A 130,280-nucleotide genomic window follows, 5' to 3' on the forward strand; every position below is an offset into this window, starting at 1 on the left:
CTTCATGGTAACCCATCCAGTAGTTTGTTAAGACATTTCAGTCAGACCCAAGTGGTGGACCAACAAATAAAAACTGCCATCTCTAGAGCCATGCCACAAGCTGCAACCCACCTTCACCATTACACCCTCCTCCACTTCCCAGATCCCCTGGGGCCGTAGCAGTAATGCAGCACGCTGATCTCAAATCAATAGATTTATCTCCCTCATCTGAAAGGGACTTGGCTCCTGCCTCTTCCCTTTCCCTCCTCTCCCAGGGGTCTACTGGTGAGGTTTGTTTGCTGGCACACACTCTTTTATGTTCTTCGATCTGTTGGTCTGCGAGGTGGTGAATGGATGAGGGGCCTATCAGGTTCAAGGTGGCTATTCTGGTTGCTTCATCTTCCCCACTCTGTGTGAATCCCTTGGACGATCTAAATGTTTAATGGCGCTGGTTATTTGGTTGTTATGGCGTGTTTTATGATGGATGATAATGCAGTGAAGGTTTTTTCCGATGGTGCCTAAACTACACCACAGAGTATGCAGGCTGTTTGGGTTGGGTGTTTAACCGGTCTTCATTAGTGAGCCTTTAGCAAATATATTCTAAAATGATGGTTTAAGCTATAAAGGATTTTCTTTTTTCTTATAACATTTGTTTTTATTGTTTTTACTACAACCTATAAACATACACACTGTATATGTGTAAAACAATATAGTATGATCACAAACTTATTATGGTGTCCCCACACCCATTCCCTTATCATTCAACCCAGCTACCACCTTTTCGCATCCTCACTGCCACCCGGACACTACAGCCTCAAAACGAAATACAAAATGTCTAACAGAGAACAGTAAAATGGTATAATACATAGATAAATAAATAAATGAAAGACAGCCCTGAAACAAATTTCCCAATCGAAATACATACCTACATACAGAAGTCCACATGTTGATAGTATACTTAGTCCCATGTATTCTTTTTGTTAATGTTTCCAGACGAAGTTAATCAAGAACAAAATATAGATGTGACATTGAATATTGTTCAGGGAAAGTGGGCGTTTCCATCTTACATCTTCTAACTCACAGTCAAACCAGCAATAACTTATTTGCTGTGGTCGTTGCTGGGTTGATAAAGAGACGGCAGAATCATCATTCAATTCTAATAATTTGTCGCCAGAATAATTGTTAGCATTGTACGTTTCTACAAGCCACGGATACGTTACATTTGTTTGTTGTAATGAAGCAGCTGCTTTAGGATTCTTAACGTTTCAATAGTGCTGTGATTATCATGTGGTTAGGTTTAGGTACAAAAAACACTTGGTAATGGTTAGGAAAAGATCAGGGTTTGGCTTAAAGTACCCAACACATTCTCACTCCGACTTCTTCACATATTGACGTTTGCTCATGGACGTTCCACGTCCACATATGACATGCAAGATACCCTGGGTGTGTTGGCTGTTCAAAATAAATGCACTGCGTCAGTACAGCACTGCAAATTGTATTTTTTTCCTTCAGCAACAAAAGCACATGGTTTGGTTTAGGAAAAAAGAACAGGGTTTGGCTTTCGAATCTTACAGGACGCAAACACTGCTCTCTTCAGTGAAAGTTGACATTTGTTGGACCCATCTACCACCCTTCACACCCATCCCAGATGGACTTTAGCCACCTTAACTTTCGTCCTTGTCCTGCCATGTTTAAACTATATTGGCAACTGGTCATGCATCATGCCGGCGTTAAAGGGCGCCTTTTTTCATTGTTTCGGACAACTTTGGATTGAGACCAGGCTCAAATACTCCCATTTAATGGCACAATCCTGGGTGAAAACATAGGGATGTCTTGGTAAAAAACAAATGTTCTTGTGACACTATTCTGACAGGAAATGCAGCAATGTCTTGGTGAAAAACAATTGCTTTTTGTGGCAGTATCTCTGCAGGAAACAGCAATATCTTGATAAAAAAAAAAACCAAATGCTTTATGTGGCACTATCTTGGCAGAAAACGCAGCGATGCCTTGCAAAAAATAACTGCTTTTCATGGCAGTATCCTGGCAGGGAACTCAGCAACAGGTCACTAGAAAATAGCCATGTTTGGTGCCTAAAAAGCCCCTGGAAACCCAGTGATGACTCATTGGGTTTCCAGGGGCTTTTGTTGGTCTCAAACAGTGGTCTGCAGTTGTTTGCGGCTTGGCAGGAGTCTTGTCTCGCACCATCCCCTCCATGTCACGAACATTAATATGAAACGCAGACATGTAAAGTATTCCATTTTTTTACTTGTCTCCAAAACTATGCAAGACCAGGACACTCCCAGTACTGGTCATATGAGCAAAAAACCCATTCTGGGTGTTAAGTAGTCTCGGTTTATGGTTCCTGTCTTAGCAAAGAAAAAAGTAGTCATTTTGAGACATTGTGGTACAGTGCCTTTGATGCACCACCCTGACAGCTGCTCTGATTTTTGTTTTTGTGTCCTTTAAGTTACAACATAGCAACAAATAAAGCTCGCCAAGTGTCTGTTGGACAGCCTTACAAGATCTGTGCTTCTTTGTTTGCATGAAATGAGGAAGACTTGTTTTGCTTCATGGGACCTGTGGATGTATTGCCACCTTAAAGCTGTTCCAGCCGTACACTTTGGTTGAGCATTACTTGCCGCTTTGCACCTCAGTGAGTATATGCGACACAGCAGTAGGTGAGGGTTTTATCTTGAAAGTAGATTCAGCACCAACAGAGTACATCAAAGATAGATTCCACTTTGAAAATGCCTCAGACCCCCGTAAGCTGTGGGTTTAAAGTGCTGAAAAGAATCACAACACTACTTTGCTTTGGATGAATAAAAAAAAAAAAAAACACTCTGTCCATCTCTGCCTGTTGATGTGCTTTTATTTCTGTCATGCCTGGTGTTTGGATTTGAGCAGCGCCTCATGTCATCCGTCTTTTTGGTGGCTCGTTGTGTGGTCGCAGCAGAAGAATTACCTGCGAAACACTCTTTGTCAGCCCGACGTGCAGAGAGCTCACAAACAAGACCATTTAGCTATTATTCCCTCTCAGTCACGGATACACACAGCAAAGCGAACGTTTATCAAGAAAAATAGGCGACTGTGGGAGAGGAGGAAAATAGGACAGGTGGAGAGAGAGGCCGGGAGAGAGGGATGGTGCAAAGAGGAGGAGGAGGAGGGGGGTTATTGGAGCCAGGGAGGGGTCATGGTGTCCCAGAGGAGAGAAATAGTGGAAAACATCCGTAATTTTCACCGCGGGATCCCATGTAATTGAGTCATTTAAAATACAGATACAGAGCTGAATCAAAGCAAAGTGGCTTGTGGAGGAGGAGGAGGAGGAGGAGGAGGGAGCTGCAAAGTAAAATGGAAGAGAGGTAAAAACAAGGAGGTAAAAGTGTATGTCTCCTATTATTGGACAAAGCTGGTCTGTTTATCCCTTTCATCTGTCAGTCTTCTCTTTCAAGACAGGATGTTACCTGTCAGAGATTTTCGTTTGTTTGTTTGTCCTATATGTTACTCCTTCACCCCCATATCCACATACTCCTGTTTCCTGTTGTCTTTATTCACTCTCTGTTTTTCTTTTGCAGTAAATGCACTTTTTATTTTTCCCCTCTTGCGTTTTGTTATGTCAGTTTGGTTTTTCTGATGCTGATCATAGGTCTCTTATGATTTGCTTCTACACTTTGTTTTTTATATTTATATTTCGCAGAGATTCAGAATGAGTTAGCAAAGTTTCTACGTTAATATTCCTGAGTTAGCGCAAAAGTTCCAACCACGCATTTAAAGAAATCAAACACGACTTAACAAAAACAGAATTACCTGCAGCTCGAACAGAAGATTGAGAAATGATACAATTATATGGTCAAAAGACAAAATCATGCTCGTCACAAGCTCCATTGGTGTGTGCATGCACAGTATACCAACCATATGTGTAATAGCTGGTGGTGTTTTGCACAAGGTTTAGTTTAAAGGTTCTGTGTGCGACATTCAAAGCATTAATATAGCAGCAAAACACTGTGGAGTAGTGGTGTCCTGAGCAGAGAATGAAGTCAACCTTCCTGTGTTTTGTAATCTGAGCTGCTCTGTGGGTTGTTGTGGTAAACCAGTTTGGTTGTGCATGTATGATAGTGCGTGTGTATCCCACTGGCTTGCTCATAGCTGCAACTTTACAATGTGGTCATATGTAGGTTACAGCTGATACTGGGACAGTGTCATTACAGAACCAAAGTGCACATCCTCCTGTTCCTCCCCAGTTAACACTGTTAGCTCTGTCAGTACTGTTGCCATTGTTTAGCGCTGTCTAAGGAGTTAGCACCGTTAGCTGCTAGCTGTAGGCTCAGCCACCTCCACGTTGAAACCTGCATCCAAACAGCTCACACACATTTCTGCATTGAGTCAGTTTAAGTTAGGCTTGTTAATAACTTAATTATTATGTATAGCACTTTTTTAAAACACCATCCCAAAGTGGTTAATGGGGAAATTTTGCACTCAAAGTCAGTTTACAAGTCTTTGAAAGCACCACTGCATATGTGAAAAAAGTTGTATGAAGTTTTCTGTTGTTCCAGGAGAAGCTGTGCAAAATCTGATCATTTGCCTCAAGGGATGTCACTTGAGTCAGCGCATAATGTAGCTGAAGATAACAAGTTTGGAAATGAAACAAATTTTAGGATGTGTTGATAAAAAGAAGTGTCCTAGATAGACCTTTTTAGTCTGCCTTTCTTCCTGCTCAAGGCTATATTAGCTGCTACTAGCATCCCGGCTGGCACCAGACATCAAAATGACGTCAGAAAGATGTTGGACTCTTACATCGGACAGAAGTTACAATTTGGCTGGATGAAAATTGGGTCGATGATAATTTATCATCTAACAACATCAGAATATCAAAATGTGTGGACCTTACTGAAAGACATTTTGCAAATGCTGGGTTTTGCTCTTTCTACTTTGCAACTAAATATTGTTATTCTACATCAAGATGATGGTGGCATGGGATGTTTGGAAGACGTTGGATTTTGGTTACTTAACAAAACAACTTAAAACCAACAAAATATAAACGTCATCTAGCTTCAGTATTCTACGTCAAAATTGACGTTGGCATCACACGTTTTCCTGACATTTTGGTCACCTGACTTCACAACCTGAATTCAACCAAATATCAGCATCTAAGGGCCTTGGTGTTCAGCTGGGATAACACACCTGAATCAACAACCAAACTGTTGGGACCCAAGTTGCATTGTGGGTAATGTAGGCACTAAGTTTTTGAAAAGAAGAAGAATATGTTAAAGAAAAAGACAGTATTTCTGGTTTTGTTGCATCAGTTTTGATCCTTTCTTTTTCACTCTTCATCATGAGTCTGACAATGTTATGGGAAAGGTCATAGCATTGGTGAAGTGTATTTTCTAATGGACTACCAGAAAAATGTGAGAATAAAACCAAAACAAAATTTTAGAAAGGTGAGATTTAAATGACTTAAAAGATGCTACAGATTTTATTATTTTGTCCAGTGTGTTTTTCAAATATGACAAGTATGAATCTGTTTAAGCCACTACCCTTTTATTCGCTGCTTCCCTCCGCATGAACAATATGTTCATGAATGAAAGCTGTGCAGGGATACCTCAGAGGTCTCTGGATGAAACACTATCCGTTTCTTGTATCCTGTCTTTAGAAATTTACGCCCATGGCAGAACCATGGCAATTATAAAGCCATTACAGTTTCACATGGCCCGTTCTTTTGAGATTGACGAGGAGAGAGGCGGAGGTAAAAGCTCAGTAGTTAAAACGAGTAAGTGTGCCAATATTGATGTTCTTTATTCCTAAATGCTCACTTGTCCAGCTGGGCATGTATTCCACTTGCCTGACCACAAAAACATCACATTTTCACTTCATTGGAAATGAAAAGAAAAGTGGATCAATTACTCCGAACGCGCTGATGATTTCTTGAACTTCTTATTCTTGAGAGACCAAATGCTTTGCTGAAGATGTGATCTGTTGACGACAGTGAACCCTGGGAACAAGAGTCTATTCTCTGCAAGACAATGACAGGGAGGAAGCTGTGTGTGTGTGACACTTGATCAGCCTGTGACGGTAACCACAGTTACACACACACACACACACACACACACACACACACACACAACCTCAGTTCCCACTGCTTGATTGGCAGGACGCCAGAGACCCACACCTGCTTTAACTGCCTTTACTTCCTCTGCTGTTTGACCAGATGGGGGCTGAATTCATAATAACTATCTATATGTGTGTGTTCTTGCGTCTGTGCTTATGTATGCATCGTCTGGCTGCATATGACGATCACCACCTGACTCACCCTTTGATACCAGAGCTCTAAAATCATTTCCCAGCCCCCTTGAATACATTGGACAGCACATGGTAGCAATATGTTAGCAGGGCCGGGATCATACTTCAGTCATGCTAAATTGGAGGTCTTCATTTAGAGGTGCTGGTCTGGGAACAGCCTTCAGCTCCCACTTAATTTTCTCTGCTTTTTTTTTGGAGGTGATAACATGCCCAGAGGCTGACAGGGAAGGGAAATGGATATCTGTACGGATGTCTGTAAGACGCAGCATGCCAATCTGCTCGTCTCAAATTCGAGGTCAATCATCCCTGTTCAAGCAGCTGCACGAACATGTTACATACATGTAACCACAGAGGGAGACACTTATTTAAGTGTGTTAGAAACAACACGTATGTTATCAAATTTATTACAAGCTCCAGGCCAGTGCATTTTCTTGTATTGCTTGTGCTTTCATGATTTAAAACTATACTTTTGGATGAGAGATCTAACAGATGTGTGCACTGGATGCATTTGTCCTGAAGAAAAGCTTCATCAGGCACTCAGAAACAAACTGTGAACTGCTTCTAACTCTGCCGGACTACACATTCATCTCAGTCCTTCCTGGTCGGATTTTGCTCATTGAGGTTTGGACACAATTTATGGAGCAGGAACTGTTTTGCATAAACAGTTTGCAGCAATTTTACTTTCTTCTGTCTGTCTGGCTGCTGGCATTTTCCAGATGTGCAACAATAGATGTTTCCACATGTGCAGCAAGGAAGAAAACCAATATTCCTCAATGTTCATTTTGTTGTGTCAGATGGGATTTCTTTTTTTTATTCTGACAGGAAAGCTTGCAATTTTAGGACTATAAATAGTAAGAGTCAGCTTAAAAATCCTATGTGGCTCTGGGGAAGGAGCTACAAGAAGTATGTTAGAGGAGTCTGTTTGTTTTTCATTTTCAACAAACAGTTTTTGATTAAATTAGATTAGTTTAAAGTCTTTATTGTCCCTTAGGAGCAATTTAGTTTGCAGCAGTAGTCAGCAGAAAGAAAATCACCACAACACCAACATCATAAAATAATACAATAAATAGACATAAGTACAAACAACAGACAACAGATGTCACCACGATATGAATTGCAACGGGACACTTGAATGAGCGACTTGATTAAAACCCAGCTTGTTCAAAAACCCAACTGCTGATGGGACAAAACACCTCAGATATCTGTTCGATTTGGCCCTTCAAGGAAATGTAAACCTCCTGCTTGATGGCAAGAGCCAGAACTCTATATGAAGAGGGTTATGAGGAGCTCCCAGGATGGCCTTTGCCCTCTGGGTAGCTCTAACCTGGTAAACCTGGACCAAGATCTCTCAAGTCAGTACCAATTTGTACGGACCATCACTAAATCCAGAAGCAAAATCATGATGCTATAGTGTCCTGGAGCAAGGCATGCTGCTGCTCTGAAGCTGGCCTCTCCTTGAAATGGAGAGAAGTGTGAAATGTGTAGTTTTTGTCACACAACACAATACCACAGATGCTGCAAGATTTGAGGGAGCGCGCCAGTGGCATACTGACTGCAAGACTGTCCACCAGAGATATTGCATGTAAATTGAATAAATGAATAACCCTAACCCTAACCCAAATAAATACAAGCCGTAGTAGCAGCATAAAACACTCATGCAATATGTATATATAAATGTAACCCTCTTTGGGTACTTAGCAGGATACAACAATTGTTTCCTCCTCTTCATTTAATTTTTACCAACATGGCAAGACAGTACTAACGCATTCTCACTTAGGAAGTACAGTAACTTCTCCTCACTGTTAAGCACAAGGCACTCACTCTCTCTTGTGTCTCACTCATAACTGTCCCCACAAAACAAGAGCAGGTAGGAACCAATTAGCTCATAACCAAGGGAATACAATGACTCTACTTAAGCACTGCACATGAAAATACAAATGAAACAATATACAATGAATGAACAATAAATGACAATAAAACTCAACAATGCTGAATCTATTCCTATGTAAAAAAAATAAATAATGTATCCATTAATAAACAACACAGTAACTTAAGTAATAAAAATAACCCAAAAATATAATGTGTGCAGTAATTATGGTTACATATATATAAAAACACTCTGTTACAAGCAAAAGTGCAGCATTCAAAATATTAGACTACTTGAATAAAAGCACAAAAGTATTTGCATCAACATATACTAAGATACCAAAAGTAAAACTACTCACTATACAGAATAATATATGTTATATTAGTGAGATATAATTATTGATACATTAATTTGTACATCAGTTTAATGTAGAAGCTGGTAAAGATGGGGCTAATTCAAATTACATCATATACTGCTTGATAAATTAACCTATATTAATACATAATTGTGTTTTAGGGTGGTTAATTTATAGTTTTTATTAATAATTTAAAATTATCAAAGTAACTAACAGATGTAGCTGTCAAATAAATGTAGTGGAGTAGATGTATAAAGTATTATTTTATACCTCTTTATACTTCTACACACACACATTATGCTACATGCTATGCTACATATATGCTATACATGCTATATATGGTCTTCGGTCAACTCGCGAGATCATCTGGCTCGCGGAGCTTTGGCTTGGCACGTGTGCTGTTCCTTTCTTTTTTTTTTTTTTTTTTTTTAAGTGTGGCTCTCAGCTGCCGAGGCGGATGATGATGATGGCGGAGCTGGTTCAGGGACAGGCCTCGGTGGCTCAGCCCGGAACGAAAGATGACTTCGCAGACACGATACGCCGGGTCCGACAGGTAAAATGCTCTCGAGCGAACCCAGGTGTAGCGCTTTCGGACCACGAACTGCGTGTTTGCATGTGGAGCAGGGCAGGACTTTGGTCGGGGCACCCCGGACCCCCTACTACAAACACTCCTCATGCACCCAGCAAGCTAGCAAGCTAACGTTAAGTAGCCGAGACAGCATAGCTGAGAGGACAGATTAGAGTTTACACGGGACAGAAGACGCGTTAAGTAACCGTGTCAAAGCTGTCAAAATGACCACACGAGCCTGGTCTAGCGCAAAACACGAAGGCCTCTGGTCGTGTCGAAGTTTGGGCAACTTTAGTAAGTTAAGCCGACACACTGCAACCTGTTGTCAAGCCACAGAAGTTGCAGTTAGCTTAGCTTGCTAACTTACTACCACAAGTTTGATACCTCGCAGGTTGACCCGCAACGTGACTGAAGCAGATATTCAGCTCGGATATGAAACCTGAACACCTGAGCTGCCTGACACGCTGTCAAAAAGTTAGCCTGCTAGTTTTAAAGTCCTGAGTTAGCTTTAGTATCACCGGCTGTTGCCCCAGTTAAAGAGACACACAGAGAGATTAATCAGTGATCACATGCGACACCAACGTTTAGACGCCCCCGTTTCTCTTACTTAACTCAACAATAAGCCTGTGTGTAAAACTCAAAGCGTATTTTTCAGCGTCTAATAATAAATGTGCGTAAGCTAGCGAGCTGAGCTGGTGTTAGCTAGCTAGCATGTGTGGTACTATGTGTCCTGGCGTTGGAGTAAGGCCATGTAATGTAACGTCATCTGTTCAAATAAGCCCCTCTCCTCCTGTTGAGCACACTTGGATTTTTCCATTGCTGCCTGGAAAATACCTGGAAAAAATATATTTAAAATACAATCTACACTTCCTTGCCCCCCCTTTTACATAATATTGCTTAGATTCAGATAGTGACTGCAGCAGATATAGCACTATAGTTAGGCTATCATCAAGTAGAGCTGTAATATAAGATTAGTATGAAGTGACTGCAGTTAATAGTCTGTAAATTGGACTTTAGTTATACAGCTACCAGTTGAGCTTTCCCCCTGTGTAGATTATAACCTAGATATGAACAAATAGTCTGTCCCTGCATGTTTTAATCCCTTAATTCGTATGAGGATAAAAAGATGTGCACAAATATCTTTCATAACAGATGCAGACTTTTATGTTCATTATCAGTACATATGAAAATACAGGTACATTTAGGCAAATTTTGAACACACCTCGATTGGAACATGATGATTAAAGTACATGTCGCTGTCATTCAGTTCCTGTTATGAGGCTTTTAGAGCCCTCCATAAACCCTCCACCTTCTCACATGTATGCTCGCACCACATTTCAGTTCGAAACAAAAAGCTGCCACCAGAAAGGAGGAACATTTCAATATAGCCTCTTAGCAACATGCAACAACAAGTAGGTTACAAGGCATTTAATTGTGGGCATTATTAATTGCAGAAAGCCATATACACTGTCATTATTAATCAAAAATAATCATAAGGATGAATCGCATATTAACCCCGTACAAGACGCTTTTCATGTCTGCCACATTGTGTTTGTGGGTTATGTCACATTGTGGATTTTGACATGCAAGTGCCTCTATGCACTTTACAGAAAAGGGAAGTCCTCGTTGTTTTGTGTGTTATCATATGACATTATTGTGGCATAAGTCAAAGAGGTAGGAAATGGAGGCCTTGCACGAATGCTGCTGTACACTGATCATGGCTGCAGGCAAAAAAAGTGACAGACTTTGTCTTTTCCTAAATACTTTTCCTTGACCTCGATGGAAAACTTCATGAGATCAAGGAAAGACATGAAGGAGAATTCATAAGGACTTAAGAAAGACACTAAGAGAATCTGACAGCACTTACACTAGGCTTAATAATACTGTGATGGCGTATGTTACTGACATGGGTTACTTCAAATGTTGCTGCCGCAAGGCATTGTGGGACGGCAGTATGTCCTTTACTTTAATAAAGAATGGTCCAGTGTACCCTTTGCTAAAGATGATTTTAAAAAAGAAGCACTGAAGCATCTTTCCTTAGCATTTAGAGAATTGGATCAGCTCTGATCGTGGCTGCCCCAGAGATACTTTTGGGTCATTTCACCCAGTTAGGAACCTCCTGAGCGAGCAAAAAAAAAAAAAGACTGTTCGACCGCAGCCCGTGTGTGTGCGGTGTGGGTTCCCAGAGATGCAGTTATAGCAGTCGCCTGCTTCTCCCTACTTGAGGATAGAGCTGCAATGATTCATTGTTATGTTGTCAACCATTAAATGAATCACCAGCTAATTTGTTTATCAATTAATCAACTAAGTATTTATTTGTCTTTACTCCTCTATGACAGTAAACTGAATGCGTTTGGGTTGTGGACAAAACAAGACATTTGAGGACTCCAGCTTGGGCTTTAGGAAACACTGACACTTTTTTTTTTTTTACCATTTTCTGACATTTTATAGACCAAACAACTAATCGATTAATTGAGGAAATAATCGTCAGATTTAGTTGCAGCCCTTCACGGGGAGCAGCCAGTGAGAGTGACTGACATTTAAAGCTTTAAACTGCCCAAGCTGTACAAGCTGAAATTGCTTTGTAATGCATTTCATGTTAACTGCTCTGTTTTTTGTTGTTGTAACTAAACAATTATCAGAGCAAGCAAAAGCAAACACACAATTGCGCAAAGGTCCATTAACTCGTTAGCCTTAATCACCAGATGTTGACCTCTGCAGCGTGCCACTGCCTCCTATTTGCTTCCCATTTGCTAATTATTGTATTCTGCCTCCTTCTGCATGCTGCTTCTGGTCTGTTATTTATTTATTTACTTTTTTTAATTGCCACTGTCTCAGTGTCACTAAATGTACCCATTTTGATCCTAAACATAACTATTAACATTAACCCACTGTAAACCAGTAAAACAATACACACTTTTAAAATGTAAAAACCACACAGTGGAAGTGAGTGTCACAAGTAGCGTAGATCACTGCAGACACAGTTGTGCCACAGTGCCCAGTGGACGAGGTGTTCCTGGACCCTAAATATAACCTATACATACTTTCATTGCCATGTGACCATGCGTCACATGATTTTGTTTCTTATTTTTAGACAAATCTGACATTTAAGTACATATTTCAAGGCTGAAGGTATGAAACCTGACTGTAGCTGCTATTAAAGGTGTTTAAAGATTGTTTCTATATTTCAGCAAAGATTGCATTCTAGAAGTGTGTTGGACTTGGAAGCCAGTCCAGTCCACAGTGGTGTTTACCCAGAGGCCTCAGTGGTTATTGAGGGGTTTGTACTGTAAGCTAGAAAGTTTGTAATGAACAGTTTGCCACAAAATCCACCCGTCCACATTGCTGTAAACCTGACTCGACTGCTGCAAGACACCACTGTAACAAATATGTGCAAGCAAATGCATGTTTGATTATATGTTGTGCACTCAGGTAAATCAGCATCTGACAGAGTAAATTTGGGTTACCATAGTTATTTTAGATGTTTTGAACCTCTAAGCTGGCAAGACTTCATTTATACTTGGAGTTTTATTACATAAAAAAGATTTCTGTAAAGTGTAAGTGACCCAGAACAACCACAACAAAAACTATGTCCACACTAAACCATTTCAAATGACAAAAAAAAACATGCGTCCACACTAGCATTTTAAGTCGTTTTCGTCAAGATCCCAGCCCAAAGTGTAGAGAAATGGTCCAATCTCTTATTTGTCCTCTTCTCAGTTTGAAATAACAAGACAACGAATCTCAGCGGACACCTCGAAAGAAGCAGGACAGACAAAACCTGGGTAGTCTAGTCTGCTTAGTCTCAGCCTGTTAACCCTTGTTAGCATGATTTTAGATATTCAAACTTACATATTTTTTTCAGTTTCAGAGAAATATATAAATGATGTGGGGGAGCAAGTAAAACACAGTAATTTCATCTTGGCTCATAAATACTGCAAGTTCACCAGCAGCCAGCTGCGCCGTAGTTCTGATAGAATCATTACTTTACAATCGCAGTGTTGTCTGACAAAATAAACATCAATACAGGTTAATGGCAAAAGCTACACTGTGTGTTCTCCTGTATTGACGTTAAAAATGATTGATTGCAGTTAAAGTTAGAGGCGACAGCAAATTCTTTTTTCACTATAATGCCACACAGCCCCCTCCCCGGCTGTGACCGGGCAGACTTATGTCATCTCTGTGGGAAAGCTTTGTTTTCCATGTATATACTAAAACACAAAGCTGGCATTTTAGATTTATCTACTGTGGAGATTGTTTGTGCTTTGTGAGGACGGAGGGCCAAAAATGGAGACAAAATCGTGCGTTTTTAAATATAGCAGGTTTAATATGGACGAAGTGCATTCCAGCAGTCAGTAGTCCTTCACACTGAGCCTCCATCTGTACAGATGAATGTGTTTAAATCATAGTGATCATGAAAAACTCAGTGTGTGCTAATGGAAGTAACTGCCTCTCACTTAACAAGCAATAGATAAATGTATACGTAATAGTCAATAGCCAACTTAATGTTGCAGCAGCAATTTTATCAACAGTTGACTCGTAATTTATAAAACAAGATAATTATGCTCTAAACAAAACTTGGAAACTGAATTCAATATGTCAGTAAAATACTGTAAAAACAATGACATCCTACACCAACACTGTGACAGACACAGCTCATAAAACAGGCAGGTGTATGGCGACATACTTCTCAGGTATCTGTCAAGCTGTAGTGAACCATAACTTGGAGAAACACTCATTTCACTCTAAGTTTAAGCATCTTCTCGTCAGCCTTTCAGGTTGTTTGACATGCTTAGCTCCAGAAATGTCACGGAACACAGCAACCCCACACCTGCTTCCTTTTCTGCTTCTCTATTTTCATCGCGCCCCTCTCACTTCCACTGGTGGGCTCTGAAGTAGATAATCATCCCTGAAGGTGATGGAAGACTAATTGCCGTCACTATATTTTCATATTGTGAAAGAAATTCCAGTCAGGCACAGATGTCAATTTAGTGCAATTTTCTGAAATGCTATACTTTTGTATGGAAGGAGAGGTGGCAGATTAACGGGTAGCGGAAAATGCTGTTGGCGCTCTTGTGCAGCGCAACCGTAGATTTAAATGTCCATCAACATAGAACACAAGCATCTACTTTAGGTTAGTAAGTGGATGATTTTAAAAGTAGACGTAGATTGGTTTTTATCTAAGCTGTAATGCAAATAAGTGCACTCTTCTTGAAGGTGTATGCAGGAGTTGGACACTCTCAATCACAACATGTAGAGAAATGTGTCTCAGAGGTGGCCAGTGATCTTTACCTGGGCTAACAGTGTATTGATTGCGATCTGCAAGCATTGGCTAAATGTTTAATTTGACTGTGTTCTTACAACATGTGAATTGTTTACAAGCGGTTTTAAACAGATTATTCCCCTCTTGTAAATAAAAATTGCTGATTTTATGAAACTCCATTATTGATGCAAGCTCTTTGTACAGTTCAAAATGGCAGCAACCAGGCTCTGTTGCTTTGTGCAGACGATGTGTTAGCCTTGATGTAGTGTTGCCTCCTGTTATTGTAACTTCTTTGATACAGTTAAAGATAAAATGGACACAAATTACAAGTAAAATGACCATAAAATTGAATCTTCGCCTATTTGGTAGCACTCAGAACAAAACTCCTTCCATTTTCCAGATAGAATATTTTCATTGAGCTAATCAAAAGAGTGTAAGATCACTGTCATTTTGAAACCCTCCTACTGCCTCTTGAAACAGGATCAACAGCCTACACTAATAGCTTGAATAAGGAACTACTGTATTGTTTTAGGTAGCACCCATACCTGTCGTAACTTCCCGGCAAATCCAATCTGTTTGGGAATTGACGTGTGCTGCGATGATCTGTGTCATTTGTCAGTGAAAGTATAGAAAAGTTAGGTTAGTCAGTCGTCAGAGCTGGCACATGACAGATGTTTCAAGCAAAGCACCAGCATCAGGAGTCTCAACAAGAACTGTAGCAGACTGTGTCAAGCTGCTGTAATAATGTACAAAGTGTTGTTTTCAGCTGCTGTCAAACAGATAACACTCTCCGCAGCAGACGACTTTGTCAAGGCCCAACTTCACAGCAAACATGCTTTTAAGGAAGCCAGAAGAAAAGAGAATGTGTCACTCTTTTCACGAAGGGGCTGTCTCAGAGAGGAAATGTATGCTCAAAGAGAATATCATCACATATACACTTTTCACCTTTCTTCCATCTGTGTGTCTCCAGATGGCAGCCAAGATGGGAGGAGACCAGATGCCCAACATGAACAGTTCCCCTCCGGTCATAGACCCCTCCCTCTACAGCTTCGGAGGCCAGAAACGTTCACTAGACAATGGAGGTAAGCCTTCAGTGCAGATCTGCATAATGTTGTGATATATTGATATACTCACAGCCATTACCTCTGATGCCTTAGCTTTTATCCTGCATTTCATTTATGCGGACACCTTTATGAAAACACCATCCTGCTATATAAAAGCTGTCAGTGTTTTCCCCCTTACTGTGGAAAAGTGTCTTCTGCCTCTTCAAAGTGTATGTGTTTGTGCTCCTTTATGTCAGGTTTTGCTCCAACCACCCTCGTTTCACTTCATTATCCAATCTGACATGTTGCCGTTTATGTTTGGGAAGGGTTGTTATTTTGTCCTAACAAATCAGACGCAAGTGACATATTCAGCATCATTTTCAGTTGACGCGGACGCTGCAGCAATGGTTGCATGGACCAGTGACCTTTTTTAAAAGTTTTTCATGCAGATGGAAAAAATACACCAATTTAAAAGTTATTTCTGTAACTCAGCATACAACCTGTGCAGCTGCATCACTCTCAGCCTCACTTTGCCATTTCCAAGGCTATTTTTCTGGCTGACTTCCCATGCTTAATCTTATCTTACAAAGCTCTGATTGGTTGTTCCTCCAAGCAGGGAAACAGCCGCTGAGCAAAACACTGCACCTGTTTTAATTGATGAAAAAAAAATTGGGTTATTTATTTAGATTTTTTTTTCCAGTTTAATTATTTTCATACACAGAGGCATAGACATAAACTAGATTGGCACATTGTGTGGGCCAATGTCTGATGAGGGAGCAAGGTGAGTGGAAAAAAATACTTATGAAGGAAATTTGTTGGGCCTACCATTTGAGAGAGCATACATTTTTTGGATGGCCGTCGTGTTCATTTATTTATGTAAGCCTGAACCATAAGCTGATAGTCATTATGAACATAAGGGTACATTCAGACCGAAAACATCCCTGCACTAAAGCAACTTCCTGCATCGTAATAATGTCTTAGCGATATCTGAAGGTAAAGCCCTTTCACACAGAGATTGTGTCATAAGGCCGCTATGAAGTCCCTTCTTCATGCTGCCTTTGCATTTTTACACAGAATCAAACAATGGCATAACAGTCTCAGTCTGTAGTGTGACACACAATATCTGTTAAATGGAGGTTGATCCTCCTCCCTCCTCTGCTTGTAGGTTAAGGAGCTCCTGGACCGCATTGATTTCCCAATTTGCGGACATTTTCCGCCACTGTTCTTCTTCTTTAAATTAGCTACTAGCTGCCTTTTAAATCTCCTGGGGGTTGGTTGGTCGCATGCATAGCATGTCATCAAACTGTCACACCCATCTTGTCCATGTTCCCATCCTGCTGGCTGTCATGTTTACACAGAACTTGCTTCAGCACTATTACTACCTCAGATGCTGGCTTAAGGGTGAGACAACTGTTCCCCCATTCCATGATTATACCATTTATACAAAACGACAAGGTGGCATAATGATGTAAAGTTCCCGCTTTGAAGAGGCAGTTTAAAAGGGCCTGACACCACCACCAGTAATAGATTCAAAAATTTGAATCTATTACTGGTGGTAATAGATTCAAATTTTTGAATCTATTACTGGTGGTGGTGTCAGTAATAGATTCAAAAATTTGAAAGATTATCAGATGTCAAAATACTGCACAGTAGTTTATCGTTCTTTTTGCACGCGACCTATGCGGTGATACTGTTGGTGGGTGTGGTTTGGTATAAAGAAATTTGAAACTGCTCACTACAAGGTCTGTGGATTATCTTGAATCACCGAGTCATGATTTTTGGAAAGAGACATTGTTGAGTTTTTCGGATGTGTTTTTTGGCACTTGAGCACCACAAGGCAAGTGCCGTCAAGTTCCATTATATTTTAGAGAAGGCAGACATCTCTACGGCCAATATCTCCAACACTCAGCAACTCATATCAAAACAAATCTAGACTGATAAATAGCACTACAGGTAAGAAGAAAAATATCTATTTTTGATTTGGGGGTGAACTGTCCCTTTTTAAAGGCTTTCTGGAAATGCTTTTCTACCTGCAATCAGGAACTTTACTTCAAAACTTTTTTTTTTTTTTTTTTTTGAAAATTGTACAAAACAACTATCTTCCCACACATAAAAACAAAATTGTGCCCCCAGTCCCTTTTAACTAATTAAATAATGACACTGTTTCTGTTTACAATCAAGTGTTGACACACCAAAACACACTGTGTGTATCCTTGAGGCCTGACAAACATGCTCTATCTATTTGTTTGCCCACAAAATATTTGCATAGCCATTTTTCTTTTTAAGTTGTCATTGTTTACATTCACATTTACTTGCTAGCAGTCCTTGCTGGCTTATTGCTGTGTTGGGTGGTGCATTACCCCTATCTGGATCTGAAAGGGTGAAACCATTGGCAGGAATGTGTCCCCACTTGATTGTCAGTATGTATGCGCATTCTCATGTGCCTATCTGAGATCAAAGAAGAAGACTCAGAAACATTGCTTCATAGTGCTTTAACTGGTTAACAGCAACAAAAGGTACATTTAAAGGAGTACGTCACCTGCAAAATGACCATTTGTATATCAATTTCTCACCATGTGTGACCTTGAATTAACTTTTGTTTTTCTCCCATCTCTCCATGGTGAAAGAAAAATAAAAAAAAAAGGCGAATTACTTTTCATGAATTATAGTAAAGGAGGACTGCTTTTAAGAGTAGTGAAGCTATATCAAAACATTCGGTTACAAACTCTCACTTAACTCTGGCAGTCTCATTTATCCAGTCACATGCTTAGTAAATCCCAAACACATGCGATTGCGCTACATCTTACAATATAAACCACTGCCACCAACAAGTAGGAAGCTCTTCTTGTGTTGACATGCATCCGTTTTGGGAAGTACTGAGCATACAACTGGATAAATGAGACTATTATACTGCAGGAGTTGTGTGAGAGTTTGTAAAAGGATGTTTTGATATAGTTTTGCTGTTGTTAAAGGCGTTCCCCATTTACTTAAATTCATGACTACCGTTTTGGATTCTCCGGAGGGATAATAAACCACAACAAATGCATTTCAGGAGATTGAGCTATGTAGGGAAACACTGTAATCTAAAGTGAGAGCCGTGGTTTTGTGTTTCCATGTTTGTGTGGAGTATTAAGTATCTGACACTGCAGTGTGCTGGAAAAGTGTCACTCTATCTCGCTGTCCCTTACACACACAACAGAGATTTGATCCATTTCATATCCATGAAGTGGAAAGACAAGTCATTTATCTCGTCCTCCTCTTATCTTGTCACAGGTGTTTGTATGATAGTTCAGCCCTGAATGCATGGATAGATAAATTGTGTGCAATTCTGGTTTAGGTTTGTTTGACGCCCTGTTATTGTTTGCAACAATTTGTCCTCAGTTTTTCTCTGTCAAGGTTGTCCTGCAGTATGGGGGGAATAACAGAAATGTTATCTGTGCTCTACAGTCAGCTCTCAGCATTTACTTACATGTGTACAAGTATACAAATAGACTTGAGGCATTCACATTTATCTTACAGCCCTGTCCTAGTATGAATGCGGTACACCTCCTGTTTTATATTCATAGCTGTTGCATTCTCAAGCGTTAACCCCGGTGCATTTCCAGAAGGAAGTGAAATCAGTGCAAACGACCATAAAATCGATTGAAGTTGCTAGATATCAACTCAGGTGTTCACGTCCATGGCAGCACATCCTCCACTGACCCTGCAGGACCCTTGCTTGGTGCTACCTGTCAAAATGCAATTCAGGACCAGCAGCCACTGACCTGGCTGCTGCCTCGCTCTTTCCCGAGCAGCTCTGATTGAAACACTCACTCAAACGCTCACAGGCCTGATTACCATGCCGGTGAAAGCCCCCCGCTGTGGGTCAGACACGAACACGATGGATTGGCAGGACCATATCCATCTGCTCCCGTCCCCTTCAGCCATGACTCATTGCTTTTCGTTTCGCTGCTTCGTCATTTTTACAGATATTTAAAATAGTATTTATTTATACCATGATGTCAGATTATTTCTCACGTTAATTGGTTTGCTTTCCTCTCAGTAGGGAACCACCTCGGTGCAATGGTACATCAAAGGTGAGCAGAGCCTACTTACATTTGTTTCTGTTCATTTTAACACTCTTGGATATATTTCTAGTATTTACTTTGTTCCTCAGTTAAGTAGTTTTGAAATCTCTTATCCTGTATTTTCCCTGACAGGATTACTTTTTTCAATTAACAATTTATTTTTCATTTATGGACTATTGTCTTGATTCATTAGGTCTATAAAATATATATTTTTAAATATAATAATTTTAAATATTGGTTACTTTGTCCAACTAACAGTCTCAAACTAAAACGTATTAATTTTGACATGATAGAAAACAAAAAAGCAACTATAATTTATAATTTTCTGTCAAACAACTAATAATTTCTAGAGCTGAAACACTAGATTAATCTGCAACAGTTTTAATAACCTCTTAAATGTATAAATCAATTAACAGCCCCAGTGCACAAGTTGGTTGAGAGAAAATGTTTTCTAGTTTTAGATGTTTGTTGAATTTCTTTTCTTTGGTCAGCCAGAGTTATTGATCATGTCCTAATCTCTCCCAGGGCTCTTGCTACAGAAGACTTCAAAGTGCCTGATAAGATGGTGGGATTCAGTAAGTAGCCCCTCAGTTCATTATAGTCAGTATTAATGTTTGACATGTAATCATCAGTATTGACATTCTGCTCAGTTTGTGGGTCACTGCTCGAGGCCCCTGTCTAAATTCAAAAAGGCTTAAAAGTGGCCTTTTCTCTCCCCCCTCTTTCATAGTCATTGGAAAAGGAGGAGAGCAGATCTCAAGAATTCAGCTGGAATCAGGTTGCAAGATCCAGATTGCTTCAGGTAAGTTCTCACTAAACACATTATCTAAGTACCCTGTTTCTGCTTAATTTTGTCTCTCCTCAGAAGCCAAACACATGTTTTAACTGAGAATCTGTGGCTTTTTAATGATTGTCAGTATTTCTCCTAGTGTGCAGTTGTGTTGAAAATGTTTGGCATTGGTAAATTATCACAGTGACTCTCAGACTTTTTACTCTTTTCACTTTCAAGTTGTAATATCCATGACAGAGTCCTGCAGGGGTCCAGTTTTACAAATCCGCACCCGCAAAGATCAGTATGGAAACTGACCAGTTACCCTTAATTGTATCCAAGTCAAATCAGGACCTGCCCCGACCTGTAATATAGGGGTGTTTTTTTATATTAGGTGCAATTGATTTGTACCATGTCTGAGTTAGTTGTAATAGTTGACATATTTTGTACAACAGTAAACACTAAAACATGTCCTATAGCTGCGTAAAACTAGTGTATTATTAACCGTGTAATATGATGTAATATTCTAAATGTTAGAATAATGCTTATAAATGCTGAATAGGAGGATGTATGAGGAAAAGTCCAGTTTACAACCTCAGTATGGCAACTGGTGATCAAGGCCAGACTGGATGTTCTTTCCAAATATTTTCACCTTAAGGCCCAGACACACCAAACTGACAGTAAAGAACTATAGGCAAGAAAAGCCAACTGTTGTGTCGCCTCATGTCGCCTGTGTCTTGGCCAGAAAGTTGCATATAAACACACCGCAAAGACAACAGCATGCAGCCAGCCAGCAAGTACGTTCTGAGCCTGCGTGAGGAGGAGAGGAAATGACACTCTACACCAGTAGATGGTGGTAGTCTGTAATTGTCATTCAAAAAGGGAAACCGGAAGACTGTCATGATGCTAGTAAGTCAATTAGCACATTAAGAACACAATCTAATGTTGAAAGGACAGTGTATTCACCATGCACCAGTGAACAATAACACAATCCATCTCAAAACGTTTTTGCTTAAGAGCTAAATGACCAAAGACAATATCTTACCTAATGTAACAAGTTTGTTTTGGTGTCATTCCCTCTTGACTTTAGCTCTTTGTTTACTTTCCACACTTCTGTTTCTCTAATCGTGTGCTGAGCTGACCTGCCAATCCGAGTGATTTCATTCACTAACCAGCTTTGCCGACAAGGGCCAACGGGAGCCAACAATGCGGTACACACCGCAAAGACTTGGTGTGTTCAGGGCCTTTATACAGCACTCAAAAAAGTAATTAAGAAAAAGCTAAACTGAAAAGGCTTTTGGTCATGCTGCACTTTGTAAGTGTACCCTGTTGGCTGAGCGATGGTGTTCTTACCTGCAAAGTGTTTTAGATAAGAGCCAATGCTTCTTGCCAGTCTTGCAACTATGTTGTTTGCTGTAAGATTGCACAAACAAGCAAGTTTGGCAACAGCTGTATATGTCCTGTAAAATGCGTCCTGCAGGTTCCCCATCCAATATGTCTTTAAATCACAAAGAACACGTTTTGCCCATTGTCCCTTCACTAAGGAGTTTGAGCTTCTCTGTGCAAAATGATGTATGTGCTGAGTTTGACACTAGAAGACTGTTTGCACAAACATCTGTTGAAGAGGTGCTGCACTCATTACTTAAACATGAGTTTTAAGACTTGATGTCACAAATTCTGCTTTTATGTACACAACTAGTTTGTAGCCAGTGTGTTGTGGAAACTTGAAATTTTTTGATTTTGTTAAGTAATACTTGGTTGTGTTTTTGTATAAAATTGAAATATATTTATTTATGTATTTACACAAGATCAGCAACAAAATAATTATGACAACAGAATTACATTAATGCCAACCATACACTAGGGAACTTTGAAAAGATTTAGAAAATACTTTTAAAAGACTGACACCCTCCCATCTTAAGACAATGTGTGATTTTAGTCACAGACTGTAAGATTTTACAGAGACTAGGGATCTTGCAGAGTCACTGTTTACAAGACTACAACTAGATATTACAGTCAAGGATTATGACATATTAACAATTTGTTTCATGTCCCCAAAAACATATAGCTCCAGAAGCATAAGATAAAAAGCTTCATGTGTCAACAGTATTGTTGTCAATTTGGCATCAATATAATCCATAATGATAAACTGTATTTGCATAAAAACTTTACATTTTGGGGTTTTTTTCCACCTCAACTTGCTACAAACCTCTGTTAGTTAGCTGCTGTACTTTAGTAGTAGGAGACTGTGGGAAAGACAGGAGAGCTGTTTAAAAAAGGAAGATTTCCCACTAAAATAAGTGCCGGTTGGTGAATCAGATACACAGGAGAGTGTACACCAACTGTGGTGAAACTCTCATGCTTTTATCCCAACATTGAAAATTTGTCTGCAATGGTAAAATTGTTTGAAAAGTCGTTTGGCGTAAGGCCAGCATCAGATGTGTACTGACAATCCAGAAGAAGAGTTTGCACGAACACTGTTGCAGTCGTCCTTTAGTTTGCACCTCTTTGGACCCTTTCACCTAATAGCAACAGGTCAGATAACATCACTTAAGTTTGTGGTTGAGAGCATTAAAGTATACTGTTAACTACGTAGCTTTTAATTGTTGTGCTTATATTGTTACAGACAGTGGAGGCATGTTGGACAGGCCCTGCACGCTGACTGGGAGCCCAGAGAATATTGAGTAAGTCTCACCTTTCAACTTTGACAGATTAACTTGAAAGTGTGCCCTGTTGTTTTGACACGGAGGGCATGAACTCCAAACTCTTTTCTTTTCTTCTTAATCAGTCACTGAAGTACCTGAACAACTCTGTCACACTCAACAAAGAAAAATGTGACACAGAAACAGTTAATTGTGTAGAGTCTGTAAATGCAGTGACTAATGTATTTCTTGCTCCGCCCCCGCAGCCAGGCCAAGAGGCTGCTGAGTGAGATTGTAGAGCAGTGTCGGTATGGTCCGGGCTTCCACAGCGACATGGATGGCAACAGTTCGATCCAACAGATCCTCATCCCTGCCAACAAAGTCGGCCTGGTCATCGGCAAAGGAGGAGAGACCATCAAACAGCTGCAGGTCTGATAATAGACTGCGCTATATGCACAGCAGCTACAGTAAAACCGTGCATTTGACCACCTTACTTATTTATTCTACCGTCATTTTCGCTGTTAAACGTTTGACTCCCCATCATTGTGGACATGCAGACTGAGCTAAACACAGCTCTGCCTTTGTGTCTGCTGAGGAGCAGATTTAATCAAGTGCAGCTGAATCCAGTTATTTAAACCACGTTCACGGCAGAGTTGTTAATTGAAATAAGGAGGCCCCCCTAACCTGATTCTGAATTGGAACCAGCTATAAATTCCCAAGAACCCGGTTCCTCCGTTTATCAGTATGTGAAGAAACAAGTGAGTGGATTAGTGGATCAAAAAATATGGTTTTGGTGTAATTTATGGTCTCCATTGTCTTGCTCTAGAGATTTCAATATCATGTTCTTTTGATCCTGATCTGAAAATGAGAAGCTGCTACCTGAATGTTTTGTACACTGCTCTAATACAAATAGAGAGATAACAGATTTTAAACTCTTGGCTGAGGTGGACAAACAAAAGCTGGACAATATTTTTTTTAAATCTGAATGAAAGCATTCTAATTAGAGATTACAACTTGATTGTTTACATGCACGCTGAGTAAAGCGATCTGATACCGATTACGTGCCCCTAAGCATTTAGCTTCACAATACAAGTGGGCAATATGGCCCCAAAATAAAATGTTTAATAGGTTTCAGGGTATTTTTGAGATAACATCATTCTTGACGATAAGACAAATTAGCAAAGAAAAAAATTATTAATTTAATAAGATAGAAGTTTTTTTCGAAGCTGCTGAGAAGATTTAATTCATTTTAATGTATATATGATGTGGAAGGAGAAGGTTCCACCTGTTAATACAGTTTAGGAGTTTGTGATGTAAGTGTAGCCCAGGTTATTGTCTGTAGCTACAAATGACAGTTGTCCCCTTGACTATCGGTAGATGTTGGAATTTACCGGTGTTCCCCACATGTCTGTAAGCTACTGCCACTGGTTTACAATAAACGACTGTTTAGTCCAGCGACCCCACATTGCAAATATTATTTAAATATATGAATAATTCTCTGTCAAAACTAGCAGAAGGAGGCACGTAGAAACAGTTACTACAGCATGCGCAGCCCTAATGTTACCTCCACATAGGGCAGATATGCGCAGAAAGAATACATCTATTTTAAACAGAGAAACAATTGGATTAAGAGTTTACATGGTTACTAGGGCTAATATTTCCTTTTTTTAATTATTTTATTTTTTACTTTACAGTAATTTATATTACAAACCATACATCAAGATAGCAGGGTGTATGCAGGTCCTTTAAAGTCTTAAAATGTCTTCAGTTCAATTTTATAGATAAAAGGCCTTAAAAGTCATTAAATAGTCTTTTGAATTTGTGAGGTCTCACTTGTCACAAACATTTTATCTAATTTCTTTTTTTTTTTTAACTTCTCACTTGCAAATTATTTAAGTTCTGTGTGAAAGTCCACATTTTTTATTTTAGAAATCTTTAAACCTACTAAACCTAATGCCGTCTTTTTACGTTATACTTGCACGTATCTCTCAGAAAATGTAGATTAAGCTAACTCACTTTAGTAACTATATTCCTGCATAAAACTTCGCCTCTTCACATGACTGCATATATTACTTACGTTACACTCACCTGCAGTGCTTGGATAAGAAAAAGGTGATCGTCCAAAAATTAGTGTTAAAATTTTGGTTAAAAATCATCTAAAAAAAACCCATTCAATTTATGGGTCTGATCAGCTTAGTACACCCCTAGTGAGCTCCTCGCCACACACACAGTAAAATTAACAATATCTCATGTCCTCCATAGGTATTCACCTTCTGGTCAATGTGGCTGAGATCACATCAAAAAATAAAACCTGTTCTTTGAGATGTGGCAGAATTTCCACCCTTGGGAGTGAATAGTGTTTTGGGCCCCAGGTAACTCTTCTTGTGTGTGTTTTTGCTTCTGTCTGATTGTACCCCTGCAGGAGAGAACAGGAGTGCAGATGATAATGATTCAGGATGACCCCATGCCCACTGGAGCAGACAAGCCCCTGAGAATCACTGGGGATCCCCACAAAGTGCAGGTCGGTCTCTGAGGAGCTCAGTGTGTGCCGCTATCTTTCCAGTTTACACTCAATTTTACACATTTTATGCCTTCAGTCTCCACACAGACATTTGGAAACCTCTTTGTTTTTAGTGAGAATTTTAGCTGGGCTTTTGTTATGCTTCACGTTCTTTTAAAAAATGTTTTTTCAAATAAAGATTTTGCTGTGTTTTTCAATCTTCTTTACAGCAAGCCCGTGAACTTGTGGTGAAGCTCATCCGAGACAAGGACCAGGGAGACTTCAGGGTTGGCAGGGCAGACTTTGGATCCAAAATGGGAGGAAGCAGTCTGGATGTAAGAGCTTTTTTTGGCTTTTCAAATGTTGAACAGAGAAACATAAATATAGAATTTGGGGGGGGGGGGGGGGGATTTATTTATCCACATAAGATCATTTTTGTATTAATTTCTGAATTTTTCTCTGCCCTCATCGTTCAGGTGGTTGTGCCCAGATTTGCTGTCGGCATCATCATCGGCAGGAACGGAGAGATGATCAAGAAGATTCAGAACGATGCAGGGGTCAGGATCCAGTTTAAACAAGGTAAGAAGATCAAACAAGACCTGACGTCATCAATCAAGTAAAATTGAGGTGTGTATCATGATGAAAGAATGCAGTAAACTCACAATTGATGAATCAGGAGAAGCACCTTATTTTTCTCCAGATACTGCTACTTTGTGAACAACAAATCTGTGTTGAAATCCACATTTGGAGAGTTGGTTAACATTACCTGTTCGCTAACTCACAGCTCACAGACATTGCATTGAGTTGCATTATGATGCGTTTAAGCGCTATTCAGTCATGGTGTTATCAAATGGTAATCTTGTTAAATGTAGTTTCTGGCCTCACTCTGATATCTCTCCACTTTGTGCATGAATAGGTCCTGTTTGTGCGTGTGTCTTTCGGATCTGTGTATTAATGACAAAAGAGTGAAAAAATTGAATTTCTCCTCAGGGGGATTAATAAAGTATATAAAATAAAAAAATTAAAAATTAATCAGGCACAAAAGTCAGATGATGCATTGTTGGTTTGTGAATAGGGACCAGTTTCACGCAGACTTTTTCATCTGGGCTGTATTGGTAGTAATCTAGTGCGTTTGAGCTCCAGGCAGCTTTACAATCATCAGAATTAATGGACACATACTTATTCCAGTCTAGTGATCCAAAAGGTCATCATTTTTTCCTACATATTAACTACTCACTTGAGCTGTGACATCCAAACTAACAACTTCAGTTAAAAAATATCACCAGGATTTTAATCCTTTGACTTAATGACTTAAAGCACTCAGATGTAAATATGTATGCATACGTAGAGCAGTTAAAGACACTTGTGTCCCTTGTATCTTTGGTCCAGATGATGGAGTCAGTCCTGACAGAGTTGCTCAGGTGATGGGCCAGCCCGACCACTGCCACCATGCGGTCCACCTCATCAATGAACTGGTTCAGACTGCTCAGGTTTGTCTCTTCTGTTTACATCTGTCCAGTTAATTTGTTTTTAGGAAAACCCAGCAGTGGTAAATTTTGCAAAGACACATTATGTTATTGAATAGGACGATAATGCAAACCAACAGAGTGATTACTTTTGCAAAAAAAACTTATGTTTCTTACATGGGGTTTTAGAAGTGGAGAGTGTTACGGTTAATGCTGCCTTCAAATGGGACTTGTGAGCTAATTGTTACAACATGGGAAGCTGTGAACATGATATGCTTGCTATTCAAGTGGTTGTGAGAACATTGCTGCCAGGCAATGGCAACATGGATGCTACTGAGGGTGTCTAGAAGCCACTGAGGTTAAGGATTTAAGCTAGTGAGCAGGTCACATAATGCAGGAAATGCAAAGGCATGACAGAAGAAAAAGATTTTCATAATATGTTAACGTCCTTGGCCTGCGCCATTTCTAAAAACATCAGCAAACACACCATCACTCATGAACTCAGAGGTTCCAGAAAATTTGCATTTATAAGGTCGTAAATACCACAAGAGGGGGGCTTTCATAGGGACTGTTCTCGGGAACACGGTAAACAACCCCATTTGAACGCAGCATAAATATCCATTAAATGAGAAACTTCAAATTGGAAGCAAGTCAGGGAGTTTTAACCTTTCCAACCAAAAAAATGTCCTGGTTCCCTCCTGTAGGAGCGAGATGGCTTTGGAGGTGTAATGGGACGTCGTGGCCGAGGTGACTGTAACATGGGAGGATCTGGAGGACTGCAGGAGGTGACATATGCAGTACCTGCTGACAAGTGTGGACTAGTGATTGGCAAAGGTAAGGAACAAGTTCATATTAATTGTTTATCAGCAGATTTAAACACCTGTTGTTGCTGTAAGCACCTCAGTGAGCTGTTTTGCTTTGTATGTATTGTGCAGACTTTTGTAAATAGTTGCTAAAAGAGTCCATCAGCATGAACAGTCTTAATATCCAACGCACCAGATTGCCTTTTCGCTTTAATAACTGAAAGCCGTTTGGTGTTCTGCCACTGCGTGAAACTGATGAGAAGCGGGGGGGGTGAGTGACCACCCTCCTATTCTCTCTCCAGGGCTCATGTATACAGCACAAGTGGCATTCATTGGCTTCACTAAGGGCTTAATGACGGGGATAATGCGTGTAATGTGACATTAATTGTTAAAGGTGCATAATAACAGCCCTCAATCATGTGGAAGGCTGCCTGGCATCTAATGAGGGTCTTTCAGCCCGATAGAGTGCAGCGAGGGAATGAATAGGAGGAATTAGCTTATTGGCTATTCATGCCCACTCTATTGCCAGCTATTTAAAAGTCATTGACCATTGCATTGGAAGGAGCTTGTGAGTGTGTGTGTGTGTGTGTGCATGCATGTTGCCTTGGTGTGTGTGTGCGTGCAGTTGTGGGCGGGTTCGGAGTGGGCCTCTTTACCTAAGATAAAAACATGGCAATAGAAATGTCAAGTGGCTTTTGTGCATGTAGTGGGGCGAGGGAAACAAATAAACCTGGGCGTTGCGTCCCCCTCTCCGTGCATTAGCATATGAAGTGGGCCAATATGGTGGAGATGGCGGTGGGTCTGGGTGCTGTCAGCCGTCCCTTAAAGGGTGCGGTGATTAATATCTTTACGATGCCATATGCAGCCCATTGCCCCTCTGTTTTGACCCCCTACACACACACACACACACACAACTTGATGAATCAAGCCACCCACCAACCTGCTCAGACTTTATTACGGCCGTGAATTCGGTGCAAGAGCCCTAACAAGCATCCTACAACTTAACTTATGAATTTTAACTTAAGAAATCTAAACCAGGGCTTTCAGTGGCAGCAGATGCAGTTTGATCAGTTCAAAGTTGAAATGTGCTTGTTTGAAAGAAACCTAAGGTCCACTTACTAATGTTTTACAAACAAGTGACTCTAAGGTCAAGAATGAATTTTCACACTATACTCATGATGATTAAAAAATGTTACTGACTGTTAAAATTGACTTGAATCTTACTTAACTTGAGCTCAACTTTGTTTTCAGTTCTACTTTTCTGTACTCATTTATTATCGTAGATCAGCATTTCCCAAACGTCTCCTGGAGTAGCCCTTGTGCTGCATGATTTAGATCTCTCCCTGCACTAACCAGGCTGATACAAATGATCAACTTGTCATGACCTCCTGAAGCTGCTTGATAACAAGCTGATCATTTAACTGCCCACTGCTACAGAAAATGAGAACTAAAACTGCAGTGTCTAAAAGAAACTGACATGCAAAGAGAATATACGATAAGTTGAGTTGTCCTCTTGGGCTTGTCCAAAATTTTAAAAAAATTCTTTCTTTTTTTTACCAAGTGGAATAGTGTGGCAAAGATATTATGTTGTTTTTGCCAAATTAATGTAAATGATAATGAAATAATAACAGATGAAGTGTAAAGTCAAATTTAATGTAACTCAGCACGTAGAGGAAGACATTTTATCACAAGATTGGTGGTTGGTGGTTCAATCCCCAGCTTCTCCTGTCCTCATGTTGAAGTGTCCTTGGGTGAGACTGAACCCCAAATTGTGGAGCTTACATGTTCTCCCCCCAACATACATGTCTTTTTTTCCTGAGTTTACTCCCACAGTCCAAAGACATGCAAGTTAAGGCTGCATCCACACTAATATGATTTAGTTTTAAAACGGCATTAAAAATTTAATTATTTGATCGAATTAAAAACAGTCTCCATACCCACAAGAGTTTTAGCGCTGTTCGGAAGTAATCTTCGTCCATATTAACATTGCCTGAAAAAAAGGTACATTACCTGACCCTTCATGTACACTTGGCTTGTGCATGCCATTCCCAACAGGAAGCAGAATGTCCACTCTTTAGTTGGTTGCTTAGTTACAGAAAATAATACAGAATAAAGAACAACAGAGGTGAAAAGTAAGGACAGAGATTTCTGTGTGTTGACCTACAACAAGGTGAAACTGTAACAAAGTAAAATGAGTTTAAAGTGGTGGAACACAAAGATTGGGAGTCCTTACAAAGCAAATACAGTGACATATTAGAGCAGTAACAGGAGCATTATCCATCTCCGAAGGAAGCTACAGCCATGGGAGAGGAGTAATGTTAACGTCACCTACACAAGAAGGATGAAATCACAAAAGGTGTATAGACTTAGCAAGAATGTTTTGACTTGATTCGTCATGACATGGTGTCTACGTCATCGTTTTCAAAAGTTTCCATGTCCGCCTGTCCAGACTAAAAAGCAACCCCGGAGTGTTCATAATAAAACAGCAGCATTTTCAAAGGTTTCTCTTTTAGGCGCCAAAACACAGGAGCAGTGCGGAAGCTAGGCATAAACATAACAATAGTTGTGTTTTAAAAATGAAAATGTATTAGTTTGGATGTAGCCTACATGGACTGACTACTCTAAATTGACCATAGGTGAAAATGTGAGCGTGAATGGTTGTCTGTATCTACGTGTCAGCCCTGAGACTGACTGGTGACCTGTTCAGGGTGTACCCCGCCTCTTGGTCATTGACAGCTGGGATCTGCTCCAACCCTCCCTGCGACCCTGAGGGATAAATGGATAGATGGATGAGTTGACAATTAATGTTCAACTCAAAATCAGTGGATCATTTCAGCTCTAGAACATGAACATGCAAGAGCACTCATTCAACAATGAAAAATATAAAAGCCCACAAAACAAACTAGACTTTTCCTTAAAGTCTGTCTGATAATTATGAATGAATTTTATCCAGAAAAACTGTGAGCCAAATTTATCTGAGGGCAAACTAACTAAATATAAAAAATATGTCTTTACTGATAAACTGTATAAAGATATTAAATACTCTATTAAAATACTCTTTTCAGTATAATATTGATTTCCACCATACTGCCCACCCCCAGTTTGAAGCAGAGCTGCTGTTACATTCTATATTTCAGTGTTACACTCTGATAATGTTATGTCCCCTGAGGCCTGAGAGTTTTTCCCCACCAGCAGCTAACCAGTCCCTTGGCTTTGCCTTGAATGCCGTCACCAGTTGCACTTTTGTATCGCCTCCTTTTCTCGAGCTCACTAAACCAGTCTCATTAATAAGGCCCGTATTATCTGCCCTCACTACAGCCCAGTCCATGAAATGAATAGTCAGGGTCTTCATTGCTCTCTGCTGTCTGACTAGAAGAGCTCATAATGGCTTCATTAAGGCAGAAGTTTCATTTGGTTGACAATGGGTTAATGGCCCATGTGCAGTCTGTTGGCAGCAAGGAATAGGCTACGGGAGGAGGAGAGGTTTTTGATGAGCGTTTTCATTTGGAGGTCAGCCAGGGTCATCCGAGTGTCAGCCACAAGTGAACAAATGTGTAATTGATGTTGGGACAGCCCTGGTGTCTCCCCGGGAATCACCCTCAGCCTTTTTCGTTCAGATGGGTATTGTGGAGAGGGGTGGCGTCTATATACCCCCCGTTCACTCCCTCCTCTCATCACAGAGGACAACACCGAGTCAAGAATGAAAAGGCTAAAAGAGACAAACGATATCCCAGAAGGAGGATACGCTTCAATTTTGGCCCTTTTCTCCTGCCAGCGATGTTTCATTTCTCCCTGCTGGTGTAATTGCTCTCCCCACACGTCGGGAAGCTGGCATCTGATGCCACGGAGGGGGAGGTGTGCAGGAGATGTCTCCTTTTGTTTCCTGATTTGCATGGATGTTACTACAGAATGGTAGATAAGTGTTGAGACACAAGCCAAGAGTCTTCATAAGGTAGCGCCATCACGCCGCTTGAGTCGAGTGAGTCAGTGGGATTCTGGTGGAGAGAAGTTTGGCCTAATGCCACATTCGTATATGGGATGCATGGTAGAGATGGGAGATAAATGACTTGCAAAGGGTCATGTCTTTGGATAACTTAAGATGTTTTGATGTGTGCAGACTTTTTGGGCCTTAAAATACTGTGCATTGACAATATAACACAACATCCATTACATCTAGGTTTAATTACATCGAACCCTCCATGTTTGCTTGATTTTTGGGCTCTTTTGTATTAAGCTTGGATTATGCTGGAAAAGAACAAGTTCATATGGCAACCATGTTAGAAAACGAAGTACTAAGAGTAGGCAGACACTATATCGTTTAAATTAGGAGATACCACTGCACATTTTCAGAGGGTCTCATCTCAAATGCATTTTTAGTGTTGCACTCCTTCGTACATATGAATAATGCCAGAGGAAATTGTGCTAAGAATGAAAAAAGAGCTTGAGAGAGAGAAATCCCTGCTTACTGTCTCACTTTGGATTTGCTTTTTTACTTTGTCTTTTGAGATAGTTAAAGGTATACTATGCAGGAATTGTCAGCTACTGTTTGTAAACCGTATCGCCAGCGAAAGTGAAAGAAAAGTCCAACCCTTGATCCGTTAGATTTGTGTCTTTTCAGGGATGTGTGTGCGATTTTCATAGTTTCTCTTGGATTCATGCTGTTTATGGTCTGGTTGCTCCCTTTTATAAAGTCCTGACCTCACCTGCATGCTGTTCTGAGAACTGTCCCAAACACAGGAAATACAAAGAAAACACAGAGTCTCTGGAGAAGATAACACCACCACACACTTCTTTAGGGTCATAAGTGATGATTTAGAGGATGACTAAGGAATGAGTCTATACATTGTTTTTGAGGAAAGCCCTGCATAGTATTTCTCTAAGTTTGGGACATTTGGTCAATTATGTTTAGAAATGTGAGGACATCACCGTGATAATTTTTCTGTATTTTCTGACATGTCTTAGGCCGAGAAAACAATCAGCAGATTAATCAATAACAAAACTAATTGTTAGCTGCAGCCCTAGTTAAATATCCCGTATTGTTTGCTGCTCTTTCAGGTGGAGAAACCATCAAGAACATCAAAGAGCAGTCTCGTGCCCACGTGGAGCTCCAGAGAAACCCGCCGCCCAACACCGACCCCAACGTGCGCATCTTCTCCATCCGAGGCACCCCTCAGCAGTTGGAAAAGGCCCGCCAGCTGATCGATGAGAGAATTGGGGTAGGTGGTCTGGCTCTGGCCCAAAACTCTATTGTCTGGCCTGATATTCATGAGCGCACATGTCAATGCGGGGAGCTGCCGGGGTGAGCCGGGCTGCTGTGGTCCTGGTGGCCAGCAGGATGTCACCAGAGGTTAAACATAAAGAATCCATCAAATGGACTTAATGGAGTGCATCAGCGCCCAGCCCTGCCCTCTGACCTTGCCTGTTGGCTCCCTTTAAACACAAGTGTGGTCTCTCACTCGCCTCCTCTTGCCTTTCTCTGCTCCAGGGCCCAGGAATGGGGGGCAACAGCAGCTTCGGTATGAATCCTTACAACCAAGGACCAACCACTCCTCCTCAACAGTAAGCTTCGACTTCTCCTCATTTCACAGTTTCATGTATTACTGTTATGTCTGTCACGATAACTGCTTTTGTTGAACAATTTATTGTTCCAGAAATAAATGCGATAAACCGTATTATTGTCATTTTAAGACCATTTTATGCCACTGATATAATGGTAATATAATAGCATAGCGTACACCATGTCAAATAGCAATTAACTTTTAATCGTTAAGACTATTTAGACAGTGTAAAAAAGTGCATATTTTTTAAAAAGTAATGATTAACAGCTGTTAATATATACAAGAACGTATATATATGATTATAGTACCTTCATAGGAGTAGCCCATAATGACTTAGTTTGAGACATAATACAAAATTTGGCCAACACAACCAAGTGATGCATCTTGTGACTAATCGAAAAGCTTAGTGACGTTCAGGCAACTTCGCAGTTGGCTCCGTAATAGCGGGGCTGTACAGCCTGGGAGCTGAGCGGTTTGCTGGTTGATTTTCGGAGAGTCAGATTAAGTTTTTGGATGAGTAAAACTACAAATGAAGGACTTTTTGGCTCGTTACCAGGGGTTGGCAATCTAATGACTATGAGGACTGAGCGTCTCCCGTTCCAAAAGTTTCAGCTGCATGCTACCAGTTAAGCTACGCTATGTCGTCTTGCAAGTGTTGCTTTATTTTTTTGTCAAACTGGCGTAAGTACGGGTGGGGTGGAGAGAGAAAGAAGGGAGAATCGCTGCACCCAAGTCTTCTATTGTTTGGGAATACCCTGCTGTTTATTTTGGCATCATGTTAGCTAAAGTTTTGGTGACATTCTTATGTAAACAACGCATGTAAACACAACAAGCAATATCGCGGTCGGAAAAGTGGTCAAAGACATGTCCGTATATCGTATGATAAGTCAATAACGTAATTATCGTGACAAGCGTAGTTACCGGTCAGAGGCTTGCTGATTAAGTGTAACACAATGGTCTTAGTAAGTAATTAATTTTCACGTTTGTTACTCACATTAAATTGTCTTTGTTTTTGCATAAGTGGGGGTCAGACGTTCATGACTGGAGGATGGGGGACAACTTTTCAAATATGGCAACCTCAAGGCCAGCAGGAACACAGTAAGTAAATCCATTCAGAACTATTCTAGCTGCTACAGATACCTGACCAGATTTCAATATGAAACCAAATTAAGAAGTGTGATCCTTTCCCAGCTAGATTATTTTGGTCAACCCAGGAACAAAAAAAAATGTAGACACAGAATTAATTTCAATATCCTAAATTTGGCTCCAAAAGCACAACCAGGTTATTTTTATCATTGAGCTTTAAAGTTTTCAGCAGGCTGGGGTGAAATGGTTGCGCTCCCTGTGGCTAACCACCTCTTTCCTGTATGAACAGATTTTAAATTTGCCGTCGATGGAAATCATTAGGAAACAGATGAGAGCAGAAGGTGAAAAGGGAAAAGGGAAGCCCACTCTGAGTAACTCTGGTGGTGTTATCTGTGTCTGGTTTCAGGTCACAATGGATCCCAGACGGGCCAGATGGACTGGGAGCAGTATTATAAAAAGCTAGGCAAGAGAAAAGGATATTTTGTTTTAACGCCCCACTTCATTCTACAATCTTGTTCTATGAAAATTTAAATTTAATTCTCCTCTTTCTTAAATACGCTTCACACAAGCCTGATGAAATTATGCTTTTACTCACCCTTTTGGACAGATTATGAGCATAAATCCTGCCTGTAACTTCAGTGTGGAACCCTGGTTACTAAAACTGTTAGAGGAACAGCTGTATTCAAGATTTGATTCTATAAACAAAATTGAAACTCTTCTTCTGTTCGTTTTCAGGTCAGCAAAACCAAGCTCAGAGCACTGCTCCTGAATACAACAAAGCTTGGGGTGAGTACTTCTGGAAGTATTTTATTATGATCAGATTTAAGGATACATTTGAGCTTAAACCTGCAAGTGTGTCTTTAATTTTCTGAATTCTTGCTCTTCTGTTTCTCACTGTTGTTTTTCTCCTCTTCAGGCCAGACTGCTGGTCCTGCATCTCAGCAGACCTCTAATCCTGACTACAGCGCCTGGGTTGACTTCTACAGACAGCCGATGGCCTACTTCAACCAGGGCGCACAGCAGACACAAGCCCCGGGCCTTCAGGTGAGAACCAACCGTGTGTTTTCACAGCTTTGGTCACAGCGCTGATCTGTCAGGATTAGGCTGGTAATTTTTTTCTTTTTGTCAACAAATCCCATGAAAAGACCAAAACCAAAAATGTTAGACCATTTGTTATTACACTGTCAGAGGCTCTCAGCTTTGAGCCTCCTAAGGCAAATTGTGATTTGTGATATTGGGCTATATAAATATAATTGAATTGAGTTGAACTGAACTACTTAAATGATAACTTGATTATTTTGAGTCATTTTCCAAGCAAAACGCTAAACATTTGCTAACTCTTGTTTCTCAAATGTGAGGATATGCTTCTTGTTTTTGCCACAATTGATAGTAAATTTATTGTCTTTGAGTTTTAGATTGTTGGTTGGACAAAAAGAATATGACAGTGTTGGCTCTGAGAAATTGCAGTGGTCACTTTTTACATATTTTCTGACCATTTTTTATAGACAAAACGAAAGAGAAGAGTCCACAATGAAAAGTATGGTTAGTTGGAGCCCTTACTGTGAATTTGTTGCGGTCTGTTTTCAGGGGTGGAAATCACCAACGGCTCCACAATACAATATCGTGATACAAATTTAATTCCAATTTTAAATGTTATGCAGTATGCAGAGTATTGCAATTACTCATACTGCAATTTATTACCTTTTTTTAGCTGGAAATTATATCCTGTATCTGTTTTTATCTAATAAGATAAAGTTTTCAGTCTGTTCATCTAACTTTGTTTTTATTGCAGCAAAATGTATCCAGTGGACTGTAAAAGCAATTGTTAAATTTGTATTTGCAATAAGGGCGGTCATGATATCATATTTTCACTACATGATTATCGTGGCCAAAAGAGTTTGTGATAACAATGTTATCAAGATATCTACAGAAAATTTGAATTTAAAAATGATAGTGCTGTTACTCAAATTAATCTAAAACTGTAAATTGTGCATTTCGTCGTTTTCTTTTTTTGGCGAATGAATTACACCCAAAATATATCAAATGTAGGGAGGTAGGGAGAGAGTCTGTAACTGTACAAAGCATATAAAAGGAGCATTTACACTTAATGGATCGTGAAAAGGTAACCAAATGGTGTTGGGGGAGTGAGACAAAGCGAGAACGGAACATAGCGGAAATGATTTGAGAGGTGCTGGATTATTTACGTATTATCATGTGTATATTATTAAAGATATACTATTTAGGATTTCTTGAAGAAACAATGTATAGATGGGTACAGAAATGATCCCTCTCAGTCATCACTTATGACCCATTAGAGGTGTGTGACGGTGGTATTTTCTGCAGAGACTCTGCCGTCTGCCTGTATTTTCTGTGTTCAGAACGTTTATCGGCGCGTACCCCCACAGCGCTCAGGTAAGATTAGGCTTTATAAAAAAGTAGCGACCAGGTGCCAGACTGTGAGCAGCAGGCACGCAAGAGACACGGTGCCGAAAAACACACAAATAGTGAGACAAAACACCAAACAAGAATCTGTGGTTAGGTTTTACTTTTGATTTTGGGTAACCGACAATCCTGCGTGGTATACCTTTTTAACATTATATGACAATATAATTTTTCGACATCAGTACCGATATTTCGAAACACCTCTAATTTGTGATATTAATAATTTTTAGATGAGTCTAATAACAAACAATACTTGAGGTCTATGTAACAACACAATATTGCCACGCACAGTATCGCGATAATATGCTGTATCGATTCCTTTTTTTGCTCGTAGTATTAATACTGTCACTCCGTCATGCATTCTGCTTCTGTAAATACTCCATAAAATGCAGCACACATGTTCATCATAATGAAGAAACGTGTTATATTATGCCAAAGTGTGGCTCACCGATGTGTCTTTAATCATTGTTGGATGACAGTAGAGCCCTATGATACAGTTCTTATCAGTGGGATTTGTTGACAGTGAGAAAATATTAAAAAATCACCAGACTTTTCCTTTAAGCTACAAACAAATGTCAGCTGCAATGTGGAGTAAATACGGTGAGAAATGCTGAACAAAGTATTTTTATTTTGCAGGATCATTAAGAGAAGACACCCAGGTGAAAGACTTGAATCACTGAGGATGAAAACAACCCTTTTTTAACAGAGGGCTGTTCTAGATTTGCAACGCCTTGAAAACTTTTTTTCTTAGTGAGAAACACTAGCTGTAGAATGACTTAAATGATAAAGTAATATTTCTAAAAATCAGGAACATTTATTTGTTACTAAATGCTTGTGTACACTGTTATTTTGGATAGACAGTATCTGGGATCCCTTTTTGGACTTGAGAGAGCTGTTTCGTTTTTCTATATTTTCCTGTCTCTGACTCCGATTGTACCGCCAAAATGAACCCACGAGTTGTAACATTTCAAAAGGCAATATGATCTATTTTTTCTAGTTATGTTGAAATGAAACCATGATTATGTGCTTAGCAGTCTTGAATACTTGAAGTTTTGTCATATGTCATAAGATGTTTAAAAGAGTGTGTTAAAAAATGTTTTCCTTTTTACATAATTCAGTGAAAATGAAACTGTGATGTTTTGTTACAGGAAATGTATTTTTGTTACAAGGTTTAAAAACATGGATTAATGTCAGCCAGTGACAATAGTTCTAATTTAATTCCTGTTGTGCATTGTATGCTGTTTTTCATTGTCATTTTATTGTACTCTGGTTTAAAAAAAAGGTGCAATATCTTATTTCACTTTTGAAACAAAGATGGGTTCTCTAATATTTTGACAGACTTTTAACTTGTAGTTTTAAGATGTTTTTTTTTTCCCTCAAATGGAAATGTCATGGATAATTTATTACAATTATCTGATATGATAGGATTTAGGGGGATGTTGCAAATAGCTTTTTTGCCTTTGCTACCTTGTAAAACTATGTATATATGCTCATATATTTGACTGTTAATTTAAAATATATATGTTTCATATATATAGATATATAAAAAAATATTTTTTTTCCTGTGATCAGTGTCGCAGGAAAAATTGTCCCTCTTTTTTCTGTTCTGTTTTCATACTGAAAATGTTCAAAGATTGTGAATGTGTGATTTGAAATTTGATGTTGCATCTTGTTATGAAGAAAATACGAAGTGGTAGATTTTTGTGTATGTTCTGTACCCGAACTATTCAAGACTGCTAAGCCTCTGTACTTCTACCTGTGTAATAATTAATATAGTATTTTTATGTTTTAAGTATTATGATCAAAAAACTGTCTTATTTGGTACCTCCCAGTTCGCCAACGCCCCACTGAGCCCTCACAGTGGACTCAGTGGGGCGTTGGACTCAGTCCAATGCTAATAACTTTTTAATTAATTTTTTATTTCTTTGTGTGATCTAATATAAATGCTATAAATGATGCATCATTATGGAAAAATGATTCTGGTATTAACGTCATTTCTTAATGAAAAGGGATATAATTTCAAAATGTCTAATTATGGTGTTTGTTTTTTTTTTCCTTATGTGTACAGTTAACCATGTATTAAAAACATCCAGACTACCTTTATTGTGTACTGTTAAGCTGATTTTCTGTTTCATGGCGTTATTATAAACATTTGTATGTCTTCTGTTGTATTAAGTGTTGAAACCTTGAGATGGTACATAGAGGATCTATCGGCCAACTGTGTGTTTTCATGTTTTATAAGCAGAAAATCTATATTTTCTATAGTCTATTGCCAGTTCTCGCATTCAAATAAAATGTCCGCAAGCCTCTCTTGTGGTTGGCTTAAATTATCGTCACAAGTTCTTAATGTTAACTGCAGCACTTCTACACTTTACAGACAGTTTAATGTAGTGTTAAGTACACGTGAAGACACAACTTAGCGCCACACAGCTGCCAGAGTAAGAGCAAATGCATATAATTTCTGCATCTTGAGAGATTTCCACTCTAAATCTATCATGTGTTTAAATATTTCAAACAAATGGCATATAATTGTTCCTATTTTGCAGGTTTAAATTGGTAGGGAAGTGATTCTTTTATTTTGGGGTATAGTTTATCAGCTATTCACAATGTTCTGACAGGGAAAAGTTGAATTTTGGAGTTTTTATGTCACGTAAAAGAAGAAATATGTTGTATCTGTCTTGAGAAAATTGTTAGTCAACTTACACAATTTTGGGGACCTAATTTTCAGGGGGATTTTGGTGTATGAGCAAAAGCTTTAATATCACATCTGTCAGGTAACAGCATCTATATCTGGATCTGTTAAATTTATAGCTTGTTACATTGCAATACACCATCAGGGGAGGTTTCAGGTGTGATAGTTGCCTCAATGAAAAGTTAAAGTAGACCCTTGTCTCATTTTTCTTTCTTCAGACTGCCACAGAATTGGATTTGTCTCTCAGATAATGTTTCATGAATAATTTCAATCTCTGTCTTGCACAATACAGTAGCAGTTGTCCTGCACTTCCATGTCTCAGTGCTCCCAAAACAATCCCTGCACACGTGAACCATCCACCAGCAGCAGCAGCAGCAGCATGTCATCCCTCAGCTCTCCTGTCCAGTCCCTCTCCACCCCCTCCAGTGCGCCCATCCAGCTTTGTCACCGCACATCTTTGCACTCAGCAGGGAGACTCCTGCCACAGTGGACCCTGCACGGCCCCATACCAGCCACTGCATTGATGCGCTGCAGCTGTTTCCAAATTCAGCCCTTGATTTTGATCCTCTTCCCTTTTTTTTACACGCCATCCCCGAGGACACTCCTGACCTGGTGGTCCTTTGTGGCTGTGCAGTAATTTAGTTGTTCCAGGATCAGTCTCAGACTGAGGATGAGAGGCACGATTATTAATAATGTAGACCATTCTGGGACACCTTTTTCTACATTAGGGGTCATTTTGTGCTGAAACATTTGAACTCTCATCGTTAAAAACAAGCATTTAGAGGGGATACAGCAACCTGAGTGTTTGTCTTATTTATTTAGTGTACAGGGACTTGACAATTTACACAACATCCACACAATCTATGACTTCAAAACTGAACAAACAAGCATATTCTACCTATTCTACCTTCTCTCTAAAGATGTTACAGGGAAATAATACACATTTAGTGAAGCTATTTATGTCATTTTGTATGTCTAATAATCAAACTTACATTATTTTAATTGGATATAATGCAGTTTGTAGGTGTGTGTTGTGTCCTCATAATTTATTCTAGCTGCACTCTGCTACAAATCTGAGGAAAATATTGGGCTTTTTACTGTACATTATTACATTTACGTATAAACAAGTACTAATAAATGATCATCTTATAAAATGTGATGCATTGCTATAGATGTAACTGTCCAACAGTAGGAAGCAGATAAAGCTTCAGCAACATTGAAATAGTGTTTGTAAAGCACTAGCAACAAATAAATCAATATAATTTGATGGGATGAGCCATCTGCACTATGACTAATTTTACATTTGACACTTAAAATACATGCATCACCTTGGTAAAAGTAGTATTACCACAGAGATACTTTACAAGTAATCATATGCAATGCAGTATAGAGCTGGGCGATATGTCCTGAAAATTATACCACAATATTTTCCAGTTATATCTCGATACACAATATATATCTCTATGTTTTTAAATCTTCTCGAAAGCATTTCATCAATGCTAGGACTGGGAGACAAAAGATAACCCGACCAAATACCCTCTGTGATGCGACAAAGTTGTAGGGATGACTATTGTTGTTCCCCCCCCCCCCCCCCCCCCAGAAAATATTAATCATCAATAATGTGGATATAATGACTAAGTTGGTTTGGGGCAAGCGTTAAAACAAAAAGAAAAAGTCTGGTAAGTTGATAATATGACATCACTTTACTATAATACAGCATTGAAAATGAGACATCACAATACAATGATATCCAAAATCTAAGCTGATATATAGTCTTATATCTCGATAACGATATATCTTCATACTGCCCAGCCCTACAATGCAGTCATGCAATCAAAATTATACTTACATAAAAATAAAGCAGATTTTGCAACGAAGTCTAATCAAAAGTACCCAAAGTAAAAGTCCTCATTAAGCAGATTGGCCTATTTTAGAGTCATAAATTGTTGATGTAGTGTTGTAAATATATTGTGTAGCTATATCTTGTATTAATAATCTGAACTGGCAAAGGAACTGCAGCTGAAATGAATTTACTGGTAAAGAGGGAGAAAATACAACTGCATTTAAGTGAGTGATGAGGTTTTAGTTGTTGCAGGGAGTGAATCCACTTTTGCAATTTAATATTTGGGGCTAAACACAAAAACAGTTTCCCTCGCTGTGTAAATTAAGGTGCAGCTCCTCCACATCAAGCAGGTGTCCTGGCTCCCCCCTGTCCTGTCCAACAAGAGAGATGGGGGAGGAAAGAGGTGGTTGGGGGGAAAGCTGTTTTAGGAGGGGAGGAGGGACCTCCAGCACCTCTCTCACCTTTGCAACAGATGAGCCGATCTTCAGTCTCCTCCTCAGTGTGGCAGCTACCTTAATCTGTTTTTAATGACCCTGCGGAGGATCCCCGGAGACTGTGCGCTCTTTGCTCCCAGCTGGTTGGACGGCAGCAGTTTGCACAAGTGTGTGTGTGTGTGTGTGTGATTGTGTGTGTGTGTGTGTGTGTGTGTGTGTGTGTGTGTGTTTGTCCCGCAGCAGGCCTGAGAGTCTGAGTCACTGAGTCATAATGTGACTAGGGATACTTTTTATCCACTTTTTAATTTTTTTTAGCAGGATAAATTCTTATTTCTAATGCGCAAAAGACATGAAAAAAAAAATGCAACTTATCAAGCAAAATCAAACATTTTTATTGTATTTATAATTGTTTTTTGCTTTAAGTTATTTTGTGATTAAAGTTTAAAAGCTCAAATGTTTTATTTTAACGACAGAGTCTTTTTTCTCCTCTTATTCTTCTCCCCTGATAAGCGTTAAACTTTGCTATTTACCCACAAACAAACGCTCCTCTTTGATAGGTTTCCCACCAGCTCTTTGAAATAAAACAATTACCGCATTCTTTGTGCAATAATTGTCAATCATCCACATTAAATTGATAAGCTTTAAATGGACAGAATAATAGCTCAAATTGTTTTACAATGGCACAGCTAAGCAGGATGATTTGCTATTGCTGACATGCCCGCGGCTTTACCAGCTCCAGATAATGCCATAGGTTAATGCATAAATAAGCAAATCAAATCCATGCGTTACCCCAATTCAATTCATTTAATTCCTCTTTAATAAAGAAGCGGCCCCACCCCCCTGTCCCCCCGCCATTTACCTCGGATTTGTGCGATGAATGCTATAAATGTAAATCAATCTAGATGAGAAAGAATCCCATTGAAAGAGCAGAGAAATTTCATCTGGGAAAAGGAGACAAATGTAGGAGGGGCCCGCTCATAAAAAGCAGCTGTTTCACAGTAATCTTTTTTCGTGCCCTGTCACTCACCTTGCCTTTTCACTATCTCCTCAGCTAAAAAAGAAAAAAAATCCGCTATTGTATTTAGTTGCCATATCTTCTTTCCCATTACATCGCCATAATCCATATTCGTCCAGAGAGAGGGAAAAGAGGGAGAGAAACAGAGAGCGCAACTTGCCCATTTTTCGGACAATCCCCTTGTAGTTGTTGGAGTGAAAAGAGGAGTGCATGGATGTCAAATTGCCCTCAAAACACCATGAAAGATTGATTTGCAGCACTTTTCAGGGCCCTGACATTACTTGGAGGGGAGCTGAATAGGAAACCTGTGAGCCGGGGATGGAATAAAGATGTCCTCTCTGCTGGAAAAGAAGGAAAACTGCCCATTTAGCCCCAGTCCATCAAGCCCGAAAAATAGGCAAGAGAGGAAAAAACACAGAGGACTGTGACTATAGAGAAGAAAAGGGCCGTATATACTCATCTAAACGTTGTCACAATACCGAGGGGGCTCCGAACATCCATGAATATTAAACCGCTTACCTCAACAAGGGCTTGAAAAAGTGGACCACGTCAAAGCAGCTTTGCATTTTTTGCATGCGAACAATGCTGCAAGAAAAAAGAAAACTCAACGTCGAGCTTGTTTCAATTCTTGTTATTCCCGCGCTAACTCCTCACAAAAAAAATAATAATATTATTACCACCGCATGAATACCAAATGCATGAGAAAAAAATGGGAGCGCAACTCCCAGACTCAATGACCCACTTCTGCACACAGAAAAATATCACTTAAAACACATAAAATATATTTATTCTTATTTTTTTCACACTCTGAAACTCTTGCATCAATTCAAGTTATGCGTGATTTTTAAATAAAAATTCTAAAATCTTCTACAGAGGGCAGTCTGTTAATTATTTGCGCTACACTCATGCGCTTTTACGCACGTTAAACTTTAATTTCTTAAGGTTTCGATGTTAAAAATACCAGAATGTGTGCTTATTGTCATTTACCCAGCATTTGCAGCTTTGCACTAACATGTTGCATTAATTTAAAGTCCACTTTTACGCGCAGATAAAGTGTAAAATAAAGTTTTGGCCACTCTTAGTCTTTGTGCTGTGCGTTAATGTCTGCGCTGGTGTGTTGCGGTGCAGCGGGCAGGTCCACACGGTGAGGGGTGTGTCATTAATAAGTAATTAGACAGGGGTCACTCTAGCCACTTATATAAAGAGACCCTCACAGCCAGGCAGGGCAGCTTTACGCACATACAGTTTGGAGCAGAAGGACGCACTAAGGAGCAGCTCTGGGTGTCCGCTTCTATTTCTTCTCCTTGTCTTTTTTTATCGCTCCTCTTTAGCTGCAACGCTGTTATCGTTTTAGGGTTTTCTTTTTTTTTATTTGCAACATGGGCTCCGTGCTACCCGCAGACGCTTTGGCTCTCAAGTCTGGATTTAAGTGTCCGAGCCGCTCGCTGTCAGACGTGATCACCTCGGACATCCTGCACAGCTTCTTGTACGGCAGGTGGAGGAACGTGCTGGGTGAACACCTGGCGGAGGAGCGGCAGAGCGGCAGCGGCAGCAGCGGCAGCCCCAAGACCGCCTTCACCGCCGAGGTGCTGGCTCAGTCCTTCGCCGGAGGTAGGCTGACATGCTGGGTTATTATGGGAATATTTTAATTGAATTAAATCCTGATTGTTTTGTCATGTTGAAGTGCATGTTTGGAAGCAGTGCAAGTTTGCAGATGTGATTTTTACGCGTTTTATTTAAGTTAAAATTCATTTTTAATGGAGATAAATATCATAATTTCGTAGTTATGATTAAATAAATATTGTTTATATTTCCTGCAAATGTGTGTCACTGAAATCCAGGAGGATTTTTTTTATTATTTTACCACTGACAGCTAAATTTGGGCTTTTTTCTCCAGTACAACCATCACTAGTAATTTCAAAAAGATCCCACATCCTGCACAAACAACTAAAAAACTTTCTGTCCCAAACTTTCTTTCACTAACTTGTTGCTTTCTTTGCATTTTCCCTCATTTTGCTGCTTTTATTTCGACCCATTTAACGCGTTAACCCTTTCAGAGCTCCGGGACCTCGCGCTCAGAGCCTTGTTAGGCGTGTAACTGCCGCTGATTGAAAGACGCAGGGCATTAAATTCATTTGGTTAACTTTGTGCTTGACCTGGGAAAGTTTCCACTTAAACCTCGAGGAGAGAAAGGTTTCCTTTCTTTGAGATGTCCCGGGTTTTTATCCCGCATTCATCAATCTCCGGACAGTCTCTTTTCCTCTCTTGGCAGCTATGGGGCTCCGGAGCTTTTCTCTTTCTCTCTCCTTAAAAGATTTGCTGTTCCTCGCATAATGCACCGTGAAGGCTAAATCTAATGCTATTCATTGCATGTCAACCATCTAATCGCCTTTCCATTTTTTTGTTGCCGAAATTCCTGAGTCTTTTAAACAAGTCCTCGTTTCATTCAGCGCAAATTTATTGCTACAAAGTTCTTAAAAGGATAATGAATTTGGAATTAGCCGTTTCTTTTCCAGTAAACTTTAATGAATATCACATCTGAAGCATGACAAATTGCTGGACCCTGGGCAATAGAGCACCATTTAACCCCTATTGGGCCCGGGTTTTTTTTCACAGCCTAAAAAAAAATCTTTGATTTTGACATTAAAGAAGCGCACGATATTTTTTTTCTTTTTCCCCCTTTCTGATGCGGATGAAAATGCTTTCCGAGGGGGTTTCTCTGCGCAACAAAAACTTTCAATTCAACCAGATAATCGAATTAAACGGAGGATAAGGTGTAGCTTAATATTTCGTGACTAAAATAAGATCCAGTCCATTTGCTGCTTTCAGGACTTCTCCAGCAATCCTGTTTCATGAGACGCTTTGGCATCCACTCACCCTGCTGAACAACAGGGTCTCTGCTTCAGCTGAATTACATTTTTCTGCACTTTTACTCGCGCACATTTTCAGAAATAGGCCTGTATTTCAAGACAGTGATGCACAGTCTCTATTTTTACTCAGTTTGAATCCATCTCACAATCCTTTTTTTTATATTTGCAGAGGTGCAGAAGCTGTCCAGCCTGGTGCTGCCCAGTGAGGTGATCATCGCGCAGAGCTCCATCCCTGGAGAGGGCCTGGGCATCTTCTCAAAGACCTGGATCAAAGCAGGAACCGAGATGGGGCCTTTCACAGGGAGAGTCCTGTCCCCTGAACACGTGGACCTGCTCAAGAATAACAACCTCATGTGGGAGGTGAGCTAAAGTTCCCAATTCAAGTTTCTTATGCCATGATGTGCAGCCCATGAGACCCAAAGCATACCCAGAGCCTGTGTAATTATTTCCTTATAATATTGACGTGGTTGTTGTGTGCGCTCAGGTGTTCAATGAAGACGGCACGGTGCGCTACTTCATCGATGCCAGCCAGGAGGACCAGCGCAGTTGGATGACTTATATAAAGTGCGCCCGGAATGAGCAGGAGCAAAACCTGGAGGTGGTGCAGATCGGCAGCAGTATCTTCTACAAGGCGGTGGAGGTGAGAATTAACAACTTGTGAGAATATATCAGCCTGTAAACGTGGACTGGGGCCTGAGGAGGCTTGATTGGATTTTATTTGCGACTACCAACAGTGTAAATTCCCTTTAGAGCGGCGCCACCTGCTGGCCAAAATGAGAATGAGTATGTATTTCAACTAAGTAATCAAAGGCGTAGATTTCAAGGGGGACGCAGGAGACACATTCCCCTCAATATTTAGAACATGTGCATTGTCTCCCCCTATAAAACATGACAGATGCACAAAATTTAAGACCTTTACACCATAAAGTGATGAAGAAAATGCACAAATTCTTGTGTAAAAATCACCAGAAAGCAAGAAATCAAGTGTTAGAAGCTCAAAGTTTTCTGGCGGAGGACCCTCACACCTCCGCCATTTCATATGTGTCATTGTCTCTATGCCCTTGTATGTAGTTGATGTTCAGATTGCACCAGTCACAGAGCAGCAAACCGAAATCACATATTGATTGTCTGACCTTTGCCCTGTGAATCCTTCCCCAGACTATCCCGCCAGACCAGGAGCTTCTTGTCTGGTATGGAAACACCCACAACACATTCCTGGGAATCCCTGGAGTTCCGGGAACAGATGAGGAACACATAAAGAAAACCAGAAATGGTGAGTCAATATGCAGATCAATACATCAGGGTCATTACAGCCTGTTGTATCTGTCTGTGGGTGCCACGGCTGTAGTGAGTCCCATTAAAGCAAAACAGCTTGATCGTTAGTTTAAATAAAACCTACAGATAAACCTCAGCAGCAGTACCCATGTGAGACACAATTATACTCATCTCCTTCCTCTGTGTCCTCTCCCAGATGACTCCCACCCCTGTGAGGGCTCTTCCTCTTGCTCCCCACCCGCCCCCGCCACCACAGCCGGTCGGATGCGCTGCGTCATCTGCCACCGCGGCTTCAACTCCCGCAGCAACCTGCGCTCCCACATGCGCATCCACACTCTGGACAAGCCCTTCGTGTGCCGCTTCTGCAACCGCCGCTTCAGCCAGTCGTCCACGCTGCGAAACCACGTCCGGCTGCACACCGGCGAGCGGCCCTACAAGTGTCACGTGTGTCAGAGCGCGTACTCGCAGCTAGCGGGCCTGAGGGCGCACCAGAAGAGCGCGCGGCACAAACCCGTGGCGCACGCCACCGACGTGCCATCCCAAGTGTCCCCTCCTCCCCCACAGATGACCGCCATGCCCCACCAGCACCAGATGCCGCTGGTGCACCACATCCCCACCATGGTGCTATGATGACAGAGACACGGAGGGACAGTCACACAGAACAACGTTGCACTTTAGCTGTAGTGGAGACGCATAGGAGATCCTGAGGAGACAGTAAAGCATCTCACAAAGACATTTGAATATTGCCTTATTTGTATTGTTTGTTTTTTGGTTATCACGTGATCAATATTCCAACAGAGAGATGTTTTAATGATTGTCTGTATTTTGGAAAGCTGAAATATGATGAAGATTTTACAAATGAGTTGTTATTCTCTGTGTAATCTTTAAACAAATGTCATATATCACCACATATGTGAGACAGAACAGATATTTTCTACATTTTTTACACCGTGTTTATTATCCATCACATCCTCACCAGCTCAGGTGACAACAACTGTCAGAGATTTGTACAGTAAGTAGAAACTAAACGGGACGTGGCCTCCAGTGTACATTGTTTCAGCTGCATCCTCCCACACTGTAAACTGAAAATGTCACTTTAACCTTGCACAGACTGTATACTGTTGTGTAACTGTAAAATTGTATTGTATGCTACTGTACATGTGAATGTAAATACATTTGTGCTTTCTTCTATTCTAAATAAATATGATATGATATTACATATGATGCTCATTATTGTATGAAGTCACCTGTTGCTGCTTTAAAGACTGCCGTATGCCAAATTATGAACTGTGAGCATATAGCCCACTGTCTTCTCTTCTCGTTGACTAAGACTTTTATCCAGTTCTACAGTATAATCTAGTCTATTTACTTAACTGTACTCCCAAACAAAAAAGAGATTTGATTGATGTTTTTTTAAATGACAGATAAATTACCAAGCTTGAAATAAAATTAGAAAACCCACAGAAAAACACACACTTTGCCAAGGTCCTTGCAAATATTAGTGGTTTGTTTTTGTTGATCAGATCAGTAGAGTGTCAGATTTTGGAGGTGAAATCCAAAGAGAAAGTCTTGTACTAACTCTGGAAACCCAGAATACCAGTGCACATTAGGCAAGTGGTTGGGTAAAACACTGCAGCACCAGCTCAGCGCCGCAGGTGTGAATGTGTTTTTCTGTCTATGTGTATATGTGTTAGACTTGTTATAGACTGGCATCTTGTCCAGGGTGTATCTGACCTCCCCTCTGAGGTGGTTTATCCCACAGGCAGTTGGCTTGTTTAATGTAATTCTGTGTATGTTTATCATTTGAAGTATTCATACTGTCAGCATTCTTGTTATGTTGTGTGTGGGTGTAGATGTTTAAATGAATTGCCACATTTATGGACAATAAAATGTATTTTATAACATCTTAATGAAGAAAAGTTAAAGGTAGTTTTTCATAGTTAGTAGCTAACATAACGGACAAGTATTTTATGTATGAGGAGGAATTTTTAAAAATGTGTTTTTACCTACACCAAGGACACTGAACTTGCTTTGTCCCGGGGCCACTTTTGCACAACGACAGGAAGCCAGGCCAGTTAATAAACAGTCATTAATAATATTTATCAGTGTATATATATTAAATCAATTGCCTGTTTTCCATCTTTCAACATTTGCCATTGTCACCCATCCAGTTGCAAGGGGGCCTGCTGTAATGATTTAGTACAAAACTGGGGCGCAAACACAAAACACCAAGAGCAGTTTATCGAATCCAAATCTTTACATAGGAGGTCAGGGGTCTGTGAAGGCAGAAAAATCCATTCAGACAACAAGCAAAGTCCATAAATCCATTCAGAGTCAATCCCCCGACACTTTGTTTTGATTAACAAGTTCTGTTTTGGTACTTTTTATGCACTGTGACACCTTATTTATATTCAAAGCACCAAAAAAAATGTAATCATTGCATTTTCATTGTGACTAGGAGAATAGTTGGCAGACTACCTGACACCCTGTCATGGGCCAGATTACTCTATTTGTGCACTGAACTGCACGGCTGACCATCTATAGGTTACTGTGTACTCCCATTTAGTAATGAAGAGTTCCTCATGATAAGCTAGGAAGTAAGAACTTGTTGTTGGGATGGCAGTTTAACTACATTGACAACTACATGGCTTAACTACTTTGGGTCATGTAGTTATTATAGTTAGTTACATAGTCATATTGTCATGTATTTTTTGCTAGGCCAGTACAATGTGGCACAATGCCACAGCTCATTGGCCACGGTTATCATTTAATGGCAATCACCTGCTATTTGCCTAAAATCTCCTCTGGTTTGCAGCTAAGATGTCTGCAAATGAATCCTATGAATTTAAGTTTTTCCTAATTCAACCCAACACCTGCTCCCTATCCTTAAAACACATCACCCTACCAAGGTGAGGATTGGCTTGCCCTGGTCCCTAAATCAAACACAACTTCATTTTACTAGTGTCAGTTCAGTTATGCTTCCATGTAACAACAGGATAGTCCCGACTCAGATCATGATTATTTTCCTGCGATGTAGTTTAACCACTGTTTGAGAATATATATACTTTGACAGGACTAGTTAAGATGCAGGTGAACTACTTTTTAATGTGAAGTAACTGTTAGTTACTACAGTTTTAGTGCAGTTTTCCCAGCACTGATCATTATTTAAAATTATTTCTAGTGATAAATAACCAGTTTTCTCTTTCTGCAGTCAGCAGGTAAGCTGCAGTTATTTCTTTCTCCACATGATGGCGCCAGATACCCAGAAAAAGACAGTCTCATGATAGAAAGTGGGCCTCTCCTGGAGAAACAGTGTAATGACACTTTAATGACACATAACCACCTAATTTAAACAACCATTTATTTTATTAAGTTAGTCAATTTACTGCTGCACTTGTCGGCTGTCAGACATTATCCAGCTCCCCAACAAGGAGTTTTCAGACAAGTCGTCATTATAACAAGTACAGAGCAACATAGATCAACAAGCTGCAGGTGCATAAGCTTGAGAGGTAAATAAGGCAGAGGGAAAATGTGGGCATCTCTTCAACCCAGAGGGATTAGAGAGGGTTTTGACTCTGTGTTTTTCCATCACTAAAGACTGTCCACACCTTCTGCCCTGCACAGTGAAGAAAAACAAGATAGTTTAGTCATCAGAACATCACATTATTTCAAAGTAGCATTTCATCTAAGTGAGGAGCACCTTTGCCCTGGTTTTGTCATCCTTCTGCCCCACTCCTCTGACAGCAGCACCAGCAACAGACTACCCAGGCAGCAGCATTGCGCAGAACTGTAGAAAGACAAAATGAAACAGACATTGATTCTTCTTTTATCTGTTTGTAGTATCAGCCATGCTGCTGCTGAGGTAATGATCTGGCAGGTAACCTGATCCCACCCCTATCAGGTTTAACTCCCTCCATCTTACACACAGTTGTACTATGTATTTTAATGTTATAACTCTTTACTTTAACATACACTCACAATGTTTCTCACCAGAGAGAAAAGAAAAAGGCTGTCAGTGGCATAAAAAAGCTATTTATCAGAATAACATCTACATTATGAAACCTTTTCACTATGACAACAATCTATTTAAACACTTGCTCTAATTGTTTGAGAAAATCTGAATACTTACAGGAGATTAACAGTCACAGCATCACTCCACTTTAATGTCTTCTCTTCTCAGTTAGTCACCTGTTCCCATGTGGTCAGCGTAATGATATTTGTTCACCGACACTACACAACAATGACACAGCACATCTTCAGTTACAGAGACCAGCAGAACACTGACTGATGTCATATCACCACACAGGTACAGGAGATGGTGTAGTATTACTGTTGGGTGTTTTTTCCATTGCATGTTAACTTTAAAGACATAAAAAAGCAAACAAAAAGAAAAAAATTCACTTACAGTAGTTAAAATTAAAAAAAACATGTACATGTATGTATGATAAGAAATCTTTTCAAACAATGTTTATAGATCAAAAACATCATAAATAACCATGTGCCCATTATGAGCATTTGGTTGTAATAACTGCAATCAAGGTGCAGTAACAAAATGACTGCATTATTTTTGTGCACACATTAAAACCTCAGTTTCTTCTTCTCGATTTACAATCTTAATCATCTCATCATAAAGTTGAGATCTGAATGAGGTTATAACAAATAAAGGAAACAAAGGTTTTAACATTTTGTTCCCATACATTTAATAAATAAGATGTTGTGCAAAGATTTTAATGAGGAAAGGTTACCAAAATGACCCATCATTATCATCATCATCATCATCTGTGAGTGTGTGTTTTAGTATTTAGTATCATTTAAGTGAAGAAAAAACAGTTCTCGAGGGGAAAAAAAACAGTGACTATGCTTCACACTTCATAAACCATGTCAGTAAGTCTGGTTTCTGCTCAGCTGTACGAAATCAAACATATTAAATGAATTCTGTATAGGGGCATACTTGTAATATAGAATTAAATGGTGTTTCGGTGGTTTCGGTAATTAAACTCTGACAGCATTGTTTTTGGATATACAAAGATATAAAAATATAATAGGATAATCTATCCCCTTCTTTTTTCTTTCTTTCTTTCTTTCTTTCTTTCTTTTTTTTTGTTTTCTTAATAGCCTGTTGTGAACCTTTGCACATTGCCCTGGACAGTGGTCCCAAACCTTTTTCCTGAAAATATCCCTTTTCCATCAGTGATGACTGACGACCCCTGACTACGTGACATTTTATGCATAACAGTAACAGTAAAGGATAACTGATAAACTGTACAATTAATACAAACAGTGAATTCATTAACCCCAAGAAGTTTATGTAAAATCAATGATTTTGATTACTTCTGCGCAGAATATGTCCTGTGAATACTGCATCAGAGGTGCCAGTTTTTAACAAACATATATACATCTTTTATAGGCTTATTTTCTGACAAATCCTATGTTTTCTTCTCCCTGATACTCGGCCACTGATCCATCAGCTCTCTGGTTGTTTTACATTTTGAGTGATACCTTTTTAATGAAGGACAAGGCTTTTCAGCAGAGAGTGAAGGCTCCTCGGTAGCTGTGATCAGGTCCTCACCAGGCCCTTGTCCTGTGAGATTTAGAAAAGTAATCTAAGCTTCTTTTTTTTTTTTTTTAAAGTTTCCTACACCACTTGAAATCAAGAAGGCCTTGTGACCCCTGTTAAGCTATGGCGACCTTATGGCGACCTCCAGGTTAGAAACCAGTCACCTAGAATATATTTGTACCCATTCCTGCCCAGCTGTTTTAACTTATAGCCTATTCTTTTTTATTGGATTTTTTTCCACACATTTTTTTTCATTTGTATGTTTTCCCTAATATTTATGAGTTCTGTCTGTGCAGCACAACACAAAATCAAACTCCTTGTAGTCTATGTGAAAACCTAGTTGACAATAAAACCGGATTCAGATTGAGAAAGAAAAGAGAGAAAAGACAAGACAAGAAAGAAGCTGGCTAATTATGACAAAACATATTTTTCACCACGTGTAGATACTGAATCGATTGCGTTGGCCTTGCCGGAGCGGTTGCTCTGTGATTTGTTGGTCGAGCCTGATCTGCTCACCGCCGGATTGTTGTCATTTTTGTAGCTAGCCTACAGCGCTAGCCAGCCGTTTGCTTTTCTCTCCAACATACTTTGATCCAGCAGGTGGGTCACAGTTTATGTCAACACATTTGTACTGTCTGAGCCAAGCTGATGAACTCCTGCAACGAAAGCATTCGTTTATAAAAGCCGCCGCTTGTTGTCAGAAACAAATACCGTGGCTAAAAGTTAAAAACAAATGTCGGCTAACAGCTAGCTGGCTGGTTAATAAGTTAGCTAGCTTAACGTTAGCTCGATAGACATTTTCGGCTAGCTTAGCTTTACATTAAGCTGTTAACTAATTTTGCGTGGTAAAACACACACAAACGTGTGCTAGTTATCAGATGTTTATCTAGTTAATGTTTCATGGGTCAGGAGGAAGGTTAGACTGTCTGCTTTTGGTGTAAACACAGTAACTTGTTGGGAGTTAAACGCACAGCGACAAAAATGTCCATGTTAGGTCATCTTCACTCGATGGGTTGGCTCTTTAAAGAAGAGATGCATTGATTTACTGAGAGTTAGATAACAGTCCTGGTAATGTATTTTATAGTTTAGTTTGAATGACATCCTTAATGTTATTCCCTTGTTTTCGTTTGCAGTTGAAGAAATGCCACGCTAACATGGCTCTGTGCCTATACCACAAACCCCTCCTTCATACAGCCCTTTGCTTTGACAGCTCTGAGAAAAATGTAGAGCCATTTAACTCAGTGGCCATTATGGAGACGTACTCGTGGATGCACTGACATGCCAAACACAATGATATTAGCTTAGTTTAATGAGCTGCTCTGACAGCAGGAGACCTGTATGGCTGATTACAGCTCAGTGCTGTTTGTGCTGTGTAACAGCTGTCAGGCTCAAATTAGTGCCGTGAAAGGTGGGGCCTTGAGTTATTTATGGATATAGAGGGTAAAATAATATGACTGATTTCAAGGTTTTTTCTTTCTAGGTTAGAATATAGCTTAGATGGACTATGTTACTTTTTATGAGCGTTTTTACTGTTTTTTGGCAGTGTATAGAATAAAAGACTTATTAATTATATAAGACAACTGCAGCCCCAGTATGTAGCATAGCATATTAAATTTGTCATGTGATGATCATCATCTGTTGCCTGAAATACACTTCTGTGTACTTAATTTGACTGCACTCACATTTAAAGTTAGTCTCAAGTCAATATGTTTACAGTGTCAGTATAAAAGTAAAAAATGTGTACAAAAGGTACAGGACAGCACCCCCATTCATACTTCTGAGGGTTGAGCGTGTTTGTTTGGACTTCTGATTACAGTGTCAGTATAAAATTTTACAAAATAAGGGAAATTAAGCATTGAGGGTTTGCCACTTTTTTCTACTCTGAGAGGTGATTTATATTTTTGAGGTTGAGCACAGGTCTGCATTATTGTCTTTGTCTCTCCGCCAGATTAAGTACTCTCCTAAGGCGGGTGTTCATGAATGTTTGCAACCTGTTTGATGTGTGTTTTTCTCCATGTCTCTGATTGATTCAGCAGTCTGTGAGTCCAAATTTGTATTTGACTAGAGTTGAAACATTAATTGATAATGCCATAATTAAAATAATCATACATAATGTCTTTGACACAGTGGTGAAAATGTCTCGATCCTTTCCTAAGTAGCGAGCAACACATCATTTGGCCAGTTACCACAAACAAATGCTGTGCAGTTAAGAACTTTATTTTATATTTTAGCAGAGATCCCAAAGGTTTTTTTTTTAAGATATGAAATATTTTTTGGGGGGATATGTGTATAAAATGATTCACAAACATCGAGATCATTTTCCATTTGATTGAATGGTGCAGCAATCAAAACATGGAGTCTTCGGTTTGTCTTTTTCACATCATATCACCGCAATTAAAAGTTGAAACAAGCCAAAATGGAACAAGATGAAATAAGATGTCTTTAACAACCTTAAAGCTGCTTTAGGGGAAACAAAAAGGGGAAACTGTATTGTTAGGGGTTGAAGTTGCTTTCACATAACATCACACCCATATATTTGTGATGTGTGTGCGTGTTGCACATAGGATGTTAGGATGGAGTGTGGCCCAGTTCTGCCGGACAGCCTGGTGTTGGAGATCTTCCTGCGTCTGCCCCATGATGCCGTGCTGAGAGCTGGTCTGACCTGCAGACAGTGGCTGGCTGTCTCCAGAGATGAGTTCCTTTGGAGGGAGCTGTTCTACAGCTACTACCGCATACCGCGCTCTGTACCCCGACACCCAGGTCATTAGTCATACGTTTAACAGAATAAATCAAAGTCACTTTCACTTGTATAAAAAACACACTGCTTACCGCTTTGTGATTGTCCTTTGTGCAGCGTCGGTGTCATGGTACAGGGAGTTCAGGCGTCTGTTTGACTGCATCCCATGTGTGGAGGTTCAGACGCTGAGAGAGCACACCGACCAAGTCCTCCACCTGGCTTTCTCCCACAGGGGTCATCGCTTCTCCTCCTGCTCCAAAGACTGCACTGTTAAGGTAGGGATTTAAAGGTTATTGAGGTTATTTTCATCCCCAATGAGTACACGCTTCAGGGTCAAAACAAGCCCCAACAGGTGAACCTAAAACGCAGGTTAAAACGGCATGTCAGCACAGTGCCACTCATGCTGCAGTCGTGTGTGTGTTGAAATATCTGATTGAGAAACTCTGACGACATATCTGTGTTGTTATTCACGTTATCCAAGTGAGAATAATGAAGATTTGATGTGAGTCTGGATTTTTGTTTGTCTGTGCAGCAGTGGTCAGATTGTTTTCTTCTCTAATTCCTCAAATGTGTGACCACCAGCTGTTGTTGTCCTCCTCATCCTCTCACTCCTTTTCAAACCTTTTGTCTGGCTTCTTGTGTGCAGCTATGGGACACGGAGCAGCTAGATGGTAATATCTCGCTGGTGCACAGCTCCAGCATGCGGCAGTTTAATTGGGGCTACACCCAGTTCTCCCAATTTAATGCTGATGACACCCTGCTGCTTGTGTCTGGTGTCTACCTGGGTCCGCACCACTCCTCATCTGGGGAAATCGCTGTCATCAGTCTGGGTAGGAACCAAAAAAATAAAAGCATGCAACAGTCAGCATTTCCAGTTGATGTTCCTTAAAGTTATTTTTAGTTTTCACAAAAATAACTCCCCCATTCTCCCTGTTTCTCAACACACTATAGAGAATTACTCGCTGTTGTCTCGTGTGAGGAACAAGCCGTACGATGTGTTTGGCTGTTGGCTGAATGAGACCCACCTGATCTCAGGGAACCTGCACTGGATAGGCAACATGACGTCCTGCTCTGTTCTCTGGCTCAATAAAGCCTTCCAGGTGAGACTCAGCTCAAGCCTGTGAGACATGTCTATGAAATTATCAATGCTTACTGATTGAAAAACAAAAACACATCCTCCACAACATCTTTCCTCTCCTTCCTTTCCTTTTCTCTGGCAGGACGTCGAATCAGAGAATGTCAACGTAGTCAAGCGCCTTTTCAAGATCCAGAACATCAACGCCAGCACCATCCGCACAGTGATGGTGGCCCACTGCCGTCGTCACGACAACCCGGACCTGCTGCTAGACTACGAGGCTCAGTCCCAGGCTCGGAGGCAGAAAGGGCAGCAGCAGCAGCAGCACCAGCCCCTCCTCTTCGACCTGGGGACCTCTGGCAGTGAGGAAGAAGAGGAGGAAGAGGAGGAGTGTCACGAAGCAAGGCTCCCTGCTAGCCGCCATCCTCAGCCCACCATCTCAGGCCTGGAGCACATTATACAGGTGAGCTGCTACAGATTGGGCACCTTTCTTACAAACGTTCTCTGCACTCCTCAGCAATCTATCAGAGGCTTAAAAAGACACACAGGGGAAGAGTGTTGGGCTTGTTACTCTAAAAATGTAATGTATTACTCATTACTCGTTACTCTTTTTTTATTTCTCCCTGCCAACAGTAATTTGTTACGCTACTTGTTATACTACTTTTCGGTTACACCCCACAAAATCAGTAATTGTGTATCTCCTCAAAATTGACTTCTCACGTGCGCTTCTGTGTTAATGTCAGAGTGATTGCCGGCAAGTGCAGCTCAGGCAAGATAGTTTGCAAATGTTTTCTTCTTGTCCTTTGATACCCGTGACCACTATTTTCCCAAGGCTGTGTTAGATAGATGGAGGTGCTCGTGGAGCAACATTTCACCCACCGCATATCCAGCCACAAGCTTCATTATTTCTTTATATCCTGCAGCTGTCCACCATTAAAATCCTTTTTTTTTTTTGTGTTACTGCACAACACTCTTTGGAGATAACCCCATAATCCAAAACTCCTCAAACACTTGGTCTTAGGTGTTTTCAACCATAAAAGCCCCTAAAATATACCTACTGTAGACTCTCCTATATGCTCCAGTCATGCATTTGGAACAGGACCCAGTCTTAAAATCATCTCTCTGTGAGATTTTATATTAATTATCACCTCGCCTCTTTCCAGCAGCTGCAGCAGACATTTTGGATTCCAACTTCACCTTACTCCCATTTCTTACAATTGCAATTGATGTTTAAAATTAAAAACTCAAGGCATTTTGATTAATTTTTGAAGTAATATAATTCTCAATTTTTTTCTTCTGTGCTTCTCTTCCTTTCTGTTAGAGTCGTAAAAATGTAGGGCGCATGGAGTTGGCGATTGAGACCCACGTGGCTCAAATGATGGGCAGAGCCCACACAAAAGCCCCTGACTCCAGCCTAATCGAGCCCTCCGAGCCTGGGGAGGGAGAAGACAAAACTTACTTACTCTTCACCACCGGCAGCCTTACATACTCCCCACACCAGATTGGTAAGATCGCTTCCAAGCTGCAGATATAATGCAGCGACTTTATGAAACTCCCTATAAGTAAAACCCCACACAGTGCTGTCCGACGTCTCCTCTCACGCAGTTGTCGTCTTTGTCTCTTTCCAGGTATTAAGCGAATCAAGCCCGACCAGATGACGACTTGTGGTCCTGTACTCGGGGAAGAGCGGAGTTCAGACGAGTTTTTTGATTCCCTGGACCATGTTATTGATATCCACGGACACATCATTGGTATGGGCCTCTCTCCAGACCACAGGTAAATAAATGATTTATAGATTCAGCGTACTTTAATGTAGAAAATAAACTATATGGGCTCACTGGAATGCTGGCTGCGACATTAGGGACCAAATGCTGATTCAGCTGAACTGGAGCAAAGATGCCAAAATCTCATGTAAAGCCTTTCCAGAAGAGTGGAGGCTTTTAGCAGCATATTTATACCCATGGTCTTCGATGAAGTGTGGCAGCTATCACATACCAAGCTACTCTGTGTGTGTCCAAATACTTTTGGCCATGTAGTGTAGCATCACACTATGTTTTCACTGTATTTTCAGAACCTAAAAAGTCTTAAAAACAGCATATAATCATATTTTAGATCACAACTCTTAAATTTACTCCTCTCTTTTTATTGACCAGGTATCTCTATGTGAATAGCCGGGCGTGGCCAGCCGGGTGTGTGATCTCTGACCCCATGTCTCCTCCTCCCATTGCCGAGGAGATCGACCTGCACGTCATTGATCTGAAGAGTTTAAGGGAAGAGAGACGGAGCCTGCGTGCTCACCGAGCCTTCACGCCTAACGACGAGTGCTTCTTCATCTTCCTGGATGTCAGCAGGGACTTTGTCGCCAGGTGGGTGACTCATGGCTGTCTATTTTCCATAAATAGAAGCAGCTTTCACACATGGGGCGCTCACCATTAATTTGCTTGCGTTTTGCCATTAAGTGGTCATGTGTGATAAGGGAAGTGATACCACAATGGCAGTAAATTAGTCACCACAGTTTAACAGCACACATCACAGTAACATCTGTGTTTCTATGGCATATTGTGTGGAAGGAAACATCACAATGCTCCTGTTTCCACATGATGCCTGTCATTTTTAGCACATTAAGCTGTTTTGATGTTGGTGTGTATGGTCACGTAGTTTGAAAATAACGGATATCCGTACCTTGTGTGAATGGAAACTGTTATCGTCACTGTTAGAGCTCGGATAATTTATTCAGTCAGTTAAACAGAATGTAACTGTGAAAGCACCTACAATTACAAGAGGGAGATACACTTGCAGTATAAAACGTGAGGTTTAATTTAGGAGCAAAACAAGAAGATGGAGATTAAATGAGAGTTCCAAGTGCATAAAATCCCCAAAACTTCAGAACAGAAATTATCCACATGCAAAAGCAGCTCGTATGTTAACCAAACTCACCTACCACTGTGTATTCACTGCGTGGGTGGTATACTAACCCGTGTCTTAGTGTTTGAGAATCTTGGGTGATTTCCAAAAACTAATGAGGGACAGAAGAACTGCCAAAAGCCATTGAGCGACCACTAACTCTTTAAATGTGACAGTGGACTAGGGATGTTCTTGACGACTAATTTCCCTGTTGACTAAACGCATATTTTAATTAAGAGTAGTCGATTAGTCTAAAAAGGGAAAACACTCAGAAAACAGTCAAAATTAAGCGCAATTTATTGTTAAGTATCTGAAACTCCTCAAAAAAATATTGTGTACATTAAGAGCCCTTTGAAGCCTTAAATCACAATCTTTAACAACCATGTGGGATTTTAAATACTGCTGAAATACGAGACACTGTGTGCTTTGTGGTATGAATGTGAACATGACAGCAACTCAGCCAAAAGTTAACCACCAAAATAACATCTAAAATAAATAAACCGCCTCTGAAATGTGGGGCACATTGAACCTTGCAGATAATCCGACAAAAACGATAGCACTTCACTTTGAAGTTAATAAAACAGCATCTAATTTATGATTAAATTTCAGCTGAAATGAGAGGCATTTTGCACCATGCATTATCTGACAACAACTCACTTAAAGTTAACAAATAAAATCTCATCTCAACAAAGATAAATTGCTGCTGAATTCATTTTCTAGATCAAAGTACTGCCAAACTGTGCTGCTTTTGCGAGAGGACATCTCTCCAGTTTACCATCGAGCTGTTTTAAAACTCCAGTCTACTTGAGGGGTACTGCTGTCTGACAGCTCTGTAGCACCCACTAGTGGCGGACGGCTGCATGACAGTTAAGCAGCCTTGTACATGAATAAAACACTAATAGGTTTAACCCACTAATATTTCTAGTGCCGACTCGCGAGGGTGCGGACGTTTAATCGTGTAGACATTTAAACGCGCGCATCCCTACTATGGAAAAGTGAGTATTGTTTTAAGACAGACTTAAAAGATATGAACCTGTCCTTTAATATTAAAATATCACTGATAAAAAATTATGAATTGCACATTGCTGTCATTTTTTAGCCTTGTATTATGAAATCAGATCGTTCTCGTTAGTAACTTTGAAGCAGGTGATGTTTGGAGCTGAGACATAGATTCAATTCTCTCTGCCTTACAGTGACTAATTGAATAAATGGCAACAATGTCAATATTTTTAATGTAAGAATATTTATTCATCTTGTTTGATAGTAAAAGGAATATCTTTGGGTTTGGACTGTTGTCAGACAATATTTGAAGAAGTCGATTTGGGCTTTTGGGAACTTTTTGTCACTGTTTTCTATGGTTAGAAGATTAGTAAGATTATCACTAATTTATTAATATTACTATAAAAGGCGTACTGTGCAGGAATTGTTGCTTACTGTTTGTGAACACAGTATTAAAACTTGGACCCTTTGTGTGTGTTGAGCATGCGTGTGGCTCCGCCTCACCCTCGATCAAGCCGACACACTGACCTGCAGCTTGCATCCACAGAGCACAGGAGAGAGAGGAGAGATCGGCACTGCATGGTCGCATGCTCCCTCGAGATAATATTGAGCAGAATGATTGATAATGAAAATAATCAATGCAGCTTAACTCATACCAGACAGAAGCAAATGCTTTGACGACTGTGGAATGATTTCATCATGAAGATTTCACTGACTTATCTCTCCGCTCTCCCACCTGTAGTGGAGCAGAGGACAAGCACGGTTACATCTGGGACCGCCACTACAACATCTGCCTGGCACGTCTGGCGCACGACGACGTGGTAAACTCGGTGGCATTCAGCCCCGCTGACCAGGAATTGCTGCTGTCCGCTAGCGATGACTCTACCATTAAAGTGTGGCGCTCACCGCGCATGGTCCGCATGGCGCAGGCCCCTGCCCGGCCATTGAGGCCCCGCGGCATCCTGTCATCCCTGCTGAGCCGCAGCAAGAACTCGACGTCTTCCAGCAGCGTGAATGGAAAACCATGAGTCAGGTTGGAAAATACTTGCAGTGGGGAGGGAGTGGGAGAGAGGAAAGCCTGGTCTTTTTCCTCTATGGTGTGAATATATATATGTATACACACTCCATGTATGTGTACAGTGTGGTTACAGTCAGTGGTTTTGCTTGAGCTCACGATGTTCTGACACACAGCAGTGCTCGGTGCAACCAGGAGACGGGACGTGATGTGACTCAGGGTTAGACACAAGGGAGCGCTGTTGCACCAGAAAAGGACAGAAATCACCACAGACTCTGTTGTGCTGTTGCCAGGAGTGATATGTTCCCACGGGTAGAGATAGTGTAGAGCTGACTGCTGAATGCACACGACAGACGTCCAAACACGTTACCACGGAGATGGTGTTTGTCTGGTTGTATCTGTAATATTGCGTCTGAATAGGTCAGGACTGCTGGGCCTGAGGTGTAAATGTATGTACATGTCCTGCAGAGACGCCATCTTATGACTGTGGTCCTGCTCATCAGAGGCAAAGTGCTGTAACTGAGACTTACTTCAGAAATGTCTTTTCCTATTAATATCCTCTTGATGTCTTGAGTATAAACACCCTAAAAATGTGTTTCCAGAGAATTATAAATGAATTTAAAACCAAAAGGGAAGACAACCTTTAGCTGCTTTTACTGCAGTCTGCCTTGGTTTTTAATTACATCCCATCCCGTTGTTTTCGTGCCCCAGATCACTATTCTATTCAAAGTAGATTTAACGAGTAATTTAATCTAGAGAAGTTGCTGAGGAACAGTTAGCGTGAAGCATGACTGTGAACAAAAAAATGTTGTTTGTGTAGTTTATTGTTATTTGGGCCTATATGATGTAGACATGTATTTAAACACCTTTATTCCATTGTAGCAAAAACGGCACCCCTTAACTTGTCGAAAGACTCTCAGACACATTGAGATGAATCCCAGAAGATGATGATGTCTCCTGGACCTTTTTAAATTAAGAAAATGTATTCTTTCCCCATCATTTGACGTGACACAAGGTTTGTTTAGTTTCCTAACGGAGCCTGACTTGAAGTCTAAGACCCCAACATAGAGAGAGGGGTACCTGGATATACAGACCCTGCATATGGATTACATAATGCAACTTTAACTATATACAGGTATCTTTTGGCAAATTGTTCAGTTCACTAATTTAAATTTAATGTGATATCCAATAAATACCTTCACTAAATTGGTTGTAATTCTTTTGTGAGAACAGATTGTACACCAAGAAAGTTTCATGGACAGTCACAAAGTTGTCACCCAGTTCTTTTATTTAGAGCTCATTTTTGTTTGTTGTACACCTGTAAAAGTAACAAAAGATATCTTGGCTGAAGTTTGAAATTTAATCTAAACAGGGTTCCCACGGTCATGAAAAACCTGGTAAAGTCATGGAGTTAGTAAAGTCCTTTGAAAGTTTTGGAAAGGTCATGGAATTTTGTTGTGTGTAATGAAAATATGGAAATTTCTGGGATAACCTTCCACATAATGTAACATAACAGCTGTTTTATTTTCTGTAGTTTACCAATGCGTATGTCTCTTCATTTTCTCCTTATGTTCTGTCTCTCCCTCCATGTATGCCATTAGCTGGAATCATGTTTGAATAATGCTGGGCAAGGAGGGCAAGTAAAATAATGTGGCTGTGAATAGCATGCAGGGTCCTGAATCTTAAAGTCTGTACATGTATGCTCCACTAATACTTAAAACTGTACTACATATTTGAGACTGAGCATTTAACATGGACATTAAGGGCGTTTGTCACGTGGAGTGCTGAGGCACATTTTGCTTTTCAACTGCTGTGAGAGTAGAGCCTTGTAGTTTGAAGGTAAGGAGCATTATTCTTTTCCAAACAAATTAACCATCAGGCCAATCTAGCTGTCGGCTGTCACTGGAGTCAAGTGTACTGTACGGGTCTGTTTGTGTTATATATTGTGAATGATCATGGAAATTATATTATGGGTTTTAACATCTGTCCTTTAAAATGTATGGGAACCCTGTTTGAACGTACCACCAGCGACGCACCAAAATTTGAAATGCTCATGCAGACCAGTATCATCAACTGGGACGCTTACATTTAGATCAGTGCTGTTCAAAAGTCTGATAAAAACATCTGTGTTTTTGTTATTTTAAGCACTTACAGTCTTTAAATGTTTGTGTGTCACTTATGGATGAGTTTAAAAAGAAAACAAAAAGTAATTCAATAAGAAACGAACCTTGATGCTGTTTTTCAGTTGCATTTTAACCAGCACAACATTCAGGTACTTTACCTGGTTGATATTTATGCTTCCATGGAGATTCCCTGCTGAAGGAGATTGTGACTGATTATAAAAACCCTTTAATTATGATTGTGGGTCGCTTCATGACCTGGCCAAAGTGAACCGGCTGCATCTGCATGACAAAAGCGAAGGAAAAAAAAAAAAAATAATAAAAAAGCTGTGAATTAGTCACCACCGGTTGAACAATATTTTCCATGTTTTAAAATATGTGTAATAAGTCATGAACTTATCCCCGGTTCCCTTTTGACAACTTGATCTGTTATTTTTACTGTAGCTCCATCTTGTTAATGAGGTTCCCTGTCCCCTCTGTCATTTTCATACTTCCCTGAAATAAAGAGCATGCCACGAAAGGCCAGAAGTCTGCAAACGTGTCAGATTCTATATTATGTATATTCTTTTCTTCTAAAAAATGTTTTTGTGCCATTTTTAACAAAAGTCCTGGACATTTTCAAGGGGTTTCTTGTTACTTTTTGTGTGTTTGGAATTACCACTGACTACCTACAGTAGACACAGATTGTAAAGGGACAAGTAAAAATTGGCTTTAGGCAAGTAGATTCCTGACCATCTTGCCTGACCGGGTAAGTGGAAAAAAAACATTAACACTGAATCACGCCATTGCAACGAGGCATGAATTTTAGTTAAGGTACAGCATTAGACTCTTAAACCTCTTGTCCACAGCCATGCTAATATGCTAAGCTAATAGCTTGCTAACCTTACCACAGTGGTACTTTGTGCTAAATGCTAGCACTAGTTGACAACTTGACAAATTTTCATCAAACCTCAAACGCTGATCATTTACCTATGTCATCAAAATGTCCACAGGGCTTTTGTAAAGAAAGGCATTCACTTGTTAAAAAAATAACCTCTGCATATAAACAGAAAGTGACAGCCACCTCCTCTCTAGGAGGGTTTTCCCCATGCTGTCTGCTTTTATCGCAAGGCACCAAGCCCTACCACGGTGACATGGGTTTCCATTAGTGGCTCCCTCAGCATAGATCTACCACGCACTGAGCCGTGGTTAACACTTAACACTTGTGATAATGCAGCAACATGCCTTTGCACCACTTCCATATTAAGCGTTCGTGTGGTTTTTCTCATAAAGGTGTTGGGTTTCATTTTCTAGAAATATGTGGTGACATACCTCTAAATTAATTTGAAGAAGTGCCTGTAATGCGATGGTTAGAGTCAAAAGTTACCACCTTTAACAGGCCAGTTTGCTAAAGTCAGTATTTACACTTATAACACTAGTGTCTAGCCATTCAGGTAGTTCTGGTCTTACTACTCGTGTCTCATTTCTGTTGCATCACATTAACAGATCTGTGAGGCTGTAAATGCCAACATTAGCATGTATTCTACCATGTGTCAGTGACCTCTAAACACAGAAAACTTGGTCTTGTGATGATGACAGTGACTTTACATTTAGCATTGGCACTTGCTTGCTGTGGATGTTTAACTTGAACTTGATAGATTGTGTCATGCACTCCACAGGGTCTGTGCGTAATAGGGTGTTCACAATGCAACTAACTTGCAACTAAGACCGAAACTTACAGACGATGGTGTTGTTGTGGTCTTGCCTTTTTTGGAACCTGCTAACCCCTGATCTGCAGTCTGCATATGCAGAGCTGTGAACAAAACAATTTTCAGTTTCTCGTCAAGACAGACGGAGTAAGTCTGAGTACGGTTCGCTTCAGAGGGGTTCTCTTGGAGTGTTAACATATGTGCAAAAAATGCTGACTCACCGCTGTGAGTCAGTTGAGAGGGCTGAAAAGGACCAAGCGTGAAAACACTGTCAGTTAGGATTCCTTTAGTGTTCTTTGTTCAGGAGAGTTTTATCGGGAGCTGAATTATCTGCAGAGGTCTGTCCCTCTCCAAACATGGCAGAATCCATGGAAGAGGACCCAGTCCCTATGTACACTGCTCAAAAAAAATTAAGTGAACACTTAAAAGAATACTCCAACGATTTGGGAGTTATGCCCTTTCTCTGTCATTTTCATATTGAGACAACATGATCGATATCTTTTTTATGTCTGTACGTCCAGTGGCTGGGTCTCAGCGGTTAGCATTGCGGCTTAGCTGAGCGAATACAATTGAAGTCTATAGGGGGTCAGTAGCCTACTCGGTAAAAGTGAACAAATAAACGTTACAGAAACCCTGAAGCTGACATTTCTGCATGTGCATTTAAAATAAACATGTTTAAACATTAATTCGATAAACGAGTCCTTTTTAATCGTTTTAGAAGAAGTTTGATACATGGAACTATAGTGTGTTTACGTCCTGCGCTGTGATCCGCAGAGGGATACACCGGTGAGCAGGCACAGACGTTGCCTGTAAACAAAACTCAGTTGTTTATTTAGCCTAACGATATCTCTGGACTATAGTAGGTGCAATGGACGACTTCGAACGCGATTTTGAAGAGTTTCTTGTAGCGCACACAGATCCAGAGCCATACCTGTTTGAGCCGGAGTATACAGATGAGGAACTCCAAGTGTTAGATGCTGAGCGGGCGAGAAGAGAGGCTGAATCCTCCGAGGCAGCGGAACAGCAAGGGGCCGAGGGGACACAGAGGTCAGGGAAGGACTGGTGGTGTAGCTGTGGGACTTGCCAACCTATGCCTACAGAGGTGGAATCATTTTGCTGCACAGGATGGGATTCGGTGCTACCATCGTTGGGGAGGCTAGAGATATATCATCACGAGGAAAACTGCCGCAGAGACTGCATCACAAGGAGTGAAAACTTTGCAACAATCACTAATCCTGGCGTAATTAAAACATTCATGTTCCTAAGATAAACTGGAAAAAACGCTCCAGGCCTGCAGGAGCTGATGGACAGTCGTCTCTTTGTTTGCTTTTACCGAGTGACCTAGCGCACCTGTCCCAGAGCCAGCTGCAGCTGTTGCTCACCGGTGTATCCCTCCGTGCAGGGCGTAAACACACTATAGTTCTGTGTATCAAACTTCTTCTAAAACGACTAAAAAGGACTCTCGTTTTTCGAATTAATGTTTAAACATGTTTATTTTAAATGCACGTGCAGAAATGCCAGCTTCAGGATTTCTGTAACATTTATTTGTTTACTTTTACCGAGTAGGCTACTGACCCCCTATAGACTTCAATTGTATTCGCTCAGCTAAGCCGCAATGCTAACTGCTGAGACCCAGCCACTGGACGTACAGACATAAAAAAGATATCGATCATGTTGTCTCAATATGAAAATGATAGAGAAAGGGCATAACTCCCAAATCGTTGGAGTATTCCTTTAAATCACACATCAGATCTTGATGAACGTAATATTCAAGTTGAAAATCTTTACTGATGTATGTATGTATAATTTGTTGGGTAACAAAATGATGTAACAATGGTCACTGGAAACCAAAATCATCAACCCAATGAGGGCTGGTCAGAAAGAAAGTCCAGAGTGCTCATCTAATCATGTGACGAAGGTGCTCTTTGGTGGGAATGTTGACTTCAAAAAAAAAGGGAAATCCAAGGCACTCTTCTTCAAATGGATAGAAAGCCTTTATTCAAAAAATGGCTGTTTCATTTAGAAAAGGTTAAAACATGATGAAAGTGTGTTACAGCCCATGTGTTTTGGCACAAAAGCCTTCTTCAGGGTGGATGAGGGCTGGATTCAAAATCACAGCGATGATAAAAGTAAAATATTGAAATCACAGGCTGCAACTTGTGTGAGTTTCTTCACGGCGACTCATAATGTGACTCAGTAGTGTGTAGGCCCCCGCATTCCTGTATGCACTCCTCACTACGTCTGGGCATGATCCTGATGAGTCGGCGGATGGTGTCCTGGGGGATCTAGTCCCAGACCTGGATCAGGGCATCAGAGAGCTCCTGGACAGTCTGTGGTGGTACTTGGTGGCGTTGGATGCACCAATACATAACGTCCCATAGTTGCTCAGTTGGATTTAGGTCAGGAGAACGAGAGGGCCAGTCAATGGCGCCAATGCCTTCATCATCTGGGAACTGCCTACACACTCTGGCCACATGAGGCTAGGCATTGTCCTGCACCAGGATGAACCCAGGGCCCGGTGCACCAAGGTCACCTTGAGGATTTCATCCTGGTACCTAACAGCAGTCAGGGTACTGTTGGCTATGACATGGAGGTCTATGCCTCCCCATACCATCACTGGCCGTCCGCCAAACCAGTCACACTGGATGATGTTACAGGCAGCCTAACGTTCACCGCAGCCTCTCCAGACTCTGCCAACTTTGGTGTTCTCTGGCGAATGCCAATCGAGCTGCACAGTGCTGGGCTAGAGGACGTCAGGCCCTCATGCCACCCTCATGGAATCTGTTTCTGACAGATTAGTCAGAAACATGCACACGCATGGCCTGCTGGAGGTCATTTTGTAGGGCTCTGGCAGTGCTCCTCCTGTTCCGGTCCTGCTGTTGGGTTGATGCCCTTCTACGGCCCTGTCCAGCTCTCCTCATGTAACAAGCGGTCTCTAGGTATCTCCTCCATGCTCAAGAGTGTGTCAGGAGACTAAGCAAACCTTCTTGCGGCTGCCCGTATGGAGCTGGACTACCTGTGCAACCTGATTGGGCTGCAGATACTGCCTCATGCTACCAGTAGTGACAAGGACACTAGCAGAACACAAAATTAGTGAAGAATTAGCCAGGAAGGATAAGGAGAGAGCAACTGTCTGTGGTTACGACATGTAAAACCATTCCCCTTTTGGGGGTTGTCTTGCTTTTGCCTCTCCATTGCACTTGTTGTCACTTTCATTTGCACCAAAGCAGGTGAAACTGATTCACAATCACTTGTGCTTCTGAAATGGACACATTGATGTCCCTGAAGTTTAACTGACTTGGTGTTATAGTGTGACGATTAAGTGTTCCCTTCATTTTTTTGAGCAGTGTAGATATAATCAGGTTAAAAAAACATGACGATTCTTATTTTTAGAAAACATACTTACTTCAGTATATTATATTCCTTTTTGCCAATATATCACCCGAAATCCCACACATTGGACCTTTTAAAAGAAAAATGGTCAAAATGATTCTGACACACTGGTCGTCCCCAGTATGAGTCAAAATCCAAAAACATTGAATCCTACATTTCCCATAATGCAACCAATTGTATCTTTTCATAAGACCCTGTTTGGCAAGTTGCCACATATTAAAATTTGTGATGCAGACTTTCTGTTCAAATATGTCATCTCCAAGAAACAACAGTTACTCAGAATTTCTAAAACTCCTTTCAGAACCACAGACGACCTTACACAACTATTTTCAGAGAGGAGTTCCCCTCTGTATTTCATATTTAATGTTTGGGGTTTCTGGACCATGAGAGAAGGAACACCACATCATTTCCACATTCATGACAACAGCACAACAGCAACAGGAACAAACATACACCAAAAACAAGGTCAACAAACAGCCTCTCAAACTGTTTTGTGACACTGTGGTTTGTGGTTGTTTTCATCAGCAACTGTTCAATTTTTGCAGGGCATCCGTGGACTGGGTTTTTATCAACACGTTACACTGCAGCAGAAAGCGTCAGAAAGTATCACACAACCACATGCAATCGCCTACGGTGGCCCATGGGGGAAATTTTTGAACAGATAAAAGAATGATCTATTTGTTGGGATATTTTTGACCTAAACCCACCTGTGACGCCAATTCTCATAACTAATGTGTACTGTAGATGAGCTTCAAAAAGCCCATCTGTACTGTAATACCTAAGCTGTGTTAGTGCAATTTATACTGCTGGCTACAGGTACAAGATGAATCAAATGACTTGGTGTTACATGGCCTAAAAAAGTGGTTCCCAACTAAATGATTGATCGACTTGTCTTTCTCCCTCTGTATTTGTACTGTAGAGCGAACATGGCATCACATACTGAATTATAAGATGATGTGCATTCAAAAACCCATTAGACAAAGGCAACCATAAATAAAGATTGGTGAAGTATATTTGGTAGTGGTTTATTATCATTACAGAAGTCCAAATAAATCCACAGTATTTCTCCAGCAAAAACTAAAACTACTGCTTATATAGAATCACTACCAGAGGTGGGACCAAGTCACTGTTTTGCAAGTCACAAGTAAGTCTCAATTCTTTACACTCAAGTACCAAGTCAAGACAGGCAAGTCCCAAGTCCTAAACTTTGAGTTTCAAGTCCTAAGCTTGTCATAACAGGCTCTTCAAAAAATGTAACGCCATTTTAACAACAAAATAATAACTTAAATTTACAAAAGTGAGTTTATTGGAAGTTGTTGGTTCTCCTTTGTAATTTTCAACTGCCACGCTTTGCATACTACAATGTTTTTGCTTTTGTTGACCACCGTGTAGTTTTGTATATAAATGAAATTATCTTTGGTACATTTTTTTCCAACTCGTGCTCACTAACGTTTGTTCTTCATGGTCCTCTACTGTAACTTGATTGGATGTTGTCAAATTGGCTCACACAAAGTGGATCTGAGGAATGAAGTGTCGACTTGCTGGAAATAAATAGCATTTATGCTAGTTTATTTAGGAAATACACACTTTTTAAGTAACATACTTTTTTAACCTCAAGTCCAAGTGAAGTCATGAGTCACTGGTGTTCAAGTCCAAGTCAAGTTGCATGTCCTCTTTGATTTTGTGAAGTTGATTCAAGTCATGTGACTTGAGTCCACACCTCTGATGACCACTACATTATTTATGTTAATAAAAAACATTTCAATTAACACAATTGACATATATTCACCACCAAAGCCTTCACACGAGGTCCATTCATCAATTAACATGTTGTTTATTTTGATAGTACATTAAAACTAAGGGTGATTTTGATAGAAGCATGTTACACATAAAATACACCAAAGTATGATAGTAAAAAGTAAAATTTCAATAATGGATAGTGGATATGTTGTAGAGATGGAATAACACACAGTGAATATGAAGATTTCTACTTACTTATAGCTTAAGCAGGACTTTGTGCTACACATTGTGCCCAAGTTGTCACGAAATTTAAACTGTTTGACTTTACGGAGTACTTTTAATATCATTTTCAACAGGTAAATTATATCATCTATCTCTGTTCATGTTTTATTTCACCGTGATGCGCTGTTCAAATGACCTGAATGATCAGAATCCATGGATCACATGCCTGTCTTCACTTCTATGTCACAAGTCACATTCGTTAGGAGTTTAAATGTATGTTTTAAGGCAGAATTATAAAATATCTGATAAAGGTTTTGATGTACACCATTACTGTGAAACCTCAACTTCTGTCAGGGAGCAGAACATTGTTTTTGGATTGATGGAGTTGGCCAATGTTTGACCTGCATGTGAAAGACCACATGATACAGAGCAGAGTCTGGAGTATAATAATTAATACAATATATACTTTATGTAGATATGTATAACATAAGAAAGGTATCTGATGCAAATAATAATTTAATTTGAATGCCAACAGGGTCACATCAGGATGATCGATGATTACAGGCCTCCTAAAGCTCCTACTGTCTCTTACAGTTTTAAGCACTTCTCTTTAACACCTGCTGACAGCTGGATACTGAAATACATTTTAAAGTAATCTAACTACTGCCTGAAGTCTTAAATACACAGGACATTAAGCAGAAATAGCTTCACTTTTATAAATCTAATAGCTTCACTAAAGATGGATAATGTGACACCTGATGACATTCTTAACATATAGTGCAGATATAATATTGTGTAATATCATAGTGCAATAATATATTATATATTGTTATATATATTATCATAGTATCTTACAGATATATTATCACTATAATTAATTCTCAACTTGCTCACTGTGTTTTTTCCTGTATACATGCTTTGGTGTAACTTCCACAGAGTACACCCTACAAGCCTGTGAGGTCTACAATAGCCTTGATGAAAATGGTATCATCTCGCAGATAGGGGCTTTTGCCAGCCAGTTTGGCCAGAGGACAGAAGAGTGGGCAGCCGCTGGCGATGTTCATCTCACTGATTGGCCGCTGGAAGGAGGTGGAGCTGACGTCGGGGCGGAAAGCGTCGATGATGTGCTCCCTGTTGTTCTGGTCCAAGAGCATCAGAGTCACCTGGGGGAAGAAGAGGAGCTTGTTTTGAGCTGTCATTGAGGCGATTGTGGATCAAGATGTGTGGAAAGATCATTTAAAAAGTTTTGCTACCTTCTGACTGAATGGCCACTTGAGCAGAGCGTCACACTTTCCCCTCATGACGACAAAGAACAGCGAAAGGTGAGTTCCTCTACCTGTGCCATCGCCGTTCAAGTACAGCCTCAGACACATTTTGTAGCCGTACTTGCTGGAGTAAAACGCTGTGAGATGGAAAAAGAAGAATCCAGAATGTGAACCAAGCCCACAGCAGTGTCGTAAGAATAGGAGTGACGTGTCCACTCCCTGAAGGACAACAAGGGTGTAGAGAAGTGGAATTCCCCTCGACTACACGCCAACACATCATGCATACCACATGATCTTTGCTCATTCAAATTCAAATGTAACCTTTCAGCTGAGACATAACATACGCCGCATGTACAAAAGACCTTTGAAATGATAGGTGGTGAGTATGTCTTTCATCTTACCTGGTGAGAACATTGCAGGTGCTCGACCAGCCACAGCATCCTGTCTGCGGCGCGAGAAGTCAGAGATCTTCCACACAAATATCCCGTCGTAGGTGCAGAACTGGAGCTCTCGCACCAGCTGCTCCGTTTCAGACAGCTGCAGGTCTCTCATGTTGACCGTCCGCTCCAGCTGACGCACTTTGTTGGAGAGGTTTTCGATTTTTTCCTGGTCTAAACGATGCTGATGCGAGAAAGCCTCCAATGTAACCGAACTGCGCTCCACCTCTCGGTTCAGGACACACACAATGTTTTCTAAAGCGCTCACCTGTAAAAAAAACAGCAACAAATACATTTAGGTCCTCATTCAACACCTAAAAACATTAGTGGTTAATAATAAAGAGCATTAAATCCAATGGAATGGAGACTCACCTTTTTGTCCACATCAACAGAGTGCACAGAGGCTGCAGCTCCAGACCCCATAGTGACTCCCTCCTCAGGAGCCCTGTACAGGCCCAGACCAGAGTCCTCCTGCCACTCTCCCTGACCAGGAGCATCAGCACGCGTCCGAACCAAGGACAGCACCATGGGCAGCAGCAGACGCAAGTGCTCCATGGTGCTGCTGTGCTCATGGTCGCCGAGCTTCCCGTTATCTATCTGGGAAACACAACAGATCTTATTGAGCTACTATACTGTAATTAACTGAACTGAAAACTGCAGGGCATAAATTATGTTACTGTTTAGGGGAGTAAAACTGCATCAATCTTTTTTTTGGACCAATGCTGATAGGAATTTGTCAGGGAAAATGATTTTGATAATGAAATATTACCCAGTTTTTGGTTTTTTTATGTAAATACACAAACATTTTTCATAAGGATCTCCTGAAAGCATAACATGGAACATTTAAAGATGAAATAAGCAACAATAAACATTAAAATTTAGGAAAAAATAACTAATATTTCTTACTGAAAGTTTAACAGTTAAAAAAACATTCTAATCTGCTTCATCAGGACTGTGAGTGGGAGGATGGGTGTAGTTTAACAGTGCTATGGCAACATACACAAACAACCCCCTCAGCTGTTATCAGATTTGATTCAAATGTTCCTAGATCCACACTGGTGCATAGAAAGAATGTGACATCACCCTGTCCAAATTGAGCCCCGCCCATTTAAAAACAGCAACTACAGCTCGGACAAAAAAATAAACAGAAACCTCCCGTGAGAAAAAAATAAACCTTGGCAGAAAATGATGCGTTCATATCACACTAGATGTGACGCTAACACCAGAGGGTATTTAGCTTGGCATAAAGACAGGACGCGGCTAGCCTGGTGCAAAATCAACTTGCCAGCATCTCTAAAGCTGACATGTTATATCTTGTTAGTTAATACGTGCAACCCCATGTTGGGGTTGTATGCTTCTGCAAAACCAGTCAAGCTGCAGTTTATATCCATGTCTGTCCAGACTCATGTTGCCATGACAGTAAACAATGCTTTAAATATGGATGTTGCTGCGAAAGACGCTTCAAATTCTACAATGTCAATGGTTCACACACATCTTCAAACCCAACAGCATAAGAGATCTCGATAATCAGCACAGTTAGATGGACACCCAAAATGAGTGTCACCAATTCAGTATCTGACCAAATGTCTCCCCAGTCATCACTGACAGACATTTGTGTCATAATTAGTGTATGAATTCTCGAGTTATGGCCAAAATATGTTGTGTGAGGTCACAGTGACCTTTGACCACCAAAACTCGATGTTATGTCCAAGTTTATGTTGCTGCCCAATTTGAGGAATCTCCCTCAAGGCCTTCTTGATATATCACGTTCACAAGAATGACACAGATGCGAGGTCACAGTGACCTCGACCTTCGACTGCCAAAATCTAATCAGATCATCCAGTCCAAGTTGATACTGGTGAAATGTCATGTCATGTACTGGACTCTTTTTATTTCTCATTTTAGGAGGCAGAAAAAAAACTGTTGCCTTTGCAGAGCCAGCAATGTTTTCCTGATTCCTGTCTTATGCTAAGCTAAGCTAACGGTCACTTGGCTATAGCTTCAAATTGACCGTCCGATATTTCAGCCTGTATGTCAAACTTTCTTTAAAATACCTTTAAACAAGTCAACCTTCAACAAAGTATTTGCATCAATATTTTTGTGGACTTGATTAAATTAAAAACTAAAAGAAAACAACACAATGACATCATTGTATTTGATAACAATACAGTACATACCACAGATTTACAGCCCACTTCACTGAATGGACAGGCACTTTTTGACTTGGCGCATGATTTGCTGTGGTCATTGAACTGAAGGTCAAGAGCACAAAAAAGAACAACATTGTTAAGCGTCAGTGGAGCAACTCCTGTGCGAAACAGAAAAGTGAAAGTGAAGTACAGGATTGTTAGTCAGAAAGAAACTTAGTGCTCATACAGGGAATTCAAAGGCACCATATCCTTAAACCTCCATAAGAAGAAGACTTTCACTGATGATCAACATGTGGATCTCCCATGGATCTAGTTTCATGGTACATTTATTGTAACTTGCATGTTCTGTTAATTGTGTTTTATACAAATTTATGCATTGTACATGGATTTTAGGCCATTTGGAGACAGATGTTGCATGTTTGCTTAAGCTGTGAATGCTCTTTGCAGTATCAGTCTATTCAGTGAATATTGCTTTATGGTTTTATTTTAAGGGTATAACATGTAAGAGAGAGGATTGTCAGGCATTACCATAACGAGCAATTAAAAAACACTTTACTCCTCACAGGATTTAAAATGGAAAGTCAAAGGGTAATTTGTGGAACAGCTCCAACCTTTTCTCGTGGGATCTTCTTTTTGCCACAGTCTTTGCATTGTAAGGGAAACTTCAGACAGATCTCATCATGGGCCTGTAAACCACCATGCAGGAGCATTAGATACCATTTCTTTGTTTATTTATACATAAACAACCAGCCACTAGATAATCTCTATCTCTCACCTTGATGTCTTTAAAGTTGAAGGTCATCTTGCAGTATTTACAGTTGAGCGTTCTGGCTTCACATTCTCTCTCATTATGTCTGTCCTTCTCTGTTCGAAGGATCAAGGCTTTGCAGGCCTCGCACTGCATCCGCTCAAATTCACAGCGACCTTCATGCTGCGCCTAAAGACAGTGGACGGATTATTATTGTGACTTTTTTACTGCCTGCATGTGTCTGGTATTCATTATTGTTTTAAAAGTGATATCAAAGACAGGCAGTTGTGTTTTATGGCGTTACAACATTTTTGTGTGCAGGTACAGGGTGTCATTTACATGGTGGATGATTAAAAAATGTTGTCAAAGCTTCTGACCTTTTGCCAGTTTGATAAAAACACGCCCTTGTCAATCATTGTTAAAATCAATCATCTGTACTAATGCAAATACAGACACACCTGTACAGAGTACTGACAGTTAAATGTGGAAAAACAAAACACCATTCATCTGACTCATATCTAGAGCATAAACCAGCAGGTGAAAGGTAGCTGCACTTACTTTATCAAGAGAGTGATATTAAATATGTATAATTGTGTAGTTATTGACGTTATTATAATGCTTTTCCTGTGACCCAATTAGGAGTAATGTTCCGAGATGTGTGGCAAACACAAATAATATACAGAAGTAAGATAAAATAAAAAAAGGTTAAAATGAGCAGACTCACCACAAAAAAAGGATGTACGAAAAAACAGAAGCAGAGAAATAAAAAAGTGCAAGTGCAACAAAAAATTCGTGGAAAAAGGATGTTTTTTACTTAAAGCTGTAATGTGCTTAATAATCTAATAATATATTTTTAAAAAATGCCGGGAAACGCAATGGGCGGAGCTTCCGGCGAGGCGGAGTTTGTCAATGAGGAAGTTATTCTCTTTCATAATGACTGCCATTGCCATGCTGGAGCCACAGAGCAGGAATCACAGGTAGGCTAGAGTGTTTTTCGCTTTGACTGTTCACTTTTCAGACTTGCTACACCAGGAAATCTCGAACCGAATAATCAGGCCAAATATGAATCATCTTCAACGGCTTTCCAGTCATGTCCCTGTCCTCACGGTGCCACTCTGACACCATGTTAAGTCTATTTTTCCCAGGTACTTTTAGGCGTATGTGGCTAGCTAACAACATAGCGGATCTTTCCACACACCAGTGACTAAGACGGCAGCCCACAGATGTTCACACAAACGTGGGTGTAGCATGCAGCATGTTAATCATTTCTTAAACACTACAATCAAACTAAAGCACTTTGAACCTTGGTTGCCGAGGGCAGGCACGTGTTTCTTTATAACATCAGCAAGTGAACCGGTCAGAGCCACATTTGCAAATCATGCAAAAATAATCTCCAGCATCGGCTCAGCATTCTCATTTTAAACATTTCTGCCACTGAACCATTTTAAGGTTTCCTGTGTAGAGCCTGACCTCGATTGAGTTACCCAGTATGGTTAAGCCACAAACAGACAGAAAGCACTTATCATTTACACCTTATTATCATCAGGACATCAGCTATTCACTCAACAAAAAACACCCTTCACACAGAGATATTTACAGTTGAAACAAAACTAGGAGACAGATATTTAAACACAAACACAGACAGCTTTTATGATCCTCAAGGGGCTTTTCTATGATTAAACAAACCACAGTCTGTATGGAGGAGGTATTTTACTGTCTGAACCTGTTCCTGGTTTATATCTAACAGTAAGTTTAAATTAAGTATTTCCCTTGTGAACCGGTGCAGCCTGAGTCTAGTTTCATTATCTTGTAATAGTCTGCTTCAGCTGTCAGGCTAATCTCGAGCTGAATGGCCTTTTATATCCTGGTACTTTCCCACTGAATGTTGTTGTTATCTGAGCGGGTAACGTGGGGACTTTCCAACCTACTAAGTTTCACTTCCTGTTTCTCCTCCGCTAGAATGTTGCTGCAGTGCATGCAATCCCACCACATATTTCAGTCATAATGTGAGGCTGAGAGCTGCGGGGGAAAAGCTGTACATGTGACTCGGGAATGCGGCATATAGTGTGTAACAAAGTAAACACTGTGTGGGTGATGATGGTTTAGAGACATACAGAAATACTGACAGTACAGGTTTAAGTGGAGCACACTGACACTTGTACACAGTCAACAGCCAGGCAGACGGGGACTCACAAAGACAGCAGTTAGCACACCCACACTGACAAAAGGAAATTTATATTTATACTTCACCTCATATTCTTTTATTGAGCCTGTCCAATCACAACCCTGGTTCAAACACCTGGCAGGCAGACTTGCTATTTCGCGGCCAGCTGCATTGTCTGGAAAAGCCTGGTGGGCAAACAAAGAACAAAGTGACCTCACAAAGCATTGAATGAAATATAAGAGCAAGCAGACATAAAAGGTTGTGTGTGAGGTTGTGGTGAAGGAAACTCCCAACGGACTGTACTGTTTATTCCGTTGAATCAGAGTGGGGGGAAGGGGATATATACAGATTACAAGGAAGATGCCTCATAAAATAGAAATGTTGACTGACAAAGTAGATACTTCATAACTTACCTCATTGCTATTTAGAATGGAAATAGGTTCCTCGTAAATCTCCTCTTGGCGACAGGCTTCACAAGGCTTTGGCCCGGCACTGACAAACAAAACAGGTTTGTGACTTTATTGTAAAAAAAACAGCAGCTTGGCGCCAGCAGTCAGCAACAACTTCCTGCTAATTCATTGCTGGATGACCAGTATGGACAGGAGCTCAATTACATGAATAAAATAAAATACAGTAGCAGTGAAAGATGCTTGTAAGCAATATACAAATGCTGCAGTGTGTAAACTTTAACAACGTGCGGGAAATTCACAAGAAAAAATATTAGCCTTTGCAAGATTGAAGACAACTAAATGAACAGCACACAGAAAATCAAAAGGTACATGTCATATTCTCAATACTGCATGATGAATTCTTGTGTAGAGGCAGCAGTGGTGTTTAGACAGGTCAAGTGAAATCGCCTCAGTTTCACATGTGGTTTTGGTTAAAAATTAAAGTAAGCACATGTGAAACTACTTCTGCATGTAGCTTCGCATGTAAAAAGAGTTTCGCGTGTAACGAAGTCACACACAACACAGCCACATGTGGTTTTCAGACCGTTCACATGACTTGTGAAGATAAAGTGCTGTTTGCTGTTGTATGAATGTTAGTAGATTAGCAAAAATGAGACTCAGTACATACGTGTTATAAAGGTTTAGTTTAATATATGGTTTTATGTATAGTTGTTAAAATGATGTAAAGGTCCAGTGCTTACGATTTAAGGGGACTTAGTGGCATCTAGTGGTGATGATGGCAGATTGCAAAAAGCTGAGACATCTATCGGTTATTTTTCCTTCAGTGTTCAATGTTCAGGAGGTTTTTATCGTGAACCACATTATCCGCAGAGGTCTCTTCCTCTCCAAAACAAACAGACCAGGTGACTTAAACGGGTAAAAACACTTATGCTGAAATGCTGAAAATGTGAATGGCCCTATCTAGAACCACTGTTTGGTTTGTCCATTCTGGGCTACTGTAGAAACACGGTGGTGCAACATAGTGATTATAGATATTAATAGCTCATTCTAAGGTAATGAAAACACATCGATTTTTATTTTCAGGTGATTATACACTAAAGAAAAAATACTTATTATATTATTTGCCATTTCTGCCAATATGTCCCCCTAAATCCTCCACACTGAACCTTTATGTTCCCGCACTGTCATCTTATGGTTAATTATACTGCCAGAGTATCATTACACATAAGGTGGTACACTAATGTATTTGTCATGAATTCACAATGCATGAGTCAGTGACAGGACAAGAAGTGGTAAAGAAAACAATGACACCTTAGCATGAGTCAGCATGGCAAAATCCTTGTGATTCACTGACTTCAGAAAAAAAGAGTCCAGTCATGTGAGGGATGAGTCTGAGTAAAGAAACTGATCTTGGGTGCAAAAAAGTCCCAGAGGCAAGAGATAAGATAACACAGGATGTGCTGAAGCATGTCCAATAAGAGGGTAAGCACTAGGGGGAGAAAGCGGGTTTGCATTTCACACGGTTGTGGGTGGTCTGAGGACCTCCAGTCTACCTGGTGAGCTGCTTGAAGCAGTGTACACAGAAGCGGTGGCCGCACTGAGCCTGGACAGGCTTCCTCAGGACCTGGAGACACTGCTGACATTTGTATTTATTCTCCATGGGCACTGACAGCACACTGAGGGGGATCCCTGGTAAAGAGTTGGGGCAGTCCAACGAGATTCGGGCCATTCTTCTCCATCAATCTGGTGCTATAGCCTGTGAATGAATACCACACATAACAGCTGTCAGTAAAGATATGTTTAGAGCACTTAATGTGCAGTCACGAAGTTTTATTTTCTCTGTCACACCCGTAATTAATGACGGGTTACACTTTAATTACTTGCGGGAAATACTTGTAATTGCTTGTGTGTGCGTCAGAGTTACACCTACTGTTTGCATCAGCACATGGGAAATTCAGTAGCAGTACAAACATTCAGTATAAGCAGCAAATAATTGTACAAGGAGTGCAAGGCTGATTCATCATTGTGAAACCCATGTGGTTTCAAATGATAAAGGCGTTTTTGCATAAATTCAAAGAGATGTAAAACAGTTGAGGCTACAATGGCACCTGTGTGCAACTGAAATTCACCTCTTCACCCCTTCAAATCTCTATTTTGTTGAAAGTTATTGGGCATAATGTGTATCTCCATTGGCTGAGTTACCATTAGCATGTCTTTGCTGCAAACCTTATGAACCTATGAACCTTCCAAAATGCTTTCCTTATACGTGCAGCCTATATGAGATGCGTGCAAAATCGTTTGAGTCGTTACCAGCAGAGAGATACAGATCTTTTTAAAATACATGGTGACGGATTTGTCGGATGAGTTACTCTAGGACACGGTGGGAGGACGGAGAGATGATAAGGACACAACACTGATGCCAAGACTGCTTTCCCAATATCAGAAAATGGAAGACATTTTCACTTAAGAGTACAACTTTACTTAAACCTGCTGCATTTCATTATCTTTCTGAAAACTTACTAACACAAGTTTGACCATTGACTATGTGTCCCTCAAAGCAAACTCGAAGTTGGAAATTGGAATCCTAGCCCAGACAGCAAACAACTCTCAATACAAGTTAATTAAAAATTATGCAAACGCCAACAGATCACCTTGGACGCCACTTGGTGAAGTTCAGGAGATACAGGTCAAAACGTAAATCTGCTTGTTACAGCGCCACCATGTGCTCTTGAGTACTGACATGTATTTTTAAAACTTCTAACCTTCCAAAAAATTGTTGCTTCAGGAGAGTGGTGTCCAGCTTTAAGTCATGAAAGCCACATGCTATACTTGGTTTTGAAACCAATCTGCCATTTACTACCCAAAGGATGGATTTTTATCAAAAAATCAGCTACACCGGGCTAATAATTGGACTTGTGCTGCTATCTAGCGGTTACTATATGTTTTGCCCACAATATATGGAGTGCAACACAATGTACTATGGATCAAAGTAGGGTGTGGTCACAATATTCATAATAATGACCTTTAACTGTACGATATTTGAGCTTTACAAGAAGTTAAATCTTGTATGCAACAATTTAAAGCCTGTTTTTATAATTTGAATATTCTTTCCATTGGTACCATCTAGTGGACATATCAAGAAGGGCACAATGTCCACAGGAGTGAGATTTGTGAGGTCTCCAAGTTTTCCTTTAATAAACAGTATGTTGCTTTAGTAATGCTTAGTTTCGCAACCAGTACAAAAGTCTACTCTGTTGTGTGCTGCACAATGGACCAAACAGATCAGTATAGAATCCAGCAAGGTCAAAAGTAGCAGCAAAGCCAGACCTTCCGCCTCTCTGTCAAACTTCAAAAGCTATGAACTGTGACAATTCTTAAAGGGACAGTTCACCCAAAATCAAAAATACATATTTTTCCTCTTACCTATAGTGCGCGCATTATTTATCTAGATTGTTTTGGTGTGAGTTGCCATGTGTTGGAGTTATCAGCTGTAGAGATGTCTGCGTTCTCTCGAATATAATGGAGCGAGACGGCGCTCCGCTTGTGGTGTTCAAAGTGCCATGTCTCTTTCCAGAAAACATGACTGTGTTCCTCAAGGCAATCCAGGGCAGTTTCATGTAGGAACTATTTTCTTTCTATTGAACTACACCAGCCAACTGTATCACTGGGCAGAAGGAAGCTTGCATCTACTGCTAGCTCACTGAGCACCACTGAGCTAGCTAACATTACAGCTCAGCCGAGGAGGACGCCTTTAATGTTTACATCTTACGCTGTCACAAGCACAAGCCTCTCGTCCATGAGTAAATGCGCGCTTCCTTCCTTTTTGATTTTGCAGTAAATTATCACTTTAAAGCAGGCTTGCCTACTGCTGTGACATCAACCGCAAAACAAAACAACTGCAGAGCCAAAGATATGATCACTTCTTCATAACTACCAATGCCAGTAACGTTCATCAGATTAAGCTGGAGCTATCACTGCCAGGAACTGAACCTGAAACTCTGCAATGGTGGCGGTACAATGCTAAATCATAGTCTCACGAAAATCCTGTAGTGACAAGCCTGGAGTGGCAATAATTTCACCCCTACAGTCTACTGCATTAAGTGCATTACCATGATTGTGGTGGAACTTTTGTACAAGAAATCTGCACTTATATGCTGCTAAAAAATTCTTTTGGACATGTCTGCTCTATGAGTGTTTTAACTGTTAGTAGCACATGATTTATCATTGAAAAATCCCTTATGGGTGGAAAATGAGTAGGGAGTGTTATTCCCATAAACCAGCAGATGTCATCAAATACTGACATATCCCCACACACCCACAGCAAATACTCCAATAATAAATATGCACACAGCTGTTTGTTGCCTGTCAAAGCATCTAACTGGGTTTAGTTTTACACACAGCTGCAGAAAATGGTGTAGTGTGTGTGTGTGTGTGTGTGCATGCAAGTACAGTCTGTCAACATATAGTTCATGTAAATGTCTCAGGAAATGTTGTAAAGAATATGAGCAGACTGCAGCTTCGCATGCAACAACCAGCAGTCTAAAGCTCCAACGACAATATTCATGTCGTTCATCCGGTTTGAACTCTAAACAGTACAAAAGCCAAATAGCTTTGAGCAGTGCTGTCTCCACCTATGAATTAGTTTTGAGTCAATACATCTTTGAAAGAAGCCGTTCACCAATGAATCAAAATTCAGTGCCAATAAAATGCCACTGATGTTTGTACAAAACACACAAGAGAAAGTTCAGTGTCTGCATTTTTCTAAAATGGGGAAAGGGTAACAAGGCTATCTGCTTACACTAGGTGGTGGTAAATGCCATATTTTCAACCCGTATTGCATTGTTTGGTTTCAAAATACCAAAGGAGGCCAGCACTCACAAATGTCCTTTTAAAGATCTTTTAATCTGGGCAGCAGAGCAAAAACACAACAGACGCATTTCACCCGTAAGCCTTCATCAGCCTTTGGTTACAAAATACACAATTTAGTATTTGTCCTGCACAAACTGACGGGGAAACTTGATGTTGAAATGACACGGCTCTGTAAAAAAACAGCCACGTAATACTTTAACAGTTGAGGCTGCTACTCATTGTGCTGATGCTGATGTGGCAAAAAAAAGTTAGGACACATCCTGGAGCACTCCGCCCCAGTAGGTCACCAGGTAGAGCAAGTATAGCTGTGTCTTTACCGCAGCAGCCTGGGTTTAAGTCCAGTCTAAGCTCTTTCCTGCAGGTTTGTCTGTCTTTCCTGCTTGTCTCCAGCAGCCTTTCCCATCTCTCTTGTTCTCCTGCCAACTTCTGAATCATCTTTTGTTGAACCCTATTCTTATAAGATTTAAAACCTTTCTCAATCTCCCCCGAAACCTCTGTGTAAGGAAGTGAGATTATAAGTGGCTGATGGATCAAAACTAGGCAAATGAAACGGTTACTATGCACCACAAACTCATTTAAGTTTAAACACTGAAACCTACAAAGGAGGAACACATGCCTCACATCTCATTTTCCTAATGATTAAACTCTCATGATCACAAGACAAATGGTGGAGAGACTTAAGTCATGAGACTTACATTTTCCCAAGGGAACATATGACCAATAACACATCAGCAGACATTAGTAATAACAGTACACAACCTTTCAACAAACATTTATTCTCCCTCCCAGGGGAGGAAAATTCAATATTCAGATCTCCTCTTTGTCTAGCCTATTCAGCTCCTGAGGAATAGCCTTCCTCTCGTCTCAGCCTGATTTAAGATCTTAAAATGATCTTTTTCCCCTCTCGCATTGCAGTAATAATTCTTTTCAGAAACAATCAGTTATTGAGATAACAGAAAACGTAATTTGCTTACAAATGTGCCTGCACAATTTCAGAAATTTGTCTCAGTGAGCAAACTGAAGTCTCAACTCTGCATTTTATCTGTTCTCAGATTTGAGAAACCTCTGAGAGGCCTATGAGCACAGCAAAAGAACTCCTGCTGATTTATTCTTTTGCTCCTTATTTCTCCTTAGAGGGGGTTTAGGAGAAACATGTAAGAATTTAGTGATTTTCCAAAAGCTGATTTATTTATGATGAGACAAATAAAAGACTGTTGCAAAAGTTTCCTGTGGACTGGCATCTTCTCTTTTTCAGCATTTGTGCTAAGATAAAGCAAAAATACAACTTCTAAGATGACATTACAAAACATTTTAACTGTATTTGAAACATAATATTTTGGCAAAGTCTTATCTATTTCTGACATTTTGTTTTCCTTTCTAAGAAGACTTAGTAATGTTGATACAATATTTTAATAAATACTTTGAATAATCTTAAACTTGAATCCAGTTACTGGCAATGAAACAGCAGTATTGGTTATCTAACAGTGAATTGTCTAGAACAGTGATAAGAATCATTCAGTTATGTTCCTCCACCCTATGTTACTTCATGTCAAAGAAAGACCTGTTTTAAGGCGGGAAGTTACAATCTTCACTTTTTATAAAAACCTGAGGCTGCTTATCATTGAAAAACCACACCATATTTCCCTGGTATCATTCTCTGTTATATGACACATCACCACATCCAGTACTCTCTATTGCAACATACTGTTGTAAGCAACAAGTTTCATGTGATTAAACCTGTCTATGTGGAACAAAAAGGGCACAGTGAATGACTCAGTAACTCAACACTACCTGTCAGTGAACAATGAACCTATCTTTAATGAGTACATGAGTACACCTAGGCTCTTGTTTAGTTTATGTATCCACAGAAACCTTGAGAAGGTAAGGTGTGAAAACAATCATTAAACCAGGCTGATCTCATGTAGGAACCAGATGTTCACTTTCTGACATACACTCCACTATCCTGAAAAGACTCACAGACTAGACTCTGTTAGTCACAAGAACTTAAGTGGCATGAAAGCAGCCATAAACACAGCACAAACATGACTAAACTTTTAAGACAAAGCTGTGATAAATAATGACCTTGGCTTTTGAATTGTAGCCATACAGTAATCTAACTTTCAAGATACAAATGTGAAAAGTTTGTGAAAGAAACATCAGCAATAGCTGCAACGTCAGCCAAAACAATACCTTGAAGAGTTAAATACAACACAGCTACCTCTCAGTCTCCACAACCATTACTTATATGGTCAAAAACAACTTCCCTGACTGCTTTTAAGCTGATCAAGATCTAGTTGCAACTATCTGAAGCCAGAAAAACACCCTCTGCTCTGCCTGCTCCCTGTGTGCTCGCCCTCTGCTCGCCATGATCTTGGTCAGTATTTGTTTTACACGACTGCTGAAGGTATCTACACTTCGTGAACCTCTCTGCAAAACTGCACTGAAACCAAACCTGAATCTTTACTCACCCAGCTTGCAAAGGTTGTCGTGTCGTCTTTTAGTCGCAAACACACAACCTTAGTATTTCAGTGTAGCTACGCCCTCAATGACGTGACAGATCAAATAAGAAGCCACAGTTGAAGCCTGGTTTAGTATCGGGATTGAGAGCTTAGTCAGACGTTACTTCGTGTGTTACGTTGTGACTACATACTACTGAAGAACAATTATCCTCTTTATTTCCTCTTTACATTTGAGTTAAGTTACTTGGCTAACGTTAAATAACAGCAACGATGTAGCTTAGCACTTAACTTATTGCGTCGCTTATTGGTTCGTGTGAGTAAGTTAGCTAACTTACACAACTTTAGGCAGCTACATGCTAAGTTAGGCGGCGTTTGGCCAGCCTACAACTGTATGTTTGACGAATTAACGACTCAGTTAGCAAACTGCGAAGCTATCTGACAATCAGAAACACCAGTTCAGCCAACTAACCTTGGCGTCTTGATAGCGTCTCTGTCGACAGACAGAAAACGGAACTGTTCGTTTGTTCGCTCTTGCATGAGAAGGACAGCTCAACCTTTAGCCGTGTTTACAATTTTTTATGGTACGTTTACTTTAACAGATAAGGCAACTGGATGAGGGCGGAGTCACTCCCTCAGCAGTGTATTCACTCAAACAGACTAACTCCGTCCCTTTGCCAGGGCTGCCCCGGAGTCAAAAACTAGTGTGACATCAAAGTGACGCATGCGCATTAGCGTCCACAATGTCGCTGTGCGTATGTAGACCTTTACAACGATTCGTACAGCGACAAAACGGGTTGATCTCCAAAGGTATGAGTTTCGAAAAAGCGGAATATACTATTTAGATAAATAGTTAGATGTTACTTAATGTGAGCTGTTTAACGTAGAAATGAATGAATGTTGAAGCCCAGCTGTCAGCATGTCGTTAACTTACCAGAGAGCACAAGTTGTACGCATTCTTAGCTAACGGCTATGTTGTAAGCTAGAATCAGATACATGTCTCTAATCATGTTGTATATTATATCAGTCATTAGCTACTCTTGTCTTTCAAGTAGGAACGACAGAATACTCATTAAGAATACTGATTTTTGTCCACAATAAGTTGCAGATGGGTGTTGCCCATACATCATTGCGATAATCTGTTTATTTCATTGAAATGTCAGTGATTTATGAGTGATATTCCTGAGCTAAACTGAAATGAGTGATATTATTTTATATAATGAAACACACAGCTTATGGACAATGAGCTTAGTCACTCTTCTCAGGCGTCTTGTGAGCAAAAAGTAATGCACCTGAGCTACACTTCTTTGCCACAGCATATATTCTCATTCAGGTTTTCCCCAAATAATTCACGTATACATGTCAAACGTGCATGATTGTGCTGTGTAATAAAGTCTTCACCAGTAAATTCCTGGTTTTACTGGCTTTAGCAGAGAACACCAGTTCTTCTGCTGTGCTATAAACATATATCAATAAGCTGTTGAGTTATTGTTATATGAGGGCAATAAAAGAGCGCATGATAAGATTGTCTTGGTCCACTTGTGTTAAAGGTTTAAATGTTGCATCACCTTTCTCGCAGCAGTGTGCGTCCACAAGCTGTACAGTAGCGGCAGTGTGTACACAGACAGCTGCTATGATGGGTTCTATCCCGGACATATCCAAACCACCCCCATCCAGAAAGCCCTGCTGGCTGTCGGGTCAGGTGTGGCAGCACTACAGAATCCCTACAGGCATGGTGAGACTTCCTTTGCCGTCTACCTATCTGTTTTTTTAATTAAATGCTTTCCCTTGTGGTGTCTGACTCTGTCTGGAGGTATTTATTGCACCCCCCCCTTGCATTTCCTGTCATTATCTCTATCGCCAAATCAAGGCTATCTGGGAAAAGATCACAAAAAGCCTTCCCATGAACAGTTAAGTATGGTGGTACAGCCCAGTCCCAGACGACCTACAGTATAGCCAAATATGGAGGAAGCTCTCTCGCAGGTAGTACAATAGAAAACCCCTGATGTTCCAAACTTTGGAAATTCATCAAAAATCCGTCATCCTCCTTAGACCCTTTTGATGAGCATCTTTCATACATTGCAGCCTAGTGGAAATTGTTTTTAAAAAGTCTTATCATAAAGTTTACTTACTTGTTTTTCTGAGCTTATTCTTATTAGCAGATGGAGTTCACTGATGAAGGTCACAAATGTGGCTGGAAAAAAACAAAACAAAAAAACAAGGAGGTGAACCTTTGGATAAGATTATCTGATCAAACTACTTTATCCAAGGTCAAGAATGAACCTTCAAGTTCAGTTCAACAAAATCATTGTACAACTTTGTCAGCACTGGGTTTGTAAACTGATTGGCTGTGGGGATTCATTTTTATTTTGCTCCCATGACTAAGTTATGAGACTTGGATTACTTCGTGGTCAGATTGTTTCATTTTGGTTTTTATAATTCAGTGAAATGATACCATCAGCAGCAGTGTGGGGCTGTACCTGAGGTTTCTTTTCTCATTTCTGTTAAAGTTTTGTTACTCATTGTCAGTCTTTTATTCTCTGGAGACTACTGTTTCGTGCTTCTAAAATGTCTTGGAAACCGTAATGAGAATAGATACTGAGCAAGGCCATATGTCAGCACAGATACCCTGAAACTCTCAGTGAGGAAGATGGCATTAACACCTCTCATTTGGCATTTAGTTTAGGGACCACAGGTGTTTTTAAAGGCCCACACGTGACTTTTAGTCCCCAGTTTTTTGTTAATCTACAAAAATGCTGTATCCTTTTTTTTTTCATTTGCCCCTTCCTGCCTGGCAAACACCCAGGCCATTCCAACTCCACAAGCCCAGTTGATAAAGCAGGCTTTCTGTGAACACCTTGTACTCTCCAAACTAAACTATGAGAGATAACCTCTGATGACATCACCAGCCTTGGCATTTCAGCCAGACATTTTCTCACACTTTAAAAATCTCCTTCAAAACCACAGAAAATACATAACAGCTGTTTTCACAGGCTGACTAGTACTCTCTGTGGTGAGTTAACTGATCATTAGTTTACTCATCAGAGTGCCCCTACATGAAAGCTTTATTATACACTTTATTTTATGACAAACTACATATTATTCAACTGTCTATTATCAATGTAACAAATCTGTTTTCTTTAAGTTGAAATATATGTTATTGTGAGGCAATCAAACATTCGATTGTAGGTTTAACAGCAACACATGTCTATATTGTACAACTAATACGTTGTAATTGGATGAAACTCCTTACAGACATGGTTGCAGTGCTTGGAGAGACAACAGGACACCTAGCATTGGTAAATCTCAGAGACAAGATGAGAAATGACCCTGAAGGCTACACTATCCTAATGTGAGTCCCTGCAACAGTAACATAAGTAACATTCCAGATTTAAGCGCTTTTAAATAGCATTTTCTGTACTGTGAATGATACATGATTTAGTCATACTTGTTATTATTGACTGGTTATTGCAGAGAAAGGCCGAGGATCCGGCTTTCCACACTCGATATGAAGGAGATGGCCTCACTGCCTGATGGCTCTTTTGGCAGAGAATACCTTCGCTTTCTGGAGGACAATGTGAGTGTCTGTTGAAGAATGCTTGTTTCATCAAGACAAACACATTTCCCCAGAATTTCCTCCCTCCCTCCCTCCCTTTGTATAATTCTCTTGTCTTTACTCACGCATTCACTTTCCTGTTCTGTTAGCGCGTGACCCCTGACACAAGGGCAGACGTGAAGTTTGTGGATGACGAGGAGCTAGCTTACGTCATGCAAAGATACAGAGAGGTTCATGATTTGCTGCACACCTTACTGGGAATGCCCACCAACATGCTGGGTGAGTCAGACTTCACAAATTAAAACTGAAAATGGTCTCCAGATAAGATACAAGTCATCACATTTCAGACAAAGTGAAATCACGTTTCAGTCATGTCATTTATAGGAGATTGATAGCCAAGCTGTTTTTAATAGTACAACGAATAAAGTCTCAGCAAGAATTATTGTGCGCATGGCAGACAGAACCAGTTGAAAACCTGGTACCTGGTAAAAACCAGACTTTTTTACCTCCTTTTGGCCTAAGGATGGCTGAAAGAAGTTTTTGTCCAATCGGGGTAATACAGGGGTGAGTCCTAAACATTTGACCCTCCGGTGGTCTCCTGGGTCCATTCATCAATAATACTGGTTCGAGGGAAGTCCAGAGAGGCTGTTCCTCTACACACCCCATCATTGGCGTTTTTAAGTCCACCAAAAACGATAGCTTTGGATTAGGACCAGTTAAACAAACAGATGGTGGGACATTTCCAGAGTGGGTTGTTGTCCATGAGGAATGGAAGGAAAATTTTCGCATGTCCAGAGAATCACTCGTATGTTTGAATGAGCTTCTTCATCTGTAAATTGAACGAGAATCATTGGCGATAAGCTCTCCAGCAGGTTTTTTGAAAAAAGGTAACGTTAGCCTGTAAACTTTACAGCTTTTGTGACAAGGTAGACTGCTGGAGACAGCTGACACCGGCGAGCATTTGGAGTCTATATTTTGTAAAACAAAGATAGACAGAATTATCTTAAAACATAGGGGAAAATGTTCATTTTAAAATATATCTGTGTACGTGTAGACAGGGCCTAGTCTCTTCCTTGTTTCCATTCCCAGCAGTCTGTGCACATTTCCTGCTTTTCAACCGCTTTCACTATAAATTGTTGATGTGAGCCCTCTGTTTTGCTGACAGCATACTAATGGAATGAACTTGTCAAACGAAGCAGGAAAATGTTTTGCAATTAGAGTTAAAAGAAGTTCTGCATTTCTTTTCTCCTTTCGTTTTTTCCCCATAGTATGTTAATGCTTTTTAAACAACACAGTTAAAAGACAAGACATACCTTAACCTAACTGGTTAATTAGCAGTTAGCATTCCCTAACGGCTGGGTAAAGGGGGCTCAAACCCCATCAAAGGTTTCACTTTAACTTCTCTGAATTTAAGTTATCTTCTCCACATTACAACAGTTACTCATTTCCCTAAGCCATTGGCCCACCTGTGGCTTTTAAATATTCTTCCATGATAAGACGATTGAACACTTTGCCTGGAGTGAACACATAAGAATTCGTTTACCCCTTGATGTGAATAAGGTGGCAAAATATAACCCCAAATAAACATTTTTGGATCAAGAGGTAGCTTTACATCTAGTGTTTTGTGAGATCTCACATGCTATGGGAAAAGTGTGCCTTACAAAGATCTAGAATATTATTATTAAACTGATATAATCTAGCTGGTGTTATGTAAATGGGCATCAGCTAATTGTATTGTACCAATCTTGAAGTGTTGTGTATACATACACATATATACTGTATATATATGTGTGTGTGTGTATATATATACACACACACACACACACATATATATATATATATATATATATATATGTGTAATTTTTCTAATGATTTTGAGTAGACACTACTAATATGTACTTTAAGCCTACTGCATAAAATTAAGGTTATATGTTTACACAACATGATGTCTTTAGTTTCAGCTTGTGTAAAATCTAAAGGTTCTATGTTCTATGTTGATTCAATTTGACTTACTTAGTTTTAGCTAATGTAAAATCTAATGTGGTATAAGGCAACGGGTTTCCATGTGATTTGCGAGTAAAGTCAACTAATTCGGGTTAAGACTGTATTTACACATACTCCAGACATTGTTATGATACAAAAGTGGCTGTAAATTGGCAACCTTGTATTTGCAGTTTGTCTTTGTGTCTCAGCACATATTCCCTTCTCCTTTTATCCAGAATAATCTGGAGAGTTTTTTGTCCCTTCTTACTGCTTTCAGGTGAAGTGGCGGTGAAATGGTTTGAAGCTGCTCAGACTGGGCTCCCCATGTGTGCCCTGGGAGCTGTGTTGGGCCCACTGCGGCTGAACACAAGGTACAGTACCAGTATTTTTTACCAGAGTTAAAATCACAGCACAGTCCTGGGCTTTGATTATTTTCATTAGGGATTAATCTGCCAATTAATTTCTCAATTTACAGATTGCTTTATTTCTTATAAATGTGACATATCCAGATGTCTTGTTTTCTCTGAGCAACATCCTAAAATCCAGAAATATTCAGTTTAATGTATTAAAAGACAAAGAAAACCAACAAAAATTATTATTTTGGAATCTGAAAGTTTTTGCATTTTTGTTCAAAAATGATTTGAACGATAAATTAATTACCAAAATAGTTTTCAATAAATTTAAATTGACTTATCAGTTCATCAGCTAATCATTTATGGTCTACTTTGGGGTCTTCTATACCCTGAATTTTGCTTCTCGGGTTTTATGAGCCTAGAAGTTGCCGCCCTTAATCTATGTATAACAAATAGCATTAACCCAACTCTGACAACAGTGCGGCCTGCCAAATTTTGTATCCCACAGGAATTACTGCCATACTGTAAATATTTATTAGGCTTTTATGCAGGTGTTGTGTATGAGGGATAAGAGGAAACACTCCCACAAACAATATATCATTGTTCGGTTATGATAAGCAAATACCTGTAAACCGTCACTTTACCTGTAACTCATTAACCCTTCCTCATTCAGTAACTTAACTTCCTTGTGCTTTTAAGGAACTGGTGTATCAGAATTCAGAAATACAAAACAATCCCTTCATTGTTGTGTCATGCTGAACTTTTCCTCTCTTGTGTCACCTTCTAGCCGTTTACAGTTGCTGTTTACATCCTTGGGCCCGTGGGCTCTGCAGAACGGTCGCCGGGCCCGCTGCGTCCTCAACATCTTCTACGAGAGACGATGGGCACAGAGCATCGAAGACCTCAGACAAGAGCTCAACATAGAGCCACCTCCTGTCATAGTCAGTGCTGCCAACAAGAGGAACACCTGAGAAAGACTGTAAAAGATGATTCAGGAATCACCAGACAAAATTCTCTTCACAGTGGACAAACCAGAAATGATTTAAGTGTTATACTGTGGGGAAGGACGGTATTAACTACAGAGGAAATTAGGAAATTTCACACTTGCCAAACTTTGGTTTGATGGCTTTTCCCTAAAATTGTGAATCATTGTGAGTGCAGTAATTTCAGCCGATGAAATGTAAGAGTTTTTGGTCCGCTGGACCAGTGGTTTCTCCCCAAAGGGTCACCAGATCAGTCTGAGAGATCATGAGCTGATCGGAAAAAAAAGACGAAGAAACTAAGTCCTGATACATATTTTTTTGGGACGTTTTTCTTTATGCGCTTGTGTTGTGAAATAGTAGATAATTTTATCTCAGTTATAGTGAGCCAAAAAAGTTGGAGCCACAGCTGTAGACAGCAGGTCTGGTTCAACAGGTCTTGTTGAGTCACTGTCTGTTGGTGAGAGTTGTATGTTGTAATGTTTTTTATTTGTATCAATGAGAAAAATGAATTAAAAAGAATGAATTATGTCTGTTATTAAATACTTATATTCTGCTGTGATATAGTCAGTTTTGAAAAATAATATTATTATTGGTCCATTATTATCATTTTTATGCCAAATTTCTGGCCAATTGTTTTTCTAATGTAAAACTGCGGTCAAATTATTGAGAATTACTTGTCATGAATCTTAAAAAAAACCCATCAGTGCAGCTGCCTGTGTTATTGCATAGTTCAATCTAATACTGAGCCCCTATTTTTTTCACAGTAATAATAACAGGAAGTCAGTGTGTACACTCCTCGGCAGGTGTGTGAGATGAGCAAATCTGGTGTCAAAAAATACCCTTTAGTTTTTCTAGCTAAAAGCATTCTTGTACTGAGTGCCCACTTTAAGGTTATGGTAAGGTTATTTTTAGATATGTGGGTTATGTGTTAATTCCACAGGTTAGAACGCATGAAGACTTTTCTGTTAAATGCCGCAGCCAGCTGTCAGGTCACACATTTAGTTCAGTGTCGCTGTGCAGCTTTAAATCTTCACATTTTGCTTTGGACACACTGCACAAAGACAGGCCATGATTTTACTGTAATTGCTTGTGGATATGACAATAACATGAAATATTAACAACCTCTATCGCTTTAACATCGCTAAAAAGACAGTTTTACTGAACTGGAAAGACAAAAATAACCTCTTAAAATCCCAGTGGGACCTTCTGATATCAGAGTACATTTCAGTAGAAGGGCAAATAACACGGAACACAAACAACCACACTGAATTATTTCTCGGATGTTGGGCCCCATTCATCAACACCCTCCTGAGACCTGAACTTTTGTTTGGTATGCATTTTCAATTTGTCCTAGCTATTTGAGATTAGCAGCCTCTGATAAGTATTAAAAAAAATAAAGATTGTCAACAATAATAAATAAATTAATGGAGTCCCAATATCCTCAAAGGAGACAACAGTAAAGCCCCTAATGTCCTCAAACGAGACGATAAGAAAGTCCCAATGTCCTTTAACGAGCTGATGAGAAATCCCCGTCTGCAAACAAGTACTTAACAGTTTCTTAGCTTGTTACTTTGCTAAAATTGGTCAAATTTGTATGGCTAAAAACATTATTAATCATAAATAAACAAGTTGTAAATAAATAACCATGAAATGTGATCAGGTTTTCTACCTTGTCCACTTTTGTGTCGGGGTCGGCAGCAGACTGACTTGGCCAAGATGGCTGCCATCTTGTTTTTACATGGATGAGTGTATTGTGGTCTTACTACCACTAGACGGCACAAAAAAAGTGTCCACGAACGAGGACGAGAGGTCTAAGTTAAGCAGAATGACACAGAAGGTCCAGTAAACCCAAAATGTAATGTCCTCATATGAGGACGCAGGGTCTCTGGGGGATATTAGTATCACCTTTGTTTAACACAAACTAATATATCATACACACATGGTCATATCCACACAAGAGTAACAACCTCCCCCTGCTGCCAGTGACCTCAGTGCCCCCACCTCTGTGTCTCTGCCAGGACCCTCCATATGAAAATAGCTGACACATCTACATATCAAACTACTGATTTAACTTGTGAGTCATATTAAATTCTATAAATCACCTTGTTTCACCTCTCTGGCGGGGAAGGAGCCGGAGCTTGTGTAAGAGGTTGAGTGCTACCGGCTAGATTTAGTCGGCCTCACCTCGACACATAGTTCCGGCTCTGGAACCCAAGTCCTTGAGAGGGGTTGGACTCTCTCCTTTGCTGGAGATGCTCCGGGTGAGACACGGAGAGCCGGGGTGGGCTTTCTGATAGCCCCCAGACTCTCTGCCTGTACGTTGGGGTTCATCCCAGTGGACGAAAGGGTTGCGTCCCTGCGCCTTCGGGTTGGGGAACAGGTCCTGACTGTTGTCTGCGCTTATGCGCCGAACAGCAGTTCAGAGTACCCGCCCTTTTTGGAGTCCCTGGGATGGATGCTGGACAGTGCCCTGACCGGGGACTCCATTGTCCTGCTGGGGGACTTCAACGCTCACGTGGGCAATGACAGCAGGACCTGGAGGGGCGTGATTGGGAGGAACGGCCTGCCCGATCTGAACCCGAGTGGTGTGCAGTTATTGGACTTCTGTGTGGGTCGCAGTTTGGCCATAACACCATGTTCGAGCATAAGGATGTCCATCGGTGCACGTGGCACCAGGACAGCCTAGGTCGCAGGTCAATGATTGACTTTGTAGTCGTGTCATTTCACCTGCGACCATATGTTCTGGACACTTGGGTGAAGAGAGGAGCAGAGCTGTCAACTGATCACCACCTGGTGGTGAGTTGGATCAGGTGGCAGGGGAGGACGCCGCGCAGACCTGGCAGGCCCAAACGAGCAGTGAGGGTCTGCTGGGAACGCCTGGCGGAAGAACCTGTCAAGATGATCTTCAACTCCCACCTCCGGGAGAGCTTCGACCGCATCCCGAGGGCGGAGGGGGACATTGAGTCCGAATGGGCCATGTTCCGCTCTGCCATTGTCGAGGCGGCTGTTGCGAGCTGTGGCTGCAAGGCCACGGGGGCCAGTCGCGGCGGTAACCCCCGAACCCGCTGGTGGACACCAGAGGTGAGGGGAGCCGTCAGGCTGAAGAAGGAGGCCTACAGTGCATGGTTGGTCTGTGGGTCTCCAGAAGCAGCTGACGGGTACCGGCGGGCCAAGCGGAGCGCAGCAGCGGCAGTCGCGGAGGGAGGCATGGGAGGAGTTCAGTGAGGCCATGGAGAAGGACTATCGATCGGCTCCAAAGAGGTTCTGGCAAACGTCCGGCGCCTCGGGGGGGGAGGCGGCAACTTGCTCACACTGTTTACAGTGGGGGCGGGGAGCTGCTGACGTCAACTGGGGACATTGTCAGGCGGTGGAAGGAATACTTTGAGGAGCTCCTCAATCCCACCAACACGTATTCCAGTGAGGAAACAGAGCCAGGGGTCTCAGGGGCGGGTCGTCCAATTTTGGGGGCAGAAGTCGCCGAGGTAGTGAAGGAACTGCGCCGCGGCGGGGCCCCGGGGTTGGACGAGATTCGCCCTGGATATCTCAAAGCTCTGGATGCTGTAGGGCTGTCCTGGCTGACACGCCTCTGCAACATTGCGTGGACATCGGGGGCAGTGCCTCTGGAGTGGCAGACCGGGGTGGTGGTCCCCATCTTCAAGAAAGGGGACCAGAGGGTGTGTTCCAACTACAGGGGGATCACACTCCTCAGCCTACCCGGTAAGGTCTACGCCAGGGTGCTGGAGAAGAGGGTCCGGTTGATAGTTGAACCTCAGATTGAGGAGGAGCAATGTGGTTTTCGTCCTGGACGCGGAACCGTGGACCAGCTCTTTACCCTCGCCAGGGTGCTGGAGGGGGCATGGGAGTTCGCCCAACCAGTCCACATGTGTTTTGTGGATTTGGAGAAGGCTTATGACCGTGTCCCCAGGGGCATCCTGTGGGGGGTGCTCCGGGAGTATGGGGTTGGTGGCCCTTTGCTAAGGGCCATCCAGTCCCTGTACCGAAGGAGCATGAGTCTGGTTCGCGTGGCTGGCAGTAAGTCGGACCTGTTCCCAGTGAGGGTTGGACTCCGCCAGGGCTGCCCTTTGTCACCGGTTCTGTTCATAACTTTCATGGACAGAATTTCTAGGCTCAGCCAAGGGGTGGAGGGTGTCAGGTTTGGTGACAGGAGGATCTCGTCCTTGCTATTTGCGGATGACGTGGTCCTCCTAGCTCCATCGAACAGTGACCTCCAGCTCTCACTGGGACGGTTCGCAGCCGAGTGTGAAGCGGCTGGCATGAGAATCAGCACCTCCAAGTCTGAGGCCATGGTCCTCAGCCGGAAAAGGGTGGATTGCCCACTCCAGGTCAGGGGGGAGGTCCTGCCTCAGGTGGAGGAGTTTAAGTACCTCGGGATCTTGTTCATGAGTGAGGGTAGGATGGAGCGGGAGATTGACAGGCGGATTGGGGCGGCATCAGCAGTGATGCGGACGCTTAACCGGTCCGTTGTGGTGAAAAGGGAGCTTAGCCAGAAAGCGAAGCTCTTGATTTACCGGTCGATCTACGTTCCAACCCTCACCTATGGTCATGAGCTCTGAGTAGTGACCTAAAGAACGAGATCCCTCCCGGACGCCTCCCTTGGGAGGTATTTCGGGCATGTCCAGCCGGGAGGAGACCTCGGGGCCGCCCCAGGACACGCTGGAGGGATTACATCGCCCGACTGGCCTGGGAACGCCTCGGGGTTCCCTCTTAAGAGCTGACGGAGGTGGCTGGGGAGAGGACTGTCTGGGCTTCTTTGCCGAGGCTGCTGCCCCCGCGACCCGGACTTGGATAAGTGGAGAACGACGAGACGAGACGAGACGAGACCTTGTTTTGTTTGTCTGCTCTTGGTTATTTCCCCGTGTTCCCATCAAGGTTGTACCTGTAAAGCCACTACTGATATACACTTCTTCTTCTTTGTTGTTGTTGTTTGGCATTAATAACTCCATATAAAGGAGTTGTCCATTGTGTTTATCAATTTCTTTCATAAGTTCAACATGTTCCAGCAAGTCTAATAAAACACAGTATTCAAATGTAAATGGCTTTTATGGGAAGATGCTTTTAAAACACGGTGTCTCTATGAAAATAGCAATGAATGGGTTGTTTCAATGTTACATCACATTGTACCAAAATCACAAGAAATATCTGTGATTGCGACATCCTGGACATCCACAGCTTCAACATGTCCACTCTGAAACTATTGAAATGAATTCTTTACTGATAGTAACATGACGTTCCCTAGACATGGCCTTTAGTGCTACTACAGTACCTTATTCGGACCTAAAATATCTCTGATGATAATGAGTCAGTGAAGTCACTGTTCTATTCATAGCTCTTCCCTGTTTTGTCTCATTGCCTCCTACTCCCTCCCACCTTGTTGTGTCTGGAGGAATGTTTTAAGTGACCTCACACTTCTACGGTGGGTTTGTTGCTTTCATCGTCTATTTCCTGGGTGTTCATCAGTCTCTGTGTCTTACAGGTGTTAACACTAATTGTCATTATGTCATTTGGTGTTATTTAAATTCAAAAACATTCATTCAACATGTAGTATATATATATGTCCTCAGTTTTCAGAGTTTTCGTCTGATTGCACCTGTAGCTGTCCATGGTCCTGGAGAAACATTTCTTCTTCACTGATCAGTGCATCATCATCATAAGCACACTGGTGCATGACTCATGTTTGACCTGTTGACTGTGGAGGCTTCATTTGACTCTACTGCCCTCTAGTGGCCAAAAGCAGAGGTGTTCACATCTGGTTTTGACTCTCTAAAACTTGTGATTGTCATAACACAGAGCTACTTTGCCACATTTAAACGTTTAAAACTGTTGTCTCCACAAATGTTTCTAATGGAAGAGGAAACATCAATTGTTTTATAGAGTTTTACCTGAGGTGCAATGTTACTATATGTCAAGTGCTGCACTTAACTAAAACTTAAGGTACTTGTACGTTACTTGATTATGTTCATTTTATGTTACTTTACACTTCTACTTCACTACATTTCAGAGGAAAATGTTGTATATTTACTCCACTACGATTTTACCAACTTATTTAGTTAATTTAACCAATAAAGATTTTTTGCACATAAAAAATGAAAATGTACAAGTACATTTGAAACAATTAGTCAATTAATTGATTGATCCCCAACTATTTTGATTACTTTTTAGGCCATTTTTAATCCAAAAATATTTCATGGTTCCAGGTTCACAAGGTTGAGGATTTTCTACTTTGGGGTGAAGGTTTGGTTTCAATACTAGGGGGGGACACATTTGAAATGGTGGGTTTGGCGGTCATCTGCCAGAAAATTTGAGCATCAACTCTGGTGAATTGAATTTCTGCATCAATTTATGGTTTAAAAGTCTTTAATTTAGTCTGCTACTTTCATGTTTTTACTGGTGGAGACAGATGCACATGTTTTAAATAGTGAGGGGGATGTGTCCTCTGTGTCCTCCTCTAAATCTGCACCTGTGATTTTGGGGTTTGGGTTGTTGATCGAGCAAAATAAAGTCCTGTGAAGGTGTCACTTTGGGCTCTGGCTAATTGCTGAGGCATTTCTCACTAATTTCGGATTTTTTTCACAAGCTGATCAATCAGCCAATTGAGAATTTCATCAGGTGATTTATCCATAATAAAAATAACCACTAGTTGCATCACTATATAAAGTAGTTCAAAATAAATGCTACTTCAACCAAGACCAGTGCTATGAAAAACAAAACAAAACCCAGAAACAGTAATGTCTCACTGCAACAGTTGCCCTGTTTTGAATCTCAAGGATCTCAACAAAAGGTGTTAATAAGTGGCTAAAGAGGTTTCCGAAAACAGGCCTGCAAATTAAATACAATTTTTACAGTACGGATGTTGGGGTCTGATGCAATGTCAATGCTCTAACTTTGTTTACTGTATGAAGTGAAAGTAAAAAAAAAAAGTTGACTATAACTATATGTATTTCATTTAATGATGATGATTGTCACATATGTATACTATCAGATATTAATATATACTTTCAACATATTGTACCACAATAGCCAGAACTATAACTATAATATTATTACTTTAATTAATGTTGTTGTAGGCTACTGTCATTACCGTCTGTCCTGCATTTCTCTCTGTTTCTGTCTCTCTTTCTGTCTCATTGTGTCACACGGATTACTGTTAATTTATCATGTTGATCTGTTCTGTACGACATCTATTGCACGTCTGTCATCCTGGAAGAGGGATCCCTCCTCAGTTGCTCTTCCTGAAGTTTCTATCATTTTTTTTCCCCCATTAAGGTTTTTTTGGAGTTTTTCCTTATCCGCTATGAGGGTCCTAAGGACAGAGGGGTGTCGTATGCTGTAAAGCCCTGTGAGGCAAATCCTGATTTGTGATACTGGGCTTTATAAATAAAATTGATTGAATGATTGACTGATTGATTGATTTGATTATGGTCCCCAGGAACAGTAATTGTCAAGGCAGCAACTGAAGGGGCTCCCAATAAACAAACAAACAAATCAACAGTAAAGACAGAGAGAGAGACAGAAAACATAACAGTCAAACTACAATAAATGTTTTACTGAGCAAATAACATCAATACAAAATGGTCTCAGGGTATTTATGTAGTGAGTTTCTTTTACACAACACTTTAAACCTAGGCTGTAATTATAGCGTATGTTGGGGGGACAGATCTATTCAAATAGGCTCAAAATGTCCCCCCAACATACCAATAAAAATATATTAAAAAAGATTGCTCTGCTACAAAAGGCAGCCAGGCATCACCATCTAAGATAATAATTAGCGAATGTAATCAAAATCATAAATACACTTAACATATTTCCATTAATATTATTACTTCTGGTTCTAATATTATGGGGAACAGCAGTTCTGTGTGTGGTTTTGTGCAAGTGGTGTTGCCGTGCCTCGGTCGAGCTGTTACTTGACTGCTGTGGGTAGATACAATCAATGTCAAACACTGTACTGAGTTTATTTTATTACTTTCAAATGTAACAAAAAAGTGGAAAAATAAAATGTAATATGATTGTGTCATGTCGGCTACATCACTGCTGATTGTTTAGTTTTTGTTTAGTGTTGGTATGTCATAGAAAATGTCATAATAAACTCAAAGTGTGTGAACTTTTCCTGTGTGTCCCTTAATCATATGCTGCTCCCTGACACTGATCAAAACTTCTAGGATTTTTTTGATTCCAAATGCTCTAAAATTGTCCATTTACCTGTTAAGTTTCTACAAATCTTTCCTGGGGGAAAAGGCGATTCAAGCCTTGTTTTGAACAGTCCTAGATCAAACAGTGTGATTACCATTTTCTAGAGAGAGTCTTGGGGAAGCTCAAACTTAAGATAAAAAACAATCATTAAAACACAATCATCATCAGTCAAACAATACTGTTCCAGCACTACTGTACATTATGAATATTAAAATCTATTAAATCATTAAAAACAGTAAAAAAAGAATCAGCAGCTAATAGATTAGCTAATATAATAAATACAAACTGAGGCCTTTCATTACAGCACAGGTGGAGGATCTTTAGCTGCTGATCATATTTACATTAGAGAAAGGCATTTTCACATGTTTAAGGTCATTTAGTTTTCAGCAGAGTGTGTCAGTGTAGTATGGTGATACTGCGGTCGGTGACAGCAAATGCCGGCAGCAGTGGGGCACTGAAGGGATGTGTGACAGTGTACAGCACAGCGCTGGAGTCCAGCTCATAAAACAGCAGTGTGTGACTGGGCCAGTCCAGCAGCAGGCCAATCCTCTGGGGTCTCCTCACCACCTGCAGAGGCACCCTCTTCCCTGCGTGGCAGAAGGAGTAGTCCCCGTCGTAGTGGCACAGCACCCACGACTGACTGTTGTGGCCCAGCCGGGCCTCGTCCCCGGAGCCTTTGCGCTCCAGAGAGCTGTAGCAGACCCCGACCTTAAAGGCACCACTCTGGCCCACATCCACCACCCAGCTGTGGGTGCCAGAGGACATGGACAGTGAGCCCAGTGCGTTGGGCCAACAGTCAAAGCGTGCCGGGTCGTAGGGCAGAGGTTGGCGAACTTTTTTGTGCAGGAAGGTCAGAGTGCAGACATCATCAGACAGGGACAGAAGGGGGCTCACTGTGCGCTCGTCAAACTTTAAATAAGACGATCCATAAGCTGTGGGAAGAAGAACGAGATGGAATAAATGTCACAAACTGCTGCACTATAAGCAGACATGCTTTGAGGCATTATAAGAATCTTTGTATCATGCTGTCCACCTTTCAGATTTCCATGAACAACACTGGATTTTTGCGCCACTCTTATGCAAATTATCTCATTTTTCTCCAAGTTTAGATCCATTTCAACACTTGCACCGTTCAGTTGTTACATTGTCACCCCTCACAATTACTGTTGTATCGAACCAGAGTGCAAAATACATCAGGACACAATTTAGTCTATGTAGATGAATGTGAATACTACTAATATATGAAGTATATTTCCAGAGCTACTGCACACTACCACAAGTCAGGAAGATTCTGGGTGCGGAAAACATTGAAAATCAAAAAGGTCAAATCATGTGTACACTTATCTTTATGGCTAACACCAGTATGTGTGATAAGTAGTGGTATAAATAAATACAGGAATTCTATACTTGTATGCAGTATAGTGGGATGTGTAGTTTCAGGTACTTTATACTTTTTTATGTGACTGTTGTACAGTGGTTACTAGTTACTTTTCTGATGAACATTTAATTACAAAGCTTAATAACACAGCATTAGCTTAAAACTAGCATACACATTAGCTTATAAAATATAATATGAATCAGTATCAATGATTCAGTATTATTATATACTGTATACAGAACTATAACACATAAAGGAGCCATTCTGCATAATGAGCACTTCTACTTTAAAGATCCCATATTGTGCTTATTTTCAGGATTATACTTGCATTTTGAGTTTTTACTAGAACATGTTTACATGCTTTAATATTCAAAAAAAAGCATTATTTTTTTTTCCTTCATACTGTCTGTCCAAATATACCTGTATTCACCCTCTGCCTGAAACACTCCATTTTAGTGTCTGTCTCTTTAAGATCCCTTCCTGGAACGTGTCTGCACTGATTGGTCAGTATTTCCGGGTCTTCCCACTCTGCATCTCTGCAATCTCTTCATCTCTGCAATCTCTTCATCTCTGCATCGTCACTGCAGCAGAGGCAATGGCTTTATTGGCACTGTAGCAGCATTTTGTACCTTTTTAGACCGTTTCACTGGAATTGCATTGCTAGATAACAGCTTGGGTCAATGTTGACCTTCTGTCAGCAGATGTCATTCATATATGATGCAAAACTTTAAAACAGGAAATACAAAGAGACCCTTTAAGATTCTTTATTTTTTAAGCCTGAAATGGTCTATAAAGTGGTGACATCACAACTTCACAGAAATCCTGACAGCTTGTTTAAAGGCACAGTTTCTGAACACTGACTGTGCACATTCCTCTGTGGATTGTTTGGATAGTATTTATATAGCACCTTTACCTGCTTTATATTAGAAAAGACTTTTTTTTTTTTTTACAACATGAAACCTTTACATTCGGCCACATTTTATTGCTAATCTTTCTATATAATGATGAAAACTCTGTGGGTGTGTGGGTGTCTCTGTTCCATGTTTTTCTCCTCACTGACTTGGTCAATCCATGTGAAATTTGGCACAGTGGTAGAGGGTCATGGGAAGATGCGAATGAAGCAATATTACATCAATTGGCCAAAGGGGGGCGCTATAGCAACCAGTTGAAATTGCAAACTTTGAATGGGCATATCTCATGCCCTGTATGTTGTAGAGACATGAAACTTTGCACAGAGATGCCTCTCCTCATGAGGAACAAATTTGCCTGAAGAACCCATAACTTCCAGCTGTATAGATTTTCCACCATTTTGAATTTTTTGGAAAAACACTTAAAATCAATCTCTTCCTAGGAAGTTTGACCGATCTGCATGAAACATAATCTAAGTTCCCTCTTGGCCGCCTCAAGGTGACTGGAGAAATTTAACTCTAATTGGCAACTGGGTGGCGCTATAACAACAGAAAAATGCTTAAAAAAGGCTAAAATGCGACCGATCGCTGTGGCTCCCCCTGTGGCCCAATGTTTGTTTGTTTTTTCTAATTTTTGGTATGACTAAGTCATGGTATGGTATGCTGTACATAATCACAGAAACTGTCAGTGTGTCACTCTGTCAGTCAGTCATTCTGTCTGTCCCACATTTTTCAAAAACACTGTCTGAATACATTGCTCTTCTTAATGGGTTCAGTTGACTATTTAATCTGCAATTTCCTATGACCCGTATCCCAAACACACATCATGTGAAACTGTACGTGGGCAACTGTGCACTCAATGGGTATGGACTAGTATTTAAGTACTTTTACTTTTTGAATGTAAAAACTTTGCTTGGACTTTTAATTGAGCAAATGATCTTCTATTACTGAATGGATATCACGAAAGGACGGTTACTTTTCTTGTTGAACTGTTTGCCTGCAACATTTCTACTTTTACATCATCACACACACAAAAAGTATTAAGAATGAACAAAATGAGCTGTCTGGTTTTGATTTAAGAATATACCATTTTCCACATTTTCAAGGTTAGCAGGTATGATAATAATTACCATCATCAGTTATGTTATAACCTTGTATGTTCCTGTTGGATCTGTTGTGTTTGTATTATGACTGAATAAAAATCTACTAACCGTTTGGCCCCAGCAGCACCGCGGTGGCCCACAGACCTCTCAGCAGCTTGCTGTCACTACAGCCTGGGTTCAGGTTGAGCTGGTCTGTATCACAGGGCTCCCCGACCCCCTCTGCCTCCTCCACCCTGACACACACACAGACCACAAGGAGAGACATTACCCCTCTGGTATGTCCTGAGCATGAACATAATATTCACAAACAATGTCACGTGATGAAAGCTCACCTGTCAGCTATCTCCTGGACACTGGTCTGAAAGACAGAAACAAAGTGATGACTCTTCTGGTAGTTTAATGACCATCATCAGGATACTGTTATTTGAACACAATGACTCCCTGTCCTCCCTCAACAAAAATGTCCCAGTCTCTCACCACCAACTGTGCGTCTGGAGTGTGCGTCAGTGTGTGCACCAGGCCGGAGCGTGTTTGCGACAGACTTGCCAAAGCCTGGCTCCAGTGGGCTCTCTGGGTGAGGAGACACTGCTCCACCCGCTCCTCCTCTCGCTGCACCTCCTCCAAGAGACGCTGCTCCTCCTCCTCCAGGGCTTCACGTGCTGCGCTGACCTGAGCCACGATCTGCTCCCTCGCCCTGCTCGCCGATGCCTACGCCAAGGAGAGAAGAGGAAATATTAGACACACGTTTAGTTTCTAAAGCCCATACATTCATGTAATGTTTCTAATTTTTTTTTTAAATCCCTCTAACCTTCTGAACCCACTCATTTATTTCATTTTTTGTGATACATATTTTAGCAGCAAAGTTAAAAAACGAATAAGAAAAACTCATCCTTGTCAACAAACACTTTTTATTTTCATTTCTAGAAGGCTTCTCTCAAAGGCAAATAATTTGTCGGACATGTTGAGGTTGCAACTACAGCGTTCTTCCTACTTTGACAAGTCAAAATGTCTGCTGTGAGAAAAACCTGCTGTTTTAGCACTCATAAAAATCAATTAAAAACTGATTAACAGGAAGGCATTTGACTAGATCTTACATCCTCAGTCAGCTCCTGCACTTCATTTCTATTAAATTATAATGCTGTGTTCAGTTATAAGTAAGCACCTGTGATTACCTTCTCTGCATGAAAAAATCAAACACAATGTGTATTTATGACATTGCAATGTGACAGTTGAAATACCAATGAAGCTACAGAGAATTATCACATGGATCTGCCACTCGCCTCGGCTTTACATAGCTTTACCATGAGTTTCAGTTCATTGTTTAGCTGTTGCTAATCAGCAGCAACACAAACACTTGACGGTGGGGGCCCAAGAAAGCACAGAGATTGTTGATGACATCTCACTTCACACAAGTGACTTCCCTCGTGTGGTCATAAACAAACACACTAATAGTAAGAGAGAATCAGTGACCAGATTTGTAGCCAACAGCATTGTTTCCACAGTGTGGAGTAAGTTTGTTTTATGTTGTAGGACACTTGGTAATTTGACTGTTGCTCAGATAAGGTGCAATCTTAGAAATAAAGGGATTAAGTAGAACCACACAGGGTTCTTCGGCTGGCCCCCATTGACTGAATCACCATGATGTTGTGCTAATACTTCTGGGTAGACAACTGGCAATTGTTTTGAATTGCAGAGACATGAGACATTGGCAAACGTGTTTATTTCTGTTGTCATTTATTCAGTTGTAACTGTAACATTTTAAGATATATAGTTAAGCACAGTGGGTCAACCTATCTGACATATTTCAGCCAGATAAAAAGACTCACCTAAAAAAAAACAGTATCAGTGTAAGTGAATGTTGTACTTGTTCCTTTGCTCTAAAATTACGGTTTTTGTCAATGGAGTCTGATGGCTTTGAGATAACAGCTTCAGTCCCCCGGCGGAAAATTAGTGAGAATATTGTAAATATAACGCACACTTAAACTGACACTGATTTTTTTTATGTGGTTAAAAATCAACCAAATGAGACAGCATCTGTTCAGCACCATTTCATTTTATGTAAACAAATATTGTGATTCAGTCTATGGGTCTATATAAGGGTCTTTAGCACCCATGCTTTCAACAATCTTCGAAGAACTCCTTCTTCCAAAAAGGGTTCTTTGGATGAAATGGATTTTATTGGAACCCTTAGAGAAAATAGTGTCAGTGCCACAGATGCAGCAAGACATATAAATGCATGTCACAGTCTAAGAGACAACCAACACAACAACACATAGTTCATCTCCTAACAGGTCTGCCTTTTTATTTACCCCTTCACTTAATGAGTTTTTTTCCCTTTAAAGTTTATGTTTATGCATTTGTAATAATTTCATTGTTGGTAACTGTTTTTCACTTTTCACTGTCTTAAATTGTAATTGTGAAAACATATAAGGAATGTCATACCGATAAAGCTTATTGAATTGAGTTGAACTGAATTGAAGAAACTCACCATTGCCAAAATATGCTTTATACATACCATCTATGGTGGCTCTGCTGATACTTTTTCTACTAGGATCCACACTGATATCAGAATTAACAATATCAGTCTATATTATTCTTTACATCATGCAAATCTAGAAGTTCTATATGGTCTAAGTTCTCTGGTGTGCCCTCTAGTGGAATCCTCCAGTAACACGCGTTGTACATAGGCAATTATGTGAATAATTCTGTTCACAGCGCAGCCAGTTGTCTATGTAAACACATGGTTAAAAAGCAAGCAGGCTATATCTCCTGCATTAGTTTCACAAAGAACCACTGAAGAACCCTTTCTTAAAAAAAGAGGTCTCCAGAGCCAAATCAGGTCGAGCCTCAGCCCTCAAGGAAGAACCTTTTTGGAACCCTTATTTCTAAGAACGTACCTAAGTGTTTGTCTTACCTGCCCTTGTTGTTTGCTTGAGGTTTGATTTGCTGGTGGTAGCTTGTAAGTGAGAAAACTACACATGCATGACCGTACCTACCCTTTAGACACCCACTGAGTGCAGGGAGGTTAATAAATACAGGTGCACTGAAAGAGGCAACCTTTACTTTGTTGTGTAGTGATAAATCAGCAAGTTATACAGTGCATGAATAGTTAACATGTTGTTTCCTGTTTTATTCATGCATTTACTACTGCAAAGTACCTCATTATTTTACTTTTTCAGTGTAAAAAGATCTGAAATTGTTTAATAATTGTTAGAAGTGCGGTAAATTCTATTCTATTCTAATATATTATATTCAAAAGAATTTAGATTTAGGGAGTCGATATCAACACCATGCTGATAATTCATGCTGTTTTTCCAAAGTAGGCTATTGTTATGTATTAAAACATGAACTCATATAAATAATTAGGAATGTTTTTACTATAGAGGGATGATTTCTGTCACAATTTACTCTCCTTGTTGATGACAATCACTGTTTCATGTGCAATAAAGTGCTGGGACAATGTGTCCAGTAATTAATTTAATTATTTATCAGGCAAAAAACAATCACTCACTGATTCCTGCTTCTTAAATCTGCAGGTTTTCAGATTTTTTTCAGTTTGATACATCATTATAAACTAAATATCTGTGAGTTTTGGCACAGCTAGTCACACCAAACAAGCAATTTGAGGAGGGAGAAGAAACTGTGATGGTATTTTTTTTTACTATGTTCTGACATCTGATAGATTTAACAGCTTATTAGACAATTAAAGAAATAGTCAACAAATTAATTGACATTAAAAAATTATCTTCAGTTGTAGCCCTCATGCAAAGACACTCATTATAGAGGTCAATATTCAAACCCAACACGTGTCTGCACAGCATATGTGTGTTGTCACATGACTGTTTTATTAAGGCGAGCCAGCCAACATCAGACACACTGTACTTGTGAAACTGTTCAGGCTCCACAGAGCAGTGGGTGTATCAGCACTGAGGTTGGCACAGCGTCTGTGTGATCATTAGTGTGCGGCTGAGTGGGTGGGGATCAGCGGCATTATTTCTCACCTGAAGCTTTTGCTCTTTGGCTGTTAACGTCTGGCCGATAAACCTCTCGATCCTCAGTGCCTGCAGCTGCATTTTCTCACACACATCCACCAGCTGGTTCTGGTAAAAACACACGTACAGACACACACATACACACACTCATCAGCTAGAGACGCAACAAGAAAATCCTGTCTTTTCAAATACCCAGCTGAGGAATCAGCTAGAAAAAGTCCCATGCAAATTGTGGCACACCCAAGAAAGAATCATGAAGTGTAAGTATGACACTGTCAAATATATGAGCACAGCTTGTCAGCACTCATGGCTTCATGACAGAAAACAGGAATACAATAATAGAAAATAGGAAAAATACACATTTTCTGTCATTAAAACCACTTGACAAAGAGATAGAGGGATGACTTTACAGGTAGACAAAGTAAAATGAGTGGATAAACATATAAACTTGTCTGACAGTTAAAAGTAGGGCAGATAAAGTCACAAGGCATTCATACAAAGTGAAACTAACCTTCCTGGGCTGTTCTCACCCATATTTCCAGAGCTGACACATCATCAGTATCATGCCACAGCTCAGCCAACATATTTAAAGGAAGCAAACAGCTGTTGTGTATAAATACAGTATTTATAGGTAACACACTCACCCTCACTGCGGTTACTCTGGTGGCCAGAGGGGTCACAGTGTGTCCGTGGCAGGGGCCCACAATGGCGCAGTGAGAGCAGATGAGTCTCTGCTCGGTGCCACAGAACCAGTCCAGCTCAGCCTCATGCTCCACACAGAGCTCACACTCCCCGGAGAAGATCCCGGACTCGGTGTCAGCGGTTGTCGCAGAGGGTGAGCCCGGCACCGGAGTGTCCCCCTCCGGCTGCTGCTGCTGCTTCACCCCGCCGCTCAACACGGAGAAAATAGGCTGCTCAATATCCATCTCGACGGTTTTCACACCGTTTAAAGTCTTCCCCGGGTCGGTCGGTGAAGACGGGCATATTAGCTCACACGTTATTAGCTCCTCGGTCATGGCACAATAACGCAACAGGTGCACCGACAGAGCTGGAGTCGCACCTACAGTACGCTGTAATACAGGTGTAACAGGTGAGCGGAACACGGAAGTGACACGGACAGCAGAGGTCAGAGCTGGGAGAGGAAAAAAGGGTTTCTGCTCTGCTGGTTTTTTAGGTGTTTGATTTGGGCGTGAGCTGATAACCGTCGCTCCAGTTTTAAATCACTGGGTAATCCATCACAAACAGGTATATTCTTTAATTGGCCCGAGGCTATAAAAAGCTGAAATGTCACTTTGCATACTGGAGTGTCTTTCAGTCTCTTTATCTCTCCATTTTCATCTTAAAACTCCTCAGATTTTTAGCTGTGACCTTAAATAAAGCCACAGGGGACAGAAACCTGCAGTAGTCTACTACAGATGAATTATTTTGAAGTTAGTTATAGGCCTACCTGACAATGTATTTTAGTGGTAAGTGATACTTTGTATTCTACTAGGATTAGTCATTAGCCCATCTTTGCAGGTAAATATTTTGCATGAAAACAATCGATGAGTACATGAATTCACACCAGTATCATGATCAGGTGTAAATGCATAAAATTAATGCATAAAAAAGAAAGGTGCAATCTAATTTAAATGAAAGGGCAGCTCTTCCAGCCATCAATTTCAAAATCACATTTTCGCCCTGCAGCTTTTTTGTATTAAATCATTTAATAATACAATTATACAAACAAATAATGTCAACTTAAAATCTGAAATCATTTTGTACATTTTCCAGCAGTAAAAATGTGTAGCCTATACACTCAATAAAGAAATGTTTTAACATTCCGTCAACTAGAATATGTCAACAGCCTGGTGCTTTTTCCTAAATTTTGGGGAACCTCCATAGCAGGGCTGCTTTTGAGTCTCTCTAGCTAGGCTGGTTTTGGATTCCAAATCCAAAAAATAAAAAGTCTCAGGGGAAAATCGAGAAATGATTAGTGCTTGGACAGATTTGTTTGCTTTCATAGCCAACACTGCAGCGTTAAAGGTTGCAAATAATCATAAATAGCCCACTGGAGGGTAACAACTTTGTGGTTAAACATAATAATGAATGCTCATTTGGAACTATTAGTAATGATGACAGGCTAATGAAGACCATGTCACTGTGACTATGTCACCGTTATTATAAGGCGCATATACAGTACAGGCCAAAAGTTTGGACACACCTCCTCATTCAATGCGTTTTCTTTATTTTCATGACTATTTACATTGTAGATTCTCACTGAAGGCATCAAAACTATAAATGAACACATGTGGAGTTATGTACTTAACAAAAAAAGGTGAAATAACTGAAAACATGTTTTATATTCTAGTTTCTTCAAAATAGCCACCCTTTGCTCTGATTACTGCTTTGCACACTCTTGGCATTCTCTCCATGAGCTTCAAGAGGTAGTCACCTGAAATGGTTTCCACTTCACAGGTGTGCCTTATCAGGGTTAATTAGTGGAATTTCTTGCTTTATCAATGGGGTTGGGACCATCAGTTGTGTTGTGCAGAAGTCAGGTTAATACACAGCCGACAGCCCTATTGGACAACTGTTAAAATTCATATTATGGCAAGAACCAATCAGCTAACTAAAGAAAAACGAGTGGCCATCATTACTTTAAGAAATGAAGGTCAGTCAGTCCGGAAAATTGCAAAAACTTTAAATGTGTCCCCAAGCGGAGTCGCAAAAACCATCAAGCGCTACAACGAAACTGGCACACATGAGGACCGACCCAGGAAAGGAAGACCAAGAGTCACCTCTGCTTATCCTCAGAAGCAGAGTCACCTCTGCTTCTGAGGATAAGTTCATCCGAATCACCAGCCTCAGAAATCGCAAGTTAACAGCAGCTCAGATCAGAGACCAGATGAATGCCACACAGAGTTCTAGCAGCAGACCCATCTCTAGAACAACTGTTAAGAGGAGACTGCGCGAATCAGGCCTTCATGGTCAAATAGCTGCTAGGAAACCACTGCTAAGGAGAGGCAACAAGCAGAAGAGATTTGTTTGGGCCAAGAAACACAAGGAATGGACATTAGACCAGTGGAAATCTGTGCTTTGGTCTGATGAGTCCAAATTTGAGATCTTTGGTTCCAACCGCCGTGTCTTTGTGAGACGCAGAAAAGGTGAACGGATGGATTCCACATGCCTGGTTCCCACTGTGAAGTATGGAGGAGGAGGTGTGATGGTGTGGGGGTGTTTTGCTGGTGACACTGTTGGGGATTTATTCAAAATTGAAGGCACACTGAACCAGCATGGCTACCACAGCATCCTGCAGCAACATGCCATCCCATCCGGTTTGCGTTTAGTTGGACGATCATTTATTTTTCAACAGGACAATGATCCCAAACACACCTCCAGGCTGTGTAAGGGCTATTTGACCAAGAAGGAGAGTGATGGAGTGCTGCGGCAGATGACCTGGCCTCCACAGTCACCGGACCTGAACCCAATCGAGATGGTTTGGGGTGAGCTGGACCGCAGAGTGAAGGCAAAGGGGCCAACAAGTGCTAAACACCTCTGGGAACTCCTTCAAGACTGTTGGAAAACCATTTCAGGTGACTACCTCTTGAAGCTCATGGAGAGAATGCCAAGAGTGTGCAAAGCAGTAATCAGAGCAAAGGGTGGCTATTTTGAAGAAACTAGAATATAAAACATGTTTTCAGTTATTTCACCTTTTTTTGTTAAGTACATAACTCCACATGTGTTCATTCATAGTTTTGATGCCTTCAGTGAGAATCTACAATGTAAATAGTCATGAAAATAAAGAAAACCCATTGAATGAGAAGGTGTGTCCAAACTTTTGGCCTGTACTGTATGTATTGTGGCTCCAGATGTCCAGCTTCCTGTTATATCTTTTGATATTAAAGGTAGCTGTATCTCTTTGTAGTCTCCATGCATCTATTTGTAGTTTTGTGTCTCTTTGTGGTTATTTTGTGTCCCTCTGTGGTTGTTTTGCACCTTTTTGTAGTTATTTTGTGTCTTTTTGCAGTTCCTTTGCATGTCTCTGTGGTCATTTTGAATCTCTTCCTGGTTGGTACTTGCTCATTTGAGTGACATTGTGCAGGTTTAGGTCAGTGAGGACCCTGTGTCACATTCAGTAATCCATCCATGGAAGAGACATACATAAACTGAAAAGTTTAAATGACATGATTTTAACTTGCATTCAGGTCTATAATTTGATTTTAAATCAATTCAAAGTAAATGCAGATTTGCAAATGCAGATTTCTCACATGACACTAATAACAATATTTTTCTGATGTCGATCTATCTAAGCTATAGGGCTATATATATCACTATATGGCACCAGTATACAAAACCACATTGAAAATAAGCAACTTGATTTTCAATGTGATTAAATGTGCTTCAATGTTACCTCGCATTAGACTAAACTCAGACTAAGCTTTAATTCTAATCATATTAATTATTTTTTAGCCACAACCAGCAGCTCAATAGCTGGCTTTGTTGGTCCACAAAATGTTTTCCATCCTTTGGTGGCCACAGTTTTTGCAAAATATGAGGCTGAATTTTGGCCTGGAGGTCCCAGCTAATGTGAATTCATGCTTGATTAGTTAATTTTCTGGAAGTCATCCCTTTAGACAACAAGATTTTGTAATATGATTACCTGATATTTATTATGATAACATTCTACTAAAACATTAAATTGTCATACCCATACTGTGACAAGGAACTATCTTTTCTCAATGAGGACTTTTCACTTATGTACTGTAGATTTCCCTCTTTTTGACACATTTTTTAATACTTTTCTCATATTGAAAAACTATCCTGTTTTTTTCTTTCATTTGGAATTTTCCTTTTGTTTACAAGTTACCATAGTGAGAAAACTGTGGACAATTATAATCAAATATAATCAGATTTTCCAGGGTGGATAGGTGTGATAGACACACAGTTTCATCATATGTGTGTGTGCCCAGGGATGAGTGGTGCAGCCACACCTCAGAGACGACTCTGTTTAGAAATAGTGAACAACACCCACTGTCTAGGAAAGCCCTGGAAACGTCAAATGTACTTTTTGAAATACAGTCTGCCCTTATTTCTAAGTGGCCAGGCCCATTCCACTGAACTGACTGTGCAGTCAGTTAGGTCGGCTGCAACCAGCATCACAAGAATTATGTTTTCATTTCTAAAGCAACACCAAGGTGCAACCATAAAATGTACTAAAATAACCTACTGATAATGGTAAATTAACAGAACTGTTGTGTGCAGTGTGATGATGCCATATAAAATGAGAATCTACAGACATTCTGTGTTTTATATTTTGTGGAACTGGAAAAAGAAATTAATTTACTGTGCCGTATTTTAATTCTTGTTCTGACTTGATATATTTATATTATTGGAAGAAAATTTCCATTTATGTTCATTTAATTTTCCAGTGTTACATAGTGTTTAAACTGTAAATGTTAGTATATTTGTACTCCTCTCTACCCATGTGCTTAGTTCTCACCACTGGGTTCCAATAATAATCGTTTCCAGTTAACTTCTTGTCAACTTTTTAAGAGGAAAATTAGGACTTGAGGCTGAAATTCAAGGGAGGTAAAAGGCTTTGCATGGGTTTGTATCCTCTTTGTATCCATTTCTATCCCATCACTGTTTATGTGAGTTTAAATGAAAGACTTTTTGTTAAAGGTTCTGGGAGGAAACAGATCAAATCTCAAGAAATTCAAACCCGCACAAGGAACGACACACCTCCCACTCCTCCCATCAGCTCCATGTCTGTGCGTAACTGGATAGGAGTGATTGACAGAAGAGAGTCGTGCCTTCTGGCTCAGACAAGGTGCGTTTCCACACATTTCACATTGAAAATGGGAACAGCAGAGGCACAGGGCTGCTATTGTTTGCAACATAAAAAGCTGTTTTGTAATGGGGAAAAACTTGTAAACACAAGAAATGCATGTGTTCACATCATAAAACGAACAAAGGTTTGTTGTGAAAGAGCTTGATACATGAATGCATACTGTATTAAAGTGAATAATAATGAAATAGAAATATTTAATACTGCAAGCCTTTACTAAAAAGAGAATTACACCAGTCTTTCTCTCTTAACACACCCTGTTGAGTTTTGAAAAATGAATACCACAAAAATAAAAGCAAATTCTCTCTTCTCTGGTTACCCTTTCAATGGACTTAAATTCATTAACTAAAGAAAATGGGTGCTGGTCTGTGACATTTCTCATTCTTTCCCATATAAGACTGGATTAAGATTTCTTGGGAAGCTGTCTATCATCATAACTTTACCAATAAATCAAAATATTGTTAAAGGGAAAACCATGTTTCTTTAAAGTCTGAAAACCAAAAATTGATAAGGTTTGAACCTGACAGCAAGAACAACACATTCATAATCTGAGGAACTTGAACAACTCAACAAACAATGGATATAATGTGACTGTATTTCAGAAACTTACTATTTTAGGTCATAACTGAGGATATCTCAAATCTTCATATGTTTCCAAATTCAAAATTGTTCTTCTAAAACTCTTCTGTAATACAGGTCCTGATCTCCAGATGGTGCTCACTCACTTTACTAACTGAACTGAAAGTCATCCGTAACTAGACAGATGTGTTTGGACGGGTACACCACTGAGTACACAGCTCATTGCTCTGAACAGTGTAAGTGATAGCAGCACACCTTTCTTGATATATCATTTTTTGTCATTATCTCTTCCTTTCCTTGTGCTCCTGCAGTAGCCTGTAAGTGCATGATCATCATACTATTTCATCCATACAATACTCAATGGTTCTGTATCATCAAGCCTAATTTTGCAGCACGTCTTTGATGACAAATACCACTGAACAGATGAGTAGAAGGCATGGATGAATGGAGACTGGATACAGGTGTAGGTAACCAACTGCAGATGCTCATTAGTGTTCCCCCACTGGGATGACATCACACAAATAAAAATAACTTTTATGGGGTCTGGAAAAGTTTTTCTCTTCTAAAATTTTATGGATTAAAAATGTACAATTCATTGAGTCTTTTTGGGAAGGCTGAGTAGCAACGCCATATTGAGACACCACCCTCACTGAACTCATCTCTGGTGGGGATGAGTCTGCCTACAGGTGGGAGACTGACCATGGTGACCTGGTGTGGACAGAGCAAAGTGGTGCTCAAGGCTTTGGAGATGGTTGTGGATTACCTGAACAATGCAGCTCCACCTGCATCCATCACCCTGTGTGACTCTTTGGTAGACACTTCTGCTTCCTTGGCTCCAGGACTTCAGGTGGGAGCTGAACATCAGGGTCCTTAACAAAAAAGCACAGCAGAGGATGTACTTCCTGCAGAAGCTGAAGAAGTTCAACTTGCAGAAGACAATGGGGTGCACTTTTTCATGGCTATCAAGTCCATCCTCAGCTTCTCCACCACCATCTGCTGCCACAGCCATGGATAAGGGCAGACTGCAGCACATTTTTAGCTCTAGGGAGAGGATGAATGGCTGCAATCATCCATCCCTCCAGGACCTGAACATCTCCAGGATCCAGAGGCGGGCAGGAAAGACTGTGGTTGACCCCTCCCATGTATTCAAGGCAGGATACAAATTCTTTGAAACACTTCCGTCTGGCAGGAGGCCATTAGGACCAAAACTTCATGTCACAAGAATAGCCTCTTCCTGGCTGCAGCCAAGAAAAATATAAAGGAAGGAACAGTCATGACAGCGTTTGAGGAGCCAGACATGGCGCATCTCAACCTCTGCTGGACAGAGCCATGATCTGTTTGGAAACCAATAACAAGGAAAACAAGCACACATATTAAGATTTTTTAAAACAAAATCAGCAAACATCAGGTAATGTGCATATTTTAATCTAGTGAAGGGTTTTCAGGTTTGTGTCAAGTTGAAACAACAAAGCTATGATGGGTTAAAGTTTCATTTGCAGTGCCCACCCCATTGACTCCAATAATAGGCTACTGACACCAAAGTTTGGGTAATATTTTTATTTATTTATTATTATTTTATCCGATTCTATATTTGGTTTTCTTGGTTTTTCCAATGTTTGCCTTTATTTTTAATTAAAAATTCTTCTATGTTCATGTTATGCACCAATACACCGAAGCAAATTCTTGTAAATTCTCTTCCTGCAAACATGGTAAAAGATAATATTCCCTCCATGTAGTCCCACCCAGCCATCAAACATTTCGCGCGAAAATGGCTGGAAGTGGTCACGAGAGTGCGGTGACGTAATAACTGAAACAGGCGGTCGTTAAAAGTACTCGCTTCCTATTGGACAACATGATCGAACGCTTCGTATTCTAAAAACTGTAACGTGGCGTTTGATTGGTCGGTCTGATTAGTGGCTCGGCCCGTCCCGCCCCCGACAGCTCGCTCGGCTTTCCTGCGCCAGCAGCGGTGTGTCACCGAGGCTGGGCTGCTGCCGGAGAGACCCGGAGTCAGGGCAAACACCCAACCAGTTCACCCAAACTGGCACCGCAGCGGGGCTGAGGGGCTGCCCCGGCGAGTTGTAAACCTGAATACCGCTTAGGTTGGATCCTACGCCTCCGTCTGTCACCACCGCCCGTCCTCCTGATGTCGGATTTCAAGCTCGGGATCGTACGGCTCGGCCGTGTGGCCGGGAAGGTGAGCTGGATCCCAGGACTGCCATGTGCGGCCGGGGGAGGGCCCGCGGGGATCACAAAAGACGATGGAAAAACGAGTTCTCGGTGATGCGTCGGTGTTAGTCAACCACTTTAACGGTTATCAACCCGTTGCCGATGTAGGAGCAACACAGCTTTACTGATTTTAGCCGCATTTGAAGGGATTAGAAAAGCCGGCCGAGCCAGACTGGTTTGCTGTACCTCCGCCGCCACCACACAGTCTCGCTATGAAGCTAACGCTAACTAGCACGTAGCAGGTTACGTTAGCTAGCTGTTTGCTGACGTTTAACGGTTGAATATTGGCACAAAGGTAAAACAAAGGTCGTTATTTTGTCGTTACCGGTGTCGGGTTGAAACGGAGGTGGCGGTTTGTTTTTATTTTCGACGGTTGGCCGTATTATTTTAACAGTCGGTGGTGGAGTCGGCAGTGCCACGCTAGCTGTGTTATTTGGATTACACGGTGAAGTGTCTGCTAATGAGGAAGCCATTGCCATGCTCCATCAACTGATTCTTTTGTGCAACGTGACAACGCACCGGCAGGACAGCAAACTACTCTTTATCTGCTGTAAACTTGTAAGGTTTCTTGGTTTAAGTTACATAATTATCGCTCCACTCTGGTGGGACTTTTAAAGTATGGCTGTATGGTGGTCAAGAAATGCTCCTGGGCTGCTCGTGTCACAAGACATTCCCACTCAGGATAAACGGTCTTGGTTGAGCTGTAAGGACTCAGTTGACCCCCTGCGGGGTGACAGTCCTCCTGGGCACCAGCCAGCAGCCACACAACTTATTTACATGATGTCATTCCTGTTAAGATCCACACAATAGTCTGGCAGTGGTGACAAAGTGTCACATTGCATATTTCGACCTTTTGGTATGTGGACACCACCACCCTGTGCTGTGTGGTACCATGCTCAGTGTAGCATGGGGTTACTGTGTTGTTATCTTGTCACATGCAGCTGCAAGTCCCACCTACTGACAGAGCTCAGGTATCTTAAATGGTCGACACGAGACTCTGGTGTTCAGTAGCATAACTATGTTGCACCTCTTGTCCAGATGTGGTTGATATTTAAAAATCAGATTAAACAAAAAGTTTATTTTGCTCAAAAGCAGCTTGTTATGCTTATTTTCCTCTTGATGACGTGAATGTTTACGATGGTGTTTATGTCAGTGTTGCAGCTGTCACGTGGAGAGCCCATCTCCAAACAGGAGGTTGAACATACCTTTAACTGCTTATCATATTTGACTGTTGTGGCCTCTGCAAACACGTTTTGTTGTTTGACTGTGCAAGTTTGTTCAAGCCAGTTAAATTGTGCATAAATATGAACTAAAGCCACATTTGGAACTGATTAATTTTTCTGGTTTGAGGTGGTTAGTCAATAAATTGCCATGCTGTCTTGTAACTAAATAACAGGTGGTGGCTCTGCAGTAGAGAAGCACTGGCTTATCAGATCATTTTAAAAATGATCACTGGTTGCAGTCTGTAAACATTTACTGGTTATTTTGCTTATTTATTATGTAATTATTGCAGTAAAAAAGTTTAAGACTACTCAAACAGCTTATAAGGCCCTCCTCCACATTGCCATTTTTTTGTAAATGTCCTAAAATGTAGGTTTTAACAAGTTGTCATTGTGTTAAAGCATGCCACGAAGATAGCTCCTGTAAGAGTTGTGGTTGCCAACATGAAACTATTCTCCATTCTCTCATTTCAGACAAAATACACACTGATTGATGAGCAGGACATACCACTTGTGGAAAACTATGCGTTTGAGGTAAACTTCTGGGATTCGGATGCTTCAATATTGCTCTTACCACTTTTCTGACAGTGCAAATGTTCATTTTGTTTTACATTATCCCATTTCCAGGCGCGCATGGAGGTAGATGCGGATGGCAATGGAGCTAAGATCTTTGCCTACGCTTTCGACATCGGCAAAGGCCGCTGGGCAGGGAGGCCTTTGCATGAGCTGCTCTGGTGAGTACTTCATTATATCAGGTGTTGAATAAATGCTTTTTTTCTGTTGGAGCATCTGGAGTTAAGATTGTGCGTAGGCGAGCATTCTTACTGTGAAAGTGTCCTTGATGGGATCCTCTAATCATAATCAACTTAAAAATTTTGAACATGACCTCTGAATAGAGATGAGAATTGGTGTAATAGTCTGATTTAAAAAAAAAAGTTAAACTTGCAACATGAAGGTTGAGGAGGCCTCTTTACAGCAACAAGTAAAAGTGTGGAAACCTTCACATGCATCTGTCGTAGTGCTTTATATTCTAAGATATACTGTTTTGTGTTCTTAGCAGTGCAGGCTGGTGCTCAGTAGCTGACACTGTCCTTCAAAAAGTGTTCCTACTGCTATCAGTTAAGCTTTACGTCACAAGGATCCAGTGCTGTTTATCTCCCATGTTCATTTGGCATAGTATAGTTTAATATACCATGTTTAGCAGCATACAAACTGAGCCTTGTCCCTAGAGCTCCACAGTCATGTTTGAAAACCATTGAGAGCTACAGATAATTTTTTTGGCTCAGATGAAGTCTTAGGGGTCTGCTTGTGTCCTTTTATGCTCCTCTTGCACATGACTAGAGTGTTCAGATAAACAAGGAAGTGGCTAATATGCAAATAGCAGTCTTGCTAGCACATTTACATGAGTAGATTTCATAGTAATGAGCTGTTGTTATTTTGTAACTGCTAAAAGAGTGGTTGACCTATGGTATGAATATGTTTCTTGACCCAGGGAGAAGCACAGAGGAGGCATCGCTCCCAGTTTTCAAGTCATCCACATCAACTCTGTGACGGTGGACAACCGACTAGACAACCTGCGACTGGTGCCAGTGGGCTGGAGCCCCAAGCCGGAGGAGATTTCCAGCAAACAGAGGTAGGATTGCAGCTATACCAGTGCTAAAGGCTGAAAAATTAAATTCAAATCATGATTCTGTAGCTGTGTAGCAATGTACAATACTGCACGAGCCAGATGTTTTACCTGTGGGTAAAACCTTATTTAGTTACTTTTAGTCTTATTGACTGGGGACCTTGCTTCGCCTGGACCTGACAATAACAACTTTTTTTTTCTCCCAGGAAAACCTAAATAAATATAAGTAATTGCTCAGAAAAAAGGACATGAACTTGTTTTTTTTTTTCTCCTCAGTATCCTGATATTTTTGGGAAACAAAAGTTTTTACTGTGGGTCACACAACATTATCATTGCATTAGCATCACACTGGCCTCTGCTTACATGAAGTGTCTTTTGTTTTGTTTGAAATAGACTTGCACCGATTACAATTTTTTGGGCCCATCCCGATTTCCGATTTGCAGTGTTTGGACGGCCACTTCTGATTTTGGCCGATTCCGATTTCATTTTTTTCAAACCACTTTACAGCACACAAGATATTGCAATGTTTTATATCTTTCTTTTTTCATTAGAACATTTTAACCAAGATACAACCAGCTTTTCAATAATGATCTCAAACAAACAAACACACAAAAAAGTGACACAGGTTAAGAAACATTTTCCTTTTTGCTCAAATATAACTTCAGGTACAGTATTAAAATAAATAAGTAAAAAAGGCATACATAATTAAAAACATAGATGAATAAAACAATAATTCTTGGTGTATAGCATTTGTGGATAATTTCTTGAATAAACAAAAATTCCATACGGCCGACATGGTGTTGGTCGCCTGGACGAAAGCCCTTAGCGCTGAGGACGCGCCCGCCAGTAAGCGCGCGGACATTCGCATCTTCGGCACGCGGACTTGTGCCTCATCAGTTACAAGCAGCACCGTGCAGCAGTGAGAGCTCTGCAGTTAAATTTAACACGGACAATTAACAACTTTCTCCTTCTCTCTTTTGATGTGTGTGCATGAATGATTAAGGTGAGAAGCCATATTTGTAAGAATTGAGTGTAAAGCTATTTTTCCTTTTGTTTAGTTCAGAACCACACACATACACACTTGTTGTGAACCTCCTGCATTGGAATTTAAAGTTTTCTCTCGAACCTGATTCTCTGGCCGAAATCATTTAGTTGTCCTACCCAAACCACTGTGTCCCTGAGGTCCCCTTCCTCACATCGCCCAGTCCGTGAGTTGCACACGTGCGTGTGCGCGCGCTGCTGAAGTTATACAATGTAAATCATGCGACACACCGGGAATTTGACCGGCGTTTGAAATTTGCATATGTTAGACTGACTGACTGACTGACTGAAGTTTAGTTTGAAATGAGTTTAAAAAAATGTAATTTTGTATTCTTGGTTAGCTGACCCTTTAACAGTATTTAGAGTTATAGATAAAAGTTAATGCTGAGAACACACTAAGCAGTGGTGAAATGCAGGAGGCATGTTCATGTGTTTCAGCCGGGAAGAAAGTCCTCATACCATAGGTCACCATGTCACAGGACTTGCTTCACTAATAAGTTACAGGTATTCTCTGTCTGCAATCCGCCACCCAAATTAAACTATTCCCAACTTTTAGTTTGCCTGCACTTAGCCGCAGAATCAAAAGACCAGAGCTCACTGAGCTCAAAGCAGCCACAGGCTGTACTTGCCACTGCTTGGTGTATTTTCATCTTAAAATCCCAATATATAATGTTTCTTACAGCTTATTCATAAATATTTGTTGTAAAATGTGCAGTACGGGTCTAATAATTCTTTGTATATTCTCGAAACTGTCCAGAGAGCAGTCTTTGTATTGGCTGGCTATCCAGCAGGTACCAGCCGACCCTGTGGAGGAGCAGTATCTGGAGCTGAGCCGCACACGCTACTACAACGCTAACGGGGAGCTGGTGGAGGAAGAGGAGTGCTCCTGCACCTACTATGAGTGTCATTATCCTCCTTGTTCACTCATTGAGAGGAGGGTATGTACTGTAACATCCATATGAAACTATCAATTCAATGTGTAGTTAAGTTACTTTTTTAATTTAATAAGTGTCATTATACCAACATTGATTCGTAGGGCAAAATTGCTACATAGGATCACTCTACCAAAGCATTAGACAGGCCCAGAGCCAAACATGATGTGCCTTGTACTCCCACAGCTCCGGGAGTTCAACATCTGCGGTCGCTGCCAGGTGGCGCGTTACTGTGGCTCCCAGTGCCAGCAGAGGGACTGGCCCGCCCACAAGAAGCAGTGTCGCGAGCGCAAGCGGGTGCTGGCCCTGGAGTCGGAGCCCGAACGATGATCTGCCCTCATCCTCGCCCGGCAGAGGAGGAGGGAGAACGGGGGGGGATAGGGTTAGACTTGTGGGTGGGGACACTGGGGCTGAAGTGCAAAATGGGGGAAATCGCTGACAAGAGACTAACGACAGAGGACAATGTTGGTTGCTTGATGGTTTGGATTCAGGGGGTAAGAAGATGGAGGAGGGGAAGGGGAATAAAGCAAAAAGACATCTGCCACTTCCCAGAACTGGTAATTCTCCATAGCTTGCTTGCTGGATGGCGGGGAAAGGTATTATTTTTGTTTTTCATTATTTTTCTCGAGGAGGGAGACCCTCGAGCTCTACCTGCTGCTATGGTTTTGTATGTGAGGGGGAAAAAAGTTGTCTTGTTGATGAACTGGACAAGCTTCTTTGGACCACAAAATGAACAGTTGTCTTCATCCACTTTTGTTCCTCCACCCAGCCGCTGGGTTTGGTGACGTCTGTGCAAACGGGGGACCCAGGGGCCGCAGTACCCGTCGTTCAGCCGGCACAAATGGGACATGGACCTTTTCACTGTATTGCTCCCTCTCTGACCTCTCTGGTGCACACGGCTGCTGTCTTCATGGTCATCGACACCTTAGCCGCCTCCCTGTCTGCCGTACTCCCCACGCAGCCAACCACCACACACATCAGATAGATTTCACTGATTGAATCACACTACCAGTATTGAGAGTGTGGGGTTGTGTATGAGTGCGTATGCTTGTGTATGTATGTGTATGTGCTGCCAATATGTACTGAAGGACATTGAAATGGTCGACATGGGTTACGAGCCGGGTTAATATATGTCTTTTCTCTTCTTAAAGGGGCCATATTACACAGTTTTAAATTTCATATTTAATCAAAAATTGGTGGGTTAAAATATTTTCACTGTTCTATAATAAAGTAGCTGCCAAAAAAAGGCTTTAATTTTTTCTAGAATTTTCTTTCTTGACCCGTGTTATTTTATTTTTCTATAATTTTTGTTGTTTAAGACAAGGTACAAAGTTTTAATTACCTGAAGTAACTGGATTTTTTTTTTTTTTTTGCCCTCAAAATTCTCCAGTTACTATCTAAAAAACTGTTCTTGGCGTTGGTACTTTGACAGGCCTTTTTCTCATGATCCCACAGAAATAAAGCTTGTGACGTCGGTCATGATGTAAGAAACTGCTTTCTTGTGATCACAAAATATTTATTTAATGTTCACAAGACACAAAGTATCAGTCAAACCTTTCCGATGATCACAAGGAAACAGTGTAAGAAATGGTTTCTACCAAAGTCTACTATGACCTGTAGTTCGGCACACCGGTTTAAATCCCTCCAGTCAGTCTTAGTTTGCTGGTTTTTAACAGTCACCTGTCTTCTCAACTGTATTTTTTGCACCTGCAGGGTTATGGTATGTGTGCGTCGGGGTCGGGGAGGGGGTTAGCGCTCAGTTTCTTGTGTGAGAGTTTGCTCTAAGGGTTATTTTTTTGAAGAAATTCTATCAATGGAGCTATATTTATTTAAAACATTTGATTGTGAAACATGTTTTTTGTCCTGGTGATATTTGAAGGCAAACGTTATTAAAAAAAAAAAAAAAAAAAGTGGACAATATGGGACCTTTTTATGTCACATCTTTTTGGGCAGGGAGGGGGACTGAACATTTCAACCCCATTACTTTATTATTATTTTCTTTCCTGATCCTGAGTGAGTCCTCCTCAGTGTTGCCCTTCCAGATTTTCCATGAAAACACTGCACACCATCATTGTCACTAAAAAAAAAATCTTCCACGTGAGACGTCTTGGAGTGTAAAACTTGAATCCCCCCCCTTTACACACCCTTTTGGCAAATTTTGTTCTGGAGAGTGGTTTTATGAACTGAACCATTTCCTGGCTTTGTTTTCTGAGACACAGCAGTCCAAGTGCTCTGTGTCACCTTTATCCTCAATCGCCTGCCTTCCTTGTATTACCTACAATGCACACCTGCTTAATGTGTCCTCTTGTGTCTTAGGTGAGGAGTCCAGACACTTGGTAAAGCATGTCACTTACAGATGTACATGCGACTCGTTGATTGTTCATTTTGTATGTGTGTGTGCGAACAGGTTTTCAACACTGCACTAAAAAAATTTGGCTCCCATGTTAGCGTATTTGTCATAGATGGGTTAAAGGGAGGGGTGTGATTTGGATTTGGAGTGTACAGATTGTGTCTGAAATCCTTTTTGTTTTGTAAGAATATAAACATTAATCACCTAGGAATAAAGAGCTACAATATGTGAATGGAAGTACAGTCGGGGGGGGGATAACTGACCGTTGCTTTTCCAATGTAAAATGATAATAAATAAAATGAACCTCATTTGTTGGAGTTGGCATGTGGAGTCGTTTCGTTTCATATTCATTTAGGTTTAATTGGCTTAACGATTCGGTAACAGAAGAACCTGGATAAATAAAAGTTGATTGGATGAAATGAAAATCAATTATTTCAGGCTGAAGACTCTAACATATAAAAAGAAATTCTTATAGTTGCAGTATTTATTTATTTGGTAACACTTTATCACCCCATGTAGTGTTTATAATAACTAAAATATTTAATGAATGGTCTGTAATGTAGTTGTAAGTGACTATAAGGATATTTTAAGTGTCTGTTATTGTGCACTGTCTCTATGTTATTATCATCAGTGGTGACCCCAAGGGGGGGCCAGTGGGGACCATGGTCACCCTGATACAATAGCTGGCATCCCTGAGTGAAAATAATTGGAGGCTGACATAACTGACTTTAATAGGCTGTAGCTGTGAGTTTTAAACTAGCACTAAGGTATATTGTGAAACCAGACAACCTAAGGCGGGCCTATTAAATTGGCGACCCGTGGGTCACGTGCGGCCCAGAAGCAACATCCAAGTGGCCCAGCCAGGGATTGGTACCGAGACCCGGTATCAAACAGCCTGGGGGTAAATTAATGAAGACTGTGCTATATATAAGCTCAGCTGTTGTCGGCTTTTTCATTGTTACTTTTTAAAGTTTTGGTTTCAGGTATCGTCGTGCTGCAGCCTCGCTCCTGCTCTCTGCATGCTGACCTCCACACACACACGCAGACACACACAAACACGACAGAGTGAGTCAGACAACAGTAGAGAGGCCGCAGTGCAGATGAGGGGAGTATAACTTCAATATTACTCTAGTTGAGGACAACTATGCTTGTTACTATAAGTAAGTGCATTAAAACCCTCACCAGTAAAAAGCCAGTGCTTTATTAACATGTGTTCAGCATGTAGAAAGCAATGTTTTAATCTGCTCTGTCCGCAGTCTCTCATTCACCGCTGTTATGGTTTACAATCGTGGTTTACACAAGCACACTGAGCTCGCTGGGCTAACAGCAAACTGTAAAAAACAGACTAAGATGAAAACTGTATGAATGTAGTCTAACACTTTATTTTAAAATGTACCCGAGGCAGCCGACCTGTGGACAGCGAGTGTCCTTTACTGATGTCTGTTCTTTATGCTTACATAATTATTACACAAGTATTGTGATGTCAGGAGTAATATTTATTTTATTGACATGTTAAATTTGTTTCCAGTGAGATATTAAGTTTATATAGTGACTTTGTTGTTGTAAACATGACTGTTGCTGACATGGACTGTATAAAACTACATCCTGTGTATCTGACCAATAAGGAAAGCATCAGGAGGTGAGTTGTGTGCATGTGTGTGTGTGTGTGTGTGTGTGTGTGTGTGTGTGTACTGTAGGAGAGAGAAGGGAGAGGAAGATGTTGGTAGAGAGGTATAGTTAACATATCTACCTACAGCTGCAAATGTATACATAACACCTATAAATGCTAAATAGGGGAGGTTAAAGTGAGGGGGTACCAGTTACTGTATATCTGTTCTTTTTCAGATACAGTAAAATTTATCCTAGCTGTCAGAAAAATAAAAGTCTATTGTTGATCAACAGAGAATCAATCAACAACCATTTTCATTAGGTTAATCGTTTAAGTACAAATTTGCTGATTCAAGCTTCTCAAATGTAAAGATTCTCTGCATTATGTTATGTTACATTGAATACCTTGATCTTAATGGCATATTTCTCACAGTATTATGGCACTGTTTCCCAGAGCTGCTCAAAGTGCACCCCACAGGCCTGTGATAGGCCAGAAGCATTTTGTGTGGCCCCTGAACATGACATGATATACATACGCTACTCAGCCACTGCTTCAACCTGCACCCCCCCTAACAACCATCTGTCAGGTTAGGAGTGACATCTTATAGAAAGCCAGTGGTTGTCTGGCAAAACTTTGAGAACCCCTTAAGTAAACAATCAATTATTCAGAAAAAAAAAATCAAAAGATAAATATGTATTGAAAATAATCATTAGTTGTGGACCCATTGATGTCCCTCTATGTCTGTGTGAAGGGGTTTTACATTCCCTAACAGTTGTTTCTCTGAATAGATGAGGTGTGGGCTGAAAGATGCAGACATAGAAGCCATCTATATGTCTGCTGCAGGAACTTTGATATTTGATCTTCCACTTATGCTATGTTCAACAGACTGCTCAGTCAGATATCAATTTCCTCCATCACTGCCCCCCCTCTGATTCAATGGTGAGTTGTATGTTGTCCCCAAAGATGTGAAGGCTGATACCACTGCTGTCAAAGCTCATTTACCACTCAGTTTGTGGACTGGTGGCTTCACTGCTCTCAAAGCTGGACTTTTTTGTTTGCCACCATTAAAACTTTTGGTTAATTTGATTTTCTTGTTAATTAGTTGTTGTTTTTTAAACCCTGATAATGTACTTATGTAGCTAGCATGACAGAAAAACATGTATATGTGTCAACAGGGTCATCATTTTAAAACACACTATGCCTTTTTTAAAACTGTGTGCACTTGTATCTCTGGAGTCGTCTGTTCATCAGTAAACATCATCTTCAAAGGTCCAGTGTGTGGGATTCAGGAGGATATATTGGCATAATATATTGGCATATAATATAATAAGTATGTTTATTTTAGTGTATAATCAGCTAAAAATAAGAATCATGTCTTTGTTACTTTAGAAAGAGGTGTTTATGTCTACATAGGGAGCAGGTCCTAGTCTACGGAGTCCGCCATGTTGAACTGCCATGTTTCCACAGTAGCCCAGAATGGACAAAATACACACAGGCTCTAGATAGGGCCATTTGCGTTTTTGTGACCACCATAGTTAGCAGCCCTTCCATAACAAGCAGTGTCGGAAAAACTGTGTTTTTACTGGTTTAAATCAGTAGGTCTGTTTGTACCTCAGGGGATAATTTGGCACCTGGTAAAAAAAACCTTGTGAACAATAAAGACTGAAGGAATTCTATTTTCCAAATAAAATGCAAAATGCACCTCACACCAGGTGAGAGAGACACACACGAACAGGCAGATATAAGATAGAGGAAATGGACATGTCCAAATATGAATGTAGGGCGCTGCTGCCAACTGTACAAAGCACTTTTTATCCAATGATCAGATAACTGTTTATTGCAATTACTGCAGAACAGCAGCTGACTATTGGATCTGTGTTATTTGGTAATCCTGTCAGATACAATTTAATGTTACTTTGATTCTACTTGTTTATTTGACTACTGAATTATTTCTGGATATTAATATTTTGTGATTAAATTAAACGGTTTGAACATTTTCTCTGTTTTTGGAAATACAGACAATAATTTGCACATGCTGAGTACAACTTCTTGCCTTAAAGATGTTGTGAATTGCAGCACCCTGGCTGTGCATGCTCATCATTATATAGCAAGACACATCAGGTGCTGCAGGAGTTTCTGATGAGGCGACAGAGGATGATTCACATCACTAATCTGTGCACACATAAATCCAACAATCCATTTACTGTATAATCTCGTTCGCATGCACGTGCGCCAGTAAAAGTCATAGAAACAGAACGTTTGATCCAGGTGACGTTCGAGTTGCACACCCTTTAAACTCCTCATTTGCACTTGAAATTGACAGAAGTTGACTTTCTAAACCTGTGTGCTGGAAAGTTAAAATCTTGAATACCTGACTGCTTGGAAAAAAATTCTAGAAGACAAACTGAGAACTGAGCTGAAGAAAAACCTAAAGAGGAAAACTACAGCCAAACATACCTGCTGAAAATGGCTTCTAATGGACCCCCTGTGTTGGAGCACCTCCTGACCAGAGTCAGGCGATGGATCATTTACTTTGTAGGTAAGACATCTTTTAATGTCATGCCAAATGTTTTAAGTTTAGTTTAGTTTAGTTATTCAAAAGATTACTATTAGAGCACTATTTAAAGGGGAAAAACACCTTCTTTAAGAATTCCAATATGTTATTTCCATGGTCTAGGAAAGTTCAATCAATATTTATGAACTTGAGCAACTGTCTCTCAAAGCCAGAAACCAGAGAAGTAGCCTTAAGCCCGATTTATGGTCCTGCGTTAAATCAACGATGTCACTACGTCATAGGGTACGTGGCTACGCAGAAGGCTCGCCGTAGCCCCCGGCGTAGCCTGATGTGCACCTCCCCAAAAATGTAACTACACGTCGAGGTGACGCAGACCCAGTGCAGACCGAGAGGGCTGTGATTGGTTTGCTTGGTAACAACGCATTTCTGGTTCCGTATTTCCAGATTGCGCCATCCCCGCCATCTTTAAACATCTTCTGTTGCGATGTAGATGTTGCAGTATTAAGGCCTATTTATGCTCAACGTTCAATACGGATACGGACCGATACGGATGGAGCCGTCTGTCCGTGCTCCGCGTTCATTTCTCTGTGACCGGAAAAGCCGGAAGCTAAACAAAGAATCAACTAGAGACGACGATAACCATTCAGGAAAGGAACGCAGCCTCCTACCGCTCTGGCGGTGAATTGCACTGCGACGAAATGGAGTGGCGGAGAAGTTCGAGGGTTCACGACGGCGTCATGGCAACGACGTAGGTACGTCGTAGGTAAGCCACAGGACCATAAATCAGGCTTTAGTCTCAAACTTGTGATGTCATCAAGTATAAAGTCTGGAGCTGCTCTGCAGACAGTGACTCAGAGCCTGATATTGTGGACCCAAAGAATGTTCCTTTCCTTATTTTTTTAGTTTTAGCACTCTAAGTTTGGGATTTGGTAGAGTTGTTTGTGTTTACTAATGTGTTTGGACTGTCTTGGGACCATAGAAACAATGTGTAGAAATTTTGAAAATAGGTGTAGTTCCCCTTTAAACCAATAAAGAAATTATATTATTACTTACTAAAAACAATACAAAATGAAAGAAAAGGGAATAAAGGTATAAGCAGATGTGGCAAGATGCTTCTGCTGGTTGTACATAAAGTTCAAAGTTCAAGATGTAATGAGTAACCTTTTTATCTGTGTCCTAAAAACAGGCAAAGACTAAGAATAAGATTTAGTGTCATGTTCAATGCATTTCCTCATTTACACACTGTTGATATTTTAAAGTCTTTTTTCATTCTGAAGATTTGAATCATCATGTGAATGAATTAAAGAGAAGATTTTTGTATGTCAATCGCCGAGTCATTAATGTAAATTAAAAAAGACAAAGGACCTGAGGAGAGAACCCTGGGGCACTCCAAAAGTATTTCTAACCTCTTCAATAGTCCTTGTGAAATCCCTAGCTACAAAACAGGAAAGGTTTTTACTCATTTGCTCAGATGAGTGTCTTTCATCAGATCAGCCTCAATCAGTCTGGTACAGGCTGCTACATTGTCAGGATCTGTGGCAACACCTTCAGCACTGACTGTCAAGGAAGTAATGCTTGGAGGCCGACAGCTTCAGGTTATGTGCAGGCAATCTTGGAAAACAATATTTCAAGATGTTGAAGGGCTTACTCTTCAGAGAGAGCAAACACCAAGACATCATCAAGGTAGCACCGTAGACCAAAAAACTTTTGATTTCCAAAGATGCTCCTTATCATCCTCATGAAGGTACCAATGCACACGTTAAATAATACAACACGCATGGGACGTCACCCATTGGTTAGTGGACTCATGCTTTGAAGCCTTGGGTTCAGCAATTTGGCCATTGCCATCTTGTTTTTTGGAGCCAGAAATGACCATATTTGGACAAGAGGTTGGAGCTGTAGAGGAGCAAGGAGTGGGTCTGGCTCAAGGACTGCAGCTATGCCTTGCAGACAGAACTGTCACTTAAACATGCGTAACTGTAAGCCTTTGTAAAATGTAAATGGGTGAATTATTAAAAGATTCACCCTCGTTTAATTGTCATGAAGGAGGCTGGCTGTAAACATGTTTATTTCTGCTGTTAAGCTGGACATTGTAACATGGGAGTCTTTGGGAATTTACTTTGTTTTGGAGCAGGCCTCAAGTGGCCATTCGCTGAACTGCAGTTTCTGGGACTTCTGCATTGACTTCATTTTTCAGCCTCTGAGACTGACACTTGGTTTACACCAATGTAGGGACAAAGATATATAGACCAGAATACACCATGTAATGTATACCGCTGTGTAACTGGCCTACTTGTTCATATAATATCACTTATTAATGATTCAAAGATCATTTGTCCATCTCGCCAAAAAATATTTATTGTTCTAGTGCTTACTCACCCACCTGAGCTGCTGCTGTTCACTGTGGACTAAAAAAGGTGAGTATGAGCTTCTGACTTAAAAAGAAAATCACTTAGAAAAAACAAAATTGCAAAGACTGACAAAATAATATATGTTATTTTGTAAATTTGTTTCTCCATCTCATATCATTGATTTGATAAATAATATATTATCTGTCCTTATCTACATTATTTATCTTTTTCTCCTCCACTACCTGAGCTGCTGCCATTCACTGTGGATGAAAACAAGAGTAGGATATAAGTACAGCTACATACCTACACCCATTCATACATATTATATTAGTTATTCAAATACTATAGTTTAACTTACTAACCAGTTCTTCTTTCTTTGTCTACCACCTGAGCCATTCATTGTGTACTAAAGGGTGAGTATGAGGTTCTGACTTGAATAAAGTTAAAGAATGTTATTGTGTCAACTAGCTACATATGTACCTGTTTATCCTTATTTATCACTTATGTAATAAATCAAAGATTATCTGGTTTTCTCTCAGTCTGCAGGATTATGTGCACCACTCCAGCGTCCACACAGGAAGCCACGTAGGAGGAAGATTCAGTGTTCCTGCAGTTCATCGACACTAACCTTGACAACAAAGAAGCTTACATCAGACCCATTCAGAAACATACCTTTCTTAAGTCATCTCTGGCATTTGCCCTCTGTCCATAATTTCCAAACTTGCTTTGGTTAATTAGCATAGCTGCCAT

General features: G+C 40.6%; 7 protein-coding genes and 1 long non-coding RNA gene across 14 annotated transcripts; 5 read left to right on the forward strand and 3 right to left on the reverse strand.

Annotated features, from left to right (window-relative positions):
• The first annotated feature begins 8,896 nt into the window (after positions 1-8,896).
• fubp3 (far upstream element (FUSE) binding protein 3) lies at positions 8,897-38,800 on the forward strand. 3 transcript variants are annotated; one of them, XM_033647573.2, is made up of 19 exons: positions 8,897-9,048; positions 15,297-15,408; positions 19,412-19,445; positions 19,962-20,011; positions 20,167-20,238; positions 22,832-22,889; positions 23,114-23,276; positions 25,270-25,368; positions 25,578-25,682; positions 25,824-25,926; positions 26,737-26,837; positions 27,518-27,647; positions 32,672-32,832; positions 33,102-33,175; positions 34,196-34,272; positions 34,667-34,723; positions 34,996-35,046; positions 35,177-35,304; positions 37,339-38,800. In XM_033647573.2, exons 1-19 carry the CDS (start codon positions 8,953-8,955, stop codon positions 37,345-37,347), a joined length of 1,680 nt encoding a protein of 559 aa, XP_033503464.1. In that variant the 5' UTR covers positions 8,897-8,952; the 3' UTR covers positions 37,348-38,800. The 3 variants fall into 3 exon arrangements, with proteins under 3 accessions (XP_033503464.1, XP_033503467.1, XP_078017976.1); XM_078161850.1 differs by having other exon boundaries at positions 8,906-9,048; positions 19,415-19,445; XM_033647576.2 differs by lacking the exon at positions 34,667-34,723.
• A 5,104-nt stretch (positions 38,801-43,904) lies between these two features.
• Positions 43,905-48,048, forward strand: prdm12a (PR domain containing 12a). The gene is made up of 5 exons (XM_033647359.2): positions 43,905-44,297; positions 45,726-45,916; positions 46,041-46,196; positions 46,715-46,829; positions 47,028-48,048. The coding sequence occupies exons 1-5, from the start codon at positions 44,066-44,068 to the stop codon at positions 47,459-47,461; spliced, it is 1,128 nt and encodes a 375-aa protein (XP_033503250.1). The 5' UTR covers positions 43,905-44,065; the 3' UTR covers positions 47,462-48,048.
• Positions 48,049-50,178: 2,130 nt separating this feature from the next.
• On the reverse strand, positions 50,179-55,334 carry LOC117269156 (uncharacterized). The gene is made up of 4 exons (XR_004502709.2): positions 55,218-55,334; positions 50,961-51,061; positions 50,532-50,618; positions 50,179-50,447 (listed from the first exon to the last, which is right to left on the reverse strand). It is a non-coding gene; the product is annotated as an uncharacterized LOC117269156 (long non-coding RNA).
• Positions 52,840-63,775, forward strand: fbxw5 (F-box and WD repeat domain containing 5). Its single transcript, XM_033647400.2, has 10 exons — positions 52,840-52,988; positions 54,953-55,148; positions 55,243-55,400; positions 55,772-55,955; positions 56,077-56,225; positions 56,346-56,663; positions 57,522-57,705; positions 57,829-57,976; positions 58,354-58,566; positions 60,846-63,775. Exons 2-10 carry the CDS (start codon positions 54,962-54,964, stop codon positions 61,129-61,131), a joined length of 1,827 nt encoding a protein of 608 aa, XP_033503291.1. The 5' UTR covers positions 52,840-52,988; positions 54,953-54,961; the 3' UTR covers positions 61,132-63,775.
• A 5,553-nt stretch (positions 63,776-69,328) lies between these two features.
• Positions 69,329-85,380, reverse strand: traf2b (Tnf receptor-associated factor 2b). Of its 2 annotated transcripts, none has more exons than XM_033646315.2 (11): positions 85,253-85,380; positions 79,009-79,211; positions 77,459-77,537; positions 77,132-77,230; positions 74,909-75,070; positions 74,745-74,819; positions 74,161-74,235; positions 72,356-72,580; positions 71,948-72,251; positions 71,535-71,683; positions 69,329-71,444 (listed from the first exon to the last, which is right to left on the reverse strand). In XM_033646315.2, exons 2-11 carry the CDS (start codon positions 79,182-79,184, stop codon positions 71,226-71,228), a joined length of 1,563 nt encoding a protein of 520 aa, XP_033502206.1. In that variant the 5' UTR covers positions 79,185-79,211; positions 85,253-85,380; the 3' UTR covers positions 69,329-71,225. The 2 variants fall into 2 exon arrangements, with proteins under 2 accessions (XP_033502206.1, XP_033502207.1); XM_033646316.2 differs by lacking the exon at positions 85,253-85,380 and adding an exon at positions 84,793-84,918.
• Positions 75,813-92,171, forward strand: coq4 (coenzyme Q4 homolog (S. cerevisiae)). 4 transcript variants are annotated; one of them, XM_078162278.1, is made up of 7 exons: positions 75,813-75,858; positions 86,360-86,515; positions 88,036-88,132; positions 88,255-88,357; positions 88,486-88,615; positions 90,597-90,690; positions 91,460-92,171. In XM_078162278.1, exons 3-7 carry the CDS (start codon positions 88,038-88,040, stop codon positions 91,641-91,643), a joined length of 606 nt encoding a protein of 201 aa, XP_078018404.1. In that variant the 5' UTR covers positions 75,813-75,858; positions 86,360-86,515; positions 88,036-88,037; the 3' UTR covers positions 91,644-92,171. The 4 variants fall into 4 exon arrangements, with proteins under 4 accessions (XP_078018404.1, XP_078018403.1, XP_033502210.1 ...); XM_078162277.1 differs by lacking the exon at positions 75,813-75,858 and adding an exon at positions 84,929-85,017 and having other exon boundaries at positions 86,363-86,515; XM_033646319.2 differs by lacking the exon at positions 75,813-75,858 and adding an exon at positions 85,431-85,590.
• Positions 92,172-99,204: 7,033 nt separating this feature from the next.
• Positions 99,205-108,324, reverse strand: bspry (B-box and SPRY domain containing). The gene is made up of 6 exons (XM_033646521.2): positions 107,892-108,324; positions 107,257-107,355; positions 103,733-103,963; positions 103,588-103,613; positions 103,364-103,488; positions 99,205-100,798 (listed from the first exon to the last, which is right to left on the reverse strand). The coding sequence occupies exons 1-6, from the start codon at positions 108,261-108,263 to the stop codon at positions 100,263-100,265; spliced, it is 1,389 nt and encodes a 462-aa protein (XP_033502412.1). The 5' UTR covers positions 108,264-108,324; the 3' UTR covers positions 99,205-100,262.
• A 7,274-nt stretch (positions 108,325-115,598) lies between these two features.
• zmynd19 (zinc finger, MYND-type containing 19) lies at positions 115,599-122,616 on the forward strand. Its single transcript, XM_033647332.2, has 6 exons — positions 115,599-115,853; positions 117,580-117,639; positions 117,733-117,839; positions 118,598-118,738; positions 120,531-120,711; positions 120,892-122,616. Exons 1-6 carry the CDS (start codon positions 115,803-115,805, stop codon positions 121,033-121,035), a joined length of 684 nt encoding a protein of 227 aa, XP_033503223.1. The 5' UTR covers positions 115,599-115,802; the 3' UTR covers positions 121,036-122,616.
• The last annotated feature ends 7,664 nt before the right edge of the window (positions 122,617-130,280 follow it).

The sequence above is a fragment of the Epinephelus lanceolatus genome, chromosome 19, assembly GCF_041903045.1.
Source record: "Epinephelus lanceolatus isolate andai-2023 chromosome 19, ASM4190304v1, whole genome shotgun sequence".
NCBI classification, from domain to species: domain Eukaryota; kingdom Metazoa; phylum Chordata; class Actinopteri; order Perciformes; family Serranidae; genus Epinephelus; species Epinephelus lanceolatus.

Bases quoted from the DNA above. Each gene is read 5' to 3' on its own strand.
- fubp3 (XM_033647573.2), top strand. From the start codon at position 8,953: ATGATGATGATGGCGGAGCTGGTTCAGGGACAGGCCTCGGTGGCTCAG. The intron at 27,648-32,671 runs GTAAGGAACAAG...CTGCTCTTTCAG, and splicing joins TGGACTAGTGATTGGCAAAG to GTGGAGAAACCATCAAGAAC. The intron at 32,833-33,101 runs GTAGGTGGTCTG...TCTCTGCTCCAG, and splicing joins TGATCGATGAGAGAATTGGG to GGCCCAGGAATGGGGGGCAA.
- prdm12a (XM_033647359.2), top strand. From the start codon at position 44,066: ATGGGCTCCGTGCTACCCGCAGACGCTTTGGCTCTCAAGTCTGGATTT. The intron at 45,917-46,040 runs GTGAGCTAAAGT...GTGTGCGCTCAG, and splicing joins ATAACAACCTCATGTGGGAG to GTGTTCAATGAAGACGGCAC. The intron at 46,830-47,027 runs GTGAGTCAATAT...GTCCTCTCCCAG, and splicing joins CATAAAGAAAACCAGAAATG to ATGACTCCCACCCCTGTGAG.
- fbxw5 (XM_033647400.2), top strand. From the start codon at position 54,962: ATGGAGTGTGGCCCAGTTCTGCCGGACAGCCTGGTGTTGGAGATCTTC. The intron at 57,706-57,828 runs GTAAGATCGCTT...GTCTCTTTCCAG, and splicing joins ATACTCCCCACACCAGATTG to GTATTAAGCGAATCAAGCCC. The intron at 57,977-58,353 runs GTAAATAAATGA...TTTATTGACCAG, and splicing joins GGCCTCTCTCCAGACCACAG to GTATCTCTATGTGAATAGCC.
- traf2b (XM_033646315.2), bottom strand. From the start codon at position 79,184: ATGGCCCGAATCTCGTTGGACTGCCCCAACTCTTTACCAGGGATCCCC. The intron at 77,538-79,008 runs GTAGACTGGAGG...TTTGTTTGTCAG, and splicing joins TGCTTCAAGCAGCTCACCAG to TGCCGGGCCAAAGCCTTGTG. The intron at 71,445-71,534 runs GTAGCAAAACTT...TTCTTCCCCCAG, and splicing joins AGTGGCCATTCAGTCAGAAG to GTGACTCTGATGCTCTTGGA.
- coq4 (XM_033646319.2), top strand. From the start codon at position 85,524: ATGTCGCTGTGCGTATGTAGACCTTTACAACGATTCGTACAGCGACAA. The intron at 85,591-86,359 runs GTATGAGTTTCG...CCTTTCTCGCAG, and splicing joins AAACGGGTTGATCTCCAAAG to CAGTGTGCGTCCACAAGCTG. The intron at 90,691-91,459 runs GTACAGTACCAG...GTCACCTTCTAG, and splicing joins CCACTGCGGCTGAACACAAG to CCGTTTACAGTTGCTGTTTA.
- bspry (XM_033646521.2), bottom strand. From the start codon at position 108,263: ATGACCGAGGAGCTAATAACGTGTGAGCTAATATGCCCGTCTTCACCG. The intron at 107,356-107,891 runs GTGAGTGTGTTA...TGTTTTTACCAG, and splicing joins CCAGAGTAACCGCAGTGAGG to AACCAGCTGGTGGATGTGTG. The intron at 103,614-103,732 runs GTGAGAGACTGG...TCTGTCTTTCAG, and splicing joins CTCCAGACGCACAGTTGGTG to ACCAGTGTCCAGGAGATAGC.
- zmynd19 (XM_033647332.2), top strand. From the start codon at position 115,803: ATGTCGGATTTCAAGCTCGGGATCGTACGGCTCGGCCGTGTGGCCGGG. The intron at 117,640-117,732 runs GTAAACTTCTGG...TCCCATTTCCAG, and splicing joins TGGAAAACTATGCGTTTGAG to GCGCGCATGGAGGTAGATGC. The intron at 120,712-120,891 runs GTATGTACTGTA...GTACTCCCACAG, and splicing joins GTTCACTCATTGAGAGGAGG to CTCCGGGAGTTCAACATCTG.